The 144,179-nt window shown below is 41.9% G+C and overlaps 2 protein-coding genes across 3 annotated transcripts; one reads left to right on the top strand and one right to left on the bottom strand.

Annotated features, from left to right (window-relative positions):
- Positions 1 to 25,167: 25,167 nt before the first annotated feature.
- On the bottom strand, positions 25,168 to 113,346 carry eipr1 (EARP complex and GARP complex interacting protein 1). Of its 2 annotated transcripts, XM_083908140.1 has the most exons (10): positions 113,214 to 113,346; positions 112,907 to 112,990; positions 107,702 to 107,834; positions 104,171 to 104,327; positions 98,538 to 98,637; positions 91,193 to 91,329; positions 77,200 to 77,367; positions 73,123 to 73,290; positions 67,339 to 67,547; positions 25,168 to 25,201 (listed from the first exon to the last, which is right to left on the bottom strand). In XM_083908140.1, the coding sequence occupies exons 1-9, from the start codon at positions 113,253 to 113,255 to the stop codon at positions 67,373 to 67,375; spliced, it is 1,164 nt and encodes a 387-aa protein (XP_083764266.1). In that variant the 5' UTR covers positions 113,256 to 113,346; the 3' UTR covers positions 25,168 to 25,201; positions 67,339 to 67,372. The 2 variants fall into 2 exon arrangements, with proteins under 2 accessions (XP_083764266.1, XP_083764265.1); XM_083908139.1 differs by lacking the exon at positions 25,168 to 25,201 and having other exon boundaries at positions 67,113 to 67,547.
- A 1,139-nt stretch (positions 113,347 to 114,485) lies between these two features.
- trappc12 (trafficking protein particle complex subunit 12) lies at positions 114,486 to 143,662 on the top strand (the record flags this gene model as incomplete). Its single annotated transcript, XM_083908216.1, has 11 exons — positions 114,486 to 115,796; positions 117,239 to 117,355; positions 130,977 to 131,090; positions 132,896 to 133,034; positions 136,707 to 136,819; positions 137,110 to 137,182; positions 138,268 to 138,341; positions 139,822 to 139,920; positions 140,469 to 140,572; positions 141,949 to 142,036; positions 142,348 to 143,662. The coding sequence occupies 11 exons, from the start codon at positions 114,486 to 114,488 to the stop codon at positions 142,588 to 142,590; spliced, it is 2,475 nt and encodes an 824-aa protein (XP_083764342.1). The 3' UTR covers positions 142,591 to 143,662.
- Between the last annotated feature and the right edge of the window lie 517 nt (positions 143,663 to 144,179).

Here is a 144,179-nt window from a genome sequence, read left to right as displayed (position 1 = left end):
CTGTGTGTTTCAATACTTCACATTTAGCTGCCAATCTCAGCAGACGAGCAGTCGATTAGCCGTGACTTGCCAAAAATCTGGCAAAAATAAATGTTCTGGTGTGAGTTTTTAAAGCTTCAGTGCACAACTTTTTTTTGTCATATCTAGAAAATTCAAAAAGTTCGCGAGCGGGCGGCGGTTCGCGGCGCCAAAAATCGGAGTTTTCATGCAGTGCAGTCCAGGGTGTGATGACCCCGTGCGACCCTCGTGTGGAGGATAAAGCGGTAGAAGATGGATGGATGGATACCGGATAGAGCTTTGCACCCATATAGTTGTCAGAACTTATGCGAAAAACGAACGTCCAATCACAGACAAGATGCGCCAGCGTGTTTTTAACATATTCCAAAATGGTTGAATAACTGGCAGATATTGAAAGTGAACGTTATCTTTGAAAAATCACAATTCCACAGCCATCAAAGCAGGGAGTAAGGATGGGTGGGGACAAGAAGCATTTATTCCATCAAACTGCTTTTATGATCAGTAGAATTCACTCCTGAATCTTTTTATGGACCCCTCATCTGTCTTCACATAAAATTAACCACTTCCTGTGTGTGTGAGGCGCAGGATTGTCTGTGGGTGACATTAGATCCAAACACCGAAATACTGACAAATACAGCGCGAGCCGGGGCTTGATGGGCGTTGTGAGAACTCACCCCGTTTCAAACAGCGGTTGAAATGTTGCCGACGTTTAAAGGTTATACTACGCTTTTACACAAATAAAAGTAAGAGACCTAGAAAGAACGTGTAAAGAAACTACCAGGCGTGACTATGACTAACACAGTTGCTCTGGGTCAGTATTTTTCAAGCGGACAAAAGAGTCTCTGCTCTGTATTTGACGCGTGTCTTTATTTAGCCGATCGCTCCCAACTGTCCCTTAACCTTGAGCACACAGGCATGTAAGACAGGAAGGTGTGAATGGCCCGGGTGAGTGAGTGAAGACAACATTGTAATTACTGGCTGCATGCTGGCTGGCAATCATAACCACTCTCCTCCTCACTTGTGCTTCTTCCCGCGCTTCTACCCCCGCCTTCATCTCCTGCAGACCCCCGACATCTCTTACGCTCGTCCTCTCTGCTGCTCTCACAGGGGGTCTGAACAGGTCTACACAGGTGGGGTGCAGCTTTTGGCATGGGGCCCCACTGAGTAGCTATTGAGAGACTGTAGACGTATATACCGTAGCTATCAGACATCACTCTCTTGCTTGGGAAAACTGAAAAAGGGGGAGGGCATAAGAGAGTGCGCTGGGGATAATTACAGCCATTACTGTCCTGGTGCCTCTGTCCTACGCAGGCCTTTGCAACCTACAGGTATTGTTTGTTACGCTAATATGTCATACTTTCATGTTCCGGACTGAGCTTCCTTAGGGGCCGTTCACGTGCAAGACAAAAAACGACTAAAGGTCTTTCCACAGATATGTGACTGGTTGATCCATGTGGGAAAAAAGGTGACCGTCACCAAATGATTCAGGTCCAGATTTTATTTAAAGGCGTCATATTATACCCTATTTCTCCAAGTTAACCTAGTTCCCTGGTGTCCTAATGAACATGTCTGTGACATGCTTTGGTCAAAATACCATAAGGATGAAGCACCACAGCAGTTCAATCACCCTGCCAAAACAGCCCTGTTCAGAACGCTCGGTTTAGTAGTATCTCTTTAGGTCCACCTTAAAGAAAGGGACAGGAAATGACATCAGCCACAGAGGCTACTGGGAGCGAACAGCACCTAGCATTTAGAAAAGTGATCATTTGCAGGCTCTAGCAGGCACATTGCCGTCATATATAGCATGTATCCACTGGACAGATAAATCCTCTGAGGCTGGAAGTTTGTGTAGAACTCTGTGCTGCACTGTGGAGCCAAGAATAGAACTTTTTGCAGACTTCCGGTTTTCTGATACCGTTGCCCTCGCCAGCACTCTCGCGTGTTTTACGGACAAAGCGGGGCAGAGCAATTCCAGGAATTTAGCGAATTGTGACGTCCCAGTGAGTGCGGAAGTCAACATCGCATGTTTCATCTCCTGTACTTAGACTGAGGAGAATCACAAAAACATGAGCGAGTCATCTTTTTCCACACTTTGCCGACTGGTAGGGCCTCCAGTGTCCCAAATATAAGGATTTAAATGATTAAAAAGTTGCTTTTGCATTATATGTCCCCTTTAAGAGTGGATAGAGACCAGTATGTCCTACGTCTATGCCCCAAGTATACAGGGACGCACTGAAAGTGCTCACTCATTTTTAAGAAAGTTGAGATATTTGCATCCCGGCGTGACAGGAAAAACAAACGCATTGTTTGTCGCACTGGCTCTCGTTTGCTTCTCCTCTGAAAAAAATAAAAAAACATGCATTTGTGCGCACAAAAGATGCTGCGTATGAACGACCTCAGATGGTTCTAAGCCGCGTCACATCTTTACTGAAGTCATGACATCAGAAGTGTAGAGAAGTACATTTTTTTATTTAGCATCATCTAACAATGTGCTGGTATGACAAACTGTAACGTAACTTTCTTTACGGCACAGACATCAGTCTGTGGGGCTCTGCTTTTCAATCGACATGCTGCAGCTTTTACAAAAACAGCACCATCTGTTTTGCAGCAGCTATCCATCAGTGTAAAAACACTTCATTTATTTCTAAAATATTGCGACGTCTAAGCTTCACGATACGTAAAGAACCACAATACAAATAAAGTTTTGATTTAGTAAACTATGATCATGAGTACAAAGGTCGATCGATTCTGGAGGCTTTATTTGATAGGTTGCTACTGCTGGGAAAATAATGACATGCAGGCAGTATGTAAAGAGTAAAATGGTCTGCACTTTTTGAGTCATGATGACCACTCAAAGCCCACACCACCCACCCATTTATACAGCGCATCAATGTGCAGCACTTTTTGAATCACACATCTATCATGCACATTCACTTGCTGCCAGTGCAGCCATATAGGGACACTTCGGCATGTAGACTTATCCAAGCCAGGGAGGAAACTGCAAAATGAGCCGCTCTACCACCTGGTTCCCGTTTGGTCACTGGTGTGAAGATGCTGCAGTAGCAAAGTGCCATTTTCAAAGTAAAAACACATTAACCGTCTACATTCATTGAATTTAATAATTTATTTCCACTCTCCTGCGTATACATCTCCCATTTTTGCTACAAATCCACTCCACTTCTGGACATGTTCTCCAGCATAGAAAGCCTGTTTGTCTTGCTCTGGACTATGCGAGGTGAAGGTAGAGAGTAAAAAATGTGTGTGAACAGTTTACCTCCGGCGAAAATCCATCACCACAGATACCCCTAAAGTGTCACATCATTATAAACACAAGACCACAGGAGGTATGCACGGTTAGGCGAGGAGCCACTGTCTGGCCTTATACTGGAGCTGTTCAACTATTCATGAGCGGAGGAGCCTCCTGTTCCCTTCCTTACTGAGAGTGTGAGCTGAGACAGAAGGCTTGGAGGAGGAGGAGGAGGAGGAGGAGGAGGAGGAGGAGGGTGGGACGCTGCTGTGTTTTCTACTGCAGAGTTTGAAAGTGAAGGGCGAGTTTTCCTCTGCAGCTGCAGTGGAGGTTAGAAACATCAAGCCCCCCCCCCTCCTACTATCAGCGGCAGGGATTTCTTAGAGGACAGATCAGGGGGATTTACAGTGCACCATGCTGCACAGGGATCTCGCCGCAAACTGTGATTCACCTGAGACCCTTAATCAGTTTACTGCATGTAACCATGCGTGTCGGCTTGTGCTAGTTGGCGTTCTTAAAGGAAAATTGGAAAGAAAAATTAAGGTTGTTGGGCCTGGGACCTAATAACCACAGTGTCCACTGGACCAGACCAAGTTAAATTTAGTCTCTACAAACGCTCGAGTCAGTCCACTGCCTTTATGAGTGCCACCCACTCACATTCAGCACTCAAAAACAGAGCGCTTTTTTTTTTTTTTTTCTTGATTGCGGAATGCCAAGATGTGTTCACATTTGATTGTTTTATCACAAAAAATTCAAATCATCTAATTGCAAGCTTCTTCTTCTTGGCAGGAGAAAGAATGCTGCAGTCAAAGCTGTTTCTTGCTATATGCAGACTATGCACCAGGGGGCCCCCAAACTGCAAGTTCAGACTCATATTTTATTATATTTTTGAGAATTAAAAGTACCTGTCTATATTTGCAAAGCATGTAAGTGTTTGTGGGGTAGTAAAGTTAGGAATCTCTACCTCGAGTTTGAAAAAAAATAGGGGGCCCCCAAATAGTATCTCGCATAGGGCCCCCAAACAGCTAGTTTTCCAATGGGGAACACGAAATATAAATACAAAAGTAGGCAAGTACAACCACAAAGTAAGACCAACGGGATGGAACGCTGAAAGAAAAATACATACCATATTTACATGGCAAAACCAGAATCAGGTGGAAAACAGATTCTAAATCTCACGTGTGCAGTGTTGCACTATAAGACGGGGGTTTTTGAAGAGCCTACAGTCACCGGTGGTTGTTGATGGTAAATAAATACCTTCAAACTGTACGCAGGGTGCTTGTTAAAACCCTATATCTCTCCCCCCCCCCCCGTCCTCACATCTTACACAGACACGGGAGATGTGACGTGGGTGTATAGAAGCTTTCAAGTCAACTGTCAAGTTCTGATATTGGCTTGATTCACTATAGCACACACACGTAAGTACGTCCGTACATTTGGACAGCCTTAACAAAGCTTTATGCTTAGTCTTAACCCTAACCTAACTTACCGCAATTCAAACCTTTGCCTTAAACTCAACCAGTTCCTCAGAAATGACGTTCTGTCTCACAAGGACCAACAAAATCAGTGTTTATGCCATAGAAAAAAGGGACAACAAACACAGGGGAGAACAGTTAATGACACCAGCACAGCCATCAGTCCCTGTCAGTGGAAGCCATATGATGTTCACGCAGAGAGAGAGAGAGAGCGTGGGTTTCTGTCAGTGTCTGAGTCACTGTGTGTGTGCGCGTGTGTCCGTGCACGAGTTGCATAAGCTGCATACAGCATGTGCTTCCCATGTCCCATGTACTCACACAGCTCTAATGTGTCCGCTTCCATTTATTTTAGGTTTTATCCCCCAAACATGTGCGAGCGTCTGTGTGTGTGTGTGTGTGTGTGTGTGTGTGTGTGTGTGTGTGTGCGCGTGTGACACGACAGCGCCCGCAGACAGGAAAAGCCGATTGGCCGACAGAGCCTCAGACATCTGATGAGGCATTCTGTCAGACTGCGTTTCCGTGCAGCAGGTCATCTTTATTTCCTCCCAACACATGGAGACATGTAGATTATGTGAACACACACACACACACATGCAAACACAGTAACTCACTGGTTCTTTTTGAATGAGAATTAAAAAAAATTTTTTTTACCTTCATTGTTGGTTGTTTTAGATGACTCCGATGTTCAAACTTTACTCTTGATACACACATTATAAAACATCCTCTCCCTCAGATCAGTCCAAACAACACCGGGGGGAATAATACCAGTACATCTGTTCCCCTGTTTCCAAAACATAAAAAAGGGAAAAGAGACAGCTGTTAGTTACACAACTGCTAACAAGTATATGCCCGGTTTCTAAAAAACTCTCTTCATCAACACAAAGCACACGTTGATTTCATGGACACAAAAACACCACAGTTCAGCATTAATGTACATTCGCTCACCCCCATCCTGCTTAAGCTACCAGGAAAATAAATCTATTATTATTATTATTATTATTATTATTATAATAATAATAAGTGTTATTGTTGTTGTTTCTTATCTATTATTTTTAGTTTTTACAGATACAATTGGATCTAAAACCACAGACATTGATAAAGAAATCGAAAGATATCAAACAGTCGGAATATCAAGCTGCAGTACTTACAGTATTTGACTGATTAATATGCATTTTGTTGAGTGTACTTCATTTAATCTTAATGTTCTGTGTAAAAATGGAAGTCGTCTTCAAGTTTCCTCCCCGGTACCAACCTGGAAATAACAATATGGTGAACAGCCACCAGGGGGCGCCTGATTGATTGATTTCTTTGTCATGTGGAGCAAAGAAACCAGAGCTCGTTTTAATGATTTTTTTTTTTTTTTTAATAAATAAATAAATACTCAAAACTGATTATCAAAGTAGTTTTTTTAAATAATTCATTTCAATTAATAATCGATTAATCAAATAACGGTTGCAGCTCATTGTTCCCATGAGGGAAATTAGCTCTGGGCTCAGTCAGGAAATGAATAAATAAATAAAAGCCACGTCGATGAGTAATAATTAAATAAATACAAATCAAACAAAAGCCACTGCATTTAAGCACAGAATACTAATGAGTGACATCCTTTGATGGAGTCGCAGCGTCATAGCGGAGCAGCATTCAGTTTTTACCGTCAGATAAGAAAACAACTGCTGCAGTGGACGAGTTTACTTTGAATATATTTTTTTTGTATGTTCTGCTTCGGGCTATTGATCAATGACCTTGAAACGTTATCGCAGACAATGCTGCGCTGAGGTTTGCGCAAACATTTTTCCAACAACAAGGGTAACAATCATTTTATTCTTCATTGTGATGATCGCAGTAACAGTAGGAGCACTATCAATACTGTTAGGAAGAGTCCAAAATGCAATGTTTTTGCCACATTTCAGACCTTCAACGAACAAAAGCCTCAGTATTTAGACCTTCATTTTGCTCGACGAAGGTCTACTGGATGTTTGTTGTTGGTTTGAAGCATTATTGTTCGTTTCAGCGGTAATTTGCCACAGGACAGATTCAGCTTTTTAGTGAACGGTGTGTGTGCGTCAGTGTGCAGCATTCATGACTTGTGTGGCCTTGGGCTGCCATTATAATTACTTCATACTCCGAGAGTGTCGGCTGTGCACACATTTTTAAACTGAGCACTATTCATCTGCAATTGTCGGTGAACGCCTTTCATAGTAGAAGTCAGAGTTGTGCTGGGAGCTAGTTGTTTGTTGATATTAGACTCCATTCGTCTGGAAACTGCAACAACTCAAATTGCTGTACTTGCCGCTGAGGTAACGGCAGGTAACTGAGTTTGGGGGACGGTCTTGCAGACGCCATTGAGACTTTCTCAATTAAAAACTGGTTCAATTAAAAAGTGGAATATCTGAGGAAACAAACTGTGGTCTGTTTAAAGTGGAATAACGCATTACCCCCTCCTCGTCTGAGGGGGCGCTGCATCAAGAATTACTGAAGGAAAAGACGAGACAAACAATGAACGAGAAAACTCGCTCATCTATTGGTTTAACGCATGGTTTCCTCCACATAAGAGCAAAACATGGAGCTGCATCAAATCCTATCTCTCTCAGGTTTGCACAAGCGTACGTTTTTGTTGCGTTTACCCACAATGCCCTGCATTGTAGTCCGCTTCCTGCATTTGGTGGACTTGAAGCGAACCCAGACCTACTTTTTTAGGCGGACGAGAGCTCGCACAACTCCTCCAATGAAATGAAGTTTGCGTGCAAACAGACTAGGTTTTTCGATCAAGCAAATTGTGGGTCATGGCTCACCATTTTGTGCCAAACGTCGTGAGAGAAGTGGCAGTAAGTGCAAACACATTGATGTAGGTCTTTCACCATCTACTGTCCCTAATGTCATGAAACGGTTTAGGGTGTCAATTGAAATCTATGTACATAGAAGCCAAAAGCTGAAAACTTGTGAATATTGAGCCCAATAGCCGGAAACCTGAAGTGATATTACACAAAGAGGCAGCCATACATAAATGTTGAGATAGAACTAAAAACAGTGGGAACATGTTCTGGCGACCAGACTGTTATTAACAAGGTGCTAAAACCAACATACGTGATGGTATTGGAGAACAGGGTTGATACGCATATATCTGAAGGTACAATCCACAGGGAGATGACGACATCTTTTTACCAGAGGTGCCATGTTTATTTTAGCAGCACAACACAATGTCTAATTCTGCCGTATGCTGTAAGAACAAGCAAAAATCCTGAATACAAAGTGTCATCAATTCCTGAATTCCTGAAAATAAAAGACGATATGACAGTTTTTTTGGCAAATTGTTAAATTTACAAATGACACGTTCTGGTTTTTATTGGACTTCTAGAAAGTGTTTCCAACTTTCCAACTCGTCGAAAGATTTCATACAGACACCTGTGTGAACCCTGATGCTCGAGTCTGTTTTTAAATACACACTGTGCACAAGTAATTATCGTTATGATTTTAACCTTTCGACAGCACTCTCCACCACTATCATCACGATACTAAACGAGGGTACATAATTCATCCTTCCCATTACAATACAAATACTAAGATGAAGCTGTTCAGTACCTTTAACACACATGGTCATCCATTTTATTTAAAATGCACAGCACACGTGTTTTTAGGACATATACAAATTCACTTTTGCTAATTTGATGGTAGAAATGCTGCACCGCTGATGTCAGACCATGTTTCTGGTCCGACCTCCCTTTATTTTAAGGCAATACGTCCACGGACTGAAATGAGAAACGTTAATGGTGCTTGACACTGTTTTGGGCAGTGTTTAAAAGAAGTCCCTCTGCTTTGCCCTCTCATTGGTCAACCATCTGTATCCATCTTTATTTTTAAAAATACGTCACCAACCCATAAATAGACCTTAACGATCATTAGTGCTCTTCTGACATTCAGAGGTGATACCGAACAAGGTGAAAGAGCACGGCGAATAATCAGCAGAACGCCTGACGGTAGCTGCTGTGTCCTCCCCGCGACCAGAGCTATCAAACTGCGCGGCGCGCTTAATTAGCAAATAGTTAAGTGTCACAATCCGCTTTTGAGTGTCCCTCGCCCAGAAACTAACATCTTTCCCATTCTGTCGTTTGGACGTGGCCCAAGCCCACTGATGTGGAAAATAATAACAATGCTGGGCTCCCGACTTGGACGCGAGCGCGTCGTGATCAACCGACTGCGCGTTAACGGGGACAAACTTGTTGTCAACGTGTGGCGGTGGCGTGCGCGCGCGTGCGTACGTACGTGCACGAGGTGGGCTTGAGGCCATCAGTGCTAGATAAAACTCCATCAGCATCAGTGATGTATAAATAGCTTCGCCCTGGTTTTGTTGCTGGCACCCTTTAAACACACACACACAAACACACACTGTAACCCTGATCCAGCTGCCACAGCACAGCCTTTCTGTGTGGTTTGGCTGCCCTTCAAGAAGTGCATATGTGTGTGTGTTTGGGCAGGGGTGTTTGTCGAGCCGCCGCTACCTGACCCCTCTGCCTGTGTGTGTGTGTGTGTCCGCACGGGCCTGTGTGTACACTTTAATACCCTGTTTGGCGCTCTCCGCAAACAGATGGAAGAGGAGAAAAAACGGTTAACTGCTGTAAATTGCGAGTATTTGCATGTTTACACCTGTATTTCTGGGGCAACGCGCTTGTGAACACACACACACACACACACACACACACACGCTGGTGTCCTGTGCTCGACAGACATATTCATGTCATTCAACAATGTAAACATTCACACTATGTTTTTTTTTATTACATCATCATCCAAAGTTTATAATCTCCTTTCACACAGCGTTTGACATTCTCCAAAACCTCCTCTAATCCCCGACAGGTTCTGTGCCACTGCTTCCTGCATTCTAACCATATTGTCCTAATCCTAACACTGGACCAGTGGAATCATCATTTCACATACTTAAAAGGCAGAGAGAGAGAGAGAGAGAAAGAGAGAAAAAAAAAAACAAGTGCCTGATAGGATGTGGTCTGAGTGAGTTGAAGTGGAAATAAAATGCTATGAAACATCACTTGAGAGGGTTATGAGACGGTTACAGTATCAAGTCATAATCCTGACCTCTGCCGCTGAACGCGAGGGAGACAACACTTTAGGATTGGGGCGATAAGACAACTTGGGTTCTCATTAACAGTCCACGAAATGCTGCGAATTGATTAACATTGCGATATAAGCTTCTTTTCTGCTCGTGACTGAAGTAAAGCGGACTCCATATTCTCTGAATGTATTTTGTTTACAACAGGGTTTCTCACTCCTGGTTCTGGGGAGCCACTGTCCTGCATGTTTATGGTGTTTCCCCTGCTCCAACTCACCTGCTGACCATTTGAATCAGGTGTGTTTGAGCAGGGAAACATCTAAAACACGTACAGGACAGTGGCTCCCCAGGACCAGGAGTGAGAAACCCTGGTTTACAGGGATGTCCGTCAAATTACAATTCGCCTCAATCACTTGACATTGATTTTTTTTTTTTTTTTATGTTTTGCCCAGTTCTGCACAAATTCATGCTTTGCTCAAAACAAACTGATCCGTTCACCGACAATTACATATATATACATATACATATACATATACATATACACAAACCATTCAATGACATATATAAATAAGTTTGTTAGGGCCCAAGCCACGAATGGCAGTGGGCTGAAACGGCTCCTGGTCCTAATTTTAATTACAGTTGTCCACGCTATTATTTATTTATTTTAAAATAAACGTCTGTTTTCGATATTAATACATTAATTTTGCATCATAAATAGTATTATTAAGTATACATGTGATATCATGATGCAACATTGTGAACAGTCGAACTTTTTGTTCTCGAGGCCGACCCCCTCTCTCAGAACAATGAAACGTTTCCTTGATGGGTAATACGCGGCGGCGAGATCAGATGTTATTCTGGTGGAAAACAAAAGGCCGCTTGAACATTTTCACTGATATTATGTTTGTCTACGCCAGATCAATATACTAGAAAACATGTCATAAATAAAACATGTTGTACTTGCTGTTATGGTTTTGTTGTACATGTACAGGGACAGGGTTACACACACACACACACACACACAACACTTCTAATGGTGAGCTCACCCTGACCCACGCATAGAGTGAGCGCCAAATGTGTGTGTCTGCATGCATGCGGTGGACTCGTCTGTCCCTGCAGCCGTCTGGCACCCCTGCCAGTGACCTGGCCGCTGTGGTTGCCAAAATACTGAGAGCATGTGTGTGCGTGCGTGTGTGTGTGTGTGTGTTCTTCCACAACAACATACAACCTATTTCAATTCCATGTAAAAAAAAAAAAAGAAAAAAAAAAGGGATTCAACAATGAACTTCTACACACTCGCTGTCAATCAAAAGTACGCACCCACACAATCAAATAGGATGCTGGGTTATTGCTCATGGTGTATCATGGGTAGAATATTGAGTCATGGTTTGTGTGGGCGGACCATTTATGTACATAGGGAGGTCCAGTAGCCAGAGATTAACACATTTCCTGCAATTTTACACTTATTGCCAAGTACGCTTTTTGTGTTCAGACAAAAAAATAAATAAAATAATCCACATAAGTCAAAAGAAAAGCAAAAAAAACAAAACACCTGACCTGTGGGGGAGAGCAGTTCAGCGAGCACAGAGACAATGATCTAAGGCTCGCTGCATGCATAATACAGGAAACATTATCAGAGTTTCTCACTTTTATATCATCACATTTTACCACCGGAAACTTAATCAAAGCAAAAACTTTAAACTCAAGACTCTTAACTTTAAAAAAAAGGGCACTGCATCAATACAACTCGAATTGAGTGGCATCAATACTGAGAGTTCTTTTTTTTTTTATTATAGTGATCTCAGGGACACTGAGCAATAAACAAATAAAGCAATAAAGTACAGGCTACGTATTGATATCATGATTAGTTCAGGACATTAATCTATGAAGTGTAGGAGGGTGGAGCCAACACAAGCTGTCCAAATATATAGGTTTCCTTTACATTGTACTAAATTTCTGCATTATTTTTCTGCTATTGCCATTCTGTCTTTTAAAAGCACAAATAGCCTCTTTGAATCGGTGATAGCTGCAGAGATCACCACGCACTACATCCAGATTTTACGATCCTGCGATGGCATTCACAAGACTGGCGTAATGTTATGTGTTTACAGTTCACTCTCTTAACATTGTATCAGAGCTGTCAATGCAATAAAACGTTGTCCCCCCCACCACTGCTGCTGCTTCACATTAAGAAGCACTAAAGTGCAGAAACATGATGGTGGCTTTTATTGTGGAAGCAGCCACAGAACGACAAAATGCATTCGTCGATAAGCAGTTAGTGAGTGATTGTCGAACAAAAACCGTCGTCTTCCTGATTGTTCAGGATCAGAAAAAAACTGACAACTCTGATTTTTTTTTTTACATTTGGCTTGGTGCTTGACTCCTAACATCAACTGTGGCACTGATTGCAAAATAAAGACTCACCCAGGGGAGCAGTTGTTGACCAGTGTCACTCGGAGTCCCAAGGGTTCAGACAAAGGAGACCAGACAAAATCAGCAAGGAACAGACAGAAAGGGAATTGGAAAGAACTGAATTGAAGTGGCCATGCACAGAAGCAAACCTGAGAACAAGGCCTTCTTCTTCTTCTTTTGGCTTTTAATGGCGGTTGGCAACCAGCTTTTAGGTGCATTTACAGCCCCCTACTGGACTGGAGGGTGGATCATGAGAAGGTCAGAACGAGATAATACAAAAGAAAAGACTGAGAACAAGTGGAACTCTGGAGACTGTATCAGGGGTTTACTGGGGGCCATGAACAGGGACAGGAAGTGGGCGGAACCATGTGCACCATGTGGCTACAGGTGGTGAAACAGGACGCACAACATGAGTGAATTGAAGTGCAATGCCAATCAAATCAGTTACTGCAAATTAGTCAAAAGCAAGAAATAATTTACTTCCAAATAAAATAAAGAGATATAACTTAAAAATGCAGACAACTTTAAATGTGTTTCAGTCCAACAGATGAATTAAAGGCGCCATATGTAAGAATGTGGCTAAAAACGGTTACTACATTCAAATTCAAAACACCGAGGTCTTTAAGGTTTCGTTTTTCTGACGTAACTGGCAACCCGTGGTTGCTCGGCAGCTGAGACTCTACTGATTGCAATGATTGGTAGACGGCGGTAGGTGGCGCCACAACATGATTTCAAAACATAAACATGATTTGCAGTCTGCAAAAAAAAATTTTTTTAATGCAAATATTTTGGCTGTACTGTTGTTGTTGGTGAGTTCAGTTTGTTAAATGAATATTATTCCTGAGTCTCTGTGACATATTAGGAGGATTTTATGGCCAGTTGATTTAGATTTATTACATAATGCACCTTTAATCCAGGACGGTGATGTCCTGTGTTTGAAGAGCGTTATATAAAATACTTAAATATGTAAATATTCAGTGAAGGGATAAAGTAGTCTATAAATTGAGTTGTGTATACTAGGAATTTGGTAGATACATATAAGTTGATACTTCTGCCTACTCCATTTCAAATGTGACGAGATGTAAATGTATGTAAATGTTGCACATATGTTTGAAATAAAAAAAATCAACAGTGTGATTTCTAATAAATGCAACTGAATTCTGACCCCTCCTTTCCCCAAACACATCAGCTCATGACAGTTAGTGTCTCAGGTAAATAACTGTCATGATGCTACTGTTGCGTATTATTGTATTGCAATATTAAAAAGAACAGTTACAGAGAAAGGGGGGAAAGTAGACCTGCCAGGTTGATGTTACTTTGCCTATAAATATAGATTGTATTGTATCAGCCACCACTAAAACATTAATGTGGATAAATTACAGTAGCTTACTGTGAGCTGACCTTACCCAGAGTCACTCCTTGGAAGTCACTGTTATGCAGTTTATAGTCCTGCATAACCAGACCCATCTCCACAGAGCTGTGTCAGCACTGAAGAATGGTCGGGCTGCTCCCATTATCTTTCAGCTCACAGAAGAAGAGAGAGGGGAAAAAAAAAAAAAAAAGAAAGAAACACTGGCCTGTTTCTATTTCCTTAAATCAATCACAGGCATCGTGTGGTGCTGCCAAGACAAAGGATGCAAAGACGGGCACCCCCTGCAAAGTAAAAGCAGAAGAAACAGAAAAAGGTGTCCTCTGGTTAGAATTGACTTGACCTGGAGCAGGATAGAGCAGGACCTGCAGCATGTATGCCACCGTCTGGCCTGAATACAGAAAAGGAAACCGGGACGAACGCGCGGCACAGAAGTGACAGCGAGGAAAAGAAACTTTAAATATCCGACTCTAACATGACAATTGGTTGGCTGAGGATAAGCATGAATATTAGATTATTTGTTAGCTGTTATATATACTACACCTTTTTGTTATAATGAGATATGAAACTGGATAACGTGTAATCAACGATCGCGGTCATAAAATTACCTGTTACCACAGGGTGGCAGCAGCAGCAAACATTTGCCAAGTGCATGTTTGCTGAAATTTAAGAGGTTCCTTGAATGCATCTTGAAGCTCCCCTGATTTAAAACTGTCGAAATGATCAAATTTACCAGGGTCTTTGAATTCAGCTCTTTAGCTGCTGCTCTTAGCTCAACACACTACAGGTCCCTGCATTACTTACACTAGCTCTCATGCGTTTGAGTTTGTTGTTGTTTGTTTTCTTGGAGTGGAGAATTTCCCTTTGATGCAAATTACCGTACAATACCGTACCTAGAGAATGACAGTGTGAAGAGGTGATGACTGTGTTCCTGTTTCTAAAGTGCCGGGTAGAACCACTCTGACCTTCAACTTCACCGTCCCACTTGGTGGTGGTGACGGTGGTGGAGGACGTGGATGCAGCGAGATAAATGACCTCCAGTCCTCCCTCTGTTTGCTCTCCATGGCTCTACCCATGTTGAGAAGGTCAGAGAGTCAGCTGGAGTGAGAGAGTGAGCGCTCCCCCCCCCCCTCCACTCTCACTGTGTCCCGCATAGGGTGTCCTTTTTTAGTGCACTACAGCAGAACCCTAAGTGCAACCTTTCCTAACCGCGCAGTCCACCACTCAACAACTGAGAGTGCTCAAAGAGTGATTACAGTTATTTTCAACTTGAACTTTTATGTTCTTTGTTGCTGCAGACATGGTAGTTGATGATGTTTAAAATGGCATCACTTACTTCAGTCAGGAGCTTTTCATAACTTCAGATCACCAGTAGGGATGCACACTCAGGGGGGACGGTACAGTCTGTCACCACTGAATCCAACAAATGATACAAATGTCCTCCCAACACAACACCTCCACTGCAGTTATGTGTATTTTTAAAATAACATTTCAGTTAAGAAAGCGTATATGTTATAAAGTTTTACGTAGCTGCCAGTATTCTGCTCTGCTCGTGTTCTACTCTACCCTATTTTCCACTCTCCCACTCTCTCTCTGCCATTTCCACCTTCCTCTTTATTGGTTTATGCATCAGGTTTATGTGGGCAGAGCCATTCTTCTTCATTTGTGTAGTAAGCATCCACTTTAAAACACAAAATGCAAGTGCACTGCTGAAAAAAACAAGATAGTGGCCTCCGTAAAACCAAGGTTGTTGCCTAAAGTATATAAAAGGTTTAGGCCAAGGCTATGAAAGCTGAATGATGTTTATTTTAAAGTAATTATACACTTAGACGAATAGACCCATGACAATGTTACATACTGGACCTTTAAAGGGGTCATATTATACCCTATTTCTCCAAGTTAAACGTGTTCCCTGGTGTCCTAATGAACATGTCTGTGACATGATTTGGTCAAAATACCATAAGGATGAAGCACCACAGCAGTTCAATCCCCCTGCCAAAACAGCCCTGTTCATAATGCTCTGTTAAGCAGTATCTCTTTAGGTCCACCTTAAAGGTCCACCTTAAAAAAATGTAAAACAAAACGGGACAGGATATGAAATCAGCCACAGAGGCTACTAACAGCAGTTAGCAGGAAAAGTGATAATTTGCAGGCTCTAGCAGGCACATTGCCGTCATATATAACATGTATCCACAGAAAAAACCTCTGAGGCTGGAAATTTGTGTAGAACTCTGTGCTGCACTGTGGAGCCAAGAATATAACTTTTCGCGGACTTGCGGTTTTCGGATACTGTTGCCCTCGCCAGCACTTCCAGGAATTAAGCGCATTGTGACGTCCAAATGAGTGCGGAAGTCAACATTGCGTGTTTTATCGCCTGTATTTAGACTGAGGAGGACCACAAAAACATGAGTGAGTCGTCTTTTTTCACACTGATAGGGCCTCCAGAATCGCAAATATAAGGATTTAAATGATTAAAAGGTTGATTTTGCAAAATATGTCCCCTTTAAGACATTGCTTGGACGGTCAGCGTTAAAGCATAACGATCGGTTTCGCAAATAAATGAAACTATTGAATGCTTCAGAGTTTAAAATCTTTGTTTCCAGTGAGACATTTTAGCAAACGAGGTCACGCGTCAACACACGAGCGTCATGACTTTTGTTACAGCGACGAATCCCCGAGGTGTCACCCGAGGACGGCTCCTGTCAGAGGTGAAGCGATCAGTTGCGCGCGTCTTTCGTAAACAATGGCGGTTACAACCATCGGCACACCGATGTCAGTGGATTAGAGGAGTTCCATTGTATCAGGACCTCTTAAAATTTAGTGTTGACTGTGCGGCATCAACAACCTTGAATTATCTGTCAGGATAAAAGCAGCACCAAGGTGACTTGTAGCAACTATTATCAGATTGGTCTGCGCTTTTTCTTCAGCAAAGCGTGAAAGTGAAACGACCTAATGAATTCTCCAAGTCCCTCAGTGCTAAAAGGGAAAAAAAAAAAAAAACTCACAATGCTCACAGCCCTGCCTCCACATTAAACACCACCGAGGAGGAGAGGAGGGAAAAATGTTGTGTAGAAATATGTGGATGACAATTAATATAAAAAAGCATCCTGCTTCATGCATATTAAATGATCTACAATATATATGGATGTTTTAGTGGATGAACTACGGCATAAACGGCTATATTAGCAGTCTCATCGGGGGCACCAACGCTAATGCTTGATACTTATTTGACTCAAATCTGCCCCTAAATGGCTGTTGTGGTACACAGTTTACAGTGTATTTAATATGTTCTCATTCGTGCCTCAGAAAAGTCGCATTTCTCCAAAGAATAATCAAAAAAACCAGGCAAAATAGTCTCTGATCGTTCTGCACTATATGGCTCCATGTCTTCCTATCGCTTCTTATGTTTGCAGGTCAGCCTTTTTCCCCCTTCTGCTTCTTCCCAGGCCCAGTGTTCCAAGTCAGCATCCATGGGGTTTGTTTATATCTTCATTTGTTTGCTTGTTTGTTTGTGCATGCACTCTGCTCTGCAGCTGAGCTAACAAGGCGCCATTTTTTGCACCGGGTTTTTGCTTCGTACCATCCAATTAAAGCGTGTGATCAGCCAGAACGCTTTAATGATGGTTGTGGTGCCGGAGCTGACCGGCTTACAGCGAGATAGAGAGGCAAAGAGAGATGGCGTGCTGTGAGGTGGTGACTGCAGCATACCAGTGTTGTGGCTCAGTGGCTCCACTGCAGACAGCAGACAGGGTAAAATTATCCTCCCTCTCTTATTTTTTTGTCAGGAGAAAGGGGGAAAGACCAAGCGAGCTGTGGGAGCCGTCTGTAAACGATCAGTCTTACAGTCAGTTGTTTGTTTTGTTGTGCTTAAGATTGTACTTAAGGTTAATGAACAGTCGCTGCACAACCCTTATTAAGACAACAGTATATATGTATCTATATAGAAACAGTGCTACGTGTAACTACAATGCATTGCCATTTAACTGGAATCCAACATTCAGATCTTCTTTTTTCGTGTAGTAAACTTCCACTTAAAAGAAGAAAACACAAGCTGGTTCGTCCATTCAGACTGCTGTAGTAACTGCTGGAGCTCAGCAAAAAAAAAAAATGGTGGCCTTCGTTAAGCCAGGCATAAAAGGCTTATTCTAAGGCAGATAAAAAAAACAACAATTTATTTCTGCAAGTTTCAAAGCAATTATGGAAACTTATTCGTGAGAAGTTAATTACATTTGCTGATACACCCCTGGTAAATGTTACACACTGGACCTTTGAATCAAGATTTTTTTATCGCATGTATTGAATTTGTATTTGCGCCTCAGTTCGTCAACGTTTTGATTTTTTAATGATGTGAAGTACATAGAAATGCGAAATTTAATTTGCCAAATGGAAGCAACATAAAATTATCTGATGTCCAGTCCAATGTTAAGGCTTTAAACACAAAAAGACGGACTAAAATGCTCAACTCCATGGGGTTGAATCAAGGAGGATCAACATATATACTCAGAAAAACGTACTTGGCGACGTGGTTCTTGGGCGACAGGACTGCGACGCAAGACAGACAAAAACTAACTGACACAAGACAAGGGAAACGAGGACGATTTATACCTGAGGTCAGGGAACACAGGTGAAAGTAGTAATAACATTCTTACATATGGCACATTTAAAACTTAAATGTCTGCAGATCTATGTTTGAATTCTATAACTCAGACCATTAAAGGCTCAACAGACTTTTCAAACTGTCCTTGAATGATGGAGATTGTAGTGCAGTCATTCTGGGATCACATTCACTTACTGTGTACCTCACATCCTAATTACTACCATTTTAAAAGGGGCTTTTAAAATGGTTAAGGGTTATGGTTAGGCATTTAGTTATGACAGTTCAGGTTCGAGTAAGGGGAGTTCGGGCTAGGGGAATGCATTGTGTCTATCAGTGTCCTCTCTAAAGACACTGTACAAGAATGTGTGTGTGTGTGTGTGTGTAGCATCCGACCCTTGGCTCTCAGCAGAGGCCAGCGTCTGTTGTGGAGCCCTCTAATGGACGCCCAGCTGGAGTCGGGCACACGCAAGGGCAGCCAAGGTCACTGCCACTGCCTCTAAGGACCCCATCATTTGGCAAAGCTCTGCAGGCTGCAGTCTGCTCTGTGTGTGTCTCTGTGTGTGCATTTGCTTTTGCCTTTGTGTGTTATTATTTTTTGCCATGTATTCAAGGATGTGTTACACACCTTGAAATTAAAGGTGCCATATGCAAGAATGTGGCCAAAAAAACGGTTACTACATTCAAATTCAAAATACAGAGGTCTTTTAGGTTTTGTTTTCTGACATAACTGGCAACCCGTGGTTGCTCTGCAGCTGAGACTCTACTGACTGCAATGATTGGTAGATGGCGGTAGGTGGCACTGCATGCCAAAACATGATTTCAAAACATAAACATGATTTGCAGTCTGCAAAATATTATTTTTAATGCAAATATTTTGGCTGTACTGTTGTTGATGGTGAGTTCAGTTTGTTATATGAACATTATTCCTGAGTCTCTGTGACATATTAGGAGGATTTTATGGCCAGTTGCTTTAGATTTATTACATAATGCACCTTTAAGGAACACATTGTGGACCAAAGACCACACACTGGTCTATAAATGAAACTACGCTACTCATATTAAAGCAATTGTCAATCACAAGACCGGTTGTTGCTTTTAAAGTTGTCTTTCCTATAGAAGATGAGGCTACTCTATATGATTTATTTAATCTTTCAATCAAACTTTGTGCATTATCTATGTATCCCTGTCTCCTGCCGCTGGTTTGATGTGTGGAGTCAGCACAGTATTGTTCTCTCCAGCACTGTGGGGAAAGTTACAGACAGACGTACAGTAAGAGTGTGTGAGACAGACGTGTGTGTGTGTGTGTCTTGTGTGGTCCGCAGTTTTGATCTTCCATGCAAGCTGCAGGACTTGAAGTGCAGGGCATCAAACGGAATGTTACAACTGGTCAAGGTTCTTCCCGAGGAATCAAACATGTCATTTAAAAAAAGACATACTGCTGTTTTGATTTGTGTGTGAAGCCTAGTTGAAAGCATTTTGGTTCCAGGCTTTGTGTTTCGAAGTCTAACGCACAAAAAAAAAAAAAAAAAAAAGAAATCCAGTTGCAACAACTGACAAGAAAAAGCCACTTTTAAGAGAATAACAGCGAGACTTCTCTTATTGTTATTTGTGGTGCTTACAGGAATCTAACAATGAATCAAATCCCTCATGTCGCATTCCCAGAAAACCCTTTATGTAACACAATCCACCAATAATCTGTCATTGATTTGTAAAAAGAAAAAAAAAAAACTACCTACAACGTATCTTGTATTTTTGGAATTGATTAAACACTTTCCGACAAAGTTTACGAAGAATTTGTCTCCACTTTTAAAAAAAACACAATCAAGAAAATGCTCTACACATGCATTAACCTGGATTTCTCATTCCAGATGTGTACAAAGGTGTGGTTACACATTATTTGGTCAGAAAACTTTATGACCTTCAAATATTTTTGACCTCCCTTTGAGCCTGTAAGTGCACCATCTGTCTCCTCCTGTGTCTCCCAGCCACCGCTGCACTGCTGCTTCAGCTGTCCACTCGTGTCCTTCTTACATACTTTGACATAAGTGTCCAAATCTGGCTAGCTTTTTATGATCACACAGACAAAAACAAAAAAAACAATTTGTTTTCCAGCTAATGCATTGGAAAGGCAGAGAGGAGAGGTCAGAGGGGGGAAGCGATCAGAACCATGGATTTCGCTTGGTCAGAGGTTGAAAACGATGTGAGCCAGAGCGGGGGCGAGCTGTTCAATGTCACCGTCGAGCTGAAATGACCACACGACTGTGACAAAAAGGCCTTTTGTTTTGTGCAATAACTTCACAACGGCTCCACCTCCCTGATAAATAGGCAAACTAGAAAAGCACTCGGAGAGCGCAGGCCTCCGCCCAGGCGGCTTCGGTGCCTACAAAATACACCCTGCCGGATCACGGCCAAAATTGAATCACTTGTTCCTGGTCCCATTGCGGACATTTCCTGAAAATTTCATCCAAATCCATCATATATCTGTATACATATACCTCCTTGGTGGAGGTCAACAATCATTTAAACCTGATCTGATAGACAATTTGCATGAACCACATCAATCACAGACAAAGAATCAACTCGCTTTAACAAGACCAGACAATGAATTATGAGCGAAAAGGTAACATATATCACACGAGGCACGGCTTGCCCACCTCCATAATCCATAATCACTGGAAAACAATGCCGCTTGGCCTGTTTCAGCGGTGATGTCCTGCTGAACAAGCCCTGGCAAAATGTATATGAGCTCATTCCGGACAGCACGGTTGTGGTTTTTTAACCGACGCCTCTGGGCTGTTTGATTGAATCCCTTAATCTGCATTTTTTTGGACTGTGGGAGCAAACTGGAGAACCGGGAGAAAACCCAAGCACACAATACAAACTCTGACTTTTTCTATTGCTAACCACTACACCACCCGTGTGGCCCCATTAGTGTCACGTTCCCTCAAAAACACACGTCCTTCTCCAAGCTGCACATCAACGGTGCCGTGGAGTTTCCATTGTTCACACAGCACAAAAGCCCCAACATGGAACTGCTCCATCTCCCATCACCCAATGCATTATTATTATTATTATAGCAGGGTGGAACACAAACTCCATAGCACAGCATAAATTATAAATCCCAGGCCCTGCCTCTCCCTGCAGGCCCCCATCCACGTACCTGCATTTAATTCCCCTAACATTGATCAAATAATCAGTAGATCAACTTATACAATACAATAACTGCAAGATGGTATCGTTTAACAAAAGGGATGAGCGACAACATAATGCACATCGCACGTCAATCATGTTTTATTTGATTTTTTGTTTACATGAAGTGCAAATTGCGCCTTAAATAACCACATGTGCAGCCCACACATCTGTTCTATATGTGCTTGAAATCTATGTGAACATATGTGCCTGGCACGTGTAACAGTGAATATATCAGACTGCGTATTTGTGTGCGATAAGTGATTCGCTTTAGCCCCGATCATGAGTTGTACACATGGTGTGCAAGAAGATTCTATTATTTTAGAATTATATGATTGACATTGTTGAGCACAAATGCTGTGTCTGTAATCAAGTTTGGTATGACGATGGCCTTTTGCAAAAAAAAAACAACTAAAAATTGGGCAAACACTGTTAAAAGAGGCTAATAGACAGCTCGCCAATACTCTCAACACAGTGTAATAGCTACAGACAATGTGCGAGTGTAGCTCAGATGTCATCAACACTGTTTCCAGGGGACACAAAATTTGATGGCATCTTTAACACAACATCAGTTCAATACTTAAGCGGGCCACATTTAACGCGCCGTCATAAAACAACTATCACATCCTCCAGGATAACACAAGGCCAGGACGAACGGTCTCAACGGCGTTTGGTCCCGGCTTTCTGACGCGAGCACATTGCAGCTGGAGCAACTCCAAGACGTGGCCCTTTAAGGACGCATTAATCCATCCATCCATCCATTATCTACCGCTTTATCCTCCCCCAGAGGGTCGTGGGGGGGGGGGGGTGCTGTGATAGGCAGGGTACACCCTGGACAGTTCGCCAGTCCATCGCAGGGCCATTCATTCACACACACTCTCACGCCTACGGTCAATTTAGAGTGACCAATTTACCTAATCCCCATATTGCATGTTTTTGGACTGTGGTAGGAAGCAGGAGAACCCAGAGAAAACCCACGCACACAGAGGGAGAACATGCAAACTCCTTGCAGAAAGGCTCTTGTTCCAAACAGGGAAAGAAGTCACTTGTAGCTCCAAACCCAAGTGCAGCTACACTAACAGGTAACCAAGGGGAACATTTTCTGTTCCGAGTCTCTGATCCCCGAGTTTAAAAACTCCAACAGAAGTTCTGTAAACATTTGAGAAACATTTTTTTTTACCGTCTGATCGCAGTTTTTGTTTGGATTTGGTGCAGTGTTATTTTTATTTTTTTATCAAATGCAGCATTTCTTGCAGCTCTTATTCACACAACCGGCTGACCTCTTCTCCCCCGTTGCCGCGAAGGCTCACAGACGAAGGTCAACACGATTTCTCTGAAAGATGTTTATTCTACCATCAAATACACACTATAAGAATACGGTGTCATTAAACTTGAACTGTGTGTGTTTGTGTTGCGTGTATATATATATATATCCTACTTCTCTCAGCCTTAAAAACGGCGATGGGAGAACATATACCATTTATACTGTTGTGATGTAGTGTAAACACACACACAAGTGCTGTCCATTCATCAAAGGAAATTCAAGTATGTCTTGTTAACGCGCGACGGTGACATCATTTCTTGTTATCAGCAGAATCCAGATCTAATTCTGTACACACGATCCCATGGTAGACTGAATCTAGCATCTGGGTGTGTTTTTTTTTCTGTCACCATCAGCACTCTCTCTCTCTCTCTCTCTCTCCGGCAGCCCGTGGGCTTTGAGACGTTCCTGTGTCGTCTTTGGGTTTTTCCGCTGGAGCACGAATGCACAGAGCAAATTCCATCACTGGTGCACATTGAAAATGGTGCTATACAAATAACTGTTTTGGGAGCAGGTGGGAGGACTATGTGTGTGTGTGTGTGTGTGTGTGTGTGTGTGTGTGTGTGTGTTGCCAGCTCACTTTCACTGTCAAGTATATTTTTTATAAATATCCATCCAAATAAAGGTACACTTTCTGTGTGAATGGATTTGACTGTGTTCATGTGTGTGTGTGTGTGTGAGAAAAGTCAACATCATCTTTTAAGCCTGTTTGATGCTGATCTTTCTCCCTCTGATCCGCAGTACACACCGAGCACGGCCGCTGACTGTGAGAGTAAATGCCAGGCTCACGTTCCCACTGCCCTTCAACAAACCCCTGTAGGGACTTCAGTGTCGAGGCCTGTGACATATACGGCTCATTCTTGATCACGTATATTTACTTACTTATGTCTTTAATACTTACAATTTCGTTTTATTGGAAACTTTAAACCATGGATCTTTTAATTCTGCTCTAAGCTTTAACCCTCTAACACAGAAGCCTCAAAATGAACGATCGGTATTAAAGAGTTAAAGGGGACATATTATGCAAAATTAACTTTTTAATCATTTAAACCCTTATATTTGGGACTCTGGAGGTCCTATCAGTCGGCAAAGTGTAAAAAAAAGATGACTCACTCATGTTTTTGTGATCCTCCTCAGTCTAAGTACAGGAGAAAAAACGCACGATGTTGACTTCCTCCTTGGGACGTCACAATGCGTTAAATTCCTGGAATTGTTGTCTCGCGGAGCTCCACTTTGTCCGTAAATCACGTAAACCAGAAAAGTCCGGTCCGCAAAAAGTTCTATTCTTGGCTCCACAGTGCAGCACAGAGTTCTACACAAACTTCCAGCCTCAGACGATTTATCTGTCCAGTGGATACATGTTATATATGATGCCAATGTGCCTGCTAGAGCCTGCAAACGATCACTTTTCCAAATCCTTACTGCTGTTAGCTCCCAGTAGCCTCTGTGGCTGATGTCATTTCCTGTCCCTTAAGTTTTTGTTTTACTTTTTTTTAAGGTGGACCTAAAGAGATACTACTGAACAGAGCGTTCTGAACAGGGCTGTTTTGGCAGGGTGATTGAACTGCTGTGGTGCTTCATGCTTATGGTAATTTGACCAAAGCATGTCACAGACATGTTTATTAGGACACCAGGGAACTAGTTTAACTTAGAGAAATAGGGTATAATATGAGCCCTTTAAAGGTGTGAAATCCAAATATTCTACAGTGTGCACAGGAATTAAGTCAAAAACATTGTATATTGTGAAATATAAAAATTAAATAGCAGTAAATAGGAACATGAATCAAATAATAGAAGAAATGTTGATTTACTTAATATTCATTCATTTGTTTATTAAACTGTGATTACTTTCCCCAGCGGCGTTGCTTGTTACGGTTTGACAACCAAACATAGCAGCAGAGTAAGAGAATATATTATCTTTTTTTTTTTATGAATTCAGGTTAATATGAAACTTATAACGATGATTACAGGGCGAATGATCACAAAGTCCAACAGGTGAGCAGCAGTGAGCGGTTATGCAAAAAAACCCAGGTCTACAGTTCAGAGAAAAAAAGCCCTGTCAGGGGTCCAGTACAGAGGAGTGGTAATGAGAGCTGGCTGACTGTGCCAGGAACAGACGATCGGGTGCATGATCCTAAAGTCCGACAAAAACACACAGTGACTCACATCGAGTCCGACAAGCAGGTAACAGAACTTTTACGGTAGCTTTCACTGAGACAGAGGAGAATCGGCCATGATGGAGAATAACAATCTGGCAGGGTCCTAATTAATGAAACCGGTCCTTATGTACAGCAGGAGGCGGTGGTGTTGATTGGGAGACACGGGAGTGTTGATGATTTGACGAGAGGAAGGGGAAACCAGAAGCCACGCCCCCATGCAGAGACAATAACAGGGCAGAATAAAACCAGGAAGTAGGATTCGGGTGGAAAAGAAGTCAGGAATTGTTGGATTCATTATCCCAGTAGCGATGTATACAAGGGGTCTCAAGCTCAAATGAGCTGAGGGGCTAGTCTAGAGGAAAAATATGAGTTAAAATAGAAATTAACACAATATTCCATCATCCATGATGATACGTCATAGAGATTTCATCATAACATCATACTCATCATCATACTCCCTGAAGAGGGTTTAAGAGACAAGAATAAATCATGTTCAGCGGGAAAAAACATATACAAGCTCATATACATTCTTTACCGTTAGCCGGTTCAAACCTCCGTCTCTCGACTTAATCATTTCATCCATGCACACACAGGGGTTGTGACCAGACACACGTTTAACATTCTCGTCAGCGCTCGTCTCGTTGCGGTTTCGTCGCTGGCCTCGATATCAGGTTTCTATTCATGAGATTGAGTGAATTGTATCACACTGTTCTGTTCTGTTCTGTTCTGTGCCAGGGACCGAATAAGCTGTTATTGTGTATGTGTGTGTGTGTGTGTGTGTGTGTTACATATAGAAAAGAAATACTTCATTCCGATCGCAAGAAACTAAATCTTACTTTTCAAAAATCAATTATGTACCCATATTAAGCTTCACTTGTCTTCTTATTTTTATGTCCTTTATTGTGGCAGAGTGTTTGGTGCCGTTCTAAATAGCATTGTCATTGATATGAATGTAAAGTATCATTCTTTAACAGAATACATGTGTCTACCTTTTCTGGTTTGTGCTCAGGTATAATTTAAGACAATCGAATCGAAAAGCCAAAGAGTAAAAACGGGTTTTAAGATACTATACGTTTGAATTTTAATTCAATTTAATTTGATAATTTAGATAATACAGTGCATGCAACTAAACAGAGGTTGTGAAACATTTCATTTTTCTATGGTGTAATGAAACTGATACCGTCGCTATTTTAGATACCGTGCTATATATAGTCCAATAACTACCAAGTAACCTATAATAGATCCACACACAGACTTTAAATAACTGTTCACACATTCAGCTCTATGATATCTATGAAAAAACGTATTAACCCTTTAAAGTACTACTCAACCATTTGGTAGACCACACTTTAAGTCACTATATCTTATTGAAAAATGCATCAAGCTGAACTCACTAAAACTTAATGTGACTTCTGAATGTTGTACTTTATGAATTATGCAAACAAGGTTTATTATGAACAGACGTCTCAACCGTTTGGTAGAGGCCCTTATCTGAAATATTGAAGGGTCCAATTAAAAAAAAATAAAAATAAAAAAAATATTGTTTTTTGTTATTGTCATTATAAGTAAATAGTATAAAATAATAAAAAATGCAAATCAATCATTTTTCTTTTGCTTTGTCCTTGGTGTGTACCTTAAAGAGTTAAAATATTGAATATTGGGAACATGGATTGTATTTTTCTGGGTTTTCTGTTGTCATATCTGTGACCACACCATGCTCATGAAAGTAATTGCCTTTAATGAAGGAACTGAAATTATACAATGACGTTTTTTTTTTATTTTGACCTCCTGACATGCAACTTTTTATAATGAATGGAAATGATGGCCAGAGCAGAATTACCTTTTATACCTCAGTCGAAACAAAACCTTCTAAACTTGGCTATTTTTTGACAGAAAACCCAGAGTGAAGAGCTAAGGAGCTAACCTACTTCCCTTAGCCCACATAAAAGACTGCTAAAGGATAAATGATTGACTGTATACTTGCCTCGCACTGCAATTAAAGGACATTTTGTCTTTCAGAAGGAGGAACAGTGGCGTTTTTAAGCCAATGTGGGGTTTGTTTCCATGATGTTTTCAAAGCACACAAAAATAATGATTGCCAAACGTAGAGGGTAAAAGACGAACTTCCGTTATCTGACAAACAATGAGCAAAACTGGAAGCTTTATATGATTTAAAAAGGTGGAGGAGTGTGTTATATACTTCAAATGTGTCCCAAACACTGGAAGGAGTCCGAGAGGGGAACATATGAGGAAAGGAAAAAATGATGAGTGAGATGAAAGATAGAAGAAGAAGAAGAAGAAGAGAGGAAGCCTCTAATTCGGTGGCCAGTCAGGCAGGCGTGGAGGAAGGGATTTGAACTGAGCTCTGGTTCGGATCCTTTCCTGTTAGCCTGACACAGCAACAACCCTGCCACCGGCCTAATCCTCCAAATCACCCCTCTGCCATGAGAGCAGAGACAAGCAAGGATTGGAGAGGAGGATTGTGCAGGGAATCCAATGGAAAAGGGGGAGGAGAGGGAACGTGCGGAGGGTGGAAAGGCGAAAGGACAAATGGATGAGTTGAAAGATCGGGGAGACTGACAGCAGAGAAACGGGGGGAGCGATTAAGGACGGAGGGATGAGAGGTGAGCATTGTGTACGGAATGAAGTGGAGGGATGATAAAGGAGAAGCCAGAGAGGCAAACACGAAAGGAATAGAAAAGAGACGAGAGGGGGGAAACAACAGAGAGGGCCAAATTGGCGGCGGAGAGGGGTGGGGTGAAGACAGCGATGGAGAGAATGTGGAGAACAGAGTCAGAGAGTGAGTGAGCGAGGGAGTAAGGACATCAGCAGAGGATGAATGAGAATGGGTGGGGTGTGTGTGTGTGTGGTGGTGGTGGTGGAGGGGGGGTGTGCTTTGAGCTGGTGTTTCAGCTCCATCCAACAGCAGTTTTGCTGGCACTAATGAGTGTGTGTGTGTGTGTGTGTGTGTATGAAGCTGGTTGTTTGCTTGGCACTGCCAAAGCTCCCGTACTCTCCACCACCATCCCATTTTTTTTTTGTTTTGTTTTTTTCTGCCTTGCTGCCTTCCTCTTTCATCCTCTCTTTTTCTCTTCCTTCCTCCCTCCTTTGCTCATTAGTATGATTGAGTACCCCCCCCCCCCCTCCCTCCTCCCTCTTTCGTCTGCTATCTGCCAGGGTCAGGGAACATGCAGAGCATTTCTAAACCCACTGCAACATCCACCCTCCGCTCCCTCTCCTCCCAACACACCCATCTCCCTCTATCTCTCTTCCTGCAAAACATGCACTGCCTCTGGGCACTTCTTGCAGCCAGACTGGCCTCGCTCCCAACATCCACAAAGCTGGATAGTTGTGGCCTTAAGTAACCTCACCTCTCTTGGTCCGTTCACCACCTCCTACGGTGGTGAAAAAAAACAAGGACTCCCAGTTATTGTCTTCTTCTCTCCTCTTCTTGCTCCCTTGCAACCTTCCCTCTTTCCTCCCACAGGCACCCCCCTGAAACCAGGTCCACCACTGATTGCTAAAGAGTGCGAAAGGGCAATCAATAAGGCTTTCCCAGTGTGCATGGAAACTATGGAGCTTACGAGGAGAAGCAGGAGGATCCAAATTGATTGAAGATGGTGTTTTGGTATAGGGAATTTATGCACTGTACACTGGCACAATGGAAAGAGAGGAAGGACGCCAGAGGAGAAGATCCAATGCTATGGTATATACGGTTCACTTGCAGTCATGGACACACTGCCCCTCCCGCTCCCCAAATGAGGGACCTCTTTAAAAATTCATCCAGTCAATAATGACCCTTTGCCCTCCCAGTCTCTCCTAGGAGCTAACATAGCTGCCTCCTCCCACACAGCCTCTCACTTTCTCTTGCCCCATCCACACACACACACAGTGACAGTGTGAGAAAGAGGGGTTCTATTCACATCCCAAAAAACCTCATCCCTATACCGTGTGACTTTTTAAATATAAACAAATGCCTCGTTCTATTCAAGCCACTGTTAAATAACGTCATACAATGCTGATTATTCTCTCTCTCTCTCTCTCTCTCGCTGCATTTCTCAGAATAGAGGTGTTGAGATCTCGTGTCTCCCAATGAGATTCCTGTGGCGCACACAGGAAGCGATTTGGCACGAAAACAGGAACGGCGACACAACATTGGCGCAACGAAAATTGGCTGCAAACAGGTTGGATTATACACAAACGTGGCCCGAAAAAAGATTCAGAAATGATTTCTAGTGGGTCATTCTGACAACTCCACTGTCTCTGTCAGGGTCTCTGCGGGTTTCAACAAGTCAAATTTAAGACTTTTTAAGACTTTTTAAGACCATAATGAATACAATTTAAGACCCATTTCACATCAATAACGGCGGGCACAGCACACTCGCTAGTGGTGCACAATATATTCTCACAGGTGGCCCACTTTAATTCCGTGTTGTAGTCATGTTATCGCATCCTCAAAAATCTAAGCATTTCAAAGCGAGACTGAAGGTTGAACGTTAATAGATTTTTAAGACCTTTCAAAATTTGACCTTTTAAGAGATTTTAGTCATTTTAAGGACTTAAATTCAAATTATTGGATTTAAGACTTTTTAAGACCCTGCGGATACCCTGCTCTGTATACAAACAAACGCTCCCTCTGTTTTGAGACTATTGATTGAAAGATCCCGGGTGAAGGGCGCAGTTTATCTTATATTGTTTCTTGTTAAAGATGACTAAAAAAGACGCAACATAATGTCAACAAAATATAAAAATTAGCTTATAGCTAACTTTGGGACAGCCATGAAGCTACACAATGTACCTGTTAACTGGAATTTATACTGAAAATCATCAAAATCCTAACCCTAACTACTACTGTGATAATTAAAAATATGGCTTTTCCCCAAACATTTGACCTCGAACACACACACTTTTGTAGCATTGCTTTTTGTTATGCTAGCATGACATGTTAAAATGGTTAAAGGTTAAATGTTTTTTTCCATCCCACCTGTTCTACTGTTATCTCATGATTAACAGTAGTTAGGTATTTTCCAGTTGAACAGACTTTTTGAAGTTGTTCCCTTCAAAGGACAGAGGTAGAGTTACCGTGCGACTTTGCCACTGGCTCAACAAATTAGCAATGCTATCTGGTGGCGAGTCTAGCAAAGATAAGCGTCATGGTACACGGACGATGGGACTCCGATCCAGTCATCCATGTTGTCTGCTCTCCTCTGGGATGGCTCCCATTTATCTGATTACTCAAACCTCGGGATCACACATCTTGGACCGGAGAAAACATTAAAAATGTATTTTTAGGAATCGTGGCGAGGCCCCAAAGTCTGGGCCGAGAGCCAAGCTCTTCCTTCACGGCAGTGTGTCATTAATTTATTTTGTGTTTTTGCCATGTTTAAACTTCATTTGATGGTTATGCTTGATTACTTATCTTGCATTCTCATTGGAACTGCCTGATAAAATGGGCCTTTAATTTACTTAGCAAAAAAGGAGAAACTGAATTAACTGATTTTGGTTTTTTTACACAAATCTCTAAACTATTCACCCAAGAGTAATTTCATCTGTGTGACATCATTGTTGCTTGGTTGTAATAGAGGTTCCAATAGGGGTGTTTGTGTGTACTTTTCAGAATCAAACATCCCGTGTTGACACTGCATCGTATTTCACTTAACTACATCATGGAAAGAATCCTTGCAAGCCCAGTGTGCTCCTATTACAGGGGGTAAGTTTCTGCTTCAGAAAGTGTGATCTGTCTGATTCGTCCATTTAGGTCTCTGCAGAAACATGGTCATGCAAAATGGCGGCCTCTGTACAACAAGGTCCTGGCCTGAAAGGTTCATATATCAGGCTCATTCGAAGGTCGCGAAAAAGGTCACTTAGTAATTACGGGTATCATCAATTTCTACCAATTAACCACCCTATAGCATGTGACACACTGGTCCAAAAAACAAAAGCTTGAATTTTGGGACATATTATGCAAAATCAACTTTTTGACTCCTAGGGAATCAAAGTCTAAATGGAACCTACACACGAATGCTCCGAATGTGTCTTAACATCTCCTGGGAGCAAAAACTCACCAACGAACAGCTATATCAAGACCTGCCACCAGTCTCCGAGAAAATATAGGCAAGAAGATTGAAATTAGCTGCTCATTGCATTAGACATCCTGATATCATAGCCTCCAACCTTCATCGATACCTTAAGAGCCGACACAAACCTTACTGAAGTGAAGGAAATCCAGTCCCTGATGGAAGATAGGGTGGAGTGGAGGAAGCTTTCAAGTTTGGTTCGAGCAGGAGCTCGACCAAAGTAAAGTAAAGTAGGAAATCACTTGGTATGATGAGGTCCTATCATTCGGCAAAGTGTGAAAAAAAGATGACACTTTTTGTGGTACAGGAGATGAAGCATGCGATGTTGACTTCCACAATGTGCTAACTTCGGTATCCGAAAACCATAAAGCTGCGAAGTCCGCGAGAAGTTCTATTCTTGGTACTACAGTGCAGCACAGAGTCCTACACAAACTTCCAGCCTCAGAGGATTTATCTGTCTTTATTTATCTGTGCCTACCAGAGCCTGCAAATGATCACTTTTCCAAATGCTAACTGCTGTTAGCTCCCAGTAGCAGTTGCACAGTCATTCCTGCGCGTTGCATTATTTACATCTATGGTTCTACATCATCTTCCATAAGTCCTGCATCACGGCAGAACCAAAAAGCATATGGGAATGCAGACCGAAAGCCCTTTAATTCACCTTTGGCTTCACCTGTGTCTCTTCCTTTTATTACCCATTACCACCTATTACCACATTTCACGGGTGCAAGAGGACGTCCCCCGATGGCAGTGTTTTCCCTATGCGCTCGCCATGGCACTGTTCCTCCTCTCCATCGCTCCCTCCTTCCTTCCATTCATCCATCATGAGTAGGCTGCTAAATGGAGCACAGCGCCTCGCCTCTGACCCCTTTCAATGAAGCACTGGGTCTTCCCGGGGTGCAACACTCCACTGGTCCTGGCGGGGGGGGGGGGGGAGCGATTTGAAGCGACCTGCTCACATCGATAATGTCCCATAGCATTCAGGGTGCATTAAGCCTGTGAACATCTCCTACATATAAACCCTTCGCTCTCTATAGACATCATTTTACTCTCAGCCCGTTTCATTCTCTTGCTCCATTTCGGTGAACATAACATGAAATGGCAAACATTATTCTCTTGCAATTACTCTAAATTATTGAATTAGATTTTTTAATTGTTCAGCTCAAAGTCAATGTTGGGCCTATTCCACAGTGGTTTACGAGTGATGAGCTCCTTATAATATTCAAATGATGACGGTCCACCTGTGCTTTTCGCGCTGGGTAATCATCTTAAGTGTGCAGACGCGGATTTCATCATGCACTGTATAAAATTAGCATGTTAGCCATGTTGACGTTTACACATCTGTCTGCCTCCGTTGTCAGCAGACTGTAAAATCCCGATCCGTCATCTTACCGTTATTATCGTTCCATTACCCCTGAACCATCCGCGTGTCTCGCCTCTCTTAAATAGCCGACTTCACTCACCCTGTCTAGCACCTGTCCATCCCATCAACATGTCCTCCTCCTTCGCCATTTCTCCTGCCAGCCATCCATCCACTTGTCTTCCTCTGTCCATCAGGTGCATTTTCGTTCCTCCCCTCATGCTTAGTACTTCCACGCTGCCCAATTCATTATTTCATTCCTCAGCCCACTCAGCCCTCTCCATCCATCTACGTTACCCTCCTTCCATTCTTTATTCCATCCATCCATCCTTTCCTATTGTCACTCCGTTTCGCAGCTGTCTGAGAGGTCATTTATGTCCAGTCGATATGACAGTCAAACTCTTCCAATCCTGAGATCAAGTCGCTGAGGTTAAGGAAGAGTGAACCTCATCACAATCGATTCTTCTAAGAATTACATTGGCTCAAACATTTTACACTTATTAACACTCTTTTGAGTGAAATAACATTATTATTGACTTCATGTCCGTGTGCGGTGTTAGTATATGGTTAGTGTAGCTTCATGTTATAGGATAAGCATGTAAGAACAACCTGGCTTTGTCCAAAGTGAACTTACTATAAGACCAAGACCATCAAGAATCATAGCTTGTCAATGGACGCTGTCCATCAGATTGTGAGATCACAAGAATCTATGGATACAAACTAGAGAATTGTCTTCTTCTTCATGATCACAATTATTCATTCTCTACAGATTACTTGTCGCATGACAGTGCAGCAAGTCTCCAACTGGTTTCATGAACATGACAATGAGTTTGGTAAAACCCGCCCCCCCCCTGTGTACTAGAAGGGCAAATTTAACAGCATGAACAACGTGATGCAGCTGGCAAATTTGTGAAAAATACGAAATGAAATCCCGTGAGCACGGAGCAGATTCTGAAAGGAAAGTGTCTGACATACTGCAGGAATCAATGCCATGAAGAAGAGAGGCTGTTTTAAGAGCATAAGCATTGATCGAACTACGTGGCTGCAGTACTCAAAACATAAAATTGAGACATCTTTAAATATATTTAGTTATATCAAGTATATGATATCTAGATAATATTTGATATAAAAGTATTTGGTTTTATTTTTTAGTAGAAGTTTGGGCATTTGGTGCAAATTTGTACATTTACCAGTTATTCATATGTGGTGGTGGTGGTGGGGGGGAACAAACTCTGCTTCGGGCCCCCAAAAAGGCTTGGACCGGCACTGGATAGTACAGCTTTCCTAATAAAGTGCTCAATGAGCATTTGTACCAATCCTCAGCTGCTTTGTTCAGCAGGGAACTGAGCTTTATATAAATCATTCCCTCTGAAGAACAATCAGGCTTCACCCAAACACAATTATTTGACAAACACACAATCACACCATTCTAGAAGCAGCACCTGGAATCTCCTCTAAAAAAATCCCCTGATGCATAGATCAGTGAGAGAAAGCTGAGCAAAGAGTTGGCGTTGTCAGCCTGCACTGAATCCTCCATTGTAATCCCCTGGTTTTTAATCAAGGCATATAATTACTGCCTATAATACAACATTAGTTCTCATACCCTAAATTATGATTGCACAGAGAAATTGTGATTATGTCCTTTTCCGGGGACCTAACCCTTTCACTGCCATGGTCATTACAGCTACTTATAGCTCCCAGCAACAGCATGACATCAGCCCTCAAGTCGGGACATTTTGTACCTTGTTCCACAGGTGTCCAAGACAGTTCTTGACAAATGTGCCTCTGCAGCAGCTCACAGACTGAGAATAGTGGCGGATGAATGTGGCAATCAGTGCTTGGTGGGTATGAAAGAGTCATAGAGGCTGATTGCACTGTGGGAGCTGCAGAGCAGTGCTCCTCAGACTCTCTCCATGCTAGGAATAACAAGCTCCATCGCCCACAGTGTGAAACAACAGACTGCTAATTGGAATCAGCACGCCTCTCCCTGAGCTTATTCTAATATCTGCCGGCTGCCTGGTTCGTGATGTAGGTAAGATATGGGGGTGTTTTGCTGCAGCTGTTGTCCATGTATGACACTTTTTTTTCTCCCTTCAGTGGTGCTTCATGAAAATAAGCCTATCTAACACATCACATAATATGAAATGACCTTAGCGGCTTCATCTCTGAATCACATATCTATGCTTGGATGCCTATGGTTGGCAACAAAGGTTGACTTTTTTTAAGGATGATTTTATTAACCGCTAATGGTAACGAATACTCCGGCGTCCAACCACACTGTCAAGACCGAATCGATTGACTGACTGACTGGGGTGGTTGTTGATCTCATATCAACATCAGGTCGAATGGTTCTTCCACAGCGTGCCCATGTATTGACCTACGTGTTCTCAGAACTAACAAGGGAACACAATTTAACACAACCATGATGCACACAGGAGTAGTAATTGACAAGGAGTACTGCCACAAAGCCAATGTCCATCTTTTTTGGGCAGTTCTTGTATTATAATATATCCTCCACATGTGGGTCAATCTCAGCTGACGATAGGCGGAGTACACCCTGGACAGTTTGCCAGTCCATTCACTCTCACAACCACGCCTAGAGAAAACTCCCGCACACATGGAGAGAACATGCGTCAAAGGCAAGAGTGCTAATCACTACTTTGTATAGTTAATGCATCATGCACTCACATACAGCACACATTTGTGTCAGGTTTAGTGCAAGGAAGTGCAAAAACATCTGTACAGAGGTCATTTCCTCACCTACACTCTTAGAAATAAGGGTTCCAAAAAATGTTCCTCTACAAGGGCTGAGGTTCTACCTGGAACCATTTGATTCTGAAAAACCCTTAACCAAAGAAAGGGTTTTTCAAGGGTTCTTGGTAACACTAATGGTTCGATAGTTTGCTCCAGAGAACCCTTTAAAACCCCTTTCCTGAATAAAGGGTTTTAAAGGGGTTCTTGGTAACACTAAGGGTTCCAGGTGGAACCTTTATAACAGGTTCTACCTGGAACAAAAAAAGGCTTCTCCTATGATGACAAGCTGGAGAACCTTATATGGTTCTACTTAGCACTTTTATTTCTAAGAGTGTACACGTGTGGAAACACTGGACACTAGATTTTTCTACAGTTACAACAGTGCGTGCACAACCACTGGCACTCGTAACCATAACACCATCTCCTGTGAGTGGGGGACATTATCACACAGTTTTGTTTGCAATACAGTATATTTATCACATCAACCAAAGATTTTGTAACGACCGTCCAGCAGAGAGGGAGATACGTGAGATACATCGCTGCCTTGATGCGATACATGCAGTGGATGAAGATGATAAATTACCTGATTATTTGACAATAGTGGGTGTAACCACTATCATCCATATCTCAATAGCTTAACAAGGGTTATCATGTGCTGCTGTGGTGATAATGATTGTCGGGGAGGAAGGGGTGGGGGGGGCTGGTGCTTCTGTTTTGTGATTTCATATCTGTATTTATGAGTGTGTGTGTTGTTTGTTTTTGTGCTCGCACAAGTATGAGTGTGAATCACACTCCAGCTGCCGATGCAGTGTGTGTGTGTGTGTTTATTTGTGGAGTAGAGTGGGACTGCAGCCCCCCCCCCCCCCCCCCTCCCTCCCAACAAGCCATTACAGTCGTATTGATTTCTCATTAAAGTCCTGGTTAAAAATACAGCCTGATGTTGCCTTTGAAGGGGGGGGAAGCAGACAGTGCGTGTGTGTCATCCACCTGCAGGAGTGAAGACGTGAACGCCGCACGTGTTCAGGCCAACACCTACACAACTAAATAAAGAACACACACACACACATACAGACACACACACACGCCTGGCACTGAACTGTGCACACATACCTGTAGGCGCACAAGACAAACATAATGCATTCTCCCGACTGTCAACACACAACACGCACGCATGATGTGCGACGCGTAAACTCACGAGTGCATGTATGCACCCCCACCCACACCCACCTCCACCCACTCCTTTTAATTAAAGCATGCAGTAAGTGTGAAATTAACTCTCTCCTACACCAGGCCTGACAGCTCTGAGTGGGAGGAGGGAGAATCGAACGCCTTTGTCTATGCACATAATTAGAGGGATGGAAGGAGAGAGAGAGAGAGAGAGAGGAGTAAAGGGAGGAAGAAAGAACACCAGCAAGTCCGCCAGAGTAAGAAACAGGCAGCAAGATGGAAAAGATAAAAGAATGAAAGGGTAGAGAGAGGGTTAGAGAGAGGAGGAGAGGAGGGCTCAGAGGATGATAAAGTGAAGAGAGGGAAGATGTGGAAGATAATGCAAGATGGGAACTCAGATCAAGGGAGGGAGAAATTTAGGGAGACAAGGGTTTGGAGGGGATGGAGGGAAGGGGAAAGAAAGAGAGAAAGAAAATAGTGGAGGATGCCAAGGGGTGCTGTAGTCATTACTACCTAAAAAAAAAAAAAACCATGCTCATCCTCTCATGCCTGGGGATAATTTGATGATCCACCACCGCACTGTCTTGCTCTGCAGTGAGAGTGAGAACCACAAGAGAGAAAAAACCACAGAGCAAGACAAGAACAGAGAGAGAGAGAGAGGAGAGAAGGGGAGCGGTAGCAAGTGTAGTGGCGGGGCTTGATAGATTGTACAATTTGGAAAAGAAGAGAGGCAGGGAGTCTTATGAGTTTAAGAATTGATGAAGACAAAATGGGCCGGTGCAGCAGGGGTAATAACTTGTGGGGCTTCATTCTGCTCCTTATGGGCCGTGTCCCGACTCGGCCTGCATCTGATGGAAGTTTCCTCGCCATTCCTTCGTCCGGCCGCGCTACCTCTCTGCAGCTAAAAATGAGAAGAAAAAAAAGGAGGAGCACGGTGCTGTAGTTTAAAAAAAAAAAAAAATGGCTGGCTGCAGGTTATACGGACAAGCACAAAAGCAGTAAGCTGCGGCACTGCGAGCAGCCACCGTGACCGATTTGTCTTCATGACGGGATCTAAAACTTCAGCGCTTCCTCTAAAGTGACACACTCTATACGATACTGATAGGACAAAGGTGACGAGGAAGCAAGTTCAGCAGGAAACGCTTGTTAGTCATTATTGAAATGCTCATTACTTTACGTATCAAGACTTTGACAAAATCAAACCATTACATCCCACTATTGGCCATCTTGTCAAAGCTTGGCGCCCAAACACCTGAAGTTGTTGTCTGAAGTAAGAATTCTCACTCGTCTTTTTCTGACATTTTAACATTATGCCTCTTCAGCTTGTTGTGAAGAGAAATCATACGAGAAAATCATCTCATTGGATGTAAATTAACCCTTTTGGGCAGCTTTTTTCCAGTACTATGTATGTTTAAGAGTGTCTTATATCCTTTTTTCAGCACAACCTATAGGTAATCTGATAATAATAATAAAAAAAATCACCAACTGTATATACACACCTGAGCAAAAAGTGCTCAAAATATTTAAATCGGATGGAATTTGTCCAATTTGGAAATACGTCAGAGTTCAAAGTTCACTTGGCTCTAATTTCGTGACTTCTGCACAATTATTGCTACTTTATATCACGACTAAAAATGCGATGTAAAATGAATCATAACTTTGACTCAACAGCACATAGAAGAAGACGGAAAAAAGCTTATTTTATAAAGCCTGAACATGTGACCTACAAACACCCAAGATGTCCATATAAGGAGTTCTGTATTATTCCCACAGCAAATTACCATAGGTCCACCTGTGGCACAGACATGCTGTTCTTCTTCGGAACGGATCTCAAAGACCAGATGATAAACCACTATTAATCACCACTGTATGCATGTCAGTGCACAGAAATAAGATCGCTGAAAGAACAACGTGATGCTAAACTGAAACAATTGAAGCAGCTTCAGAAGGGTTAGGGTTAAGATGGATGTTTTGAAGGAGGAGATGAAGACAGCTGGTGTAACAGAAGAGGACACGAGGGATAGAGCTGGAGGCAGATGAGCCGCCGTGTCAAGGGAGAAGCCAAAATAATAATAATAATTGTCCATTTATGTCCATGTCATTAAACTAATTCATACAGTACAGTCTGTACCTGTTGTGAAGTGTGTGAACTTCATTTTTAGCCTCGTTTTCACATCAATTTTTCTCCTGATTCCTAAAAAGTCAAACATGTTGTTTACGGATAATAAAACTTGTTAAATCTTTAAATAGAACAAATACTGTAGAATCTGGACTAAAACATTGATTGATAAATAATCATTCATGTAGATTGGACAATGAATCTGCCCAAAACAAAACAAGCAAATTTGAATGGAAATCACTTTAAATGTGTAATTACAAGTATAGCCGCAACATTTTATAGACATTTTTTTTTTCCCTTTCCTTAATTCTTTGACTTTATTATTTTAGCTGTCAACATTTTACACTAATGGCACCAAAAGCTAGCGAGTAATGTTGTGCATTATGAAGGAAACTAAATAACAGGCACCTCTTCGTGACATACAGCGAGTAGAAAAACAGCAGCATCGAGTCGGTTGCCTCACAATGAGCCATGGTCAACACGTCGATTCACACCGAGTCGGCCACTTAAACTGTCTAAAGTGTGAAAGGGACACTGTCAAAGTGTCAGCAGGAAAACTTGGCTCGCTGACGTGACGACAGAACCCGTCTGTCCGACTTCGACACCGATCTCCCCGTCATGTTTACAGCATGCCATCTCTCGCGGGCGTCAACATCCTCCCCCAGTGCTGCCAATACCGTCCTGTCCGTGCCGTCCATCATAACGGCCCCGCGTTGCCCCGCCCCTTTTCCCTTCCATTACTGCACACAAACCCCCAGGCGGCTCCACGGGACCAGACAGCCCGCCTTGGCCCCTGGCTCCGACTATCGATTGGTTCTTACGGTAATGGCCGTCTGTCTCCCTATTGTCTAATTGGCTAAGTGATGGGATTGATCCTCAGATTGTTCACTAAGTTCATTTGCTGCGGCCAACGTCGAGGCCAGCAAGTGGACTGCATCGCGTGTTCAGAGTTGTGCGAGACATTCAGCGTAATGGCTCTGTAATTGATCAGCTGGTGATGGTGGGTGGGGCTGGGTGCATTAGTGCAGGAGGATGTTAAGAGAATGTTGATTAAGGCTCATTATGGACATCATTACGTGATAATCGATCAAGGTGCATGTGTTGCATATATGGCCTGAAGTGTTCTTCTCAGATCAAGCCTTCGATGTAAAGGGCCAATTCCAATTCCTATCTTAACCCTCAAGCTCAACCCTTAATCTTAACTGGCCCTCAAAACCAAGTGTTGAGGGTTATTTTGTCACTTAGAAATGGGACACCCCTTAAATGCAGATACGTCTTCAGACTGCGGGGGGCAGAATAACGCGAAAGCTGCGTCCAGTCAACTCCAAAAAAAGAAGAACACATTTACGTTACGATTATTTATTACGATCTGTTTGTCAGTCAAGTTATTAGGTTGTCAGTTAGTTATAAGATGATACTCATACAAATACCACAACCACGGACATATTCAGCTGACAGTTACCACACACCACGGCTTATTGAAAAGTAAACGATAGCAAACGATCGCTTGTCCGCACCGGCCGGCTATTGACAAAAGATCGTAAAATAATGACGTAAGTAATCCATAATATGGGCCTAAACTAAGATAATACAATGGTTTATCTATTAACAAAGAAAATACTTCATTTGTAGCGTACTCGTTTCGCTTCTTTCGGCGCCATCTTTGTTACGTGAAAACGTGCAATGCATTCTGGGTAGCCCTTGCTCCCAAGGGTGGTCTCAGAAAATCTCAATATTGAGGGCGATACAGCCCTTAAACTCGCCCCTCAACTTAATTTTTCTGAGAATCTGGACGGCACTTGCACTAGCGGGAGCGCGCATTTTTGAGATTGAGGGTTAAGATTGAGGGTTAAGCAAGGAATTGGGATTAAGCCAAAGTCTCCTCTGCAGAACCACCGTCTATTTACTTTGGGTGCAGATCTTAGATCAGTTTTGTTCAGGGAGCTTGAACACAGCAGCGTTGGACGTTATGGCGGGTGCGAAAATAACCGTTCGATGTTTGCACCCAGTTGGTTTGCATCCTCAACTCCATCGAGAAAAAAATAAAAATCTCTTCACGGTCAAGTGTAAACAAGTATTCTCTCGCCTCAGTTACGAGCAGAGCGGCAGAGCTCACTCTTAACTCTTTTAGATTCTATTTACACAAACATTTAAGCAATTCAAGGGGTGCCCACATGGCATCTCATTTTATCTCGAGCCAAAAGAGTGAGCACGGTCTGCCAGCGGCCCCGCAGCCTCCGTGTCCTCTCCCAGTAGTAATAACGCATACTTCATTTCACATCTGAGTCTCACCTTGCTACTCCCACACTCCTCTCATTGCTCGCCTCTCCACTTACACAGAGTGGGCAGAGCGAGGTAGACCGATAGTACGGTGGAGGAGAAGGAGCGAGGGGTTGGAAACGGCGAAACGTGCGCATGAAACCGCCGCAACCCTCCACAGCCCGACACATACAGTCGTTGATTAAACACAGGATTAACACCTCCGAGTGCACACACACACGCAGACAGCCACACACACACACACACAAAGAGAATCAACACCCATCATCGTGTGTGCACACTTGCCAGCAGCTTGTTCAGCCTTCCACTGCCACCACTATGTGTTATCTCCCTCCCATATGTGTACCTCAGGGCCTTACCCTGTCTCTGTAATAGACTGTCTCGCTCAGTGCCACAGAGTCTCTGCACTGTGCTGGAGGGAATATGCATTTGTGTGTGTGTGTGTGTGTGTGTGTGTGTTCGTGTGTGTGTGTGTGGACAGGGTTGAGGCCAAATCTTTCCATGCCTGCCACTCTCCCTAAAAACATAAAACAATTAAATCCAAATTCCTACAACAGCCCACTCTGGTGCATTGGCCCGTAGTAACAGCGACACACACAACAAACACACACAACAGCAGATGTGTGTGTGTTTGTGTGTGTGTGCGTGTGTAGTCACCGCCATTAGCTGTTTCCTTCATCAGCCTCATTATGAGTCATGACTCATCCAGACGATGTGAAACTTGAAATGTGAATGAGCTTCATTCAGATTCAGGTGACTGCTGCAGATCTACAGTATAATTGCCCTCCCGCACACACACACATGCACATCTACATGTCTTTACCACATTGTGGGGACCACGTTTGGGACCAGACATAATGTCCCCACAAGGAAAAATGTCCCCACGAAAAAGGTGTTTTGCCAGGGTGTGGTCCACACAAGCACAGAAAGACAAGAGCACACATACATCTACATGTCTTTATCACATTGTGGGGACCACGTTCGGGACCGGGCATAATGTCCCCACAACGAAAAATGTCCCCATAAGAAAGGTGATTTTCCAGGGGTTGGTCCACACAAGCATAGAAAGACAAGAGCACACACACATCTACATGTCTTTATCACATTGTGGGGACCACGTTCGGGACCGGGCATAATGTCCCCACAAGGAAAAATGTCCCCACAAGAAAGGTGATTTTCCAGGGGTTGGTCCACACAAGCATAGAAAGACAAGAGCACACACACACCTACATGTCTTTATCACATTGTGGGGACCATGTTCGGGACTGGGCAAAAAATGTCCCCATAAGAAAGGTGATTTTCCAGGGGTTGGTCCACACACACACACACACACACACACACACACACACACACACACACACACACACACACACACACACACACACACACACACACACACACACACACACACACAGATGGCAGCCATATTGAAAAGAGTTTAGCGTCCCCTGACCACGTTAATCCACAGGTCGGGATCCGAAAAGACACTGTGTCGCATGTCACTTCACTTTTTGGCCCGTTTCAAATGTTCCGCCTGAAGGGGGGGGGGGGTTAGATTTCCACATGGGAGGAAAGAGGAAGTGCTAAGGAATGGAAGAATGGCGGCGTGGTAAAGGGAAGAAAAAAAAGTGAGATAAGAAAAGAGGTATGGAGAAGAAGAAACTGGAGATTGTGGAAGGCAGAGGAAAGATGAAGCTCGGAGAGGAAAGCGGCGATACGGAGAGATATGTCGTCGTCACGGAGGGGGGAAAAAAAGGTTAATCCGTTTAACGTGCGGCATACGGTGCCCATAAGCTGCACGGCAATGAAGGGATTTTCAGAATCCTGCCCTTTAGGTAACATTGTTTATACGCCGCAGAATTACCCTCTTGAATGCACAATGTGGGGTCACCACTGAGGTCAACCATTTATTAGAGACTGACAGAATTCGACTTTGAGGCACTGGGAATGGACATTGTTTGGCGCGCTGCGAGGAGCACACATATAGCCACAGCACGGATTAAAAGGAAGGTACATGAGTTACTAAGACAAGGAGGGATGATGAGTGTTAATGGTGACCCGCAGTGTGTGTGTGTGTGTCGGTGTGAGACTCCAATTACAGACAGCAACAGGAGTAGCTGCAGAATCTATAGGTCATTACTGTGATACAGAGCGTGGCTGGTCCTTACTTAATGGACACCAGGGTGTCTGGACCATTAGGTTGCTTCTCTACGGCCGTCTGGTCATTTGACGAAACTCCTGTAACACATTATTATGGCCTTGGATGGACGGTGCCTCTGTGTGTGCATGTGTGTGTGTGTGTGTGTGTGTGTGTGTGAAACGTAGGTTAGCGCGCGGTCGATGATAGAATCTGCAAATGGACGCCACCCTTTGCAGCAGGCGGACAAGTCATTTTAGCAGCCTAATGGAATTTTTACAGCGTGGGAATACTGTGTATAGAAGGAGATATCATCTCATGCAATAGGAAGAGTCGTGTGCTGTGATGAATTCTGATATTTCGATTTATTCCCTCACAGTTGCAAGATAAACTTTTTTTTTTTTTCCAGTAGAGGTTAACACAGATGCGATTGTCCAGCGGAAGACTTTACACGGTACTTTTACTTACTCCAGACATGAGACTGCTCGGGTTCCCAGGTACGGACGACGCTCATTGATATAAAGATAAATTTTAGTGCTGTTTACAGCTGGGCGTGCACTCCACTACAAGCGTCTGCCTCTCGCGCTGCTAATTTATGACCACCTTTCGCTTCCAAGTCTGGCTTTTAATAAACGACGCGCGGCGTCGTAAATAACAACGGGATTTACTAAATCATTAGCCATTATCCGCTCTGCATGTGTGCTCACTAAAGGTTTGCCAGGTGAGGTTTATGTGTGTTTATTGACCCCGTGAATTTTTAAAGGAGGGCTTTAGAGAGTGCACTAGATCAATAGCTTTTCTTTATATGTCCCGCACTAAATCATATCACGCTCGGGAGTCACGGTTGCAACTTTTGACAGTGTTGATGATGGACATTATGAGCAATAACAATATGGCAGCCAGAAAAGAAGTCCTTCCCTTACAGCCAATCACCGTTATCATGAAGGGGAATAAATACGCTCGGAATAAACATTGCTCGGATTCAATCAAAAGATAAAAAGAAGAGTTCGGCACAACAACAAGTACCGACCAAAATGTTGTGTGGTGCCGTTTGTTAGCTCAGCTCCCATAACTGCTTAAAAAGGTGGCCAAAAGGCAAGGATTTGGGCTTGGAACTGGTGGGTTGCTGGTTCTGAGCAAGGCACCCAATCCCTCCATTGAACCCCGAGTGCAGATAAGTGCTGCCTACTGCTCCTGTGCCCAGCTTGATCAATGCGGGTGTGTAATAAGGTTGGGTTCAATGCAGAGGAAAAATTACTAATTCTACAAATAGTATTTTGGAAAAATTGGAAAAACAGCACAATTTTTGGCTTCAGTAAACTGCACTTTCACAAAATACAACCCAAAGATGCAGTAAATTTAGATATTTCTCCAAGGATTTCACTCTGTCTCTGTGTCTGTGCCTTCCTTTGTTTTGCAAACCCAGCCTTCCCCCCCCTCCCACTGGATCACTATCACCCCCCACTGAGATGGCACCAAATTTAGGGAAGGCATTATGAACACTCAATTTAGAAGCAATGAACACACGCAACCAAAGCGTTTCACATCGTTACGAAATTCTGAACTGGATACTCTGCTGCAACCTCCTCTCGTCAAATCGCGAGCTGTTCTGTTAAAGGTCCAGTGTGCCCTTTAAGAGGGTTTACATGCAGAAAGTGAATATACGAGGCATAAGTGTGTTTGTATAAGTGCATGATCGGGGGGTGGCTGTGGGTCAGTGGTACGGTAGAGCGGGTCATCTTTCAGCTGGAAGGTCGAGGGTTTCCCAGGACAAGGCACTTAACCCGAAATTGCTCCTGATGGCTGTGACGGCAGCGTTTGTGAATGGGTGTGACAGACGTGTGATAAAAGAGGTGCTGCACATGAATGGGGGAAAACTGTAGTGTAAAGCAGCTTTGAGTGTCCATCAAAAGGAGAAAAGCGCACTATATGTGTTTAATTTCCACTTCTATCTAGGGTTTGCCAAAGCAGATGATCCACAGTTTTGATTTGGCAGAGTTGTTTTTTTTTTTTTACACCACATGCCTCTTCCTGACGCAACCCTACCATTTATCTGGACTTGGGACCGGCACATGGACATGCTCCACCTTGCACAGGGGAACCCCAGCGCTTGACTTGGCAGGGACTAAAACCAGCAACCCTCCGGGTCAATTTAGAGTGTCCAATTAACAATGAGCAATGGGGATTGGGTACCTTGCTTAGGGGTACCCCAGCCCTTAACTTGGCAGGGACTAAAACCAGAAACCCTCCGGTTACGAGCCAAGTTCCCCTTCTGTTTGACCATGGGCTGCCCAAAAATAGTTTTTATAAATACAGCCTTTATATATTTAGGCGAGGGGTTTGGTTTGTGGCCATATTGTGTTGCCATGTTTCTACAGCAGCCGAAGTCGACAACCAAGTAGGGTTTGCTTTTTGTATTTCAAAATGGACGCTCATCACATGAAGGAAACGAATGACAATGACCTCAGGTTACACTATTAACTCATTTAACTGAAACCACACAACACTAATTCGGGGATGTCACCACATTCTACTGAAAGCTTATTCCATCCTGGAATAGAGAAATCCACATGTGTGTTTTGGAATCATTTTTTGGGGAAATCCTAATTCATCACAAACGCAGTTAATCTGGCGATTCACTTCTTGAGAGGAAGCATTTCTGGGGGCACATAGTCTGCGCCTGACATAAACAAAACAGTTGATCCACGCCCCAAACACACAAATCCATGTCCACCGGAAAAAAATGTGCAAAGCGCAGCAGCACACCACTGGCTGATCTCAAGCTCGGTTCCCACAGAAGACCCAGGAATCATCTCCTTAGCAACACGCTGCTTTAAAGAGGTTTCTGAAGAGGGAAGCAGGCTTATAAGAGGCTGTGCATAAAAAATACATTGGGCTTGAGATAAAGAGAGGAGGAGAAGAAGAATATTCATCCCCTCCCTCTATGCCACTGCCACTGCCACAAGGCGGAGGAGGATGGTGAAAGCAGTAAGCCATGAGAAACACGACCATTGCCATCCGTTGCCTAATTGCCATGATGCCGGCACGACAACACTATTTGCATATAGGAAAGACGGCAAACAGCTGAATGATATTTTATTTAAATCCGTCTCCTCTGTGGCTGCATCAATGAAAAAAGGTGCACACACTGCCTTCCCTATTACAGCGCCACAAAAGTACACCTGACCTCCATTTTTGGGTCCTATTTGCATCTTGTTGACACGTTGCACATAGAAACACTGCTTCCTGCCTTTTCCCCCCCGCCGCAGAGAACAGTTTTAGCGCAAACCCCCCGTCAGCCCTTTGCACTGCCAATTTCCAGTATCAACCAGATTTGAATAATCATTCTATTAAGCTGTCAGGTCCCCAAATCCCTTCGCTTGTTTGGGAGGTTGAGATATTTCCAGACCTGTAAACAAGAAAATATGATTCCAATTTAAAAATAGCTTGGCTTGAAATTTGCGCTGCTCTGATGCCGTACAGTAAATTTGCATCACATTATAACTGTGTCACTTGTGATACTGTAGACAATACCTCAGTCCGGAGATGCAAAAGTGCAACAGAGATCATAAAGAGGTGAGGCCTCATGGTATCGGTCACAGAGGGGTTGGCAGTGGGACTGGATTTACATTGAAATGAGTGAAGAATAAATAACTTGATGTACTCTAGTGTATATATATTCATTCATTCATTCATTCATTGTGTACCCATTAATCCTCCACATGAGGAAGGGAGCTGGAGCCAATCCCAGCTGCCAGGGGGTGAAAGGCTGGGTGCACCCTGGACAGGTCGCCAGTCCAATGCAGGGGGAAAACACAAAAGGAAACATTTCACCATTCATTTAGACAAACAAAAGGGAAAGGACGTGGAATTAATCTGCCTCGCTTTATTATATTTTATAGAGGTTAATGCAATTATGTTAATATCACCTTACAGGGTTTACAGGGGATATACAGCCTGTGGCCAGAACACACTACAGCGGACTTGAATCCATCTGTAAGAATCAGGGAGTAAACGCTGAAATGTGTGACTCAAAAGGCAGACGCTTAATCCAAGTAATGATTGCGTAAATGGGTAATCAGTCCAAAAGCAGAGGTGCAAAATCTTGAGGTGAAAGACATTAAAAAAAGGTCTGAATGGGCTGCACAGAGGATCTAGCAACAGGGTGAGACAATGAAGCGCCAACGGCTGACATCAGACAATCCCATGATGCACCATTTGCAATCAAAACAACACCGTTTTGGCAGGAAGCCATATATGAGGCAATGTACTCTATATATACCAGGCCATATGTCAGCCAGCTGTATTTATTTTTAAAACAAACTGAAGACAGTGGATAGATTCGGTGTCCCAGGATGCCAAAACAGTTGGGAATAAGCAAAGTAGAGGTCAGTTTATCGGATTCCCAAAGGGATCGTCATAAAACACCCTCGCTTACTTTAATATCTTGTTATTTTACATGCTCTGGAGGTAAGTCCTCTCTTAGTTGTTTCCTTACTACGGCACCAGCGCAAAACCAACTTGGTGGTGTAAACAAAGTGAGTCACGTGATGTTCCGCCGATCTACTGTGCAAAGGTGATCAAGTAGAAGTGAAAACACCGGAAACCTGAAAAAAATAGGACCCAAATGCAAGGCTGAGTCTATTTTCTTTTTCTTTGTTTCTCCATTGAAAAGACTAAAATATGAAGGGCAAAGTGGATAAGGGTCATGTTATAAAAGTAAATCCAAAAATACCTGTGGAACACAAGGAGCAGGAAAGTGAACAGATGAAGCAACAAAGACACTGGGGAGCGCAGAGATGAAATACACCCGAGAGGAAGGGACACGGGTGAATCACAGGAGGGTGAGGCAGACAATGTCAGTGGAGGGAAAATAGGACAAACACAGGAAGTAAAAGGTGCACATTCAGAAGAAGCTACAAAATAAAAAACCCCAAAGAACTCAAAGTAAAGTACGTCCAAACCTTGTGGAAAGTACATAAACAAGAAAGTCCACCACCATAATAAACCAGGAAATGAGAAAATGCACGTCGCGTCTGAGACGTGACAGAATACATACATCACCATGTTAAAGCTCGCGACGAAACAGCTGCTTCCTGTTACTTTAGCTGTTTGCGAGTTCTCCAGAGAGTCCAGAAGCTGCGCGGACCGGTGAGTGTGGCAAAACTTGTCCGAGTCATCCATCATCGGCGGGGAGAGACTCCCCACCTCTGGTGGCACAGCTGTTTGGGCAGTGACACCCGTGTGCCGACAGCGGCCCTTACATCTGCTGCTAGGTTGGTGTTGACAGGGTCATCTGTGGCTTTGTGGTGCACAACAGCCAAGTACGGTGGGAACGGTCTCTAACAGATGGACGGAGAGACACGAAACACACAGGGTCAGAGGGGCTGGAGGTGATATTTTGAGAGGAAATGAGTTTGGGATTGAAGTTGATTTCATATCAGCCTGTAGCTTTACTTCTCTGAAAGGGGGGGAAAAAGGGCCAGCTGTAAACTACTACTTACTGACTGTAAGTACTTGAAAGGCATGTTTCCTTTCCTGATTGAATTCCCCTTAAGTAGAGGACAATTTAATGAGTGAAAATTGAATGTATTCCAAGTGAGCGAGGTAGACCGTTAAAGGGCCAGTGTGCAACATGGAGGAGGATTTACGTTTGCATTTATGTTTGCATGTATCATTTTGGTCGATGCCTTGTGTTACGAAGGCTGCCATGTTTCAGATACAGCAGCCCAAGTGGACATGCATTTAGTGTATGTCTCAACCTGGTGCTTTTTGTGACATCACCAGACTGCCAGCCACTGATTGGTCACAGAGTGCCGTCACTGGCATGAGTCATGAGCGCGACTTCCGACAATCGAACCGAACCGTAGACCAGTTAAAAAGACTTAAAAATCCTTGAAAGTGTGCATTAATCTCCAACATTTGGCATGGGCATTTCAAAAATCTCAATATATGTATCGACATATGTGTATTTAGCTGTGCTCTGGTCATGCAGGAAGTACTCTGAATTTGTAACTGATTCTAATGATTCAGTATATACTCTAAGAAATAAAGGTTCCAAAAGGGTCCTTCTACAAGGGCTGAGGTTCTACCTGGAACCATTTGCTTGTGAAAAACCCTTTTTTCGAAGATAGGGTTATTCAAGGGTTCTTGGTAACACTAATGGTTCCATTAAGAACCATTTTGATCGAGAGAATCCTTTAAAAACCCCTTTCCTGGTTTTAAAAGGGTTCTTGGTGGAACCCTCCAAAAGGGTTTTATTTCTAAGAGTGTAGTGCTTGAACTGTATAATGGAAAAGTGGCATTATTCCATATAAACCTGATGTATACACTCATGAAGGAAAAGGGTAATGGACGAAACCAATATAAATCTACCTGGCTCCATGTTTGGCCAGGAATATTATGTGGTGATGACATTTATAGATGATATTACATGTTTGTATACTCATATAGTGAGTGAAAGGTCTACAGCCTTGGATATTTCATAACACTTAGTTATTTTTCATATATACATGATTAGGACAGTCGTATGAATATAATATTCATTAAAAGGAATAAAGTAACAATCGGACAAGAATATGTTCATGCACATGCAGGGAAAGATTGCAATCTGGCTCTGTATACAGAAAACACTGAGTTTACAAATTGAACATACAACCAAAGTGATTTTGTAGCCTAAACCTAACCCACACACAGACGTCTGTGTGCAAAGTCTCTCTCTCTGCTATGACATCCCGCGCTTTTGTACAGTCGTCATCCACCACAGTGCTAGCCAAAAGTGACACGGTTGTTCTCCTCCACTGGCATTTTCACGAGTTTGACACTAATGGAGTTTACACTGGTACTCTACTGCCTCCAGGAAATTGCTGGATCCCTGCAGTAAGCTAAGTCTGACACCTTTCACCTTCCTCTGCCCACTCTGTTTTTCATACGTTACCACTGTCAGCCATATAAATTATTCCGTAACCATTTTAGATATGGTTTCAAACTGACTTTAGTGCAAAGTTTGCCTTGCTTTTGAGCGGTGACCAAGTGAACTGTGTTGTCCCTTTGGGGCTCAGGCTTCGAGAATGTTCAGCGATACACAAGACAAACCTACTGTATATATTTGGCTCGACATTGGTCGATGATGAGAGCAACTTATATGCACTCTGAGCTCGTGACACTTCCTGTATACGCTGAGCTCCGTCCTCCAGCAAATGCTAAAGAGGCTGTTTGTGAGCATCAGGATCCGTTCGAGCATCAGGATCCGTTCATGCACCACAGTCAGACAGAGAGTGGATATTATTCCTAAATGGGTGACTCACTGCCACAGTTATAAAAGTTTAAGTGCCTGTTAGTGTGAATAATTGTTTTGCATTTTAATTGAAATAAGCACGGTTATTTTTAACGGGACACAAAGATGATGATGATGACACGACACCTGGATTTAATTCCATTGTGTCATATTTACGTTACCTGAGTCTTTCGGAAGATAATGAAGCATTTTTTTTTGCCATGTGTCATCCACTCTAACGGCCTGATTATATTAGAAATATTAGACAATTGCTAACCCAGTGTATATAGAAGGAAGAAAAACGCATTCTGGGAGTAAATCATGCAATTCATACATTTGGTGGTCCATTCAGTAAGGAGAGAGAAAAAATACCTCTTATCATAATCCAGTCAACAATTGCATTTGTTACTACAATAAAACAAGAAATAACCATGAGACTGCTGGTCTGCTACTGGTGGATCCATGAAGATCAGCCCTCTCAGATCCCATGGTTTGCGGGAGAACTAAATGTGTGTCAGACTAGACTCCAGTTCAATATTATGGAAAATTATTCACAGTTTTTTTTCCCTGTGATGTAATACTGCAACCGTAGTGAACTCGGTCTAATCTTCAATGTGAGCTTCAGCTACAGATTCAGATACTGCACTTTGTGCCATTTTGTACTTTGTAGAAATAAATAGTTTTAACACAAACATTGCATATACATTTTAAACAGAAATACGTTCCACAAGAATATAGCGTACAGTAGTACATGCCCGTTCTACTGTCATGGCAAATTATTTTCTCTTTTGAAAGAAGGCATTGTAAAATAGCATCTGCGTAGCACCCCTGTATGTGGTTTGTACCCATATTTCTTCCAAAATTGCGCATTTACTGAGGAACACAACTGTCATATTTCACGTCTCAAATAAGAAAGTTTTGACAAATCCAAATCTTCTGTTTCCGTTCATATGCATTTAGCCACCAATATATGAAAGAATCAGAAGTAGATGAAGCCATGGCGGGTGTCAGTTGAGACAAGGATATGGAGAAGTTCTGCAGTCAGCATGGTAGAGCACTACAGGGGGAAAAGGGTTGGGGGGGATGAGGAGAGAGTTGCTATAAACACAACCAGGAGGAAGGATTAAGTCATTTCGGAGTTCAAACCCACAAACAAGCCCGAAGAGCTGATGGGAGGGGAGAGGATGCTGCGGCTCCCTCTTCCTCAGCTACTCCACCCCAGTGAGGCTTCTCCTCTCACCTCCCCTGCTGAGAAGCCAGCTTTTATGTTTTTCTTTTCTTTTCGAAGTCTCAGGTAGTATTACCCAGGGCAACCTTGACAGAGCCCCGGGGCAAAGGCAAAGCCGCTCGCCTCTGTACCTGAGCGAGCAACGGAGAGCGCGGCGCAGGTACGCCCCGCTGCAAAAACCATGCACGGGATTATTCAGCCAACCACACACCAGCAACCTGACACTGATGTTCCTCTTCCTTCCAACCCACCCACACACTACCTACCTACCTACCTGACTACACACACACACACACACACACGCACTCTTTGATTGTCTCCACACCGTGGCTGTCATTAAGACTCATTAAGGGGGATGGTTTTATTGAAGGCGGTCGTGTTGAGGCATCCGCTGAATTATTCATACATGCCTTCCACTGCACTCTCTTTTTCTCTCTCTCTCTATCTCACAGACACACACACACACACACACACACACACACACACACACACAGACAGACACACACATCACTGAAATGCAGCAAGCTAGTGCAGACGAGCAAAAGCGAGCCTATATAGGTCATTTCCTCCTCTACCCGCATCGTTCAGAAAGTGGAACTGGAAGGTGGGAGGGAGACAAAGAGCGAGGCTTATTATAGCAGGCAGACGCACACACACGCACACACACACACACACACACACACACACACACACACACACACACACACACACACACACACACACACACACTAAGGCCCGAGCAGATAAAGGAGTGTACACATCAGAGAGTAGATTGTCACAGCAGTGAATGACGCTCAGAGTGGCTTTTGCCATAAGGTAATACTAATTCATTGTTGACAGATCCGGTGAGCCAGCGCTTTGTGTGTGTGAGTGGGTTATAGTGGGTGAAGGGGTTGTGGTGGAGGTGGAGGATGTGTGTGTGTGTGTGTGTGTGTGTGTGTGTGTGTGTGTGTGTGTGTGTGTGTGTGTGTGTGTGTGTGTGTGTGTTGGGGGGGCTAGGTGCATAAGATGACCAGTGTGGACAAAATCTGACAGTTTTGATTCATGCGATGCCCACATGCCATCACATGAAGGTCCTCCACTCCACGGTGCCGAGCATGTCCCCGGAAATGGATACACATTTACATTTAGTTTGATCATATATTCCATCAAATATTCATTACATACAATCAGGGTTTATTATGCACACTCACGTGGCGGTAATAGAGTGCAAAAAGGAAAAGCTAAATACTGTGGGTAAACGCACACGGAAGGCTACAATAACGCAAAATTAATGGAATTTTTATTAGGAACCAGGTCTTACTTATTTTTTCAGTAAATTTGGCGACAATTATGCATCAGTTATGACAACATTGTGCTCACCAGGTAAACCCACAAAATGTCAGCCAAACTGTCAATTTGCGGACCAATTTCATGCTTCAGTTTGGACCTACTGTACTTCACAGTTGCCTGCACACAGTTTTCCAGTGCAATGAGCAGAGGTGTCGTGGTGGGCGATGTGAGGTATACAGCATGTACTGTACCCCACCTCTGGTCAGGATACTATAGCGTATAGGGCAGGGATCAGCAAGTACATGTGGTTGAGGGACAATTTTTTTTGTAAGCATTTGAATATTGGGCCAAAACATCGGCAAAAGAGCCTTAAAGGTGCATTATGTAATAAATCTAAAGCAACTGGCCATAAAATCCTCCTAATATGTCACATAGACTCAGGAATAATGTTCATATAACAAACTGAACTCACCAACAACAACAGTACAGACAAAATATTGACATTAAAAAAAATCTTTTGCAGACTGCAAATCATGTTTATGTTTTGAAATCATGTTTTTCGCATGTGGCGCCACCTACCGCCGTCTACCAATCATTGCAGTCAGTAGAGTCTTAGCTGCCGAGCAATAACGGGTTGCCAGTTACGTCAGAAAACAAAACCTAAAAGACCTCGGTATTTTGAATTTGAATGTAGTAACCGTTTTTGGCCACATTTTTACACATGGCACCTTTAAAACGTGTTCAGTCAGAAACAAAAAACACACGTTTGCTGCCTGATGCCTCCAAATGATGTAGGGCTCCACAACTAAACTAAACAACTAAAGTATGAAATTCAGAGAGGTTCCTAACACTTTAGCAATTTGAATCAAGTGATGTAAAGTAGTGTTTAAATCTGTGATTTTCCCCAATCTAGGTGTTGCCGGTTCTCCGCCACCGATGTCAACATTCTCCTGCTTAGGATTAGTTGCACGTTAGCAGTCGCCGTTTCTGTTCAACAAACACAGGATGATTTGTTTAATAGCCAGGCCAAGCTGCTGCTCAAAGTTGCTCGGATAGCTTCTCTGATGACTTTCGATAAAAAAAGCCTGACCCAGAGGAGAAAGACAGATGTTTGCGTGCGCAACAAAAGGTAGAGAATGACGGAGGATTTAGGCTATTGAAGGTCTGAGGGAAGAGTTATATGTTAGCCTGCGATCAAAGCTTCAGGCCGTAAATGTTTGGAGGAGAGAGAGATAGAGCCAGATGTTCGCATACGATACAGCAGAGCCAGCAGAACTAGAGCAGGAGAAGGAGTGAAGCTATAGTCCATCGTTTGTTTACATCCTGATGGCCAACAATAAATTAAGAAGTTGTCTGGAATCAGTCGACGCCCAAGTAATATTGGTTATGAGGACATGAAGATGATTCCAAGAAAGTGTTACAGCACGATACAGAAATTCAACAGCAACAATAGGCTAACAGTGAACTCTTGGAGCTCATAATTAATATCTATCAATAACAATTATACAATAGAAAACTACAATTTTAACAAATAAGATTGATCCTAAACGAGTCCAGTTTATCACAACTTATATACACTTTTATTCAAGCTCTGTTTTGGTGGAGCAAAACCACCATGATTAGTCTTCCCCAAAGATGACATAAATATGGACAGACATAGCAGGTCATTAACGCGTAGCCACAACATTATGGTCGCCCCCTTGTGGCTCGCTAAATTACAAGTCATAAACCACGCTGGCACTGTGTAAGCAGACAGCACACGGACCCGAAAAAAATTGTAGTAATAATTAGATATTTGGATGAAGCATCATGACTGACAGCTGAGAATGACTTGCTATCGATCAACCAGACTGAGCTGGCCCTTTGACACCGTGGCTCCACTCACACAATCACTGCTGCAGGGGCTCCAAATAACCTCACCGTCACAAGACAGGAGAGCAATTATCTGGAGGATATTTTAGCTTCCTTTAAGTGCAGGGAGGAGAATGTGGGGATGCATTGCCTGTCTTTTTCACGTTACGTTCACATAGAAAACGCTGTTCGCTTTCTAAATGAAAGAAGTCTGTACGTGGAGAATAACTGTGGGCGTCGATGAGTCCACAAAAGACCTTCATATCTTATTTACAGTGTCCTTAATCTTTTCGATCAACTGCATGAAACAGATTTACAGAAAGGTCTTCCTGGTATTCATCATTTCCTATTCTCTATTTTCAGTTTCCATTTCATATGTTTTTAGCTGAGCATTTTTGATGAGAGCACCAACATCTCAATAGCATGACCTTCACATGGCTTTCGGAGAAAGGAGACAAATGGAAAAACCTGCATTACTGCTCGGTCGACATACAAAGACATGTGTTGATGTGTGTGTGCTTGTACTTCTGTCTTTGTATGGAGCAGTGTGAGTAGGATCTGTTCGAAGGTTAACGCTTGAGGAATGTTTCCACTGCAGGAACCAGCACCAGGAACTATTTAGGTTTCCATTGCAGGAAGCAGGAAATAAATGGAGGGACCTAGCTGGTGTTTGGCCCCAGAAATGTCCCTACTCAGGGAGAACTAAAGCTAGATCTGGAGAATTGTGGGTGGGTTAACCGCAACGTCAGTGCAGCCATAAGCAAACGACGGCCAGGTCGTTGTGCGTATTTCAGCACCACAGGTGTGGAAAGCAGTGAGGAGAAAATCAGAGGGAGGGAGGGAGATGTGCATAATTTTTTTAATTGTTTTGCATGTAGTCCTCATACAGGTCATGTGATGTAAATGATGACATTTATTAGACCTACATGGCTTAAAAGTGCACATTTTACGTGCAGCTGGCATTATTACTAATCTGGGATTGGTGCTAGGATGCCAGAGCAGCAGCTTCCTGTTAGTGAAACACTGTTCACATGACTGGTGTGACCTGACGTTTAATCTGTACCAACACAGTTTGATAATGGCCAGACGGGTTTTTCGATACGATCTCTGTTAGCTCCGCCGTTAGCCCTGTTAAGTAGCTGTGATGCAACGCTGTTTCTCTCCTCGTCTCTCAATCGCACCCTCTCTCTTTACTCCCTCACCACATCAGCGACTCTGTAAAACACCCATAAAGTTTTTTTAAATGTCCCCTAAAGACAGAACTCAAAATAAACTCTGTATTTATCGCCTTTCACTGTGATGTACCTGCAGCACCTCAACAGTCAAACACACCTGGACTCCCTGTCCGTCAGGTGAGCATCATATTGTGTGTGTCATAAAGGAACAGACCTGATTAGACAGAACTGTTCCTGTTATTTCCATGTTCGTGAATGTCCTCACAAAGATACATATACATGCAGTAGTGTGTGTGTGTGTGTGTGTGTGTGTGTGTGTGTGTGTGTGTGTAGGCTCACAGGGGCAATATCACAGCAAAGGTTCACTGCTTCTCCTTGTCACCTGGGTTCTTCTGTTGTCACCTGATGTCTTGTCAGTGACCCAAATGTCAAGTGCATCTGTGTCTGTGTGTGTGTGTGTGCGCCAGACAGAGAGTAAGAGAGAGAGTGTGTGTGTGTGTGTGTGTGTGCGTGTGTGTGCGTGCGTGTGTGCGTGTGGTCGACTGGACAGAGGAAAAGACAGATCTGGGGCAAGCAGTTCCCATGAGTGTGTCCAAGCACTCCGTGGTGGATGACATGTCTGATGTGAGCAAGGAGGAGAGGGAGAGCGAGGGAGAGGAAGTGTGTGTGTGTGTGTGTGTGCAGCCAGACAGTGGAACAGCCAGGGGGTCAGAGGAGGACAGAGACATTGCATGATCACACACACACACACGCACACACATTCCCATATACTGGTAGCTAATCTATATGCATCGCTACACCGGTGCTGTGACACTCAAGCAAGTGGCTGTGCATGTAGTGAAGATGTACAAAGAGACAGTCATATCCAGGCTGTCGGTACGTGCACTACATTTTGCATATCTGCTTAAAGTAAACCCCATTAGTGCCCAGTCTCTTCGGAAAGTGCTGCATTTTGTCCCGTGTAGCATCAATACGTGAGTCATGTGGTGTGTGGAGGGTCGTGATTTCTGTATTTGTGTGTATGATTGTGATTCAAAATTGGAAAATTTACATGAGAATTTATAGAAATAAACTTGTCGGGAACTTTAATGCTGTACTATATTGTAGCATAACCTTGGTTAAAACAGTCAGATACAGTTGAATATCAATGCTGTTCCTCAGTCACAAGCACACACATAGCACATTACTTACTATGGAGGCCACACCCAAGGACTAAATTAAGTATAATGTTTAAGTTTTGATGATATTTTGAGGTAGATAGTTGATCTATCGTGTTAAAATGTAACTTTTTGACACGACAGGATGCTCCTTTAATTTCCTATCCCTTATAATTTACATTCATTTCTATAAACTCCCATTACTCCCACGGAGAGTCTCTGACTTGGAATATCTTCAAAATTCCCAAAGTAAAGCTCCCATGGAAAGCTTCTGGAAATGCAAGATAAAAATTGAAGGCACCAGCCAATTAAATCACATTATGCAAATATTCAGACTTTACATTTAAGGAACTCAAACGATTCACTCTTCACTCAAAGTTCCATGGTAAGACGTTTCAGATAATATTGCACACAACAATGGACGTTCTGGGAACGTTCCCTGAAGGTTCCCCCCCCCTAGGATGTCCTGTGGTTGATATAGAAAGCTTTCCTAACCTTCCCCTAATGTTAGTTTTGGTTGCACATAGGGTCTTGTTATGCAGTTGTATGTATTGGATGAGTCTGAGAAAAAAAAAAAACCTTATCTCACTGATGAAAAAACACTTATTTAAAGTGTTTCTGGATGTACATTATGTGGAGTGTGTATTATGGACGTGACAATAAACGTGATTCATGGCAGGAAAGGGCTTCCGTGATCTTATAACGCTCGAGTGTTTCACCTCACTGTTCATCAGTCTTAAATGTCTGGAGAGACGGCGGATACAGTTGTCAGTTATTATGATGGCTGCTGCGTTTACTGCCACGGAAGATAAAATGTCGCCTCGACTACGCCGATGTCTGTAAGCGCTTGTTAGCGGCTAATGCTACAGCCTCGTACCTGCCCGACTAAATTAGCCGAGATGTCTCCCAAAGTTTGGGAGCTTCAAACTGTCAAAGGGAAAGAAAAAAAAAAAAAAAAAAAACTTACAAAAACCAAGAACGTGTGATAGCACAGATTATATACGAACAGAGAAGAGTAGCAATTAGAGCCGTATCCCACAGATCAACTGCTCAAACGCTGATCCCGCTCCTTGTACTCCCGACTACTTCCTGTCGCAATCGCACGACACAGAGTGATGCAACTGACGTGTTGCACCTAATAGACTCACACACTTTGATGTCAGTTCCCAGCAAGTGCAAAAAAAAAAGAAAAGAAAAGGGAGGGCTGTTTCACAACACTTGATAAAACCGGCACAATTCTGCAAATGCATTTTAAAAATTGGAATAAACAAACACACCAGGGAATCAGAATAATTCATTCTTGGACATTTAGTTCTAGACGAGCCTCCACTACTTGGAAGCAACTTACTAACTATCTTTGTTACTCGTTACTATCAAATAAAATCAGAAGAAGAAGAAGATTTGGTAATGGCCAGGAATTAAACCCACAACATGCCTGAGAAAGTTACTTTTAATACTTAAGCACAGCAAATGTCATATACTTTTACTGAAGTAATATTATAAAAAGTGACTTCTACCAACGTCATTTTCTGGTAAGATACTTGTACTTTTACTCAAGTATCCATAGTCTTGCATAAAGTCTGCATCTGTGTTGATTTATTGATTCTTGAATCTAATCCAAAACGTATTTTATTTCAAATGCACTTAAAAAGAAAAACAACACAGTTGATTCCAAGTGTACATTCGAATCTTTAAAGACATAAAACATGAGCACAGAATCCCATCTACAAAAAGCAATCAGACACAACTAAGATGAGCAAAAAAAACAAGACAGCTAGGAAACATCTAACCATGCATTAAGATGATATTTAAACAATGTCTGGAGTTTGGGAGCTGCAGCTAATCTCCTTTTCAGGAGCAGACTGCAAAAGAACACAAGGCAGGTGAAGGCCCGGTCACATTAGGAAATAATAGAAAAATAATCCAATGACACTAAAATGGGAAGGAAGAAAATAGGAAAAAGAAGACATTTAAAAAAAAAAAAATCCTGCTTTTAACACAAGATCCGTCTGGATGAAATCTAAAATGGATGCCCCCTCACTGAGAGCCTTTATCACCATACAATAAAGAATGACACACCAGGTGCTAGAAATAATATTCACTTACAATCAGTCTATTTCAGCAACGTTTTCAAAAATCCACCTTCAATTTGCATTCAAGCCTTTGAGGTGTACGGCAATGACTAAATTGGTTTTAATGGATTTCATGGGGCGCTGTTTGTGTGTCCTTTGATTGACAAAAAGGGTCTGTGAGTTGCCATCGCCGCCCCCCTCTGCTCCCACTCTGTCCCCAAGCTACGCACCATTGATCAAACACACACAGACTGTCTCTCCATATTGCTAGGTCGCTGGTGATGGACTTACCATTCACTTCAATCATTAGTCAATCAGCCACACATCCAAAAGCCGGAGCATGAGGATAGAGTCGCATCCGTCTTTATTTGGCTGAAGTTGAAAGACGGTCCTTGAAAAGTGGGAGTTGCACTTCAACGGATGCAATGAATTACTGTGGCACAAGAGACACAACTTTGACTGAATTTGCATTGCAACACGTGAAATCGCCTTTCAGAGCTTGAATAGTATCTATCATAAGTCTACAGCACACACACCTGCTGCAATCCAATATGTAACACACAACCTGTGAAGTCCTTCAAGATTGTACTTTGACAAACTCTTTGACTTGACTCGAAAAGAATTGACCTTTAAATACCTTTCAGACCTTTTACGGCATCTGCTCAACACAAACGGAACAAAAAACACACTGTGAACCAATTCGACCGTCCACAAACATCTACTGCGATACAATATGTAACCTGCGCGACCTGCGATGTCCTTCAACGGCAAATGGCTCTCAATCTCCACGGACACGCCACGAGGGCAAAAGAGGATGGATGTCCGTTCTGGACGTGAGAAATGAGCACAATTACAGCCTTTGAGAGGTAATTATATGTGCATTGCGGTGGCAGGGGGCCCATAAATAATAAACGCTCAATCCACCCCATGTGCTTGTTCGGTAATTGAAGAACAATGAGGCGGGAGAGGGAGGCTGGGGGGCCCCCCCCCCACGTCAAACTGTGATAGTGGCCTGTCTATTGTGGACACTTTCACCCCAGAAGAAAGGAAGGTCGGTCAACAGGACGAGGCGGAACAATATCACGGAGCAAGGAAACAACTCTGCAAATGAGTGACTCTAATAGCATAGAAGAGCTAAACTGGCAGAAATAAGGTTTAAAGGTACATAGAGTCGAAAAAACTGCATTGAGATGCACGTATAATGTGATTGGATACTTAATGTACATAATGTTTGCTCTCACCCCTCATTGTGTGATCATTCTCTGTTGCTGATGCAGGGACACATTCCAACACCATCTGTTGCAGACATGAGAGAATATTTTTTTTAAGTAAAAAAAATAAAATAAAACAGTATTTTGAACTGGGACTGTATTTTTAAGACTAATGTCTCAGTTTTTATGTACTGTAGCCTGGGATGGATTATGAGCCAATGGGCTCCTGGACATGCCATGTCCAATCAAGGTCGACCACTAGCTAAATGTGCTTTTTGTCAGGCAACACCTGGCTGATAATAATAAAACAGTAACATTGATGATAATAACAATAAAAGACAACTGAGGGGCCCTAGATATATCACATAACTTAACCTTTGTCATTTGGCTGAGGGACTAAGGTCCAGAAAGCTGTATGTTTTAATACATGAACCTGAAATACAGAAGAAAATGCAAATGAATGGGAATTAAAATCCGTAAAAGTAATTTTTTTTTTTATTTCAGTGATGGCTTAATAGTCTCCGATTGCCCCCTTCCAAAAGCACTTTATCTTCTCCTGTGATACGATGGTAAATAATAAGCTTAAAGGCACGCAGAGGTTTCCCCTCCCTTCCCCTCGACTACAGGGTTGTTGTCAGTGTTAAGTAGCTATCCTTGCTCGCTCCGAGCTAACATCAAAAGTGAAGGGACCCGTGTTTCACCAGGGGCTTCCGACGCTACTGAGCTAAGAGCTCTGGAAACACGCGAACAAAAAGGCAACACACACACACTGCCGCTCAGGTGCAAGTGGGTGAACGTGTAACAGCTCCCTTGTATAGTAAATCCTTGCCCGTTCAAAATAGTTTATTTTTAGTCCTGCACAAGCTTTGTGCCCTGCGAAATGTCAACGCTGCAGGAGACACATTCAGATTCGTGTGCTTGGGAAATGCAGCAATGTAAAATGCAAAAGAACAATAATAATAATACTGTTTTACAAGCAATGGCTATGAAAGAAAAGGTTTGGTCCCTCTGTGGGTGTTATTTTAAAGTTATTAAAGAGCGTCATATTACATATTATATATTATTATTATTATTATTATACTGTTATTTATTGTAGTTAAACAGATTCCAGAAGCCATGCAATGTTACTATAGACCATTGAGTGGCATGTTTATTAGCAGTGAACACACTGCACTTGTGGCGTTTTTCCACTATGTAGTACTGCCTCGCCTCGCCTCTACACAGTTTGGTTGGTTTTCCGTTACAATATAGTACCTCCTCAATGTGGGCGGGGTCATCACAGCACGGCTGCATGAAACTGCTGTTTTATATGCACCACACAAACTAGTGACTTGTGACTTGTAAAGCAGTTGTTTTAGATGTAATGAATCATTAGAATCAGTTAACCAAAATGAATCGTTCGGTACTTCCTCCATGACCGGAGCACAGACTCATTTCCTTGCTAAATGTTGGATTCTTTTTCACTGATTACTACAGTTCCGGCACTGTTCATTCTGACCAATCAGTGCACGGCAGTCTGACGATGTCACGCATAGTGGCAGAGTACTATCGCTAATGGAAAAATAAAATAACCGTGCTGTGCTGAGGCGAGTCACGCCAGTGGAAAACACGTGATATGTGGCATCATACAGCGGGGACACTGCATTTCCCACCAAAAGAAATCCCTAAAATAAGTTTCAGGATGATTGGGAAAGCAGGCTGTATTTATATAACTATTGCGTGAAATATGAATTGATATTTATTTGGGAAGGGGTTGTAATTAATTGTTAAATTTACAATTTGGGTGTTCATACTGTACACCAATTTGATCTCGTCACAATTTATTGTACAGTATGGCGTGAAATGGGTCTTGATTTAATTTGCCCTCTATAAACGGTGGGTCCCCCATATAAAAAGTTTATGAAACACTGATCTAGTCAGTAAAATCTGGGATAAAAAGGAAACTAGTAACTAAAGCTGTCAAATAAAGTGGAAACGAGTGGAAAGATAAAGTAGCACAAAACACACAAAACTTGAGGAAAATGTACTTGTTAAGTTACAGAAACGGTACAGATGCCAGCTGTGGTTAAACACCTCCAACTTTTTTCCAATCGTACATTTTGTCCTCACAGTGGGTGGAATACGTGTCCTCTGACCCTCGTTGCAACTTGTGCATTTCATGATTTGCCTCCAGCTCAGAAGTTGAGTAAAATAAGTTGTGTTTAAAAAAAAAAAAAAAAAAAAATAGATGTGCGAGATGTGTATTATTCTGGAAAGTTATAACCTCTCTCTCTTACACACACACACATATGCATAAAATCTTACCTTTCATGGTCATCTTGGGTGCCCTCTTCAGGAACTCTGAAACCCTCCTGCGATCGGTCACTCTTTCCTTTCTTTGTCTTCCTTCCTCCTTTTTCCATGCAGACATGTTTGTGCATCATCCTCATTTCAAGGGGGGGTCATATAAATTCTCCTCCATGCAAATGAGTCAAACTCTCTGAGGTAATAATCACCTGAAGCCCCTGCTCGCACACACAAACACAAACACCCCAGGTGGCTCCATATTGCATTGGCGACATGAATAAATGATTAAATGAAATCTAATTTTTTTTTCTTTTTTTATTATTATTATTATTATTATTTCATTTCCACGGCATGCAGCTCAATCCAATCCCGCCTCCACTCTTTGAGGACGACACCTGGATGACCCTGGAGACAATACACCAACACTTTAGATTTCAGAGAAGCACTGCATTTCTTGTGTAAGACACTGGTAGAATATTTCTGATGTTTCGCGAAGGAGCAAAACAACAGCATCGAGTAAAACAGACAGCAGCATTCGTTTTATTACACAGTGATTGACAAATGGAAGTGAAATGAATAAATAGAGCATTAATTCCCACTGATTTGTCTAAACTTCTTAGTTAACAAAATGAGATGCAAATGTCTAAATACATAAAGGGCTGTCACTTTTTCTAAACTCACTCAGGTGGAGCTAACAGCTAAGCTAACAGGTGAGTGTGCAGATTAATCTCTTACATTTCCACGTGCAGATTTCCAGATGCTTTGGCCGTCGTGAGCGTCTGCTCAGGTGGTCCGTTTAGATCTTCTCACATCCTCCACTTTTGCAGCAAAACAACTTAATATTACGGACTGAAAATAAGAAGTTTCCTTGCTCCAACACACCTGATTCAAATGATCAGGCTTCTGCAGAGCTTGTCGATGAGCTGGACATTTGGATCAGGCGTGTTGAAGCAAAGGAAACTTCTCGCAGGGCAGTGGGTCCCTGGCCACGTGGTAGTTACTTACAAACAGTACGATGTACTTCTAGGCTGTTCATTTTGAACTACAACAGGATATTACGATTTGAGTTCGAAACATCCACATTTTATCAACCACAGAGTCGAAAGTATTGTATATTCAAGTAATGGCGACCTCTTTTACTTGGGGGAAAAACAACTTTCTTTGCAGCCACATCAATATTTTACTCATTTCCTCTCAGTTTCATGCCAGTCCCATCCCAGGCGAGCACCATCTGCCACAACAACACTGTCATCTCTTATTCCTGGTCAAGGGTCTTGGCCTGAGGTGGACAGGCATGTAAAGTTCACAGTCATGAGGTCTTTCAGGCAGACACAGACTCCGGATTTCTCAGAGATGAAGCGGCGCTCTGTTGCGACTGATAACCGAGGAGTGGCTGCACGAGCTCAGAGAGGGCAGAGAATAAGTTAACCATCACACATACACGCACATTAACTTGCACGTTGTTTTTTTTTTTTATGGTCCATCGGTTCTGGCAGATTGGGTATGTGAGGCGTTTGGATGATTACCAGGGTAATTTGATCGAAGGTTGGTAAATACCTTGTTTCTTCTATCAGGGCACTGCCAAATCCAATTTAAAGACTTTTAAATACCTCTATATTATTAACGCCATAACAAATGAAAGGATATAATGGAGGAAAATGTATTAAAATGTGTCCTCCCACCACAAATTTTATGCTTTCAGTCTGCATCTTTCAGTAACATTGTGTGTTTCATCTCTACTTCTACTTGACTTTGCTCGAGCCGGGGATAAATTACATACAAACCACTCCATGATCTGTGAAGAGGCTAGCCAATTAGCGTAGCCCTAAACTGAAAGTATAGGAAGAGGGAGCGCAAGCTGTGCGTGTGCTATAGATGCCTACAGTATAGCTGCCATTTGCAAGCATCAAATATCTATTTTTATGGGGTTATTAAAGGCCACTGTTGTGCGAATTTCAAGGGCAATTTCAAACTTTGTGATTTAAGATGATGTTTTAAACAATGTAATTGTATGTAGTAATGGATCAAATGGCTAAATTTAATTTGAAAGGCCTCAATCATATAGTAATAACCTCATAGAGAATTATCACCCGACTCTAATATATTACTATAATAGTGATGACAGAGTAGAGTGTATAATAGAGAAGGCACCACAACACACACTGAATCGAGCAAGAGCTAAACAGGCAAATATGTGGCATTTGATGCTATATTATGTTTCAAATGTGTGGACTGTACTTTAATTTGACCTTTACTGGAAAGTAGAATTTCCAGTAAAATCGCGAAAAACAACTCTGCTTTGTAACCTGTCAGTTACCTCCAGCATCTAAAACAAACAAGCATCTTATGATGATGAATATTCTTTGGGAACTAATTAATAGTGATCTCATCCATAAAAGCTCCTGTAATAATTATATGTAAGATAGTTGATGGGGTTGCACTCTTAAATTAGGATGAATGTATGGGAAAAGTAGTAAAAGTTCCCACATACACAAATCAGGATGATCATGACTGGACTTGCACAGTTTTCACAGATAGTGTATGAATTGTATGTATTTAACGATTTGTGTTAAAGGTGCATTATGTAAGAAATCTAAAGCAACTGCCCATAAAATCCTCTTAATAAATCACAGAGACTCAAGAATAATGTTCATATAACATATTGAACTTACTAACAACCACAGTACAGCTGCAAATAATTTATGTTTTGAAATCATGTTTTGGCGTGTGGCACCAGTCATTGCAGTCAGTAGAGTCTCAGCTGCCGAGCAACCACAGGTTGCCAGTTACGTCAGAAAATGAAACCTAAAAGACTGAATGTAGTAACCGTTTTTGGCCACATTCTTACATATGGCACCTTTAAATTTGTAGATCGAATTTGTCACAGGGGTACAAACAGGAGGACTGTGGAAATTGTAGTTTTTCTTTTTTTTTTTTGTACTTTTCTTATACTTTATTAATCCTTTAGGCATTTAACCTATCCTCTACTAGGAACCTTCCTGAGCAATGGGGGTTGGGTACCTTGCTCAGGGGTACTTTGCCCAGCCCTTTGACCTAGAGGGGGACTCGAACCGGCAACAAGCCAAGTTCCCTTTCCACCTGGACATGGCAAACACAGCTAACAGGACCGTGAAAACGCACTGAAAATAAACCTTACAGCAACGACACTCGGGAGACTAGATACACGAGGGAGGCAGGGGGTAATCAGACACAGGTGAGATGAATAAGGCACAGGTGAAACACATTAGGGCGGGGCAGGCGATCAAAAAAGGAAGACGGGAACAGGAAGCAAAACTCAACAAGGTACACACAAGGAAACAACTTCTAACTAAAAAGGAAGTGAAGATAACCGAATAAATGTCGAACAAAAGGTGCCTAGATGAATCAAAAATCATATGATATGCAAATGACACAATAATCCAATTTTAAATGAATGTAATTTCTGTTGACGACAGAAATGCTACGCGTTGTTTTTTTTTTGTTCAATCACTCGCTGCCCACATATTATTGTTGGCCAGAAGTATGCAATAGAATGCAATGTATATACTGTATATGCCTCATAAGGATATATAGCAGTGTGCTGGGTGTTCATAATGTCAGCAATAAAATGTGTCCAGTCTCTGCATCGACTATCAATGCATCATACTTAGTGTAATTTGTCTAGGGCAAGGTTTCAGGAATACTAAAGAGGTGCCACCATCGATTCACATGCAAATGCTCTGCTCTTATTGGTAGGTAGATTGACTGATCGGCCACTCGGCTGCATTCATATCAGCTGCTGGGGGTTTTCAGCGCTAGTTCACTGCCACATACTCAGAATACCATGCTCTTCCAGATGGGCAAGATGCAGCGATTATCATTTCAGCTCACCATACGTCTGTATCTACACTCTGACTGTTCCTGTCAATAACTGAACTCGGGGTTACAAGGGCCTTGTGTGTTTATGCATATGTGAGCAGCTTCGGTGATTACACTACCAAATATTCTCTGTATTCAGCACCACAGCACAGCACAGTCTGCCCAAATTGGCTAAACATGGTGCTGGTATTAAATATATCAGCAGACGAAACCTGGACCTCAGCATGAACATCTCATTTATTCTATTTTGTTCATTTATTTCCTTTTAGTTCTGGTACCGACTTAAAGCTTAGGCGATTAAATCATAAACACAAATAAGTCATTCATTGCAGTCCAAACCAAACAAATTCGAAAAAGGTCACATTTATAACGAGGCCCAGTCTGAAAAATGACCTGATATATCACTGAGAACTGAGGACATTTTGTTTGAATTATTTCTTTCGTTCATCTTCATTTTTAATATGTGGCTTCACTGAAATATTCATTAACTCTCTATTGCTTATCCTGTAGATAGAGGCAGTCCCAGCAGACACTGGGTGAGAGGCGAGCGACACCCTGGAAATGTCACCGGCGGTCTATCACAGGACGGAAACAGACAAGCACTCACAGCTATAATCGGTCTGGAGTATAATCAATTCATCCACAATGTAGCGTCATTGGACAGTGGGTGGAAGCTGTAGAACCCATAAAAAAACCCATTTCCCACCAAAATACAACCATTTGTTTCCTTAAAAAACTACAGTTCCATTAATAGCAGTATTGGCTATGATAGACCACTTGTTGATCATTAGAATGATTGAAAATGTGAATGTAGTTTCCACTGAAGTCAATCAGGAAGTAAGGATGTATTTAATAGCCTCTAGGGTGCAACACCACTAACTAATAATTTGAATGAAGGTCTATGGGAAATATCAGTAAACATTTTTTTTGTAAAGTTTGTCAGTCAGCAGTACATAAATGACAACAATTAATGTTATATCGAATATTAAAGAATAACACAATGTCAACCTTTAACCCATAGTTTTGTTTTCTCCCTTACTTTAATTGACATAATCAGAACAAATGCTTCATATGTACTTCAGTATATTTACATTACACACACTCTTTTGCCATGGTTGCCTCCGTGTGGAGTTTGCAGGACAACCTACTGAGATATAATGGAATGTGAAAAGGTAGTGAAAGACGTGCACAGGTGTGTAGCTGTCTCACCGCATCACAGATCACCTGTCCCTCCGTTCCCCTCTCAGAGCAGGATGCGGTATTTGAGCGCACGCGGGACCCTGTTGATGACGAGGCGTCCGTCGTAACTGAGCGAGGCGAAGAGCCAGGGATCGGCCGACGACCACTCGGCCGCGTACACGCTGTCCTCGTGCTCCTCGTAGGTGGACACCACGCTGTCCTTTAGGGGCTCCTTGCACCTGGTGTCACACGGAGACACAAAGAGAACACAGGGAGGTAAATGGCGGAGGAAAGCATCACATGTTGCAGATTAAAGCCCAATTTATACTCCTGCGTAAAGTGCTCTGCGTAGGCTACGCAGAGCCTCTGCGTCATCTCCGACTGCACAAAATATTTTTTAAGTGTCCGTCACTCCGTCAAGGGACAACGGAGACGGCAAGAGCTGCGATTGCTCCTCAGGACAGGCCGAGCGAAGCTGCTCTGTGCCGGTCACTGTGCGCACCGGGCGTCCACAGAGGTGGAGCTGATCAACGCCGCCAACGTCGCTGCCAAACTATAAATTTGTCATATTTTAATAAACAAACCACATGTTAAGACTCTAAATGGCCAATTTCTCGCCTCAAATTATCTTAAAATTGCGTTTCGTGACATAGAAAAGTGAGAAACGGCAACTGTTTCAACAACAACAGTCTTTCTCTCGTTTCTTTAAAGGTAGGCTTAAACGTTTCTTTACAGGTAGGCTTATATTCAGGTATTTTGGCTAGTATGACTCTAAAAAATGAGCACAAATATTCAGGCTTTTACAATTCTGTCTCCTTTGTGTTGTGGGCCAGACAAAACACCCGGTATCCTGCTGAGGACCAGAGAATATTTGCTTTTGTTTCTACACAGTCGTTCCTCCCAGCTTTAACAACACAAACAGCAGCATGCCCAGTCCTGAGACAATTCTCCTACTGCTACAACAATGTGACAATAGATAAAAATGGAAGAATTACGATCGAGCATTATTGCCATTCCGAAGTCCTCCAAAAACAACTGTGGGAAGTAGTCCAGAGGGAAAACAGTGACGTATATATTTGGATTTATTCTACACATTAACTGTTTCACACAGAGAGTGGCTGCAACCCTGTGGACTGCAGCCTGTAATAAAAACTCCCCAAGTGCTTGATTCAACGTGGAAGGAAAGAAAGAAAGGAAGGAAGCAAGCAAGGATATTGATGAATTTTTTAGGTTTTCACAAATTTAATTGTGCACAGCGCATTTTAAGATGGTTCGCTCCTTCAGGCAGTTGTAACTGTGGACTTATGATCACAGTAGGGTTAATTCTATTAAAAAAAAAAAAAAAACATGATGCAAATTGACAAAGAAGAGACTTGTTGTGTTCAGTACTTTGACAAGAGATCAGAAAAGCACTATGTAAATTGAGTCTGTATGCAATTTTCCAAATTATGCACTTGAACTGTCTAAGCTTGAGCAAAAAGAAATTAATGGCAGCAAAATAGGCTGACAACTGGACCCACTTCAAATCCTGAACATAAAAAGTGAGTGTGCAGCTGCAAAACCACTACCCCTACTGTTAGATACAGTTACCTGGATGCACGGAGAGGTGATTTAATTGTGAAATATCAATGACGCTTTTGAGTTGTCCTTTGAATGCTTTACAAATGGAAATGAGCATCATTACACTATTACTGAACTGAAAACCAGGTGGAAAAATACGGTTCCATTTGGTACAGTCCGGTAGGCTCTGGAATGGTAAAGCTTGTGATTCAACTCAGAACAGTACCTTTACTTGGTAGGCAGGGTGTGGGCAGTGAACTACGGCCATGTAGTGTCATGAAACGCAGCATAACAGACAACAATGGAGGCCATCCAGCAGCTTTTTTTTCCACCAATAGCAAAGGAGTGGCATTTTTTAGTGACCTCTAACGGTGAGACTGCAGATTACAACAAAAAGAGGCCTCTTCCAATCACCTCTCCCTTTGCATCAGAGATCCACAGTGGTCGTCCTACACTCTTAGAAATAAGGGTTCCAAACGGGTCCTCCAGCAACGGCTGAGGATCTACCTGGAACTATTTGCTTCTGAAAAACCCTTTCCCGAAGAAATGGTTTTTCAAGGGTTCTTGGTAACACTAATGGTTCCAGTAAGAACCATTTTGATCATTTAAAACCCCTTTCCTGAATAAAGGGTTTCATAAGGGTTCTTGGTGGAACCCTTCAAAAGGGTTCTCCGATGAGGACAAGTCGAAAAACCTTATATAGTTCTACTTAGCACTTTTATTTCTAAGAGTGTATACCAGAAAGGATGTAGTCAACAAGTCTGTGCATCTGCTTTCTCTCTCAACTCATCCACTCTTTTTCTGCCGTTTCCTCCTTTTCCTGTTTTGGGTTATGCATGCGAGCAGAGGCGTTCTTCGTTGGCGAAGTAAGCGCGAGCTTGTCATTTTAAGGATGCTGAAACATGACCCTTGGCTAAAATAAAAAATACAAAGGCAGAAAAAAACTTTTTTTTAATAAAGTGATTTTTGCACTTTTACAAACAACTTCTGGGTAGTATATTCAATATGTTGCACACTGCAGTCAGAAAGCAGTCCAAACAGTGGAGGACTAGCGCTCAGGTAATGTGGAGTGGACACGTACTGTACATACAAGAGGGGTCGATAACTATAGTGGAGGGGTTGGAGCTAAAGCTGAGTGCTGGTGATTAGGAAGGAGAGTTGATAATTGTAGTTGAGAGTCAGTCATTGAGTGTGAGAGCTGGTAGTTAAGGATGAGAGGGAGATTGGGACCATAAAAAAAAAAAAACATTTGGAAAGCACTGAATGGTAACCAGCGCAGGTGATATCTCTGCAATTTTAAAATCACCCCTACATATAATAGCGAGAAACTCCTGCAGTATTTTGACCGTGATAATTTTTTTAAATGTCTTACTTGTCCACTTGTGTCATCACGAGTGTCAAGCACAGGGATGAAAGGGTTCAAGCAGCCAGCTTTAATCTTAGGAGGACTCGTAACTAACCCAATGAACGGGGTCAAAGCATGGCGGATGTTTCTGCTTCATTAGTAACCTAAAGCACTAGAAACATTCAAGTGCAAAACTCCTCGGGAATATTAAAATGGCTGTGTGTTAACATGTCGATATGATCCCAAATCTGAATTATAAAAAAAGATCATCACAAGTGAATAAAGAGAACGATTCTCCCAGCACAATAAAGAATTACTGAGATTATTCATAGATCACTACTTAAAAAGTATAAAACCACATTCCTGTCAATGATAGTTTTTACACGCTGATAAACATTAATGACTGCACCACTCAATTACAAATCACACTCAGTTGTCAGTTTATTAGGTACGACTAAAGCGAAAATGAACGCAGTATAACACAACTGTCCTCCAATAAATCCCCGCCTTCATAAATGTTTTAATGTTCAGCCTTTGTTGAAATTGTGTTAAAGAGGGTCTTCGTCAGCGCTTTGATCCATTTCCAGAAGCGCTAATCTGCGCTGGTGTTGTGTTAAACGGAAGGGGTGCGTTTGTTTAGTCAACCCTTGTTGATTTAAATGAGGTGCAAACGGTGATAGGAACAGATGTCGTCAACGCGACGAAAAACTCAACAGCACCCGAGAAATAAAATCATTATACAGTTCCTAATAAACAGAAAAACCGAGGGGTTGTGTTAAATCATTGTGAACACGAACAATTCTCCTGAAGCAAAACGCACAAAACAACAACTCAGGAACTCTATTGTTTATTTTCATCTTCTGTTTTGACTAAGTATTCTGCTGCCGGGCAGAGCCGCGTTATCGTGTTACATTGTGACTACTTACTTGTCTTTTTCTCATCATCGCACCTTTCACACCTTTTTAAGTTTACTCCCATTGCTGCAGGAAAGCTGTACGTAAGTAAGTTTATTCAACATCATTCTTCTTGGGAACTCACTGGACTTTACACATTTGAGAGAAACCTAAATAAAAACAACACATCAATCAATAATGAAAATACAACAACTTGAGAAGGCACTCGGAAGAGAACAAATCACCATCAAGGCTGCTCAGTTTCCCACAGTGTCAAAGCACTCCTCTATATCTCATCAGGTTGATCTACTCATTTCTTCCTTGGTCAATAATTTAAATCCCTCCCGAATATTTCATCAAAATCTGTCCTTTAAGTTTTTGCCGCTCACAGTCAGACAGAGAAACAGCCAGCAACGTAACTTCATTGGCGAAGGAAGGAAGATGCCTTTATAACCTTCACGTTTTTGAAGGAAATAACTATTTTTGATGATATTATGATTGAAATCCAACACTAAATTTATCTGTGCTCAGCATCACAGGATCCAACAGCTGTTGCTGGGATTAAGACTGAATGAAAATGACAGTGTTTTATTATTGATAATTTACTTTTTACTATATTTTCACCATTTTTATAGTAGTCCTAAACAGCACTAGTAGGTAGATGATAACACTGTTCCAACACCAAATTTATTGTTTAAGTATTTTTTTTTAGCTGATTTAGGATCATTTTGATGTGCTGAATCCAAAAATCACATTGGTTTTGCTCAATCAGTTCAACTTTCTGAACAAAGCTACGTATTTGTTTTTTAACGTTTTTGTTGTATGTACGAGTATTTTCACATCTTATGATGCAAAATTCTTTTATATTTCTTGCAATAAACAAATTCTGAAGATTTTGCATATGCCAACTTATGACTAATTTTTTTTTTTTTTATATTGCAAATGAATGAAGTGGCTTCGACGAAAAGATCTTACAAAAATAAGTCCGACATATTCTGCTACATCTGTGGTGAATACACCATTGTTCCTAACAGGAATCTAGTCACAAGTTTCATAAAGTGTGCTTACCATGCTTATTATGTTATTAAACTTGGTGACCAGGATAAAGCTTGGGCTAAATGTAATCGATTTAGTCAGAATATCGGATTTTTCCAAATCAAATTAGCATAAAAACCTGACCTGATTGAGAAAAATGGATGTCATTTTTGGATTCAGCGCTGCAAAATGGTCCTAATTCAGTTGAAAAGACATAGACAACTTAAAATGATTGTTTTTAGTACAGGTGAAGATTCACTAGTGAACAGCATTTACCGGTGACACTTTTAGATTAGGTAGATATAAGTAGCATACTAGCCCTTTATTAGTTAATATTAAGCGCATATTAACACCTTATGTAGGAAAAATCTTAATTCATGTCGTAATAGAGGTAGAATAAGGTATTAATACATGCTTAATGATTACTAATAAAGGGCTAGTATGCTAATTATATATGTTAGTAAGCACCTAGTTAATGGTGTTCCCTAATCGAAAGTGTTACCCATTGACTTATTCAAAACCAGCACCCCTAGTGGTCGTATAAATGACAGCAACCTGGTACCTTGGATGTGTTGTCGTCCAGTAGCTACGCTGAGGTTTCTGCTGGCAGGTTTCGCTCAGTGGTTAAAGCATTGTACTTTTGTATGGTCGATGTGGGTTCAACTCCCACATTAGACTTTTACACATGCACATTTTTTCTGTCTTTTTAGGTCATATACTATCTATCTTATCTATGGGTCCTACTCAGGGGTTGTCCAAAACAACCCATAGTTATGTTTCAGTTGGACGACAGTTTGGATAAACTCCCGTTCCGCACTGTAGTAAAAGATAATGCAGAAGGTCTCCGTCACAGCTGCACAAAGAAAACCCAAGCTGCTTTTATTCAAAACTTAATGATATTGTCGATATAAAACCATCTGTGGCTAAATATTTAATCTCTGTGGAGCATTTTCCTTCCTAACCGGCCCAAGTTATACTCACTTGTCGTCCTGGTGGTTGTCCTCGCCTTCACTGAGCTCGTCGTCGTCCACCAAGTGTCCAAATGGCTCTGAGGAGATGGACACCATGTTGGAGAGGATGAGGCGGCTGTCACTGCTGGCTGTCAACACCAGCTGGTCGTGGCTGTGGTTGTAGCGGACGCTCCACACCCTGGGAAAAAAAAGAAGACGTACATTAAAAAGACCCGCATTCTAGGCACAACGTGGGGCACATTTTCCAGGCGTGGAGTCTGTCGCCACTAATGTGTCCTCCGTTGTTCCAGAGTGCGTGGGTGAAGAAACCAGATATAATCGACTCACGGAATGCACGGAAATATTACCATAGCCAACGTGTGAAAAACATTCGCACATCACAGCATATGTCGACGCTTTATATAAAGGCAGACCACACACGCTGACACGCGCGCACACACGCAGAGAAACTGCTGGCAGAAAATGCAGCATTCACACAGTGGTGTACACAGAGGAATAAGCCGTATGCGGCTTGCATTCAGATGCCAGTAATGGGAATTTGGTATCTCACATATCTATATTTGGGCTTAATTCAAATGAGTTGATGATCCTACTTATAAATGATCCTATTTGTATGTGTTGGTTGTTTCTCCCCTTTCCTCCCTACATGTCTCCATTTTTCTGATTGTCAACACAGCCTTCCCCCCTTTTCTTGCGTCCTCTTCCTCTGTAACACTCCCTCTTTCTTTCTCACTCTCTGTCTGTGAGCCCCGGGCACAGCTCAGAGTGCAGTCCCAGCTCCCTCACAGGGAGGGATTGAGGGATAACCGAGGCTGTTGACAGAAAATCAGCCTTGGCCACGCCGTTCCCTGTGCTCCTCTAATCCGCTTCCCCGCTAAAAAATAGTCCCTAATACCCCCAGCAGCCCCGAGGCCATATCCTGACTGTGCTCTGAAACAAAACGGGCACGCACAATAAACACGCGCGCGCGCGCTCACTTCCAAACACCCACATATACACATGTATATGCATCACACCAAAGATAAGTGCACAGATGGGACCGATGCATACTGACGCAATGCATATGCATCATAACAATGCTTGAATGCATATAGACAGATATAGAGATGTAAAACAGGGGAAAGGGATATAGATTACAGGGTGGCGTGCACATACACACAAACCCAACACAGGGAAATACACACTATCGCCAGCTATCTACGGTTATGGATATGTTTGCCAAGTCTATCTTTCTTTTGGAGATAACAACTGCTCTACCGTGTGTGTGTGTGTGTGTGTGTGTGTCTTTATCAGGTGAGCACTGTGTGCTGCAGCCCAGTGTGGCTCACAGACAGCCCCGACCAGACTGCGAGCGCCTCGTCTGCATTGCACACACACACACACACGAGCTTCTGCAGTGCACTACCCTAAAAAGATCAGCTCGTACACGCCTGAAGCTTCACAGAGCAGGACCGCCGCACTGCACTCACCCCACTGTGATTCAATTCTTCCTGATGAGCAGCACCCTATTTAATTAGTAATTGGTGTATTACTACTTTTTCAGTGCACCAGCAGTAGTTAGGGCATTTCATTAGTTAGGAGATAAAGCCATTAATAAAACTAGAAAGCAATCAACAGCGAAGTCAACAGCGTCGTCAAGTTTATCATTAAACGTTGGTGCATTTTCCTCAATGTGCCTGAATTATCCTCTAATGCGTAGGCATTTTGTTCATTATGCAAATCTTTTTTCTTTTTTTTCCCCCCCACGTTCAAATAGTCAAAGAGAGATAAACGGTTCGGGAATATTTCTTGTCAACGTATACCCTATACAATAAATGTTTCAGATAAAACGTTACGGCCTCCAATAACTCCCCCAATAAAGGTTCACACTTGAGCGTCCCAACATTAAAAGTGAGATGGGATAAAACTTTAAAATCAGAGTGTCTCTTTAAAAGGAATCCATAATACTCCTTGTTTCGACTCTATAGCACTTTTCCTACTCGCTTCTAGTGGCAAGCAGGGGTAAGATATATGTGACTGATGTACCTGGTTGGACTTTTATTATTATTAAAACAAAAACAACAAAAGAAAAACCCTCTTTCCAGAAACAGAGAAGCCATTATTCTCGGCACGCCACGCAACGCATTGTGAACCTTTGTTGATTCCAAGGCCCCATGTGGCAAAATTGAACACTGCCTAAAATACGATGTATTTTACAGCATTTTAGGGTTTCAAGAACCTTTTGAAGGCCTTCATGAGATTGGACTTTCACCTAAAATAATACAGGACGCAGGGGCATTAAGTGGGACAGTATGCTGTAGCACTCTCAAAATGACAAGTGGTAAAATAGTCACTGCGGGTAACTACCAGGTAATATGTACAATTTTTTTTTTTCCAATATCAAAATGTTTTTCAAAATTAAACTCGACAATCACTATGCTGATTTAAAAAGCAGGAGCTGAAGAGGAATATTGGATGTTTTTTTTAATCTATTCTAATCTTATATATTCAAGGTCACAAAGGTTCCCGCAATGCATTCAGACACTTGAGCAGTCTCAATATAGTTGACGCAAAACCAACCCATTCCTGTGATTTCTACCAGTGGCGGTTGCTGGTCTTTGAAAAAGGGGAAGCTCATTTCAGGCCCAGTTATACATAAATTCTTACATCAATTCTGCAAATTAATAAAAAGCTGATACTGATTTCTACACAATCTTGGAAACCCTTATATAAGAAAATCACAAAAAGTACATCATAAATATCATTAAAAAAGTACTATTTTTACTATACTATATGAACATCATATATATCATACATCATAATAACCACTATATCCTTTTAGAGAAACTGCCTTGCTTGAATCAATGGAGATTTTCAAAAGACACACATTTTATTTAATCTATAACTTACTGCGAACGGATAAATCAGATGGAAAACACTGGTTTGCTCTTCTTCTGCTTGCCACACATGACCTACAGATGAGTAGCGGAGCCAGAAAGCAAAGCGGGGAGAGAGAATTCCACTTGCGTTTGAAAATAATCTAAAATGATAACTAGTCGGAGCCGAGCCCACTGCTTTACAGGGTTAGATCATTATACTCTGTGGAGCATTCACATTTCTCTTCAAAGGAACTAAAGGCCTGAAATCTAGAGTCAGGCAGACTGACTGACTCTATATCTTTGACAAATTAGAGTATTTTCAGATGGGCCTCTAACCCCAATATCCTGCTTTAAAGCTGCAGTGTGTAATGGTTTTTGTTATTGTTGATGTTGATTGTTTGATCTTCATGAACAGAGACGATGTAACATTGGATTCTGTGTCCCTCATCTGAAAACAGGCTCTGTCAAGCAATACTATTAGACCTGACCGAGGGAGCGTTTGTGTGTATACAGCAGCAGCAGCACCAGGCAGGCAGGCGCCAGAGGAGTTTATCCCATCAAACTGTTCAACGTCCAAGTTTTGAGAGTAGTATTCATTTTAGAAACCTTTCCTGGGCACATCTTGGCGTTTGGAGCCACCTGACTTTACTAGCGCAATGTTGTTGTTGTCTCCTTCTGTCTTGACATCAAATAAATCAGTCATTTCGTTGGGCTGAAGATCTACGCACCGCAGAGAAAGTTGGGTGAAGTTGTGAACCCACTTGACAATAGTTTGTATTAAACAGATATTTGTTAATATTTAAAAAGGCACACACTAGAGTTTTAAAATACACTTTTGGATTGAAACTGTGGAGTGAAGTGGGCAAGACACCCACAAGAGAGGGGGGGGGGAATGTTCTAAACCTTTCAAATTAACTTTCACTAATTAGTTCAATCTAGTGGTAATTAGGAAAGGTCTTGGAATGATCCTTATTCCCAGGTCGTAAATCTGACACTGCTAAATGTCACTTTCTGTCCCCAGCTCGGCTCCATCTGCAAAAGCTATCGTTGCTGTTCGCAAACACGAGAAAAGATCAATTGGCAGTCAGTGTGACACTTCAACAGGGAGGACACTTTCTGACACAGAAACTTGAATCAGGTTCTGTGTTTCAAGGCTTCGACCTGAGTTTCTCAGCCTCTGCCACCCCCACCAACCCCATCCCCCCCCCCCTGCTTTACAATTCACTGACCAGTGCGAGTGCTCCTCCAGGGTCTTGACAGGCTCCTGGACGTTGCGGACATCCCAGAACTTGACCTTGCAGTCGTCTCCACAGCTGGCCAGGTAGTACTGACGGTTGGGGTTGAAGTCCAGGTCACGCACCAGCTGGCCATGAGCATTCTCTATACAGTAGATCTGACTGGAGAGGAGAAGCAGGGAGAAGGAGATAGAGGGAGGAAGGTGACGGTCCAGATGATTGAAAAGAAGGAAAAATCGAGGTAGGAAAAAGGGATTAGGATAGCGAGGGCAGGGAGAGAAATAAGACAGGCATGGAAGAGAGCGAGAGAGAGAGAGGTGGGGGGCACAGGACAGAACGACAGAAGGAGATATGAGAGAATGATTCACAGGGTTCACACGAGTGAAAGCATTCCCTTGCTAAATCAAAGACTGCTTTACGTCTGTGTCTGTCAGCGAAGGCCAGGTTCAATAAAGAAGCGGACACCAGTGGTGGTAAATTATAAAAGGAAACTCTCATATCCACACGGCCTTGAGTTCTTTTTTTGAGCGAAGTTAAGCCAAATGACGGGAGAAGAAAAACACTCTGCATTGTGTCTCCATCTTTCCGTCTCCTTTTATCTCTCATACGTTTACGTTGTCCTTGACGAAAGCTTTTCTGAACGCTTTTTAAAAAAAAAAAAACATACTCTGTTTTCAAGAATCACATTTGATTGAAAACTATGAAAGATTTTCATACGTGAAGAGAGAGAAAAAAATTCACAGGAAATTATCACCCAACTCTACACTTCCTCTCAACTCCGCGGAGTGTTTTAATATCTTTTAGCACTTTGTAAACTCTGCACTTATCAACTTCATTTCCATACACAGCTGGCAGATATTTTAAGTTATAACGCTGCGATCAACCCACTGCCTCCCACCCAACACACACAAAAAAAGATCAAATCAAACTGTAAAAATGACATATAGCAATTTTGCACATCTTATATAAAACTGCGTCATTTCTCTAGCAAATTTCAAAAAATGTTGCTGGCTGGTAACCCCCACGCAGCTCAAATACTAATAAATAAATAAAAATAAGAATAATCTATAAATGTAGTTATGAAACAATACTTTGCATGTTGCTCTGACATTACTATGGTGACAGGTAAAGAAATAAATGAATGCTCGACGACTGTGTTGCATGGATATCGTTGGAGGTGGGAGTTGAGAAGTTATTCTTTCTGAGAAATAATAATGTGAGACTGTGAATATAAGAATCGACTCAATATGGATGTAAATAAGCTGTGAAACTTCAACTGCTCAGATTTCTCAGTAGCGTATGATTATTATAAAAAAATGTCACAACAAGTGTACACCAGTCTGTCCTCACCTAAGTGGCAAGGGAGTTGAAGTTGAGGGCCATCACCTGCAACCAGGCTGATATTGAACAATACCATCTGTCAATCACACTGGCATCCTTTCATATGTGCCTGAAGTTGTCTTTGCAATCATCAAAGTTGCCCCCTGGTGGCTATTCAATACACTTTTAACTTCCTATTTGGCTTCAGGAGTAGCACAGAAGAATGTCCATTTTGCATTATGGTCAGCAAAAAGCTGTGTTCTCTGCCGCAGCACACACCAAAGCGAAACTTTCTGTTTGAATTTACAGCAAGAGAAGGAACAACAGGCATAAGAAAGGACACATAACAAGCCAGGGCGATGACTTAATGACCTGTGAGTAGCTTCATCATCACAGCCATCTGATAACCAGAGCCACAGCAGAGAGAGGGACTGTATCTGAGGGAGTCCTGTGATATATGCTTCCATTCTTTTTTTTTTTTTTCTTTTTTACTATGACCCTTAAAGGATGTTATAAAATTACATTGACTCATGCAGGAAAAAAATCATTCCCCACCAATGATACATAACCTTTTACTTCAGTAGCTATTGCTCACATTTTTGAAATAGGAGAGAAGATACGAGATGCATTCAGTGACAAAAGCTAGTTTTCCAACCACAGATACCACGATAATAATAGCATCTTTTTTTTTTTTTACTTAACTATATGATATTATACTGTTACAAATTCATCCTCCCTTACCCCCACACCCTTATTCCACTGTTATTATCCAGCTAATCACCATAATACACCTTCTTATTACAAAATTATTAGCACACAGTTACAATATTTGTTAGTGTACTTAAATGCAAAAGAGCTACTTGTATGTAAATTGTTATGTTACTAATATTAGAGAGCACGTATATAAGTCAAACAACAGGGATTCAAAGAATTTAATTGAATTACCATAAACTGGTAATTCATTTGATCTACGGCTCTCCCTCGACCATTAATGCAACATGGAACTGTCACATCAGTACTGGTTTCTCTTCATTTCCTCTCCAGACTAGTCTACCAAAGCTGAGTTTGGCACAGTTTTGTTCAGCAGAGTGGAACGCTACAGTGTTATAGCCCAGCTGGATGCCAGCAGCAGCTAGCCAGCGAGCTAGTCACCCTGCTGATCACGTTAGGCAATTAACATGCTAATTAAAAATCTCATTAAAATAAGGGAGGTAAAAGAGAATGACCTGGGGCAGACCGCTGGGCTTCAATTAGGTCAAGACAACTCTGGGACTGCGTGTGACACTGAGTGTGTATGTGCTGGTGCTGGACTGTGGCGCTGGCGATGGCATATGGAGCCTGACGGAAAATGTCAAATAACAAGTCAGAGTCGGCGCTGAAAACACACATTCTTCACGGAGTGTGGAGTGAGGAGACGTGCACATTCTCGATAAAAATTAGTGGATAAATGGCCTGTGCTAATTAAGAAAAAAAGAAAGAAACAAACCATATTAAAACTTTTGTGGCAATGAAACAAAATCAGCAGAATGCTTTTGACAGCAGATTGTCTTGTAACCTTGTTGCAGGGACACCCATACATACATATACAATTTAAGAAGGACGTGAGTAAAGTTCATGATTAATTCCAAACCGAGTCTGGGTTACGGGCACTTTACAGCTACAAGTGACATGAATGTTTCAACAAAAACCAACAGTGAGCGATGAATCATCATGACTGAAACATTTAAGCCATTACCTCAGAATTTCTCAGGTAAATGTTCATGTGCATAATATCAATAACAAGAGTATTCTTTTCTTAGACAGTGACATCTTTCGACTCGCAGGTTGTGCGTCCGATTCCTGGCAACTATTTTGATAATCGATTAATCGGTTTGAAGCTTTATTTCATTATTAAAACAAGATTGATGATTGTTTTAGATTCTTAAATGTGAATATTTTCTTAGTTTCTTTGCTCCACATAACAAAGAAATCATCGAAACTGAATCATTTTGGTTTGTGGACGACACAAGACATTCGACAAGATCATCATTTCCAGGTTTGACAAACGATGATCAATATTTTTTTACGTTTTCTGGACCAAACGATTAATCAGTTAAAGGCGCCATATGTAAGAATGTGGCCAAAAAACGGTTACTACACTCAAATTCAAAATACGGAGATCTTTTAGGTTTCGTTTTCTCCGCCATTGTAGCTCAGACATAACTGGCAACCCGTGCTTGCTCAGCAGCTGAGACTCTACTGACTGCAATGATTGGTAAGACGGCAGTAGTTGGCGCCACATGCCAAAACATGATTTCAAAACATAAACATGATTTGCAGTCTGCAAAAGATTTTTTTTTATGCAAATATTTTGGCTGTACTGTTGTTGTTGGTGAGGTCAGGATTTTATATGAATATAATTCCTGGGTCTCTGTGACATATTAGGGGGATTTTATGACCAGTTGCATTTAATACACCTTTAATCGAGAAAATAATGGACAGATTTATCGATTTCAAAAATAATCGTTAGTTGCAGGTCTACACTTAAACCCCCCACTGCTCCTGATGGCTGTGTCGGCAGTGTGTGAATGGCTATGAGTGATAGAAAACAGGTGTGAATGGCAAAACCGTTAGTGTAAAGCAGTTCGGTGGTCATCAAAACGCTAGAAAAGATTCTGACGATAAATGGATTTGATGCTAGAGTCTGATTCTGCAAAACAAGCCAAGCAGGTGACCATTCACCAAACACAAGCAACCATCTACGGCTACACCCCGCCACTGTTCAACCCCATGATACACAACTGTGTCTGTGGTCTCAAACTCAAAGTGCCAGTTTGTTTTTTTTTTCTCCTTGCGCCTCATTGAACCTATAACTCCGTGTTTGCCTGCGAGTCAAGATCACCGTCTTCAGCTCACGCGGCCCCCTCTCATCAGTCTGCCTTTCATGCCGATAACTCTGCCACGCTCGAACGTCACCTCGAGCTCATGCAGCCCACAACAACACACACTACCTGAAATCTGAAAACTACTTTTCAACTGTGGCAAAAGCATCTCATCAACATTTAGTTTTAACATATTATTAATGAAGTGTTTGATAAACGATTTTCATAAGGGTGATCTATAGATATTGCTCTATAAAAATCACATAGTACAAATCACTTTATTATACATTTTGGACCCTTGATGATTTATGTTAAGCAAGAATATTTATTTATTCACTGCAGTAATGAGGCGTGATTTTAAGGAACATTATATCACTGACACGAATAAATACATATACATCTAAATAAACAACACACACTTCTAAACTTAGAAGTTTTGGCAAAGTTCAATTCCGCTCAAAATAGCAATTTTGTGTCTAATTTTAAAGCCGGCGCACATGATTTATTTACAGTGCTCGCTCCCGCCCTCCCCCCCCCTCTCCTGAGTGTGACTCTGAGGTAAAAGGCGTGACCCCAGGCTGTGGAGTGGCTGGTGTTCAACCCCGGCCCGCCGTGGAATGGGACGCGCCCACCGCGTGAAAAGGAAATGGAGCAGGAAATTGGGTTAGTTTCGCTCATTCCCTCTCTGGTGTCTCTGTGCAATCCCCTCCTCTCAAACACACACACACACACAAACACACACACACAAAACAGAAAGGGAGAGAGAAACACTCACTCATAAGCTCCCTTGGCATAGGGCTAATAGTGCAGAGACCTGGGACGTTTTGTATGTGTGTGTGTGTGTGTGTTTTTTTTTATGAGTGCGGCGGATTAGAGCTGTGGCCGGCCTAAGCCACCAAACACACTCCATCTAAAGTCATCCAGCCAGCTAGGCTGAAAAAGTGCGCTTATGATGGAAGGGTGTGTGTGTGTGTGTGTGTGTGTGTGTGTGTGTGTGTGTGTGTGTGTGTGTGTGTGTGTGTGTGATGAAGGAACACGGGAGCTATTACACACACGGTTAGGTGCAAACAGAAAATAATATAAACTGCATTCTTTAAAATACAGATATATCTGTAAATAGAGAGGAAGATACTGTAGAAGTGTGTAAGAGGGAACCTACAAAGGTACACACACACACACACACACACACACACACACACACACACCTGCCTGGCTTAGTCTGGGTGATAAATCTCCACTGAGGGGATCGACAGGAACACAGACACTCACAGTCTCACACACACACACAAAATCTCTCTCTCTCACACACACACACACGTCTCTGTTTCTATGACAACTGCTGTGGGGCGCGAGGGGGAGAAAAGAAAAATCGAAAGAGGAGAGCAATCATTTCATCGCTGATCAAAATTAAAGCCTGGCTTTGAGATGGAGCTGGCAAAGGAAGATGCGAGGGAGAGAGGGAGGCAGGCAGGTAGAGGGAAGGAGAGTGGGAGGGAAACAGGGAAGGGAGGGGAGGGCGGGAGAGAGAGAAAGAGAGTCTGCCCATGAATAAAAGAAAGGAATCACTACATCCAGCAACTTAAATGGTTCGCATGAAGTCCTTACAAAAAGTGGACTAGAGCGAAACTGATGTCGCAAAAATGATGTAAATAATTATATAAGGTCCTCTATAATTGATTTCACTGCAAACCGAGGTGTCTGAATTCAATGTTTCCCAGTCTCACAAGGAGCAAGTGCTGTAAGGGCTGGTTGTAGTCGTAATAACAAGCCTTGTAAAAGTTTGAGGGGCGAGGTAAAGACATTCAGACTTTCCAAACTCTATAAAGGTCAAACCTGTAAAGAATCTACTTCACACAGAGTTGGTCTATGCCACTCATTTATCGTACGAGTTTGTGGGTTGACACTTTACATTTTTTTTTTAGTCTAAAACATCCATTGTGTGGGAAGCCCTGTCCTGATGCTGCTAATGTTTGGGGTTCTGCCCTGCTCCTTGATGGATTGGGGGGCATTTACATTCCACCAAGCCCAGCCCAGTCTTATCAGGGCTGTGTTACATTTGTCAAACGTGTCAGTTAGTCCTCATCAACACTCCCTTTTTTTTTTTTTGTTTAAAGGGTAAAGAAATGGTAAATGGACTGAATAATACACAGCGTTATTTCCCTCACACACTCGCACAGAGGTTATTCTTTAAACATAGACTATCATTACTGGGTCCTACTTCCTCTAACTACTATTTCAGATAAAGTTTATGGTTATTGCTACATAATTAAACCGACAAAAGCAAACGCTATGGCTAACTTAATTTACAAAAAGAACAATACTGCTCCCTAGTTTTTAGCCTTGTTATTTTAAAGTGGAACAATATTGCAATGGGAAGAAAAAAAACACATGCATGATTAAGACCTCTTTTCCTGCTTCTGCGGAAGATTGTACTTTCAACCTTGGCATGAAACTAATGCCAGGTTATTTTACAGCGAATAGATGTCCCAATTTGCACAGGACTGTCCTGGTTTCAAAACCAGATGTCTCGTTTCCTAAAATACAGAAACGGAACACTGATTAGTTACTTGTTTGAGTCGTGTGCAAACATCATAAACCAACACCGAATCCTTTTTTTCCATAATGAAATTAGTGGGTAGAAAACGTGGATTTTTGAAGCCAGGAGTGAATGCAGGTTAAACACAAAACCAGGGGAGTACAGTTTCGACCAGCGGGGTACAAGATTATGTACTCCTTCCCTCATAAGACTCCCCCTATGGTGTATACGGTGTTGTATAAGGTATGTGAATAGGTGCACAAAGCCAATAACCAAGTGCCACCATTTAACTGAATATGCCTGTGGCTGCTCGCATAATTGCATACATGTAAATGTGCATGTGGAGACTCTTTTGAAAGAAAGAAAGAAATAAATAAATAAAAAATACTATAATTATCCTTACTTAACCCTTTTACACCGAGCGTATCGATGACGACACATTTGCGCAAGCACAATTTGCATTACCGTGGCCTGTTTTTGTTCATCAAGACTAAAAAAAAACTCAAACAAAAGTTATTTTAAATATGTTTTCTACTGTTCAAATAATAATAATAAAAAAAAAAAAAAATGTAAATTGTTAATACACTTTTTTTTAACATGCAGTAAAAAGTAAATAACTGCCAGATATTCAAAGTTATTCTGGAAAAAAAGGCCAAACGCACTCACTCACTCACTCACAGGACGTTTCTGGGCCTTTTCATGGTTAAAATAAGCAAAAAAAGACTTTGATTTTGAGGCTTAGGTCTTAATTAATAAGCCAGTTGTCTTGGTAACAGCAGCTGGTGTCATTTCCATATAAGTTTTTGTTCTCGTGTCCACATGCGCACATGCCTGCCGTTCCCTTTGTAATGGCTGTTGTCATACTAGCATGCAGACACCTGTGTGTACCAGAGCCACGTTTTCAACTAATTACTTGTTCCAAGTCATGGTTTCATGCAAGCGTTACAACTGTAAACTCCATGCATTATCATTTCGTGTGAAAGGAAAAATGCTTCGGTAAGAGGGGTAGTGGGTTGACGCCATAAATCTTAAGATGTTCGTTTTTATTCTTTAATTTCGAGGTCTGTATAAGGTCATGAATACACTATTATGAGCGTTATTGTATGATGTCTAGTTCATGTCTACTGTGGGGGAGGTAGGAGTGGGAGCACATGAAAAGGTTACAGATGATTGATTTGACAGTAGCAGGGTTCAAAAGGTCATCCTCAAAGCAACAGTGGCACACGGAATACCACTTTTTCCAAAGGAGCCGACATCTTTTGCATAAGGGCTCGGAATTTGAATGTGCAATCCGATATTCCTAATAGACAACACTTTTTGCATAATGGTTCTATATTTGAATATGTGAATAAAATATGATGCAAAAGGCTTTTTGAATAATCGCTTACCATGGGTACCCTATCATTATGACATGCCGAGGCACTGCCAAATTTCGGTGAATAGGTGGAAAGAAAAGGCTGTTTTTGGAGAGGTGACACGGAGAGCGAGCAGGAGCCTGTGTTGAGGTAAAAGGATGAGCGGTTTCACGGTCGGCTTTTAACCTGAACGATGAAGAGGTAAATAGGACTGCTATTAATCATTTCTCCGTGTTTCACACACTTTTAGTATGTGCTTATTGGCTTCCTTATCTATCTTGCTCCATTTCTGTTCGACTCCCCCCTGGCTTCCACAGACACACAAACACGCATATTCCCAGCATTAGTAGTGAGGACACTCATAGACATAATCCTTCCTCTAGCCCCTTACCCTAACCTTAATTATCACAACTAAATGTCTAACCCTAACCTAAACCCAAGTCTAAATCTAACCTGAAAACCACGTGAGGGCTGGCCTCATAAGCTCAAAATGAAAATCTGTTCTCACAGCCTACTGCAGGCATGCACGCACACACACATGCACGCGCACACCACAGGGAAGGTGTAAAAAGTCCATGCTTCACTGCAGCACTGCACTGCTTTTCAGTATGCACCCTGCAGTGTATGGTATAGCTGCAGGTCTGTCAGCTATTACACAGCTCTGTGTGTGTGTGTGTGTGTACTTGTAACATACATTTTTAAGAGGACCAAATAACTTCTTAACCACAGAAAGTGAGGACATTTTTTGTGAAACTGAAGACAATCTGGTTGGTACAAGGGGCGAGGCATTTAGTTGTGATGGTTGAGATTAGGGTAAGGGGCTTATGTTGTGTCTGTGAGTGTCGTGACTAGAGTGTAATGTGTGTGTGTGTCATATCTTTGGGGACAAATCCTAGATTTAAGACTAAATTTTCCAATTTTGGACAAGCTGTCCAATATTCGAAACGTACATCAGTGCATCACACAAACTAAAACTAAAATCCTCACAAAGAAAAAATCTTTATATTATATTTTAACACTCGATAATGAACATCATTTCCTGTGGACGTTGGTACGCTCAATGTAAAGCTCGCTCGGCGACTGTTGATGGTTTCAATCGCTTCTAATGAACAGCAATTTGTCTCGATAGCACTTTACGTAAGGTTGAGAGTCTTGAGACCATTTAAAAAGAAATCCAACAGTTCATAGAATGAGCAAGCTCTTGGTGACAATGGAAAGAAACAAACTCCCTCTCGCAGAAAGGAATTATACAGAACCACAGCCAGAGTGGGTGGTGCTGGTTGGGTTTAGAGGGAAAAATTGAAGCGAAAGAAGCAGTGGGTGAATAAGTCATATTGTTCTTTATAAAAATGTACATTTGCACATCAGATGGATGCGACCAAGCACTTTGTGATGACCTGTAGCTAAAGCAAAATATATATATTTTTTACCTTTTAACAAATAAAATAAAATGATGTAAAAGACCTCGTTTAAATATCACAACAGAATCCAGGGATTCGTTTCTGAATAATGTAAAACGCACCATGAAAAAGACAGGCTGAGGAAACGTGAAAATGTGTCAGGATTTTCCATTAAACACCACTTTCTGTCCCCAGTATCGGTGCAGAGTATTCTATAATTTACATAATGCTGCATATTACATCAGTACAAACCAGAACAGGATCCATATTTGTTTTATAAGTAGTGTTATCTTTACAGTCTGGGAAGATGGGAGCTGTAGATACATCGCTCCTCTACAGGATATTACGCTAACTTTAGGAGGGTGCTATACTGCAAGGCTGTTCTCTGTTCATGCTTCAGAGTAGGGCTGACATGCCCTGGGACCTGGTGGGGGGGGGGGGGCAGGGAAGAGAAGTGTTTGCTGTGTGTGTGTGTTCTTTCATGTGTGTGTTTGTGTGGGTTTAAAGGGGACACCTCAAGAGTTTGTCTGAGGACGCAGTGGAGCGTGCAGCCATCACACAGCTGCCACACTGGACTGGACACACACACACACACACACACACAGAGACAAAGAACTCCCAGGAAGGACGCATTTATGTACAGGCATGAGTGCACAACCACACACACACAAGCAGAAAGGTACACACAGCACAGAGCAAACCCAGGCACTTGTCACATCCAAGTCACTTACTCAAACAGACGCACACACTCAGACAAAATGTGACTCACTGCTCACTCACATTTGCAAGCTTTTACACTTCCAACCACTTCACACTTGCACACTCGTGCACGCCTGAACTCACTCACACACACACACACACATTGTACTATTGGCTGGTGTCCGTGTTTATCTAAGACCTTGGACAGTAGGAGGCCAAAGAAGGTGATTCATAAAAACACACATAATCTTGATGTTTTATTTAGAGTTTGCCTTTTACATTTTATAATTTTCATGGCTTTCAGAAATACCACCATCTAAACTCTTAGAAATAAGGGTTCCAAAAGTGTTCTTCTACAAGGGCTGAGGTTCTATCTGGAACCATTTGCTTCTGGAAAAATAATTTACTGAAAAAGGGTTTTTCAAGGGTTCTTGGTAACACTAATGGTTCCAGTAAAAACCATTTTGATCCAGATAACCCTTTAAAACCCCTTTCCTGAATAAAGGGTTTAAAAAGGGTTCTTAGCAACACTAAGGGTTCCAGGTGGAACCCTTATAAAAGGTTCTACACTCTTAGAAATAAGGGTTCCAAAAGGTTCCTTCTACAAGGGCTGAGGTTCTACCTGGAACCAATTGCTTCTGGAAAAACCTGTTCATGAAGAAATGGGTTTTCAAGGGTTCTTGGTATCACAAATGGTTCCAGGAAGACCAATTTTGATCCAGAGAACCCTTTACACATTTAAACTCCATGTAGAAAGGTCTTGTTGTGAAGCGCCGGCACCAATGTGCACCCTCCTCGTTATGTCTTCGTCATAATCTCTGATATTAGAGATGAGATGGCCGTATCTGCTAACAAGCCCTGTGCTGCTGCTGCCCCCTCTTTCCCTTTGTGCCAACGGCCATATAAGTACTGTTGCATCTTTCAAAATAGCACAGCAGGGGGAGAATGGCCAACACAGAACATGCAGGAACTCTTTAATTTATTATGTGGCTGACAGGGAGTTATATCAATGATTCAGCTATCTTATCTTAGCCTGTGATGTTCATCGTGTAAATATTCTCTCATTCCGTCTCTCTCTCTCTCGCCTTCACCCGGCACCACTCTCGATCTCTACAGCACTTTGCTGTTATCATGGCGATCGATAGTGAGGTGATTATTATTCCTCTAGCAAGAGCCCACACATTCTGACCTCACTCATCACGGATCTCAGAAACATGGAAAACAAACAACACGCGCGCACTCGCGACCACACGGCGAGTGCTAGGGGGGGTTGTAAGGTGGGCTGATGATAACCTGCAGTTACAAGGTTAATGTGTGAGAGTACAATGCTCCGTGTCAAACGGCAACATTAGTGTTCGTCCTGTACCTCGCGCTTCATAATGCGGTCGAGGAGAGGCACAGACACTTCATCAGACTCATGAACGACAATCACCGGACTGCAAACAGAACGCGGTGTAACCAGACAATGATACCGACTGTGACCACTGCTTTCCTTGCATTTATATCAGATGTTAATATCATAGCAACGTGCAGGTCTTTTTTTCTGCCTCAGTTTCATTTTCTATCCGACACTACACCATTCAATGGTACATATTTAATATGTACAGTAGTCAGTGGCTACACAGTGTGCCTGCACAATGCTGCCATTTTTATTTTTTTGCTGAAATATCAAAGCAATCTGATCTTGGAAGTGTACGTTCTGCTGCAAACTATCCATCCATCCATTATCTACCACTTTACCAGGGGGTGCTGTGCCTATCTCAGGTGACAGCCACAGACAAACAACCATTCACTCGCTCTCACACCTGCGGTCAATTTAGAGTGACCAATTCACCTTAGTCCCCAAGGGGAGGAAGCCGGAGAACCTGGAGAAAACCCATGCACACCCGAGGAGAACGTGCAAACTCCTTGCAGAAAAGCCCTTGTTCCAACCGGGGCTCGGAAGCGGGGAACACGGGTCTTCTTGCTGCAAAGGCGAAAGCGCTAACCACTACACCACACCAACCGTGGGCCTTGGCTGCAGACTATTGCAAACTTAGCACTTATATTTTTAAGGAAAAGTTCCATGATTATCATAATATTGTTTACACTGATAATTTGAAGAGCATGAAAACACTGTTCGCTGATAAATAAGCAATGTTTACAGTCGTTAAGCTGCAAAGGTACTAGGAGGGTTGGAAATACCCTGGGCCAATGTTCTTGCTGAATTTCTTCGTTAACTCAAATCAGACTGAAATCTATGTAATTTTGCAGAATAATCGTTATACAACAGAAGTGTCACAAACTTATCATTAGTTAATTACTCTTTGGTAAGAGTCAAGTATCCAAGTCCGACACCCTGCCTTAGTAACAATATCGTAGTAACAGCATCGCTCAATTTGATGAATGCAAAACATATTGAAATTACATTATACGACTATAAAATAAAAAAAAAATGAAGATGGAGTTTAATGTGGAAAAACTCATCTTAATTCAGCACGATGGTTCACATTACATGCACATTTCTGTGCACTGCACAAGAATATCTTGTACTAACATGTAAATACTGAGGGTTAATCTTTAATCTTACATGACTCTTACATGACTCATTTCTGTCAGATTTATGATGTCCGCTGTCAGAAATCGTCTCACTGGTTTTCAGTCAAGTGCGTGTGGAATTTTTGTCACCTTAATACTGAGTGGCGCAGCTTATAGAAAACATGTCTCATGTTGTGTTGGCGTTTCTGAATTTTAAATTAGAACAAACTCCCCCAATCTCTCAATCGAAACGACGACAACAACAACAACAACAACAACAGACCTAGTTCCAATGACATCAGAAAGCAGTGTGGGATCATGGGAATGGTTATCTTGTTGTGTCCTATGGTTCCCCTGTGTGCTTGCACTTTATTGGGAGAGCTATGATGGCAGAACACGCAGCAAATGGCAATGAGTGGTTATCACCCATTAGTGACAAATACACACAATAAAATGCAAAAAAACAAAAGACAACACACTGGCTAACTAGTAGGGGTGGGAATCACAGGGTACCTCGCAAGATATAACGATTATGTGACCAATTCAAGACAAACTGGAGGATTTCTCTGTTTATTAACAACATGGAAAACAAAGTGCATAAAATCTATTTATTGAACGTGGATGGGTCATCTCATTACGTAGCTTACTCCACCATAAAAAAAGGCGGCTAAAGCGCATGAAGTCATTAAAAGGTGACAAAAATTAGCTAATTAGCTTAAATAGAAATACCGATTTCTATGGATTTAAGTATTGGAAACATTTTTGGTGAATGCAATTTGAAATTTTACATCATATATTTTAGGTACCAATATCAGTATTTGCGCAGAAAGGCAAATATTTGACAAATCCCATATATACACTACCTTTCAAAAGTTTGGGGTCACTAAGAAATGTCCTTATTTTTTAAGGATAACTCACTTTTCTTCAATGAATATAACATTAAATTAATAAGAAATACACTCTATACATTGTTAATGTGGTAAACGACTATTCTAGCTGCAAAGGTCCAAACGTTTGCTCATCCTGTTAGAAAACCCTTGAAAACCCTTGTGCAATGATGTTAGCACAGCTGAAAACAGTTTTGCTGGTTCTTTGACGAAAGAAAAATTATTATTTTGAATAAGAATCATTATTTCTAATCTTGTCAATGTCTTGACTATATTTTCTATTAATTTTGCAACTCTTTTGATGAATAAAATGTGACTTTTAATGGAAAACACAAAAATTAAAAATAGGCCACCCCCAAACTTTTCAACGATAGTGTATGCCAAATATCACACCCAAAAAAGGCAAACTCACCTCATAGTGCGAAGGTCCCAGCCTCGAATGGCTGTGTCGTTTGCCGTGGCGAGCTGACTGCAGTTGTGATGCGGGCTCCACTTGCCTGAGATGAACTTCAGCTGGCCTTTACCCTCCAGTGTGGCAGTGCTAGAGACCTGCAGCAGCACAGAAACCTCATTATGAACATCTCCTAAGAAGGGACACGAAATTACATCCAAATACCTTCGTGTGATTTGGCCTCTGCAGCATTAAGCATTGTTAAGCCATTTTCTCTGCAGGCCACACTTAAGCCAAGCTTCATTCAGTCCCCACTCTGTGGTAATATTTTGGGAATTAATGGCAAACCGAGTGCCTGCAGTTTTACACCACACTGACACAACACACACACACACACACACACACACACACACACACATACACAAAAGTATTATTACATCTGCAAACCTTGCCGTTAATAATGAGCTCAAAATGTAATTTATTCTGATTCAGTCTTCATTCACAACTAATTTATACTTGAAACAACCTTTTTTTTTTTTTTATATGACCATCTGTCTGAAAAATATGGCGAAACAACTTGTTCAGCAAAGATAATTTGATGCCTGCCGTTTGTCATTCTCCTGCAGCCATATACGTAGACTGTATATGATAATGGACATAGTCTTAGGGTTAGAAAAAGGGAGATTTCAATTTAAAACTTTATTTCATAGACTAACAGGTGAGGAATGAGGATCACAGAGCAACGCTGGTCAAGATGTTTTTCCTCAGAAGACGGTGAAAACCAGTGCTAAAGGATGCTGAACATCTGATTTAATGCTGCCGTCACAACTACTGCGCTACACGTGTGAACAGAACTATATGTATATATATATATATATATATATATATATATATACACAGCAGCCTCTTAAAGTCATGTCAGATGTTGCCGCACTCAGTTTTACAGCAGCAGGTGAGAAGTGTCCGGTGACGGGACGGATTATTAGAGCGCCATCAAATCCAATGTTGGACGAGACAAAATTGAATCACATGGTCATCACAACCTTGAGGATCTACTGATAGAAACGCATAACTCTGATAAAAGAGAAATTAAATATATATATATATATATATATATATATATATATATATATATATGTACATAGTGTCAGATTTCCTATAATTTTAACTGATAGAATTAATTTATACTGAATCTGCACTTAACCTGTTGCTACAAGTAAAAACCAAATGCTCTAACTAATGAATGCACCCCCTTTATATGCAGAGCCACTCTCTCCTGCAGTACGCTCCAAACTATAGATTAGAATGCTCTCAGTTTAAGTTTTTCCCGACAGGACCTACAGTATATAGCAAGAACCCCCAGTGTGGAGACTGGGGGGGGAAATAGCCTGCATGCACAAGACTACTCTACAGTCTGCTGCTCAGTCAGCAAACCCACTGACCCCTGCTTCTCTTTAGTCCCATGGTGGAGATCTGCTCAGAATTACTTGTGGGTACAAACATTAGTGCAGTTTAGCAAAAATGAAGTCAGGTTAAGTTTTTTTTTTTTTTCTGTGACAAGCTTGTCACTGGATATTAAACCTGCTCTATATGCTTAACAGGGCAAAGACAAAGGTGAAATTAATCAAAGTCAAAAGACTTCTTTGGTCCCTCATTTATAAAGAGTATCACTTCATCAGGCCACTATACAACTGCAATGCAATTAATCCATCAGCTGCTTATGGAAAGGATTCTCTTCCCCTTAAATTATGATGCATCGAAGAATTCAAAAAAAGCAGCATCACCCTGCTTCATTTTTCTTTGCTCTCTGACTATCTATGGGTTTTTATCCTGATCTCTCTCTCCCTTTCCAATCCACCCCGCCCCACCGCTGCTCTCCCACCCTCTCTGCCGTCTATGCCTGTCGGAGCAGGGATCATCGATCGCCCCGTCACCGCACAGCTCCCTGGTACACTCTCATTATTTCAGCTAGAGAAGACAGAGGGGAGAGCGAGCGAGCGAGGGAGAGAGACAGGCCAACAGAGCAGAAAGGAGGGAGGGAGGTACGCCGAGAAAGAATAACAGAGAGGATAAAAGGAAGGAGAACAAAGACGGGAAGAAAAAAGGGATAAAAAAAAGGGAAGGAGTCAAAAGAAAGGAGCTGAAAAAAGGTGGCAAAGGACAGGGGACCGATAAAATCAGACAGAAAGAGAAGCAGCGATTTCTCTGTGGCCTTGATGTAAAATTCCATGACTTTTCCATGAATTTTCATGATTCAAACGTGGTGCCTCTATAAACTAAAATATTCCTGCTTCTTGGTTTATGATATTTCTGTCGTTTGTGTGATTTATTTAAAGCATTTTTTTTTAAAGCGTTGCTAAGCACACCATGTTGAAGTATAAGACAAAGTAAAATGGCAGTTTTTGGCAGCAATGTTCTTGAGCTTCTTGAGTCAACAAAACAAACATGGAGCAGAAGCGCTTTAAATATGATCCTTTGGGTCTGCATTGGCATCATGATTCAATTTGAATTGATGGATCTCCCTGCATTCAATAAAGTTTCTTCATGAATGTATTGTTTATCCTGCACTGACCCAAGACATGCTTCTATTCTGACCAATGACTGATTTCTAGTCACCCCGCACTCAAGAGTCCTTGAGAAAAGAATGGGTGACTGGACACAAATGTGATATTCAATAACGCTTAATACAAAGCTGCATACATCGTGCTTCCATTTGACCAGGTTTATGTGGGGAAGGCTGACTCAAAGACACACTTTTCATGCAGAACAAGAATCTACAAAAGCTGGCATCTTCCTGTGATGTGACACATTTCACGAAATTTAACAAGTCTCCCTGAAACCTTCAGAGAATTGATCAAGTTCCCTTACCCCACCGACAGAGAACAGAAGCTCAGCAGCCACACATCGGTGGGAGGTCTCGAAGCAGGAGTCTTCCACTCTGCGGCTACACTGGTGCAGTGTAGCAGAAAAGCCGGCGCTCCGTGCATCCCAGGTTCCCAGCTTTATTAGTGCGCTAACCAAATTAGGGGCCCTAACAAGGCAGCACACACCACACTAGGGGACACATTCATTTAGGAAGCAAGCTGTACAAAAGCAAAGCTATCGGTCAAATTGCCATGCATGTATGCTACCTACACACTCACTATGTATCTGAGTGTGTGTGTGTGTGTATTTTATTATTTTATTTACTTATGAAAACAATAACGTGATATTAGACCCTACAGTATTTCAGATACAGGCCTCTACCAAACGGTTGAGACGTCTGTTCATGATAAACCTTGTTTGCATAATTTATAAAGTACAACATTCAGAACAAGTTACATTAAGTGTTCGTGAGTTCAGCTTGATGCATTTTTCAATGACATATAGTGACTTCAAGTGTGGTCAACCAAATGGTTGAGTAGTACCATAAAGGGTTAATGAGGAAACAACTCATTTCTAAGGAACTAGTTAAGTTTAGGGCTAAGATTTGAATTGTGGTTATAGGTTAAGGTCTGGGTGAGTTATTCACTGGTTAAGTTTAGGAATAAAGCTTAGGTTGCCCAAATTAAGGAAGTCAATTCAGTGCCCTATGAAGAATAGCTGCACAAACCTGTGTGTGTGTGTATGTGAGCAGATGTGCAGGGCAGGGTGTGTGGGTGTGCCATGAGCCAGTAGAAATGTTCCACCAGTGATTCTAATTGATGAGCCATGCACATGAAGACCCCCCCCCCCCCCCCTCCTCCCTCTCACACACGCAGACACAAGTCTCATTTGAAACAATGCACACTGGTTTATGCAAATGGTCGTTGCTTATATACATATATATGCATACACAGAGGCAAACACCCACATGGAACACAGACACACAAATATAGGCCAGGCCCATGAGAGAGAGAGGGAGAGATGCGTCCACATTGCATCTGGACACGGCTTGCAATGAACACATCACACTCTGACAGATAGAGAGAGAGAGAGAGAGAGGAGAGTGGGTTGAAAGGAGGGAGGGAGGGAGAGAAGGCGATTAGCATTCCCATCAGCAGTGGAGGAATTTGTCTTGGTTGCCAAGTTCCCTCTCTCCTCATCAGTCCCACTCTCTTTCCTTTTCCATATCTCCACTTGTCCTCTCTCCTAATCTCCATCTTTGTAATCAGCAGGGCCCCCTCATTGCTCCCTCATTTTCCATCCTCTTCCATCTTCCCCTTTCTCATTATATTCTTTCTTGTGCATTACTTCCCACCTCCTCTCCCTCGCCCTCAATACAGGATTTATGTGTTGACCACTGTGAGTGTCAAAGGACAGGATCAACACCCGATTCGCCCTCCTGGTCTTAATCGACCTCACACAGGGATGACTGCACTGGACACACACACACACACACACACGCAGGCACACATTCACACACAAATGCATGCACAAATGCAAAACAGTTACAGTCTAGAATATAGAGCCCCTGTCATTCACATTCAAGTTATCATGTTGATGAAGCCTAAATTGAAATGATTGCATTAATTTTTCCAGGTCATTTAACACACTTCAACCTTCTCAACCAAATGTAAACGTTCAAATATCCACAAGGGGAGATACTGTTTCGTGAGCCTAGATTTGTCTCTTGCAGCGTTGCCAGACTTTTAGACAGTCAGACATAGTGGTTTCCTGGCCAGCTGAAGAACAAGATGTTTATGCTGAAGGACTTGTGAGAAGTGGTCAGAGGAAAAACCTTGCCATTTAAGTGTGATTAAAACTAATTTATCGGGGAGTTTTTGCATATCATAATTACGTACATCTTTTCGGCAAACAAACACAAAAAGCAGATATTTAATGAGGAACGCCATGCTAACAGTGTTGCCAGATGGCTACTTTTGCTTACATCAGGCGGGAAACAAATACATTGGGTGGGTGAATAAAATTTTGGCTGCTTTTGTCAATAAATAAATATCCTAAATAAATACATAAATAATTGACGTGAGTTGTATTCCATCTGCATCTTCGTTATTTCATTTGACAACTTAATCTTGACGTCAGTTCAGCAGAAAGCAAACGACGGCTAGGTCGTTGTGCGTATTTCAGCACCACAGTCGTGGAAAGCAGCGAGGCGAAAAAGAGAGGGATTTTAAAAGTGCACCTTTTAACGTGCAGCTGGCATTATTATTAATCTGGGACTGGCGCTAGGAGGCCAGAGGTTCATTTTAGGTTTCAATTGTGTAGCCTGTGGTTGATTTACTACGCTTTTATTGGTTGCAATTTGCAAAAACCTATTTATCTATCATTTATGTGTGGTTATTTATTTGATGCAGATATGAAGCTCTGGATGTTTTCTCTTGCATGTGCTATGATTTTACAGATTTACACGGCTGTCTGGCAACTACATGGTTTGGGCTGGGAACTGTCAACCTGATCAGCAACACCAGTGCTTTTTTCCTGCTAAAACATGTCAAAGGACCCTTAGTATGAATGATGCATCGTCTCGATTCTTTGGGAGCTGCACGATATTTAACAAATACATATAAAGCCTAAATGCGAAGGTCTAACCTCAATTTGCCAACAGAGCAGGAAACTGTCAACACGCAACGCAGATGAAACAATGCTAGCTTGAAGCTAATATCCATATACATTAGGCGCGGTAGGAGCAAATGCTGGCCTCGGGCCATGTTCTGAAGGAAGATAAATGAACATGGTCGACTTCTCCATCATCCTGGAATATGACAAACCTCCATAATTCAATATTCAAATCACATATTTTTTATTTGCCCGCTGTTAGCATATACGGTATAGGGACAACAGACAGCTCCATCTAGTGAACAGAGACAGCGCAGCATCAAATCACCCTGAAATCACTGTGGTTATTAATGTGAACGTAAGTGCATTCATTATCAGCCACACAATGAGTCAGGGGTTTCCAGACAACAAGGCAAGCATGTACATGCGTTTACCTTAACTGTAACTAGAGATTCTTCAAAAGGTCAGATTACCGAGTTCACATGAGCACACATACATGCACAGACACTCTGACTAACATGCTCGTATCTAGTCTGCTTGCCCTTTATGTGAATCTTTCAACAAGCACATGAATTACTAATGACCCACCGTATTCTGCCATCGCTCATGGCTTCTAATGGAACAACACACACACTCATGAAACCATGGACTAACACACCACTCTATTACTCCTTCCTCACTTGCGTACACACCTGACATACACCATTATCTACAGTCTTTGAATGCATAATGGCCATTTTAATTGCAAAGCTGGCTGGAGACAGTGGATTTACAGTGAGGAGCCTCTTCACCTTGCATTAGGAGAGACACAGCTTAAAACGAACCAAAGACAAGTGCTTACACTAAATTCAGCCACAGGTAATTCTTTTTTTCAGATGACTAAAACACATCCGTCCTGTAGAAATATCACTCCGTTTTGTCTTCCACACAGCTGTGAGTGTATTCATGCCGTTTCCCGCGATTTAACAGAATACAGCCAACAACCTTGTTATTATCAAATGAAACCCAACTGAGAGGTTGGTTTTTGTTAACTTAGCTATGATCACTGAATAGGAAGCACATCACAAGCACAGTTTTAAAAATAAAACAAAAATAAAAAGAAGGATTGTATGCTATTATTAAGTCCTTCTCAAAAAAAACCCAGGAACAATGTAACCACAACAACTAAACTAAATCCCTTTTGTGGTCTGTTACCACTGAAACAGATTATACTAACTGGACAACATAACTGGCCAGTCATTCTAATGGGAAATTTAAAAATAAAAAAAATCAATAAAGTTTTATTTCTCTCCCTCCCTCTATGTCTGTTTCGGCTTGTTTGCACACATGCCCTATTGGCAAGGAGTAGATGAATTAGTTGGAAAGCAACAACCCTACTTTTTCAACCTTAATAGAAATGTATGTCCCTAAATATAAGGAACCCCCCCCCCCCCCCCCCATCAAATGTAGGTAACATATAATAGGTCCATGCAAGGAAATTCCCTCAGTGGAAATGAGAAACACCAGCATATACAGCTGTTTTAGAATGATCTGGTGACATCATACATACAAAGTATATGTGTCATTGTGGCCACAATCCCGTGGCAATGTGGTGGAGTGTCTGTATTTTTAATAGTATAATTGGAAACACTTCAGTGAAGTGTGGTAACTCATACGGTGAATGATTTTTCTCAAAGTTTTAGTCACAGTGGTACAGACTTAAAAACAAGAATACATATGAAAAAACCTGGAGGAACGCTCTGCTGTTGTATCGGAGAAAGGATGTTTCCTTCTGATGACACCTCGATGATATGGTGGTTATCAAATAATGAGTTAGCTACTGTGCTGTGTGATATAGAGTGTATGTATTTGCTGTGCTGGTGTGTGTGTGTGTGTGTGTGTGTCTTACCTTGGCCTGTGTGGAGCTCTCTTGCAGGTCCCAGAGTAGTGCATGGTTATCAGCCAACGTTATCATGCGCTTGCCATCACCCATGGGCTCCCACAGGACACTGTAAAAACACACACATATATACACTTGTATTTCGGTCTTGGTAAGAATGTAATGCATTTTCGAACCACAACAACAAAATGTCTAACCCTAAACGTAAAACCCAGTTATAACCAGAAACCAAGTCTTAATGCTCCAATAGACCTCTGAATTTGGGACAAATGGCACTTCCTCTCCCATGATGAGCATGTTCGAACATCAGGACAGGCACACAGGACACTGTGCATGAGTATGTACATAAGAAAACATGTCTTTTGGATTCCTTTAATTAATTTGTGGACTATTGAACAAGCCTGCAGGTCTGCCGATTTAAGAGGCAAACTGTAACTAAACACTAAAGTCAGCATACTAATACACAGTACCCGTGATGCCACAGTGCTTATGCAAATCAGGTATTTAATTTAGCATGTTCACCACCTCAATTTAACATTCAACAATTTAGCATGCTAGCACAACGGTAGAGGGCCTCTTAACCCACGTTCTATTGCAAGTTTATTCCAATTAATAGGAAGCATTTCACCCGCACTCTTGACCAGTGCTTGCTCATTGTGAGAATTGTTGTAATTTGCATTGTTATGATGTTAAATTGAAAATATGACATTGCCAAGAGATTGTTTAATTTCCACAAATCAGGCGACAGTGTCCTTACTTTGCAGAGAAATGTATGATATCAAACAACTTTAGTACTTTCTGCCAAATCTTGCAACCCAATTCCGTCAATCTAGTATTTGAAAGCAACAGCGGGATATAGAGTTGCCTCACTGGTGTTAAAAATGTGGTAGATTTAACTGCATACATAGCTTTGATTCCTCCTTACACCATTTTTTTCCCCTACAGAGTATTGATTCTGCACCGCAAGCTTCTTGGAGATGTGATTCTCCACTTTGCTCTACCTAAAGTTCTTACTCTACACGCAAACCTTAGGGACATTACCATACCTGACCTGCTATAGAGCCCAAACTGTTAATAATTACCTTGGTGTGGGTTGAAATCTCTTGTATGCTTTTACTTTGTTTGTTTTTACTTGGATGGGTTTCACAGCTAAATTCAGAAATGCATCTACATGCTATAAGAAAGGGGACACAACCCAAGTGAGAAAACTGAGTGCTTTTAACTCCAAGCTTGGTTGACTTTAAAAGCAATATGTCAGCTAAGTCAGAGACCTGGCAATAAGCTAAACATAACCTTGGCCTGGAAACCGTCAAAGCACTTGTTCAGGTTGTGATTTAGTGTGACTTTCCTGTTCAAGAAAGAAAAGAAAATCTGTCTAAGATGGGTTACAGGGGGTGAAATGACTGCACCTCTTGGCTCTTGGTTGTCTGAGTCTGCATAGCTGCGTAAGGAGATTTGTAAAATGCCGTTTATTTCAAAGTTTCATCAATTAGACAACTCTATTTCCATAAACTCACCACTGGGTCAGTTTGAAAAAGCAGAAACAACATCAGTTGTTTCAAAGAGAGTGTATGTTGCAGAAGGTGAGAGTGTGACAAGGAGATAAAGAAGAGGCCTGCTTTCGAATGTAATCCAAGTTTCATATAGTCCCTTCGTAGAGGTGAAGTGGGCAGAAAAATGGAAAGAGGGAGGGACTGAGGGAAGGAAGGGAGGCAGAAAGGAGCTGTGTTTATAAGGACTGTAAATTCTTGGCTGGTGAGGGACATCTTTTACTGTCCTCCTGAGGGGCAGGAAGTCATGGGCTTGGGATGTACAGATACACTCTCCATGCAAACATGATAGTCAGTTTTGGAGGACACCACATTGACTTACATTCATTGCCTGGAGGCTACAGTGATACGTTAGGATGTTGGAAATTATATCTCGTTTTTTTTTTTCCAGTCACAGGTAATTGCCCCTAATCGGCTTGTGATCGGTGTGAAATATATAAATAAAGACATCTCATTTTCCAACCTGCTGGAAATTCTGTGACAACTCAAGCCACTCCAGGCTATCAGACACCAGGATATGGGGGGGGGGGGGGGGGGGTGACGGTGGCTTACACTAAAAAAGACAGCAGCCGTTCATCAAAAAATACAATACACTAAAAAGGTGACAGATCACAGACAGCACTGCTACAATAAAAGCACAGAGGTCAAACTGTAGACATGAAAGCAGGCTAAATTAAGCCTGGTTTTTCCAATTATTCCTCATGTCAGCTGCCATGTATGTCTTTTTATGACCATGTGAGTTTTGGTCATGTCATATCATGTCATGTGAAACAATGGTGAAGTGTGTGACCCCTCGATGCTGATCATCCATTCACTGTGAACTCCAGATTACATGCTTTATGTAGTCTTGGGGATCTATCTACCTACCCACCTACCCACCCACCCATCCATTCATCCATCCACATGCATTCTTCATGACATTGTGGGTGATTATGAGACTTCTGCAGTTTCAATAGCCAGAAGTTGTACATGTGTTTTGCTCTAGTTGTATGTGTATATTGGAGGTGTACCAATGTTCCAAATCTGACGTCCAGTCTGGGCTATATGGATATAGTGAATATGATATAATATAATTAAATAAATAATTAACTAATTAACAACATCTAATTATCCTTTCGTGAACCCACTGTTTGACTAGACTTCACCAAGTTATGACCAGCATCCGTTGCAAAACCTGCAAAACCACCATCTTAATATAGGATAGATTTAAAAAAGGCTGGATTACAAAAAAACTACACTGACAAAAATGTGCAAAAAATGTGGACTTTTGAAAAACATGTTAGTCTTTAATTAACAAATTAGCTACTGCACATATACCCTGTGCGATAAAAACATGGCAAATTAAAGCCAGTACATATTTTGGACTGATGAGAAGACTAGGAATCAACATGCGAAAAACACCTAATACTAACTAGCTGAAAGAAAGAAAAGAAAGAAATGTACTGGAGCAGAGGCAAACTGACAGAGACAAGATCAGTCGTCCAATTGAACAGCAACGTTGAGTGACAACAACCTTAGCTCACCTTAAAGGACATGCACTGACAATCATAGTTTTATACTAATGTTTGTGCAGCATTTGTTCTCAGGACACTCATAGACATAATGTGCCACTTATTAACCCTAAAAACGAGGTGACAGAATGTCAGAATGTCCTCACTCCCTGTGGTTTATATGTTTTTTTGGTCCTCACAAAGCCATGCAACACACACACACACCTCAGCATGAGAGCCCTCTACTGGAGTTCATTGATTGTGACTGAAGGACCTTCACAGTGAAAATTGCATTTAGTGATGAAAAAGACTTTGGCCCTCACACGCATACACACTTTTCCAAGACGAGGCCCATGTACACATAAAAAGCGGGGATATTATCACCATAGAGGAGAAGAGAGAAGAGAAGCATGCTAACCAGATGTTCGAGTGAAGAACTACAAGGAGTCCACTTGAAAATATTGCACACATTGTATATGATTGTATTCATGCGTGTGCAAAAACACACCAAACACCTCGTACCACCTCCTGTCACACCCCACTTTTCAGAAATCAACCTTGTTACTTCTTGCACTTTACCATTCCCTCCTAGGGCTCTGATTGGCTCAAATGGCTCCACAGGAATCGATTTGCTAGACTGGCACACGGCTCCTGAATCCAAACCAAGTGCAAAAAAAACATGATTTTTTTTTCCCTCCCTAAAGTTCTCTTTAGCCCCTGTTTATGATATTTCCATTCAGAACACGCTTCACAACAGGGTACAGGCTCTAATGTTTGCCCACCCAAACAACGAGGGGATTTTTGGGGGGGGGGGGGGGGGGGGGGAGAGAAGAAAGTGTTATTGTCACTGAGAATGGAGGGACAGCGGAGACTGGAAAACACACTCATGAAGTACGTAGGCTACATAAGGGCACACGAGTGACAGCGGGCACAACTACAAAACACATCTCACCTCAGCCTTTTCCTGCTTACGCAAGCTGCCAGTATTGTGCGTGTGTGTACATACCTGTATTTAATACTTCTTTAGGATTTATTTAATGCTATAAACACTGACCTTATCAGGACCAGCAGTCCTCATTTCTGAGGAACATTTAAGCATGAGCTGGTTATGGTTTTAAGTTAGGGGATAATACTTTGTTTAGGCTGACTAAATGAATGGAAGTCAAAGAGAGTCCTTAAAAGAACAACTGTGCAAACCTGTGTGTGTGTGTGTGTGTGTGTGTGTGTGTGTGTGTGTGTGTGTGTGTGTGTGTGTGTGTGTGTGCGTGTGTGTCATGGAGAGATGGAAGAGGTGGGCAGCAGACCAAAGCCATCCATCTAAAGAAGCCAATAGTGCACAGCATAAGCTATAGGCTTCACAGCCACTTCACACACAAAAAAAAATCACCAACACACACTATGTGGTGCCCTTGTAGGGGTTACAGCTCTGAGGGTGTAAAGATGGCGGACCCCAGAGCCATCAATCTTTACCCAGCAGCTTAGCTTGACCTACCCTCTGACACAGACACACACACACACTCTCTATACGGTATCCAGTAAACTTGGATATACTGACCCCACATATACAAAGCCGCCCAGTTTCAACACACAAGCACAGAACAGAAACCAAGTTGCCCATGCAGCCGCCCCTCCTCACTTTTCTTCTTTTCTCACTCTATTGTCCTCGCACTCACTCTCCATATTTATCTCCGCCTCACAGACACCTGCTACTGTATGCGTCGCGCTAAATGACTGGCGCCTCTCAAATTGATAGCGATCGCGAGGCAACCAATTAACAGCCAACTTAAAAAGGGAGAATGACCATTGATTTTCATTCTCATAAGCAGTGAATTGTAGCAAGGCCTCGTGCACATGCAGGAGCTCTGACTGTAAGACAAAAGGATTGGGCTGAAAATACAATACGAGGTGCTGGCCAGTCAATAGTCTGAGCCGAAAGATGAATTAAAATGCACATGGAGGAGATAAATAGAGAGATAATGAGATAACTGTCAAATAAATGATGTATAATTGTGATTATTATTATAATAATAAATAAGGAAGTGTTAGGTGATAGTACTCCTTATGGCTTCAAATGCATATTCAACTGATGGAAACCATGCAAGTTTGGAAAAACAAATAAAAAACCCATCTAAGTTGCCCTTGAGTTCAGAATTATTTTTGTCAGACTTGCACTACAAAGTGTTCACATGTCAAAATATTGAATTATTAGGATTATGAAGCTTGATATTTCATTTGTAAAAACAAAATCAATGAATGCATTTTAAAATATGGTGCTAAAGTCTCTAGGCAAACAACACTAATGCCATGAGTGATACCATTGACTATAGTATCTGCAGCTACATGAAGGCTAATATGTCTATTTTTTGGATTGGACATCCTGTAAAGTGGAAAAAATAAATAAATGCAGTAATGCAATAATAAATAAGTGCACTTGTATCGCTTGTACTATAACTCTGAAGGTGGGATCACACTGAAGAGTAGATGCAAGCAATACTATACATAATAATATAATGCACCGTTTTTGAAAGCAAAACATTGCTTTGTGTTCAGTATGAATGCACCATTACAGCCGTTTGCCCTATTGTCCCTCAGCAACACCTACCAGGCGGCGTTGCCATGGTCACTGTCGTCGAGGTGACAGAGCAGCTCCAGGGTTTGAGGGTTGTGGGCGGTGTCGTCAGGTGACTCGTGGCTACCTGTGTCCCAGTCGGTGGGCATCCGCCATACTGCCGCGCAGGAAATCACTCTGCTGTCACTGGCTGGAGAAGGACAACACACACACACACACACAACTTCATTTACAGCGCGTGTGTGTTCACACATACGTTCGTACACTCCCTTGATATCTACATCCCGAATTTGTTATTTTGGCACATGCAAACCAGAGCCAGAGCTGCTAATTGGAACCAGTGGTGTAAATGTAAAAGTGATACAGTAATTGGAATAAAAGTTTGAGGCTGGAGGGCAAAACTTAACAGAGAGAGAGAGAGAAAGCAGAAAGAGTGAGAGAGCAAACAGAGAGAGCAAAAGAGCCTAATTTCTTTTTGGTGTAGCTATTGACAGTGTGTGGGCAGGCGTTGGGCAATGAAACACTGGCGTTAGGCCTATTTGTCAAATTAAAAAGCAACGTGGTGTGAGTCCACAGGCTCTGAGTGGTTTTAGACAACCTTGCATTTGAAGAATGTGGGCAAGCAATCATCTTGAACAAAAGCCCTATATACCCACATGGTTGCGCGCTGGTGGGAGGTGGTGCGGACGCACTGTAGCAATGCAGTCGTGTGCATTTGTGAGCGTGGATGTTTGAATGTGCACCGTATACAGTACACTTGATGTGTGCACGTGTGTGTGAGTGTGAGTGTGTGTGGTGTGTGTGCAGCAGTGCGTAGTCCCAGACTCAGCCTGGTCTGGAATGGCTGTCATTGTGTGAACTCAAGCATGTAGGAATCACCTGACAGGGGACAAGAGACAGAGGGGGAGAAAAGAGGGGGAGAGGGTGATGAGGGCGGCGCGGGAGTACTGTCCTGACTTATACTGTGTAGAAATAAAAGTGCATGTAGTTTATCTCGGTTTCCTCCAGTAGACAAACAGGAAATCAGAATATATTGCCACTAGGGGGCACTGGTTGAAAAAAATAACTCTTGTTGCCACTTGGTTCTTGTCTGTTGCTACTGTATACTTGTGCAGACCCTGATTATTTGTACTTTAACCACAATAGGGCTGCAAATAATGATTATTTTCTAGATATCGTCATGGGGGTGGAGTATGTTGCGGCGGCCCGGCACGTGCATGTTTCTAAATTTTTTCTCTTTACATAAATACAGAAATATCCTTTCCCTGGTATATGGTGAGGGTCGCATCAGCGCATTTCAGCACCTTAGTACTGAACAGCTCCGTCTGCACTGTCCCACGAAAGAGCAGACGGAGCTGTTCAGTACCAAGGTGCTGAAATGCGCCGATGCGACCCTCATATGTCGTCCAAAATTTGACAATAAAGTAAAAAAATAAAATTGCAGTCCAAAATTTGACCAAAAATTCATACTATAATATGTCGTCCAAAAAAATGCTTTGTCCAAAATTGGACAAAAAAGCCATACAATAGTATGTCGTCCAAAAATTTATAAAAACGTCAAAAACCACCACAAAATCCTCTTGAACAAGCTTGATTATCAAAATAGTGGGCGATTAATTTATTGATTGATTAATAATCAATACATTGAATAATTGTTGTAGCTATAAACCACAACTCTACAAACAAGTCGGTGATTGCTTTACATAATAGCACATTTGCTGTCATGCTTGAAATATCTCAATCTATCACAAATGTGGCAACTCCAAAGGTTTTTCATTGGTTTCAGGTCTGCTGAGCGAGAAAGTCACTGAAGAACACTTAGCTAATTTTCATTTTCACGAAAGCAGTTTGAGACGACTTTTGCGTTGTGACATGCTACATTATCACACTGGAAATTAGTCATTAGAGGACAGTAAATTATAGCCATAAAGGGATGCACATGGTCAGCATCAACGCCCAGATAGGCTCTGGCATTTAAACCAAGATTGATTGGTATTAAGGGACCAAAAGAAACCACGAAAACACTCTCCACACCATTTCCCTTTCGGCAGCCTGTGTTTTCACATCATTCTGGAACATTATCGTTACAGTATTTATGGAAGAAGAAACAAAAAAAAAAACACAAGTTGTTGTTTTTCACAGTGAACTCAGACATTAGTAAGAGGAAAAAGCAAAACAAATGTGCTCACTAATGAAGTGAGCACCATGTACTGTCCAAATCTTTCACATTTTTGTGAGCAATCATACAAAATAACTGGTAAAACAAGACTCACAGTAAAAAGATATGGCCTACAATTTTTCAAACTATGATTATAAGAAAAAATGTCTTATATGAGGATCAAAACTGTATTTTTTTTAGCACTGTGTAGCACTTCCACTGACAACCACAGGTTAGAGATTTGTCACTGTATACTACAGTGCAAGTAAAGGTACTAGTAAGGCTGGGAAATCCAGGTGATTCATGAATTAAATATAGTGCAGACAGTAATTACTTTTTAATTTCAACAGTGATGACTTTGAAGACTTGGACCTTTGATAAGCTAAAGACCTCTAGTCATCGCCACAAAGCTAACCCAAAGAATTATCATAAGTGAAGAATTAACACGTATAGACACCAAATCAGCCTTAAAAAGTATCAGTTTCAGAGATATGCAGTTGCATTTGTTCATTCAAAGCGATGGTCGTGTATGCTTATATTAACTGAGGATTATGGGTGTGAGAAAACACTGTTTATCTAGCGCTGGACCTTTAAAGCTGGTTCTCAGTATTGCTCCAGTACTGATGAGAACACAAAGATTGCTTTTGCATCATTGTAAACCAAGCTGTCTTTAATTATCTTAGTTTTTAACTTGATAAAAGTAGATTATTTTAGTATTGTCACTTTATTAAAAGTGTTTGATCGCAATAATTTAGAAAAAATCTGTAAAATAACGGTATTTTTCTGCAGAACTCTTAGCGTTGTCTCTTAATTAAAAGTGTTTGATTGTAATAATTTAACAAAAATCTGTAAAATAACGGTATTTTTCTGCAGAGCATTTAATGAAAATTTATGTAAAAGTTATGTTTTTGGTCTTTATTTGAAGTAGGATATTTTACTTGAATATTATGGTTTTTGTTTGGCAGCTGTAGCTGCCAGTAATTTACAGTTTTTAGATTATTTTCTGGTTTTAACTGTTAAAAACAGACAAAACCTGACATAAAGGCACACATGAGAAACATGTCACCTTCAAGGCCTCTGTTTTTTGCCCGTCTGTGACTTTTCAGCTGCTATTATTATCCATGGCCATGTAGGCCATCATGTCCACACATTAGTATTGATCCTATCAGTGTCTGAACATGACGTGTCACACGGCTGCTACTATCAGACATGCAAAGAGGGGTCATCTGTTAATGACTATGAGCAATTACATGTTCTAAGCTAAAGTCTATAAGGCCAAGTGACGGAAAGGAAATAAATATACATATGCAGACTTACAGTATGCAAGAAAAAGAGAGACAAAGAAACAATGATGCATCAAGAGGCAGATAATGGAGGCAGAGCCATACGGAAACAGTGGGACTCACTTTTGTTGTAGCAGGTGGTAAGCACAGCCTTATCTGCAGGACTGGCGCCAATGTGCCATATCTCCCCAGCTTGGTGCAGAAGGACATTCTTATTAATGATGTTATTCTCATCATCAAAGTCAATGATGTGGATCTAGAAGTAACAGAGAGGCAGAGAGACAGACACAGTGAGGGAAAGAGAGAGATGTGTGTGTTGAGGATGAAGCTGGAGCTGCGCGTGCACCTCCTTCCACAGACGAACCAACAGTTCAAAGCTTCACTCACTCCTCTGATTCCCTCCAAAAAAATAAAATAAAATAGAGGGTTCCTCTTTTAATATGACAGTAAATATAATTTCACGTCAGGCGTCGCTTTGGTTCCCCCCGTCCCTGCCCCCATCGGCTTCACACAGCAGAAGATTTTTCATCTTGATTTGGCCTTTAAAGTGTCAATTAAGGCACTTTAAGAAGTCGCATTTGATTCCCATGAGCTCTGCGTGTGACAGGTTGGGGGAGGAAAAGAACACAACGCAGTTTTTGTTTTTTAAAGACAAATTGCCCGATTTAATCAAACTGAGCATGGGGCACACTCTCCAAGACATTGTTTTTGTGTACTTTTCCACGTTTCTTGTGAAACTGTTTGCCGTTTTAGTTTTGACGAGCAGAAATAGAGAGCTGTTGAAAACGATGACACAGTTACTGGCGATCACTTCCACGACCATCGATTCTTATCTAACACTCGTGAATGAGACGCTTCATTGACACTTATTTTTCCCGTTTTAGCTCGACCTCATCACAGAAATCCTTGTCCTTACTCTCATTCGTGGCACATTTCTGAAACTAAAACAACTGCAGAGAAGAGAACCAGCTTCTTGTCGCCGATCGGTCGCATAGTACGAGGCTTTAGCTGTGTTAGTGTGAACGCAGATGACTTCTGATATGCTGATCTGGAAACAAATTAGTTAGTCGGGATGTAGCCTAACTCCGATGTTAATTCTCTGTATAATACACGAGTGGGTGTGAGTGCATAAAGTTGGAGCTGGGAAGTCTGTCTTAGCATAAACAATGAAGGCAGAAGGAAATTGCTTGCCTAGCTCAGACTTAAAGGGAAAAGTGTTAAAGAAAGCAATAAAAATACAATTTCAAAAAATAAAAAAAAGTAATGTACAGATTATGCTTTAGCAGTTACGTCTCTGAAGTGTGGCTCTCCTTGGTATAATAAAAAAAAAAAGTTGCAGGGACGTCTTACAAGGGCGAAAAGTATATGGTTTCCATTGAAAGCACAGTCACAGCTGAACCGAGGTGAGCCTGTCAACAAGTGCTAAATTAAAGGATTCTAAACTGTACTAAGAAACATTTCAATGATGAAAATCTGAGGTGGAAAAAAAAAAAAATCCTTCAAGTACAACAAGTGTTTGGACAATGATCTTGAACATTAAATCAAACTCTAAACACTATTTTTTTACGGTACACATTTTCAATGTTTTTTTTTTGTTTTTTTCTCACATATTCGGAATTCATTTGGATTTGGAAGACGCAAAAGATAAACGCCAGGAGACGGTCACAGTCACACCGACATCTCTTCGTAACACTCGACTATAAATCCTTTTATGGAGGTGCAGCTCCTTGACCTGCAGTAACGCTGAGGCCTTGACTGCACTTGAAAACACAATTAACAGCTGCGAAGTCTTCATTGCAGCTTAGTTGAACAAACAGGTACAAACTTTTATACATAAAGTTAATGGAAAACTCCTCCATGAGCTCTTTTCATTAGATGGAAATCTATTCAATGAGGGCCCTCGACTGCACGCAGTTCAGGGCCCGTAATGCCGTAAAACAGTGAGGGCCTCAAGGTTTGATCAGACAATATATCGCCGTTTCTCCCGTATGAGAGACACTTACAGCACCTCAGGAGACCGTTAATGGGGTCGCACTGGACAATAACTCCTGCGAGGCATTTCCACTCCCCTCGCCTGTACTATTTTAACAGGCAGAACAAGAGGATGAAAGGAGGAGGCGTGAGGAGGAGGAGGAGGAAGAGAAGAGCATTGGAGCAGCAGCATCCTTCAGCTTTTTCAAAGTCAGCTAGGCAGCTATTAACCTTGGGTTGGACTGCATCGAGCAAAAAATTATTACGCAAAGTTATAATTTTATGGTAGTGGAGGAGCGGTACAAATAAATTCAGGCTGGCGGGACAGGGTAATTGGAAGGACTAGTAATAGGGTCCCCCCAAATGAACTCAGGTGTGAGGGGAGAAAGAAGTTCAAACCCTCCTCCCCCGAGTGATTTATCCGCCATTCCTCCAGGCTCCGGGAGTGACTCATAGCCTTCAGCCACTTGGGCAGCCTGCCCAGTGCTGTTAATTATGTGCCGATGGCGGGATGAATCGAGGCAGGAAGGTGGAGACGAGGGAGACGAAGACAGGGTAAGAGAGGGATAAAGCCAGGCTGGCTCGTAGCCCCCACTTAAAGCGTCTCTCCTCTAAAGCTCTTGAGCCGCACAGATGACAGCGAGCAGGGTGGAGGAGACGCATGCGGGTGAGAGGTGCCAAGCGCGGGCGCTTTATCTCGTTAGCAGCCTTAAATGCCACGCCGACGCTTCCTCCGATCTGTCATTCCAACTATTGGTCTCTAAGGGATTTGAGAGGTGCACGGCGAGTTAAGAGAGGCATTTTAAACCTGCAATATGCTTAATGGGAGGTGTAGAGGCCAGCAGGCTTATGGTACAGCAGAAGCTATCAGGGCTGAAATGTCAATCTAAAACCCATTTTTCATATTGTGAGTTCAAAACTCAGGCAAACTGAACTAACCAGCAAACTTCATCGGAGCTTCGTGATTATCGGAAAATAAAAAATCAGAGCGCGCCGACTTAACCGAGGAGTCGTCCCAAACAGAGAAAATGAAAAATGTTCCCCATTAGGCTTTACAGCTTTGGCTGTAATCTGACACTGGCATTAGAAAATAAAGCACAAGTCAATACAGATATTTTCCTAAGTTTTGTTTCTGAACATATACAGCGACTTATGAAATATTGGCATTTTCTTTTGTATATGTTTGGTTGAGCCAAGTCTGAAGTACAATGAGGCCAAATCTGTACTGGACACAGTCTGTCTGTTCGCAACATAGCTCGAAAAGTCACGGACGGATTTGAAATTGAATTGAATTGAAATTTTAAGGAAATGTCCACAATGGGCTGCCTTGGCGGAGGTCTGCGCTCTCCGAGTGTTCCTAGTCTTCTTCTTCCGGCTTTTTCTTTGTGAATGGGTTCATTTTTTAAATCCTGTCCTCCCTGGTCACTCCCAACGAAAATATCAGCACCTTCAGTCCTGCCAACCTCCAGCTCCGCCTACTGTCTCTAAGCTAAGTTGATTATAATAATCATGGCGCCTGTGTGTATTATTTCAAAGTTTTGTTGGTGATGCTTGAGAAACCCGCAAAAGTGCATTTTGGAAAGACACAAAAAAAAAACAAGGTATTTCCTTCTCTTGCTGTGCATGTGCAATGCCTGACCAAGTGAGATTGTTATACTGATGGCTCATTTACCAGCAAGAAAGCACTACACATTCATAATGGACATTAGCGATGCTACCAGTCACAATTTAGCAATACAGAAGACACATGTGGTGAATGCGAGGGCAAAGTGTGCAGGCAAAACAATAAAATAGTTAGATGAATTGATATTGATATTGAGTATTGCACTGGCCCATCTGTACAGGGGAAGTGATCAGAGAGCACAATCCTCCGCTAAAGAGTCTCAGTTTCCAACAGTGTCAATACACTTCATCATGAAACCCTAATAATCTCTTCTTTGGGCCATAAGCTACATCCTCTGAAAATGAAATCAATATCTGTTGTTAACTTTTCACTGCTACTCACAAACAGACAAACAATGGAGAAAAGAATACATAACCTCCTCGGTGAAGGTAATAATCGCACAGATCGACTGGGACGCATTGTCACTATTCCCAAAAAGCACTGTATCTACACTAGACTTGGACTGGACTTTGTCTGCGGTGCCAGTTTTCACACTGGAGTCTGCCAGAAAATTGACTTGTTTCTATCCATGCACAAATCTCTCTCTCTCTCTCTCTCTCTCACACACACACACACTTTCATCCTTCTTTCCCTCTTGCTCTCCGAGAGCTAATTATTTCTCCCCCCATTTAGAGCCAACTGTTTCTGTCATCTGTCTCTTTAATGACCTGTGCATGCAAGTATGCATGCAAGTGAGCGCACACTCTCACTCTTTCTCCCACATGCACAGACACACAATGATGAGGAAAGCGATATTAATTATAAATCAACAAATAATATAACAACTCTTGATAATTGATTAACCATTTTATTAGCGAACAAACTACTTGATTAATCAATTAGTCTATTGTCAGAAGAGCAATCTGAATGTGCACTACTTCAAGAAATAAGCAAGAATCTAACAGGGATGATCTTGGTCTGTATTTTTTTTTTTTTTTTTACCCAATCTATGCTCCCTTATTTGAAATTTAGAAGTGAATGGGATACAATGGTTCATGCATTTAACATTTAACATATATTTCACAGCGAAGCCAAATCTGTTTGCCTGTATTCTGAGAGAGGGTATTTGTGACTTTATTGCACCGTGTCAGTGTACTGTACTTTCTGTAATTCTATATTTTATTTTTAATTACTGTAAAATCACCTACAAACCATATGGAATGCAGCTTTTCATTTTAGAGACTTCTTATCTCTTCTTATGATGCTGGCAAAATTACTGTACAAACTGCAAAACTGAAAATCCAACCATGCAACTGTAACTGAAACCTTGGGATTGTTGGTGAACTTGTATTAAACTAATGTGCAATACATTTCTGAAACACAAACATCTTGTAAACGCACACGCATCATCTGATTATGGGGAAAAAGGCTATCAGCAACATTAGCAAGAAATCTGGAAAACAATTGCAACATACACATTTTTAGAGGGATGCAGCGATGGCTGCCACTTTTTAAATGCCGTTAACTCTCATTTGATAAAGATATATAACACCATTTTTCATTTACCTGCATACCTATTTTTTAAAAAATGTCCTTGTATGGTCTTTTCCAGCTGTGTTATGTGTCTCTAAAGAAGACACCACACAGTCAACAGTAGGATATCGATTGTCTGCAGCTGCTCCTTAAAAAAAAGCCTCCTCCAGTTCATCAGGATTTCTCATGAATGTCATATCTGTCATGCACTATGTCATTACCTGGTTGTCAAATTTTAGTGACTGTGTGCCCACAAGAAACCGAATGGCATCTGTCTCAGCTGTCTGGGAAGTCAGTGCCCGAGCCTGCAAAGTAAATACAACAGCACATGTCAGTCCCAGTCCATTCACATGAATGAATGGAACAGAATTCGGTGAAACGTTAAAACATATATTAATAGAAATATTAATTAAACCAGACGGTGCAATGATATCACTGTGTGACAATAGAATAGAATAGAATAGAATAGAATAGAAAATAGCTAACGTTAGCTGCCAGCCAGGGAAATGGCGTAATTTTAACGTGTACCTGAAATTCGAGTCCATAAATGACAGGAGCGTCGTCCTCCATTTTATGTTCGTTGGGAGATGGAACGCTTGTCCGTATCCTTATAAAACAAAAACGTCGCCTTTCGTTTAAAACATGTAAAACATGATGACTTCTATCGGTCTGTGCAAAACACAACACAGTAGCTTCACTTCCGCGATTTCAAATATGGAGAAAAGCGAATCGTGTGGTTGAAATGCGCAATTGTGGTCCTGGAACGTTGCTTACGCAATTTATACTACGCAGAAGAAGTTAGGAATACCAAAAACCAGGGCTGTAGGAAGTGTGTCCACTGTGGCGCACCGTACTTGAAGATTTCCTTGCGGAAGCCTGAGCTGTCAGTCAGCAGCAAGGTAAGACAACATAAACATAGTTACGTTTCCGATTGTATTTGTCGGTTGTCACTGCGTGTCGATGTGAATAACACATGTTGTATGCTGTATGCTGTATGCTGCGTGCTTCTGAAGCGCTGTCAGTGAATGACGTATTCAACGTTTGCAAACAGCTGCTTAGCTGAGTTAGCTATTGATAGCCCACCGGCTAATGTAGCAATAGCAAGATAGCATCAAACAGATAACACCCGTGCTACTAATTAACGGCTCGTTTGTTACAAAACTACGCTTCAAGTGAACCGAGCAGAGCAGAAACCTTCTTTATAGGTCGGTGGCAGCAATGAGGGGTTTCAAATAATTATGTGTGTGGTTACAATGATGACAGGAAGTGACTAAGATGCTGTATGGAGCTATGTTAGTCATTGTTGATGATATTTGGAGCTATGCAAGTCATTGTTGATGATATTTGGAAATATTAAATCAACACAGGGTCAGTAAGCAGCAACATATTATACATGTAATTTGTCTACCACGTAAATAATTTCACATTTAGGTCAAATTAAGTGAGAGCTGCTGTTTTGAATTATATATGGCACTTTGAATTACATATTGATTTGATGTGTGCAGGTTGGCACTGATGAATATTTGCAGTTTCTTCTTTGTTCCCAGCAGGCACACATTAGTATTGATTAAGAAGTTAGCACAAGACAGAAATGTGTATGCTTACAAGTATCAAGTAATTAAACTGCAGCTGGTTGTGACTACTTCATTTATATTAAGTATAATATAATTTCAATAATTTCAACTTTGATTTTGGACTGAAGGTTATTCCAGGACCAGGGCACTTGAATCTGACCTGAGATTCTAACTTTTATAATGACAGCATGGAAGCACTTATTGTGTTTTTATTTCCTAGAGCAGCATGATGGACAGCGAAGAGGCTCCTGCTCAGCGGCCAGTCACCTTGGACATCACAGTGGAGGATGTAAGTAAGGATGCTCCAGACTCTCTGGAGCCGTCCTCCAGCCAGACCCCCTCCAGAGATAATGTTCTGTGCCAGGAAGACAGCATCGACCTGGGTGGGGAGTTTGTCACCCCTCAGGAGGTTAGCAGTGCCACGCCCTCAGAGAGCCTGCTGGACAAGCTCAATGACCAGATGATGGAGAGCGTCTTGATTTCTGACTCGCCTAATAACAGTGAGGAGAATGATGTGGCTCCAATTGACTCTTTTCTAGATGGAGAGGAGGATGAGAACACAGGAGAGACTTCAGGAGACCAAGAGGAACACGGTGAAACTGCACAGATTACAACAGATATTAACGTTTCAGAGGAGGCACAGGAGAAAGGCAGTTCTGAAGGGGATGTAGAGGAGGTCACAAAGACACAGATATACACACAAGAACAAATCAGCATTTCTTTTTCAACTGAAGGAGATGAACAAAGTCCATTTGATCTCAAAAGTGATGAAACCGCACCTCAGGCAATCACAGGGAGTCCCCCAAAAGACAGGCCTGTGCCAGTGTGCACCATATTCAGCCAAGGCACCCAGCCGAAGTCTCTGGTGCCTGACGGCTTCCAGCCCACCCTCATCAAGTCCCCAAGCTTTAGTATGGGGAGTGGTGGGGGAGGTGATGAGGGAGTGACCCCCAGCAAGCTTACAGTCCCTCTCATGTGTCAGCCAAGTCCCAGTCTCAGTAAGTTCTTCACTGACAATGGACAGGCCAATCCAGCTTCAGACTTCTTTGATTCCTTTACTGCCCCCTCCTCCTTTATCTCTGTTTCCAACCCCAATGCAGAAATTCCCCCTGGCACCAGCCCTGTACCCATAGCCCCTACTCCTGATCGCCAGCTCTCCACATCCTCATCCGTTTCCTCTGCTGCAGGGCCCTTGGACTCAGGCAGTCCCAAACTTACTACATTTTTTATCCCCGAAACTACCACCGAGGCTCAACCACCCCCACCTCAAATAGCCTCAGCGCCAGCTCAAGCCCCCACCTCCTCCCCAGCCACTCGGCCACAGCCGTTCAACCAGCTCCAAGCTGTATTTTCTGGCAACGACGACCCGTTTGCAACAGCGCTGAGCCTGAGCGAGGTCGACAGGCGTCATGATGCCTGGCTGCCATCAGATGACACCGGGAAGGTGTTGATCTCTGTAGCCACTCAGCAGTACAGCCCATCCTACGTAGAGAGCAACAAACTCACCATGCCTGGACTCAAGTTTGACAACCTGCAGGTAGGACAATCAGTAAAATACATTACAAAGCCCTAAGAGGATATTTTCCTTCAGCATGTCTGTACCCTTTAAGCTGATTAAACTTGCCCAACTTTTACTGCTTACAAAGCAATCACGTGATCTCACTTAAACCAACATAGTCATTTGACACATGCAGTTAGATCTAATGTGTAAAGTAATGTGAGTTCAACAGGTTTCACCTGCATCAAACCTCTGCTGTGAATGCTTGTGCCACAGTTTTCATTTCATTACACACATACTATTCATATACACACGCATATCTAATCTAACACAGAAAGCCAGCCCTTGAAAGGGCCTAACCTCAGAATATTTTCCAATTTTGCTTGATTAAACAATCCTATCGTTCCTCAGAGTTTTTGCAGACCAAGCACATTCTGTGTCTTGTTTGCACACATTTCCCACACTTTTGCAATAATTGCACAAACGTAATCTCCCATAGGCTTCACCAGAAGGTCTTGATTTACTTAACTAATCTGAAATATCTGTCTTCTTTTGTCTGGAACAGAAAGGCAGTGGTTTGTGTGTTTTTTAGTCGGCAGTCTTCCTCTTTCTCTGGCACAATAGTGTGGTAACAGTTATCTGTAAACATACAGTCGCGTCACATTCTCTGTCTGTGGTCCTTCTACACTCAGAATCACAAACATCCTCCAAGCTTAACAGTAACATTTGTCTGTAATAACAACCTTGATGAAGCATCAATTTGCTTCTTTATTCAGTTGAATCTTATGGCGAATGTCCACCTCCCAGCTCAGATTGTTTTCATTATCCTATTTGGATGTGTTTGAATGGCTGCTTGAATAAATGAATAAAAATCACAGATTTTCTGTCATCTTGGTGTTTTTTTTCCCCAATAACAGGCTGTTTTCAACAAACAAATTAGATCCACTCTGAAGCTGGATTAAAGATAGTATTTTACGCAAGCTGGTTTTTGCCGAGTTTTCCACAAGGCTGGTTATTGTCTTTACAATAAAATAACAATACGATCTTAAAGGAAAACTTTTATATACAGTAGCTCTTCAGACTCGGTTAATGAAATGAGAAGGCCAAATTGTTACGAGCATTTGACCTGGGACTGACGAGCTGACCTCCATTCATGGATGACAATAGTTGAGAGGGCACACATCAGGTCAATAAATCAGCTGTTTAAAGGCCTTAAAGGTGAGCAGGGTAATGAGGGGTGATGTGGTCCCTGTCTCTTTCTCAGTGATGAGTTCAACAGCAGAGTTTGAAGTGCAAGTCCTAGATGTCTAGTGCAAATTGTTGAAAATCAGCACTTGATTCGATTAATCCTGTCAAGTCATGACCTGATATAGTGAAATCTTGCAGTGTAAATACCAGCATGACGACTCTAAAGGCACTTTCTGCATTCTATTGTGTGTCCTTTTTAGCAGTATGTTGAGCTCTAATGTTTTCTGATGCAGGGCGATGCTGTGAAAGACCTAATGCTGCGTTTCCTCGGAGAGCAGGCGGCCACGAAGCGTCAAGTCCTCACCGCCAACTCCGTGGAGCAATCCTTCACAGGCCTCAAAGAGCTCATCGTAAGTTACTTACTCTGCCTTCTGTGCGTTTGTTATTCAGAAAATGAATGGAGGGGAAAAACGGACATGTAGCATGCTGCAGACTTATCAGTTTAGCGTTGGTGTTATATTTGTGAGATGTGCATGCAGTATAAACAGCCTGCTAGCTTGGCAGTTTATTCGGGTCCCTGGAAATGGCAGTTGACAAAATAATCACCCCTCATGGTCTCCTTACGTGCTTTGTGCTGGGGCTTCAGACCTTGTCAAAACATCCTCATCAGCACATGAATTTCGCTTAGTTGTCATGTTGGACATTTTCATTGTTCTCAACATCTGTAGTTCCATGACAACAGGGCTGCCTTTATCTCCCTATGAAGATCATACATATAATATGGTTGGAAGCACCTAAGTTGGGTTTAAGAGTTTCTTAAGGTTTCTTAACATGTTCTGTTCTTCTTAGCATCATCTAAAAATCAATTCTAAAATGAACCATCAGACAATGAAGTTGACATAAAACAGGGGGCCATGTGTTTGGCCTTAGGATGTTTGTTAAAAAGCAAGCAGCTGCATTTTGAACCAGCTGGAGGCGTGGAAGGGAAGAAGGGCCAAGACCAACGTAAAGTGCATTACAGTAGTCAAGCCTTGAGCTAATAAAAGCGTCGATTGCCGTTTCCAAATCTTGTTGCTTGGTTAAGAAAGAGCTTTACTTTGGCCAAAAGGCCTCTGTCACTTGATATTCTCCCGTTTACCCTAATTTAAATGGAGGGAATTTTGTGAGAGCCGCTAGTTTTAATATGACTGATACATATTGCTCTGATTACCATGTAATTAAATTCATGCGCAGTGAACTCTGGCAGCTTGAAACTGACACCGGAGACGTTGAGTTTAGCAGAAACGTCTCCTGCCACCATGGCAGTGTAAACACACCGAGTCATGTGACGTTCTGAGCTCTATTGTGTAATCCAATGCTGCATTTGAAAATATATCGATATAACTTTAAAAAAGTGGGTGTACCAGGTACCTAAGGCACTCACCGTCTGCTGTAGATATAGTCAATGATGGCATATTCTGCCATGAAATGTTCCACAATTGATCTTAAGTACAGCAACTAAAAAGCCGCCCATTTTTGTGCATGTGCAGCCGGTGCTTTCTAAGAGCAGTGCATCTTTTTTTCTCCAGGTAAAAGGCAAAACCACTGGTTTTACCTCCAACTTCACATCCTGTTGTGTTTGCAGCTTGTCTGACCTTCTAATAATCACTGTTTCCACTGTAAGTGTTTTGTGGTCGGATCTCATAGCTGACAATCGTTGGTCTTCTTTGTCTTCATCTTGTATTTTTTTTTCTTCTTCCAGTGAACTCTTCTTTTTTTTTTTTGCATGACTGTGCCGTTTCACCTCATTCCCTCTCCCTTCTCCCATCTCTCCGTCTATTCTCTCCAGCCGCCATGCCTTCGCTCCATCATAAGTTCTGACCCACAAATGACCCTGAGAGACAGTTGTTATTTAAAACATATGCACAGCAGCAGCAGACAGTGTGATGTGGGGGGGGGAGGAGGGAGAAGAAGAGGTGGTGGTGGGGTGGAGTGGAGTGAGGAGGTGGAGATCCACTCAGCTCACAAGTTCTTTTCCTCCTGCTGTGCTTATGTATTATGCATGGAATTGCTGTGCATATTTCAAGGGCCTTCTGGACTCGGTGTATATACACATTCTAGGTGGTACTTTCAGCTTGCATTCAACTGCACTATATGGTGTGTGTGTGTGTGTGTGTGTATGTGTGTTTGCCAGTTGGTGTCGGTGACTCCCTGGAGTAAGGAGGAAGACAGTGAGCCAGAAAGGTAGCGTAGACCTACAGGAGAGATGTAATGGCACGACTAGCATAAAGAAATGGAAAACTACAGTGTGCTGTGTGAGTGTGGGGTCAAGGAAGCCTTGGAGGGCTACACCTTACCCTTGGCTCACACACAGGCAGAGTTGTAAAAACTCATTTTGGATTTATATTTTTGTGATTGAGTAATATAATCAAAAAAACTAGCAACTTATGAATCACAGAAAAAAAAAGAAGTTTGATTTATGATTATTTAGTTTGTCCCATTACTTTTGGTCCCCTAAAAAGTGGGAGGCACATATAGAAAGTGTTGTAATTCCTACACCGTTCACCTGATTTGGATGTAAATACCCTGAAATTAAAGCTGAAAGTGTGCATTTAAGGCACATCTTGTTTGTTTCCATTGTAGTGGTGTATAGAGCCAAAAAGAAGAGAATTGTGTCCCAATATAACCCTAAGTTATTTGCGTGTTCATGACTTTAAAATTTATCTGCCGGGTAATTTACTCTTTCAAGCAAACACTTTATGTGCACAGGTGTCATATATCCTGTACGTGTGATTGCATTCTCGAGCACAAGCGTGTGTGAAACACATTTCCGGTGCGTCCGTATTTGTCGTCAACTATGATTATCCCTTATCGTGTGTGACCTTTTTCTTGGATGACACCAATAGTCTTTTCATAGAGCGTCATTCTGCTGTGTGTGTGACATCCTTCAGTGTGTGTGTGTGTGTGTTTGTTGCAGGGCTTTGCTATGAGCAGGCAGAATGAGTCATGCTGCAGAGCCAGAGTGTGACTATACTCATTGCCACCGCACACACACACACACGCGCACATACACGCCGCCTCTGTTCATACGTGCAGACACACACATGTCCACAGACGTGATGATGAATGGCAACACATGCTAAATGCTCTCATAATACACCGAGTATCTGCATTTTTCACTCGCTCTGTTTTTTCTCTTTCTGCCTCTTTGTACGTGTCCCTCTCCCCTCATATGATGAATGTGGACACCACTCAGTCTCTGTAGGGGAGCTGCCATTACACAGACAGAAACACACTCACTGCCTCTTTCTCTCTGATCAGTCTTCACGCAGAGAGAGGGTGTTTTTTTCACAGACGGTCTGTAACACTGCAGCACGCTGCTGAGAAGCATTAATAGAAATACTGTATTCGCAATACGTCTTTGTTAAAATCCAGGTCCACAGCTCCCTGGCCTCTGCTTTTTTTGTGTTATTTTAAAGTTTGATGTTAGAATCATTACACATCTGTTACTTCTGGAGCTGCAGCTGGAGATTCTTTTTATGAATGATCTCGTCTCCAACTCTGTCTATATTATTTTACTCAGCCTTGAAACACACAGAACACAGAAAGTGCTTGATATGTTTCCTTGATAAATTATTATTCATTATCATAACTGCTGTCAGTAAAAAGTGTCTTTTTTTTTTTAAGCAGTGTCCTTACCTTAGCTCAAGTTTTCCAACACTTGAAATCCATACAAATCAGTATTTCTTTTGAAGGTAACCTACCATTTCATTCATCGCCTTTTAATGACGTGATTTGCTTTGGGGAGCTGCTGCTGCTGTTATACATTGGGTTTGCCTTTAGAAATCACCATACATAATAACCTTTTAACCTAAAATGTCAAGCATCTTCAGTGTGAAGCCACAGATCTGGTGGCCCTGCAAAAAAAGCCTTGTTGAAAGAAATGGATGAAACGTGCAACAGAAAATTCATTGACAAGCTGTTCAGTGGAGCTGGGAGCTCTCAGATGAAAACTGAGGCATATACGGTACATAGTGGCAGAGAGAGCTCTCCTATAGTTGCAGAAATTACATGCTGTGCATTTAAGCCTGAAGTCATTTCAGGAGTAGCTGTGCATATATATACATACATACATATGTATATATATATACATATATATGTACTGCATATAAATATATATATATGTGTATATATAATATATATTTATATATGTATGTATATGTATATATATATATATGTGTATGTGTGTTTATATGTGTATATGTATGTATAATTTATATATATATGTGTGTTTATGTGAAAGTGAAGTGAAATTAAGAGTAACACAACAATGGCAGACTCATTACATGTGTTGCTTTTTCTGCATCTAAATTGAGTATGAGTATTAAGACTTTGTTCCCCTAATTTACATCAGGTTTTGCACAATTCTGTGATTATTCAGCAAATTTACGTTTAGATGAGCCAACGTTATAATCTGATTAAACAGCAAGCTAGTTTACGGTTCTTTTGGCTTACTTGACAGCGTTGTTCTGTCACCATCGCAAAATTGAAAAAAATAAGTGGTAATAACAAGCAACGGTTAGAAAATACCCGTTTATTAAGGTCGGATGTTCTGTGAGTTGACCTTGGTTGGTGATCCTCTCCTCTATTTCTCCCCTTTGTCTTCCCCATGACCTCTGCCCCCTCTCCTGCCTGGTGATGTGGTGTGGTCAGCAGTGGGCTAATCTCTGCCTCAGCACCACCCAGGGCTGGCCTCATCTGTCTCTCTCATTAGCACACACACACACACACACACACACACACACACACACACACACACACACACACACACACACACACACATCTCCTGCTACCCGTCCTTCCCTTCTTCTCCTTCATCTCTGTCTCTCTCTCTGTTCCCTCTGTACTATCCACCGGAGACTCTCTATTTCCTCCCACAGCATGATGCTGCCTGGGCCTGGGGCCAGCTCATGTGTGTGTGAGAGAGAGAGTGAGTGAGTGGGGAATTGAATACGTGAGAGAGATCGACAGAGAGAGAGAGACCTACCTTGGCTAGGTCAGACAGACGCACCCTATAATCACTGCAACATCCCAGCTGCTGCATTGCACTTTGATATCATTGCTGTAACCTTTACTTGTCATTATCCTAACCTTTTTTACATAGCTGTCATTCCTGCCATCAGTGACTCTGGCTAGATGAGGTCTGGATAATGCACCATCAGCTTTTGGAGTGGTGAAGGGCATGTTTAAGCCTTTGTGGTTACTGTTGTCATCTGGCTCTGTTTATGATGGGTGCAGCTGTTGGTAGCAGGTATGTTTTATATGTGTTTGTTAGGTTAACCTACCCCCTCAAAAAAAAGACAATTTAATTTACTCCTTCCCCATTGCCAGTTTATATATGCGTATATGTATATATATGCGTATATGTATATATACGCATATACATATACACATAAATATACACACATATACATATATACATATGTATGTATATATATGTATATATATATGTGTATATATATATATATGTGTGTATGTATGTATATATATACATATATATGTTTATGTGTATGTATGTATATATATATATATACAGTATATTACTTCAGTCCCTTTTTTTATTATTCCCAACAGCATCAACTTTTAGAACCTAGCTTGAACCGATACGGATACTTCTGTGGCCAAGCTGATACCGGTTTATGGATGACTGTTACACTTTATAATGTTTTATTTTTCCCTCAGCTAATTAAATATAACAGTTTAATAAGAAATTGCACACAATTGCCTCCCTTAAAAAAACCTGTAGTCCGTCTCTAATCTGCATCTTGTCTCCTCAGTGCGATTTACACTTATTTGAATAAAAATAATGTACAATATAAATAATAAATACATTTAATTTTGTCAGAAGTGTAATTTAAGTTTTAATGCACTATTTTAAGCAATATTTAATTAGTGTCTTGGAAAATATATAACAAAGGTGCTTGCAAAAATTGTCTAACTTGAGCCAGCATGAACTCTAAATCGAGCAAGGGGAAATTGCCATGCTCACCTGGATGTCCTGTTTCCTGTACCCATGTCTCATGTTCTACCTATTCAATAGTCAACAAAAGCCAGGTTCATGGGTGTTTATGAGTTTTCTGACCAGTGGGAAAAGGGGCTTTAGAAACACTAACATAGAGTAAATTCTCCTGCTACAGACCGCTGAACACCGGAATATGTTGAGCATTTTTACCGATATATCATAGTTGTTGTCGGGGCATTTCAAATAACTATTGGCACTGGAGGAAAAGTCTAAGGATCATTAAGTTGATTGATTTCATAATCGCAGCACTGTGGATGTCTGCAAAACTGTGGCTATTTATCTCGTAGTGCATCTCAACCAAAGTTCTACCCTTATCTTGCTGATGATGGAACTGGAGTCCTGTATGCAGGCATTTTTTTGCATTTCTGCCATGCATATTGGCCAGTCCAGGTTTGGGAAATACTGCTAAACATGTTTCAACGTTTTCTGGACCAAGTACTCGATTAATTGATTAAATAGTCGACAGATTAATCAATCATGAGAATCATCGTTAGTTTAAGCCCTACTGTAAACAGCGTCTTTGTATGTTGTAAACTATTAAGTGTCACCCCTCTGTATTCACATTCGGCTATGTCTGTTTCAACAAACATCTTAACATCTTAAGCATGAAACATAAACATTGAGACATGGACCACATAGCCAGTGCCTTTTGTAAAGCAGTGTTTCCACCAAAGGAACTCAATTGAAGCACTGGGTGTTTTCTTGTTCCCTTTTTGCCCCTAAAATGACCCTGCTCAGGGGTTCATACACTAAGAAACACTATATGGACAAAAGTATTTGGCCATACCTTTGAAATGTTGAATTCAGGTGTTTCAATTAAAACGGGCTAGGCCCATTATCTCCAATAAAGGACAATGTTGATGCTTTCAGCATACCAAGACATTTTGGACAATGCTATGCTTCCAAATGTGTGGTAACTGTTTGAAGAAGGCCCTTTTCTATTTCAACATGATTGTGTCCCAGTGCACAAAACAAGGACTATAAAGACATGGTTGGATGAGTTCGGTGTGGAAGAACTCGCCTGACCTGACCTCAACCCCATCGAGCACCTTTGGGATGAACCGGAACAGAGATTGCAAGCCAGGCCTTCTCGTACAACATCAGTGCCTGACCTCATAAATGCTTTACAGAGTGAATGGGTGCAAATTCACATAGAAACACTTAAAATAGTTACAGCTCTAGCGTCCATGTAGTAAAATAAAAAAATAAAATACCCCGTTGTTCTCCAGCATTTGACTTCAGTTGATCAACTGCACAACAGCTCTTAAAGCTCCCATAGAACGGAAGTACCAATTAATGCTGCTTTTTTAGTGTGTATCTGCGCCATTACTTCCAGGTATTGGCCAATCACAAAACAGTTGGGAAAGCCCTCTCTGACCAATCACAACACAGTCCGTCTTCTGGGGTTGAGATTTCAGTCTGAAACGGCGCGACTGACGAGAGCTTCAGTGAGGAGAGATTTCTATCGGCTCATTTACAGCAACTAGGAGGTTTTTGACCATAAAAACAAGTTAATGTATGTAAATAGACCTCCATAACTCACATATATGTGCGATAGGACTACTCTATGTGAGCTTTAAAATCTCCTGACATTATTTTGTTACTAGAGCTCATCTCTTTACATCAGCATGATATAAATCTCCCTCGTGTTTACTGTAGCTGTCATTTTGCGTGTCTATCGTCAGTCAACATCTATGATGGCCTCGTGTTGAGTTATGTCCTGACACAGTTTTATCACAATCTGATCAGTTTCCATATTTACAATAGTACCATGTCACCAAATTCTTTCCCTAAATCGTTCAACATCAACTTTTGGTATTTTTGTGGTACTGGGGAAACTTACTGAGTGCTCCCGTTATTGGTTGTGATTCAGGCCTGAAACAGAATGCGTCCTCAACACTGTCTTAAGCTGCAGTCTCAGAGGAAAAGGGAAATGGGACAGGCGGTTATTGTCGACAACCAGACATTCAAAATCTATTCAGTTGCCCACCAGTCAGGCAATGGTTGATATTACCCAGAGGAGCATCGCTGAGAACTTGGAATCTGTGTTGAACCATCTTGGGGAGTGTTATATGGAGGTCTCTCACAAGCCAAGAGCTACTATGGTGTTTTTGCATGAGATACTGTGTCTGTTTGTATCTCATTGTCTCTTAGTGATACTGTTTGAGTCCAGTGATTGCCTGTGGGAGACGATGTGGCTGCTGTGCTCGGTTCACATCAGTACAGTAGCCAAGCAGATTGTCCTCCAGCTTGAGTGCAATGTTCAAGTGTTTGGAGACTAACTGGCATCGGAGTAAAGTTTGTCGTTGTTACTGTGACTTTCTCAATATTGCTAATATATATATATATATATATATATATATTTATATATATTTTTTTATTGTTTGTTTGTTGTTCCCACAACCTTTGAGTAATTCAAAATACCAGAGCTTAATTGAGGTAACACTGGAGATCCTTCCATTAACTAAAGCTGGTGTGTGGAAGCCGTTTCGTCTGATTTGCCCGCAGGCTTTGGGTCTTGTGGGAAAATAAGTGGGCGTTTGTTTGCTTATCAAGCTTTCCGATGCAATTTTTTAACTCGCCAAATACTAGGTGTGCTGACTCGGTCATCTTCCGTACAATTAAGTAGCCTAATCCCTTGTTTGTGCGCAGATTCCCTACATAGATTTGTGTAAGGTATATAGGAGTGTTCTGCAGAACGTTAATAAAACTGAAATTGCCATCAATGAGGTTGTTCTCCAGTGTTGAATGCACTTCTGGACATCTTTACTTTAAAGATATTATAGGTGTGTAACGATGGTAAGTGATTCTGCTTTTCCTGCATTTGCCAATATCTATTTACTTTTAATTTGTCTGACCACTGCTTTCTCAAATTGGAGCGCTTTCATACTCTTACCCTGTTTTCTCTCTGCTATTATCTGGTGTTTTATAGAGACGTGCCTATGTTAGCACAGCACGTGCTTCTTTCACCAAGCCTCAGTACTCAGTTCGTCATTTAATTTCAGTGGCAATAAATCACAGCCGTAATTCCTCCTCATTTGATTTTGGGGGGGGGGGATCTGATTATGCCTTATTGCAGTCACTTAGCTGAGCTAAATTATTAATCACCATCAGCCTATTGTTTTTCTATTTTCTGTGCTTCACCTACTCCCGTTCTGTATTTGATTGTAATCATTCAAACCTGGGAATAACGACGTGGTTCGTATGCATGATGAGGTTTATGGAAACTTGGAAGCTGTGCACTCTCTTTAATGTGGAATATGTTCACCTGAACTTTTAAGACACTAGGGGAAAAGGTAAATGAATAGGTGGCTCCTTGTGCCAGCATACACTACCGTTCAAAAGTTTGGGGTCACCTATACAGTTTTTGTTGTATTTTCCATTAAAAGTCACACTTTTATTCATCAAAAGAGTTGTTAAACGAATAGAAAATAATGTCAAGACATTGACAAGATTAGAAATAATGATTTGTATTCAAAATAATCATTTTGCCCTTTGGTCAAAGAACCAGCAAAACTGTTTTCAGCTGTGCTAGCATAATTGCACAAGGGTTTTCTAATCATCCAATAGCCATCTAATGAGATTAGCAAACACAATGTACCATTAGAACACTGGAGAGATGGTTGCTGGAAATGGGCCTCTATACACCTATGTACATATTCCATTAAAAACCAGACGTTTGCAGCTATATGCAGCTGTATTTCTGTTTAATTTAATGTTATATTCACTGAGAAAAAGGGTTTTTCCTTCAAAAATAAGGACTTTTTCTAAGTGACCCCAAACGTTTGAACGGTAGTGTAGTTAGGCACTAACTTGTGTACAGGCATCTAGCAGCATCAACAGTTCAGAATTTGGCTCATGGCTTTAATTTGGTCCCTCGATCAAACTCAAAGTCAAGTGAATTGCGAGCGAATGATTTTAAGGCATTATCAAAATGAAATAAAATGAAGTAACATTGCCCCTTAAATGTCAGCATGGTAAATTGCTTACGTTCTAAAAATTTGGTCGGATGTAAAGCTTTAAAAAAGTCTGTGCAACCAAACCATTGAAATGTAGACGCACGCTTCAGATTTATATTTTTTATGTGGTGAGGTGGATACTTGTGCCCAGCTGAGCCACAAGCAACTGCAGATGTTTTTTTTTGTTTTTTTTTAAAGCTTCAGGTGGTTTCAGTGCAGCGGTATGGTATGATACACAAGAAGAAGCTCTTTGGTCTTTGCAGCTCACTGTAGATGCTGCTTATTTTACCACCAAAAATGGACCTGTAAAACCTAATATGTCCACATAATATTGTATTTTATTGTGAATCAGTTTACGTTAACCTATGTAGCCTTCAGTTGGCGTCAAAGCGATGGATAATCAAAAGATATTTAGTTTGTCCATTTGGGCTATTGTAAGAACACTATGGATCAGAATGGCGACCTCCAAAGAGCATCTCTGGCTCCTGATAGGAATATAAAAGGCTCCTTCTGGGGTAATAAAAAACAACAATTTATGCAATCAGGTGATTGTGCTTTTACTTTGACAATACAATACCTTGCAAATTGTTTTTCCTTGCTCTGCTTGGCGTTTTACGGCAAATGGTATCCATGATTTTGAATTACGACCTTCGTCTTATTCCTTATTTTTTAATGACCCTGCTATCCTCGTTACCCTTTACTTTCTAAATGTTAGATGAGCACAGTCCAGTTGATTCTACTTTTTTTTCAGTTTTTCTTCACTGCAGTCAGATCTTTTAGACCGGACACAACAGCGTCCATTATTATCACAGTCGAGGGAACTTGAACTTGCAATCACACACAGTCCTTAATTTAAACTGATCCCCTGACCTTGTGGCCTCAGAAGATGATCACCTGAGCTTCACAGCCTCATTAGCATCTTCTATATTCATAACTTGTACTTTACTGTACGCCTATAATGTTTAGTTTGGACTGATTCAGTTCAAGACCTAAGATTATAGACCTGATGCGAGATAATATCACACTATAAAGCTAAGCATTGCAGAAATGCTGCATTGTTACATAAAGCCTTAGCTGAAGTTCACTTCTCCAGCTTTGTTGGGTTTTTTTTTCTTTTCACTCTAGCTCTTTGTGGTGCTTCTCTGCACCTCCCTTGGCCCTCAGCTTTCTTCCCCTCATCTCCTGCTCTCCACTCTGCTACCCACTGCTCCTTTTTTCTCCTTCCAACTCTTTTGGCCCAGAGCTTCTACTTTTTTTTGTTCTTCTTTCCACTATGGCCAACTTTGACTTCTGGGTTCTTTCACTACATGTGGGCTAGATATTTTTCCATCCATATGCTGCCTGCTTATCCTCTGCAGAAATTCCTTATCCCTCTGCGTTCTGTCTCGACAACTCGGAGTGTGTACGAGTGCGTGTGTGTATATGTGTGTGTGTAGTCTTACCCACTGTTGGCTGTTCTCATTTCCCTTACTTTCCCTGTATCCCGGTCTCACTCAGACACATAGAAACACACACTTGTGCACCTGTCTTCCATTGCCCTGTGGCAGGGCAGCAGTATACTGTAGAGTACTGTGAGATATGTATGTGCGTGTGTGTGTGTGTGTGTGTGTGAGAGAGAGAGAGAGAGAAAGTGAGTGACTGCAGCTGCTTTTGGCCATCCAGGCTGCCTCCTCGTTTTCAGCTTCATTTCCCCCTGTAATGAAGATTCAGAGGCAGCGCAGCTACTGGCACAAGGCTGAGGAGGGAGGGAGGGAGGTATGAGGAGGGAGCAATAGAGGAAGAAGCTATGACAGCAAAAAGAGAGGCAGAAATAAGAGTCAGAGAGGAGCTGGAGGGAGCAGGGGAGATGGTAGGGCAACATTTGGGTCCTTAAGAAGACTGGAAGACTAGATTGCAACAACACCAGAAAAGAAAGAGGAAAGTGATGAGTTTTGTGATAAGACTGTGTTAAGTAGCCCTTCTCTCTCCCTCCCTCTCCCCTAATTACCTCCCTGGCTGTGATGAATGGCACTGCACTTCAGACCCAATCAGCAACCCGACCTTGTCATGTGTGCTGATGGGGTGGTGTGACGCTACACCCCCCGCTCCCACCTCTGCCCTTTCTTACCGACTGTACCACCTCCTGTGGAAGCAGATGCTGCGTATATGTGTTTGTAAGCCCTTTCAAAGGCTACCTTTTGAAACGAACGTAGTGAGATTTTTTGGGGCATTTGGTGACAAAAAAAAATGGTGTGAGCATTTCAATAGAATACAGGTTTTTAGGTTAATAGTTAAATCTCCCAATTGACGCTGTTTTATGTGTATCTGCGCCATTACGTCGTTTATGAATTTTTGAAACAAACAGTTCAGGGGGAGCTGCGCTTCTGAGAGCCTGATTACGTCACTTCCAGGTATTGGCCAATCACAAGACAGTTGGGAAAGCTCACGCTGGCTGGCCAATCACAACGCAGTCTGTCTTCTTGGGATGAGATTTCCGTCTGAAACAGCGCGACTGACGAGAGCTTCAGTGAGGAGAGATTTCTATCGGCTCATTTACAGCAACTAGGAGGTTTTTGACCATAAAAACAAGTTAATGTATGTAAGTAGACCTCCATAACTCACATATATGTGCGATAGGACCACTCTATGGGAGCTTTAAGGTTAGAAAAATGGTGTTTATCGTTATGTTAGGAATTGAAAACAATCTCGAAGACTTCCCTCCTGTTGTGGTTATGGGTCGAGTAAGAATGAATGCATTGGCTGATGTTTGGTTTGATCTATGCAAAGTGTCTGAAATTAACATAATTTAAAAGCGGATAAAAGAAATCATGTGGGAAGTTAAAGGCCAGCGAGAAGAGATAAGTCTTCAGAAGTTTTTTTTTTTTTCTTAAATTGGTTTCGCTCTCACATGCCCAGTCTTAGTTCACCATTAGATTTGTTGTTTTAGCGATGCTATAATGGCCGTGCAGTATAATTATTTGTCAATCGCTTTATTGGAACACATCCAGAAAATACAGGAAACCTGTATGAAGCTTTAAGATAACAAGATTTTCAGGGGAAAAAATAACATAAGACGACTCTGGCACTCTTAAAGCTGGAGTGGAAACATAATTAATGTTATTGCTGAATAAATGTGTTTAATGTCAAAAACAAGGTCTGAACGTTGTATGAGTTTAACTAATTGACAGCTTTCAATCTACGTCATTCCAATTCAAATGACAGACATAAAAACAACAAAACACAACGGTACATTTCCTTACGTTTCCCATACACTGATTTCTATGTGGCGACCCAATAAAATGTGTTTTATTGTAGAGCTGTGCTCAAATCCACTAAAAACACTTTCTCATTCACACATAAATACATTTACAACAGAGCAGTCCCTCAATGTTGGACTGACTAAAACGCTGTGGTCATTACAAACTGCATCTGCATCTAGAGAGGGAAAGTGAAACACAGCATACCTATATTTTGCACATAAGATGACCTGAATGTTCTTGAAAACATGTATTAATATTATAATATTACTATGTGAAGTCTGAAAAAAAAAGTTTTGAAGTCTCTTTGTTCTCGCGTGTTGTTTTGTCCCATTACAGATTTGTAGTTTGACATATTGATTCGATTTGAAATTGAAAATCCAGAGGTGCTCCTCAGTAGCTCATTAAGGAGAATGTGCACCAGTAAAAAGGCTAAATCCTGACTCCTCGCCACAGCAGCCCACATTAAAATCCATTTCATGCCCTTTGCTGCATCGTAGGCCTCTTCTCTCTCTCCCCCCTGCTTTTCCTCTCATTCTCTCATGCCGCGGTTAAATACAGAATTGCTGAAAATAGTACTAATGAAAGAATTGATTGCAATTTGCTGCAACACCATAAAAAGCAAATATGCATTCTCGACTATTAGTTGGACACCTTGGGCATTTTGGTAAATGAAAGGGAAAGTTTATATTTCAGTTCTCAGTGTTCTTCCATCTGTCAACCATGGTGTGTTTTTTGAAAAAAAAAAAAAAATATTGTTTCTTCTCCCCTGCAGACCAGTAAGAACTGGCGGGCTGCTGTAGATCTGACAGGCCGAATGTTGACAGCTCATGGTCAGGGATACGGAAAAGCTGGCCAGCCAACCTCCCACACCACAGATTCACTGCAGGTAAGACACCAGCGTATTTTTCTTCATCTATCCATTATTCTGTCGTTTCACCACTCGACTTATCTTTGGCGCCTGTCTGAAATTAACAAGCATCTCTTGGGTGATCTGAGCACAAGTGGACATTCGATTGCTTAGGCCACATTCAGAGGTGTTGAGGCCGAACGGGCTCAGCTTTCGCCAGATGTTGTGGGGACACGGCTGGGAGGAGGTCAGATGTTAATGCACCCTTAGTGGAGTAGCTGGAGTGGTGAGAGAAGTGGAAGGGGTCAAGTGAGACTGGGAGCCTGCAGTGCCTCTCAAAGCACTTCATAATTAGAGATGCGAGTGCCAGAGGGTGGAAAATTCAGGCTGGACACCAGAGACTTCTCAGGCTCCAGGATGATGGTTGTTGACTTGGAGCATGTGGGGATTTACTACTTGGGCCAGCAGCTGTTGGAAGATATCTGTGAGGACATTTGCCAGATAGCAAAGGCCATGCATGTGTACTGATACTACACTCTTAGAAATAAAAGTGCTCAGTAGAACCATATAAGGTTCTTCGGCTTGTCCTCATAGGAGAATCCTTTTTGGCTCCAGGTAGAAACACCTCAAACCCTTTTAGAGGGTTCCACCAAGAACCCTTTTAAAACCATTTATTCAGGAAAGGGGTTTTAAAGGGTTCTCCGGATCAAAATGGTTCTTACGGTAACCATTAGTGTTACCAAGAACCATTGAATAACCTTTTCCTGAAGAAAGGGTTTTTCAGAAGCAAATGGTTCCAGGTAGAACCTCAGCCCTTGTAGAAGGACCCTTTTGAAACCCTTATTTCTTAAAGTGTAGGACTGATAAAATAATCATACATTGTGGCTGTGGTTTGATTGGAGATATATATATAGAACCTCACGTAGATATTAATTACAGAATATATTAAATTAATATTCAATTTACTGTCATAAAGGAGCAAATAAACCAAAACATAGTCACATTTAAGAAGGTAAAATCACAGAACTGTTTTCCAATATATTAAAAAACAAATTATCAAATAGTTAATTTAGTAACTAAGTAAGAATGAATTATCAATTAGTTCTTGCAGCCCTGGTAATCAAAATAGAATGATTAAATTCTAGTCTGTTTTCCATTTGAAAACAATGAATTGTTCAGGCCTAATTAATAGGAAGCTGCCTCTTTGAAGGTTCCATTTAGTGCTTTAAATGATGTGGGCTGAGGTGACGCCATCTAGCCTGACCTTAATCTGTTTCTGGATCTGCAAAGGGTCATGAGTGGCCCACCCAGTTGTTGGAATTACTACAGCAGATATTTATTCTTCAATGTTAAGGTGTAAGTAGGGTTTGAGTTAGATTGTACCAGCAGGACAGCAAACTCCCAAAGCTCCTGCTGGAAACAGCCAGTAACTGAAAGAGATGGAGGTGTATAAAGATTTGAAGCTCCTCTTTCTGCTAGAGATCTTGACAACAAAGACTCTGGCCAGATCTAGTCTTGTGGTCTTTTACACAGAGGTCTATATATGTATTGTGGAGATAACTGTGGCCTGAAAGTCCTTGAGATGCTACAGTGGGTGATGCACAAACATTCTCTAGCAGTTGAAGCAGTAACATGGAGGTGGGTTTTAGAGATTTTGCTGTCAAATCCAACCACCAAGCTCCTGAAAGAGATGAAAGTTTAAGGGTGGCGGCGTATGATAAACCACGTGTCGGAGGCACGTACAGCAGGAACTGACAGGAAGTAGATACAATTACCTGCGTGTTGTATATGAGTAATGTCTTCTCCATCTTACAAATAAAGGTTTTTTTTTTTCTTTGTTTCAGCTCTGGTTTGTGCGACTGGCTCTTCTCACAAAGCTCAACCTCTTCCAAAATGCTGAGATGGAGTTTGAGCCCTTTGGCGATCTGGATCATCCAGACCTCTTCTATGAGTACTACCCTACTGTTTACCCTGGAAGGAGAGGTACAGACACAAAAAGACACCGCATTACTCTCATCTGACCTTTTTGTCTTATTAATTACGTTCATGTCAGAGAAACTTTAATATAGTCTGCTTTTTAAGTCATATCATATTGCACTCATTCAAAAGCTGCTCTATGAATTCTCATGCAGAACCAACTGAATGTTGCATTGTACCATTCATGAAGCTCTTATCTGAAGTCTGAATGTGTTATTAGCCTGCCCTCCAAAAGGATTTTGCATCTCACCCATATTTTTAGGATACACAAGCATGGCACCACTATTCTATTAAATATTCAAAAGAAAGTTTCTGCCAAGAGCTTGATATAAGACGGTATCTTCACGAAACTCCAACTCCACTTGTCTCCAGCAGTTCTTTGGTTTTGTTTTTCCTCTTCTTAGGCTGCATGAATTGCTCTCTAATGTATTCCCATTACTTTGGATCTGCTTTGCCCCTTGGGCTACTACAGTGAAGGCAGTAGCAGAGTCTCGGCTGCATTCACACACACACACACACACACACACACACACACACACACACACACACACACACACACCCACACTTTAAAACACACTTGAAGCTACACGGCACAGCCCTCCAAAGAGAGAACCAATTGACTCTCCATTGTTCAATATTAAATGCTCTGTGCCCTGCTAGGTGCTCATAGACAAAATGGCATGCATTGTGTATCGTGACATCAGAAGTCTGAAAGTTTCTCCGGCTCAACACTCGACTACCGCTCGTAAAAATTAAGATCAAATTTCGAGAGATACCCTGCCAGTTATTAATTTACCTGTCAAATTTATGCGATTACTGCGTGCCTGTCAAGTAGCATCTATGCTTGACCTCCTTTTTGTTATTGTGTCTTCACTTTTAGGTGAGGTTCCCTCTTATGTTCAGATCAAATGAAGTTTGCTGGTTTTCTTGTAGGTGCTAAAGGTCAAGTACTAACAATCATGAGCAATGTAATGGTAAATTCAATTTCTTAGTCTCAGAGCTACAACTGCCCATCACCCTATATCTGCTCAACGCAGAATAACAGGTCCTTTTGTATCGTGTCTCGCCTGAACTGGCACCTCCCTACAACATCTGCAGGGAGTCGGCTCCCCGATATCTACAGTAGACAAAGAGGTGTGAAAACACCGCCTGGAATGGTAGAATCCTTGTATATTGGAGGAATGCGAAAGGGGAGTTGCTTTAAGTATGGCCTGAAAAGCCAAACTCCTTGTCTTTTGCAGGAATGCGAAAGGGGAGTTGCTCAGGTATAAATGTGGAGAGCCCACTATGCTCCGGGTCTTTCTCCAGCTTTGGATCACCCCTGTGAAGATTTACCTTTTCCTTGCAGCAGAGAATTTCCACAACAGCAACTTTTCAGGGCAACAAATAAAAGTCTACTGGTTTAATATCAGCTTAACAAATAGATGGGCACGTAATATGCAGACAAGACCCGGTGAAATCCAATAATTATGATGAGGCAGACAGGTAGTTTGCAGATTGTTTGAATGTCTCAGATTAAATCCAAACGTCTCAGGTGCCATTACACAAAATCTTAAAAGGGCCCTCTGAAGTTTTCATGAAGACAAGCGCGCACTTATTAGCATTTAATATGAATTGATCCATTACATTTTATGAAAATGGATCCGCTTCCCCTTTTTTTTATTGTATACCCTATGCTATATTTCTGAATACATAAAATGTATCACACTTTACTCAGGTAGTCAGGTTTTCCATGTCTGTAGGTTGCAATTAAGACTTTGAAAGCGTTTTCAATGGGTGATTACTGCTATATCTTACAGTAGGTATCTGAGTTATGATGTTTAATGGCAGTTGGAATCCATTACTGCCTTCCACTGGATTCAGTCATCCAATACATCATGGATCTTCCTTGCAGGTTGTCAAGAACAACAACACTGATCCAGGCTTCAGTCTTGTGTTTCCTCAGAATGAGAGAAACAAAATCCTCACCACCAAAATCCAGTTTTTTTGAAGTGAAGGAGCTCCCTCTTTGTAGCTCGATGAATCTGTGATGCAGCTTGTCCTCACATCTGCTTGTTCCACATTAAACGACCTGCTGTTCGGTTTTTCTTTTGTTGTCCTGAAACTCTCACCAAATGCATGAAAGAGTTTCGCAAACTCACCAGGATATTCAGATGTCACTTTGTGTGTTGTGCGAGCAGCTCAGCAGCAGCAAAAAAAAAAAGCAATAGGAGCTCCTTCTTCACAGCTGTTGTTCCTGTCAGAATGCAGTCTTGTAGAAGCTGCTTGTTATCAGCAAACTTTTGTCTCCGCATTTGTCAATGTTTAGCTGCTGTGATGATGATAGAGACTGGTCTTCATCATCTCTGATCATCTCTCCACAAACTTTCAGTCAGTTTCTTGGATGTGCTTTTCTTTTCTACATGTAGCACATGTGTTACGTCCACGCTGTAGGATAATCTACTACTAGGTGTGGTTCAGTACCACCTTTGTATGTCTGATTAAATACAGACTAAACTGAAATTGCCCTCAGTGTAACCTCATTTAAAATGTTGTTTATTAATTAACATTTTAACAGTAAATCCTCAGTGAATTTGACCGAAACTGATCACTGATCTAACTAATCCTGAACATTGCATCCCTCTCTACAATTTTCACTCCATTGCATCACTGTCAAACTCATTTATTTTTAGAAATTCCATTCAAATCATCCGCTTCACATAAAAGTGTCTGACCAGCTCCGAAAAACATGCTGATGGATCCGATCACATGACCTCGAGAGCCCGAGCGAAGCATTCATATCTTGACTGAAAGATTCATATCCGCACTGAAAGAGCTCAAGATGAACATAATGGGCACCCACTTATCACAGTAATGCTTTATAGTTGTAGTCCCAGCCAAAGTATACCCATAATTTACCTGTGAATGTATTTTTGATGTTATTTTTCTTGTTGGTTACAAACATTTAATGCAGGCGGAAATCAGAAAATGAAGTCTGAGTTTTGCATGTGGACGGCCCAGTCGATATAAAGATAAAATAATACAGACAGTGGGTAAATTGGGTAAAGGTGTTTGTAAAATTACTGTTGAAGGGATAAGACAGGGAGCACAAGCAGAGGTAGAAATAGAGATGCGTAGACGAGGCTGGCAGAAACAGCAGCCACAGATGGACAAGCTACCTGAGTTTCAGATCTGATCACAGTATCAAAGACACCCTGATCAAAGCCTGGGGACTCACCTGAATATAGGCTCTTCCTCTGAGGTGTGTACGTCTGTGTGTGTGTGTGTGTGAAAGAGAGAGGGGTTAGCGAGAGAGTGTGAATGATGTAGAGGCAGAGCGAGACAGAGGGATGAGGCAGAGAGATGAGTGATGGAGCTGTGCAGCACACCCGGAGAGAGAGATGAGAGAGTTTAATAAGCAGCCATACGTAGCTCAATGCCATCTGTAGGTTTCTGCCTCCAGGGCTGTGTGCAGTCTGTGTGTGGGTGGATGGGTTTATATTCTCATCTCGTGCTCCGTGTCTTTCTGGCTCTTTCTGCCTTCCCTCTCTCTTTTTTCCTCCCTCTTTCTGCTGCCTTGTCCTCATCCCACCTTGTTTCTCATTTCCCCCCCTTTCCCTCACACGTCTTCTCTCTCTGTCTCACCGTTCTCATCTTGTCCTCCCTCCCTCCCTCCCTCCCTCCCTCCCTCCTGTCCAGGCTCCATGGTGCCGTTCTCCATGCGGCTGCTGCATGCCGAGCTTCCCCAGTACCTGGCCAAACCCCAGGAGGCTCTGGACCGCCTGCACACTCTCAAAACCGTCTGCCTGGCTGTAAGAAAACACACATACACGAACACAGCCTCTGGTCGAACATAAAGATATGCATTCTCTATAGCATTCACACAATAAAACTATACGCCCACAGAAAAGCACATTAGCCACACTAATCTTTCAGCCCACCTGTTTAAACAGCTGAATATGGTTGGATTTTTTCGAGGTATTGAATATGCATATTCTAACACACACACCCATAAAAAAAAAAATAAAAAAAAAAGCCTGCAGAGATTGTAGTGAAGCAACTTCTGTCTGTGAAGTTTTGAATTCCTTTTGACTATTAACAGATTCTGGAGAACCTGAAGAAAGGCTTGGCTGAGGACGGCACCATGATCACGCTAACGCAGGAGAACAAGCAAGGTAAGCACACACACACACACACACACACACACACACACACGCCCATGCACCCAGACATGTGGCTACAGACCTGGCCCCAGTCCCAGACTGCATCATGATGAAGGAGGAGAGTGAGGTCATGGGCCCCAGTGGGTAACACACCCACACACACACACACAGGCACACCTGGTGCAGGACTGCAGCATACCTTGGCCCCACATACACACATTCTCAACCACACAGACACACCAATGCGGTGCTCTAAAAAACTGTTTAGCACCTCACCACTCCTGCACTCGCGCTGAATATCAAATGGTCTCTCCAGCCCTTCACGCCAAGCAGATCAATAAGAGATCGATCCAATCCACTCACATCTGCACTGGCGTGCCGGGGAAATGGGTACCTTCATCTAAAATTCTCCAGGTTTAGGTAGACACACCTCTATGTGACCTGTAATGTAAATGCTGTCTTTTTCCTCTTCTCTATCTCCTCGCAAATCCCGCGACTGTTAATTAAGCTGTTTTCTTTAACGAGAAGCTACTTTATAATTGAATTCATGGCAGTGAACGCCAGCAAGGCATTTGGCAAAGTTGAACTAAATGTCCTAAGGGTCTGACACATGTACAAATGTTTATGTGAAGGTTCTTCTACTCTTTCTAACCGTCGAGTAATAGCTGTGCCCTCTGTCTCTCCTCTCCCTGCCCATGCAGACAGTCGACAGTCAAGTCAATAACGCAGGGCCTTCCCTTCACACATCAGACCCCTACTGAGTGATTAGCTCTTCTCCTCAACACACACACACACACACACACACACGCTACTGCAGTGATGAATACTAATAGGGCCTGCACTCGAGCTCTTTCACACACTGCACACTGTCTGGGAGGAAGAAGGAAAGCGAAGTGTGCCGCAGTGTCTTCCTCAACACCTCACCTTAAAATAAACCCTGGTGTTGGGGGGAGATGGGGACGTGTAATGAGAAGAGGGGATGAACGGAATGGAGGAGAGGGGGGGGAAAATGTGGCAATACAGGGACGCCCCTAAAAAGTGAAAATAGGAAGTCACCCCTGGTCTCTGTCTGTCTTCTCTCCCTGTCCTGTTTGCAGCGTCTCTTAAACTGTGGCAGTCTCGCGTCACCCGGGTCATGTTCTCCATGGCCAACAGTCTGCTGCTGATGAAGGTAGGTGTGTGCGTGTTCGTGTTTGTGTATCATGGTGTGTTGGAGTGAATATGTCCCTTAGTCTGCCTGGATGTGTCTCTGCGTGAGGTATGTGTGTGTGTGTGTGTTAAAGAGAGAGAGAGAAGGTCTCACAGATCTGTGATGCCAGGCTGGTGGAGGATTCACAGTGAAATCCCCCCAGACTGACCACTAATTGGATTCGTGGTCAGTGAGAGAGGGAACAAAACACAGAGAGAGAGACGTAGACAGAGAGGGAGGGAGAAGATGGAGAAGTGTGGCTTTGGCTCAAGACTGTAGAGAGAAACCACAGTGCCATCTACAGGTGCATTGGAGTACCATCCAAGTGCTTTGGTTCAAGTTGAGCTTCAAAAAAAATCCCCTTTAAGGGAACACAAAGAAACATGAACACTTGATGTTTAGTATATCGTGCTTGAGAGTCGTTTTTTTTTAAATACACATGTTTGGTACCTTTGTTTCTGTTCATTACCGTGATGTATGAAAATGAAATTCCCAAAAATTAGACTCGGCCATTAATATAAGTGTGAGGAAATGCTGCAGACTTTCGTTGTCGTTGTGCACTCACACGCCGTTAACACATCGCTGTACCGGGGGTGAACATGTTGTTCCCGGAATTAGTTAGAGTTAGTAGTAGTAAAAGGGATTATTTCAGTGTTCATGTATTGCTTGTGCTCATTCAAAATTGTCTCATAATTTCCTCATGGAAGATTTGAAATCTTAAAAGGGAAAAGACTAGCTGGACACAAACATTATTAAAGGAGATTCAGTTTAAGTGTGTGTTCTGTAGGGTCGTCATAGCAGCAGAATAAATGAAATATCACATTTCTACCTTGTGTAAATGAAGAAACATATCACCCAGTGCAACAGTGTGGCTCCGTGATGTATTTTTAATACCTGTTGAACAAACAAATGGAGCTCAATGCTGGAGAATTGATTTACTACTTCTAACGGGCACATGATGCAGACATAATTATTTCTCTTAAAAGCAAGAAAAGCACATACAGATTACCATAATCAACATATCAGCAGAGTACACGAACTTAAATAAACACAAAGTGGTGCAATGGACTGCTTTTAGACGAGCGTTAATGTCATTCTTCCTTGCAGTAGATTATTCCGCGGATGCTCTCGGACCCCGCTGTGATGTGAAAACTGAGCCAAAGCAAAAGCCTAGTTGCACCACATCACACACACACACACACGTGTACACACACACTCTGTGTTCTTCGACCCAGCTCAGTGCGCACACCTCTCTGACCTCTCTCTGTCGCCTGCCTCAGCAGTCCAGTCACCGTGTGAGCGATGTGGAGGTGGGAGAAGGGTCACATCGCTCCCGCTAATACTCCATATGTTTGATTAATGCCCTCTCTCTCTCTTTTTCTCTCTCCTTCACTCTGTCTCTCTACTTTTTTTTTTTTTACCTCCCTTCTAACTTGTCTCTACTGTCTTCTTTCTGTCTCAGGACTATGTTTTGGCTGTGGATACCTATCACTCCATCATCCAATATGAACCCCACCAGCGAGTTCAGCTGCTAAGTGGAATAGGACGCATCTTCTTGCAGGTTTGTACATACGTGTGCACACACACCCACTCACTGGAACACTGGCACTGGAGCAACTCTCTGTACAAACTCAAAAATCCTCATCCCTGTAAATGATTTTTAAATGCAGAATTAAGGAAGCAGTTACTGCGAGCTGCAGTCGCTTTAATGAACTGATAATGTGTAATTATGGCAGCCTTGTGCTATGTGGAATCTAAATGTGAGTTCCTAGTAACGATAAAGTAAGAATAGCACATGCTTACGTTTAAATCTGGAGGGATCTGCTCCATAATGGGTCCTTCCTTTGATTATGTACAATACAATTTAATGGAAATTGGTTCAATAGATATAACTGATTGGTTTGAGGTGTGACTTATTCACTCCCTTCTTGACCAGCATCAGCTTGTTTATCCATGCATCCCGCTTCATAATGAAAAAACTGAAGAAAAAAAAAGTCAGTGTCTTTGATGCTAATTGCGGGCATTAAATTGAGCAGAATTGATTTGTCGTTTGTCCAATTTTGCAGCTTAAACCGCGTTTAAAAAACCTCGCTTTGTTCTCGTCACCAGATTGGAGACGTAAAAACAGCAGAGAGGTACTTCCAGGACGTGGAGAAGAGCTGCCAGATGAAAGGGAGCCAGTCCAGTCACACCACATGCATGTTGATGAACAGGTACGTGGGTCTGTGCCGTGCATTTAACACCCCCGTCTGGCTGAGTGTGTGTGTGTGTGTGTGTGTGTGTGTGTGTGTGCCTTATGCTGTTAAGGATCATTTTCGCTCCACCGTGCTCCTTCCTGGCATGTGGGTTAGCACAGGAGGTCACACCTCTGTGTCTCTCTGGCCTGAGGAGATGTGGAGTTATGAAGCTAAGCTCAAGTGACAGAACCTGTTTGGCTCACGCTGTGCTGTGCTGATGATGCTCGTTTCGTTATTTGTAGCTTAAAGCTATACTTACCTTTCTTGCATGTCTCACAGCACTTGGAAAAACACGAACACCTCCGCCTCCCTCAAAGTCCCACCCTCCAGGGCGGAACGGCAGCGGCTATGTGCACGCGCGATTCATTAGCAGCCGTAGAGCTGTTTCTCCACTCTGCTCTGACTGTGGGCTGGGACTGCGGAGGTTACTGTGCTTAGGGAGGCGATCCCGGCAACACACGCTGCTTGTCGAGCACAGTAACTGCAGAGTGATGCATGCTTTGACGTGAGAGTCTCCAAGCATCACAAAAAAGTCGGCGGGTTTAGCGACAGGTAGCTCGGGCGAATTTTTTAATTGGTCGTACTTGTGTCATAATAATATGAGAATTAAATAATGATGACTTTCAAAACCTAGCGTAAAAATGCAAGAAAGGTAAGTATAACTTTAACACGTATTCACCAGGTGCTTACTGATATGCATATAAGTAGCATACTAGCCCTTTATTAGTAAATATTAAGCACGTATTAACACCTTATGTAGGGAAAAGACTGGCAGAGCATCACCAGGGACTTCCAGACTTCAGGCTCTAATTGACTTATAATTAACTTCGTTTATGATTGTTTGGTTTGTCCCATTGCTTTTGGTCCCCTAAAAAGTGGGAGGCACATATAGAAAGTGTTGTAATTCCAAAACCGTTCACCTGATTTGGATGTAAATATCGCCAAATTAAATCTGAAAGTGTGCAGTTAAAGCACATCTTGTTCGTTTCATTTCAAATCCATTGTAGTCGATTATACCTGACTGTATATCAGATGTATAGTATACTTCTGCACAGTAATACTGCAGTGAATTATTATGATAATATGACGAATAATATCAGTTTTAAATGAATGACATTTCTATTTATTGTAAAGATGCATTTAAATATGTAAACTAAATTTGTGTGGACATACAAATGTGTTTATACAGTCACATTTTTTACAGATTACAGCTTGAAGTGGTGATAAAGTCTTAAGATATTTTGAAAAGTTCTTGAAAAAGTCTTAAAAAGGTATTGGAATTAACTTCAGGATTCCTGCATATACCCTGAAGGACAACATCATTGTTTGTTGTTTGTGTGTGTGTCGTGCAGGGCCTTTGTCTACCTCAGTCAGAATAACTACGCTGAAGCGCACGCGTCATTCGCTGAAGTCTTACAAATCGACCCCAAAAACCCTGTTGTGAGTATTACCCACATTGCATTATTTTCTCGATTAATCATTTGGTCCATAGAATGTCAGATACTGTTGATCAGTGTTTGTCAAACCTGGAAATGACACTGTTCTCGAATGTCTTGTTTTTGTACACAAACCAAAATGATTCAGTTCGAATGATTTCTTGACGTCATGTGGCGCAAAGAAACAATGAAAATATTCACTTGTAAGAAGCTAAAACAATCAGAAATCTTGTTTTAATCATGAAAAAAGCTTCAAACCGATTATCAAAATAGCTGACGATTAATTTAGTGTAATTATTTGCGTGTATTCCCCAGGCCAACAACAACGCAGCAGTGTGCCTGCTGTATCTGGGCCGTTTGAAGGAGTCCCTGGGCCAGCTGGAGGGCCTGGTGCAGCAGGACCCCGCGCTCTACCTCCACGAGAGCGTCCTCTTCAACTTGACCACCATGTACGAGCTGGAGTCGTCGCGCAGCACCCAGAAGAAGCAGGCGCTGCTGGAGGCGGTGGCCTGTCGGGAGGGCGACAGCTTCAACACGCAGTGTCTCAAACTCGTCTAATAGGCACAAGGTTGGACATGGGGAGGACGCGCTCTACCGCTTTCTCCTCCACTGTGACATGGAAGTAAACCCCCCCCCCCCCCCAAACACCCGCAACACCCACCACTACTACCAGCACCTGAAGCTCACCAACTCACTAGTTAGCAGTCGTTTGTTTCTCTCTGTACTAAATCAAACGTGCGGACCGTTGTCGTTTTAAAGATGGCCATGTACTAAGATGACTACAGCCTGACCAGGTCCGGTGATGTCCCGAGGTTGCCTGGCAACAAGCAAGTTGAAGACACTGAGACATGAGAGACTGTAACGACCTGCAAGGTGAGTCATATGACCAGCAGGGGGGGCTGCCATTAACAAGGTAATCATCACTAGCGAGTTGGCCATTGTCCTCGTTAGTATCTTTCACGTAGACCCAGCTGGCCGTGGGTTTGACAGTGTTTTATACTCTTTTATGTCGCACTGTGCGAGTTAAATTAGAAATTGACATTTAAAAAAAAAAAAAAATTCCCGGTTGCGTCAACATTCCACCCCGCCCCCCTTCCATTTACTTTTCATTATTTTCGCTCATCATTAACCAGACACTGTGTACGGAAAGTGGTGAGTCTCCTGTTGGTCTTTGATGGCAGACACAAAGGTTTTTAAAACTCTTATTAATCACCTCAGTTATTCATGATAGGTTGTTTTTTTTCCCCGTCTCTGAAAAGTAGTTTCATTATTCAGAAATGTTACACTTGTTCAATGTCAAACTAAACTGAAAAACAATAAAATAACGCGCTAGGTTCATATTTGAGCTTTGTCAGTTGAGCGCTCCACACATTTTTTCCCCTGCATTTTAAGTTCTTGGCTTTCTGTATTAAAGTCCCCCCCCCCCCCCCCACCACCTTGCAGGTCATAGGTCATAGCAGTTTGTGTGGAATTTTCCAAGCACTTGACGCGGGCATTATCCTAAGCTTCGGTGCGCTTACAGTGTAAAGTTCAACGCTCCTCCATCACCAGAGCGACAGTCAATACTGGATTAACAGTCGAACCACTTCACTTCCTGCTGCATGTTTTAACCAGGTTGCAAAAAAATAAAAAAAAATCTTGCAGTGAATAAATTCTTCAGATTATATCATATTCTGAGGTTTTGGTTTAAATTATTATGTGAAAGGAAAAAAAAAATGAATGCCGTGTTCATATCTTTTTAATGATTTCTTTCTAGTTGACCTTTAATTGTCGCTGTGTGATATATTTATCTTTAATAAAAAAAATAAATCAACGTTCACATTGTGTGTATGTACATGTGAACACAGTGGGAACAGTTGTGCAGATTATTTTCATGCCACATTAAACGATCCTTTTATTGGTGTAAGTTATCATATTTTACCCAAAAAAGTAAAACAAGTATCGCCATGTTACAGCCTTGTAAAGCAACCTTTAATTAAATCTCCCCTCTACTAAGTGATTCATTAAACATTATAATAAACCTTGTGGGGATGATTTTTACCAGGGGGTGTTGAATTTTACTACATTTAGTTTTAATCGTTTGTTAATAACCCATATCAAGTTTGGATGTGCTTACCGAGTAAAACTTACAAACAGGGCCGGCCCGA

Source organism: Microchirus variegatus (assembly GCF_963457635.1).
Source record: "Microchirus variegatus genome assembly, chromosome: 21".
Taxonomy (NCBI): domain Eukaryota; kingdom Metazoa; phylum Chordata; class Actinopteri; order Pleuronectiformes; family Soleidae; genus Microchirus; species Microchirus variegatus.
Note: the sequence above shows the minus strand (reverse complement) of the source record. Positions and strands in the feature narration are given on the sequence as shown.

Coding starts and splice junctions, on each gene's coding strand:
- eipr1 (XM_083908140.1), bottom strand. CDS start 113,255: ATGGAGGACGACGCTCCTGTCATTTATGGACTCGAATTTCAG. Junction 107,835..112,906: donor CACTAAAATTTGACAACCAG/GTAATGACATAG, acceptor TGTTACTTCTAG/ATCCACATCATTGACTTTGA. Junction 73,291..77,199: donor CTGGAGGAGCACTCGCACTG/GTCAGTGAATTG, acceptor TTTTTTTCCCAG/GGTGTGGAGCGTCCGCTACA.